Source organism: Cupressus sempervirens, chromosome 5, assembly GCF_028749045.1.
Source record: "Cupressus sempervirens isolate cs-2001-9-10 chromosome 5, ASM2874904v1, whole genome shotgun sequence".
Classification (NCBI taxonomy): Eukaryota; Viridiplantae; Streptophyta; class Pinopsida; order Cupressales; family Cupressaceae; genus Cupressus; species Cupressus sempervirens.
In genome coordinates this window covers 904,889,079-905,033,257 of record NC_143122.1, presented here as the reverse complement: position 1 = coordinate 905,033,257, position 144,179 = coordinate 904,889,079, and the positions used below count along the sequence as shown (strand labels likewise).

At 35.7% G+C, this 144,179-nt stretch overlaps 1 protein-coding gene across 1 annotated transcript; it reads right to left on the bottom strand.

Annotated features, from left to right (window-relative positions):
- Positions 1-37,715: 37,715 nt before the first annotated feature.
- On the bottom strand, positions 37,716-113,363 carry LOC149558858 (uncharacterized). Its single transcript, XM_089832871.1, has 11 exons — positions 112,780-113,363; positions 53,306-53,525; positions 53,063-53,151; positions 52,815-52,900; positions 52,555-52,717; positions 52,287-52,410; positions 52,004-52,161; positions 42,030-42,114; positions 41,698-41,910; positions 41,530-41,591; positions 37,716-40,682 (listed from the first exon to the last, which is right to left on the bottom strand). The coding sequence occupies exons 1-11, from the start codon at positions 113,049-113,051 to the stop codon at positions 38,105-38,107; spliced, it is 4,050 nt and encodes a 1,349-aa protein (XP_089688997.1). The 5' UTR covers positions 113,052-113,363; the 3' UTR covers positions 37,716-38,104.
- Between the last annotated feature and the right edge of the window lie 30,816 nt (positions 113,364-144,179).

The following is a 144,179-nucleotide window of genomic DNA, read 5'->3' as shown; positions in this document are numbered from 1 at the left end:
AATCCTATATTCTAGGACTCATAACCATCTATTTTTCATGGATCCAAGGCCATTTATGACCTTATGGCATCTTTACAACAACCATTATGTGTTTAGAACACATTTAAGACTCCAACTTAAGCTAAGCTCCTAACACTAGGAAATTTAAAAAACAACAAACAAAGGTTAATTAGTGACCTTAGTCCTAGTGACTAATTCACCTAACCAACATTGAAAATGACCTTCTAATGTCTTCAAACAAACCAAATCTATCCTCTTGACTTGGCTAGAGTCAAGTACAAACCAAAAACTTATAAACAATAGAGGCTAGCCTAGGTGCTCCTGCACCATCCTCCCCAAAATAAGAAATTCAATCCACCCTTGGATTGATGATGGTAGGATCAAATCCCATCTTTTTGAACTCTGATTCTTTTATCCAGACAGCATCAGCATCATTTTTTCCATGTCTTTTAATGAGATGCTCCTTATACTGTTTAGTCCTTGTCTTTTTATAGACTCTTGTATCTAGTATGATGTCTGGGCCTATGAATGTAGTAGTAGGTAATTGGAGGTCCTCCACATCTCTGATCACTTCATGAAGAGTCTTATCCATATCTTTTTTTGGTCCTCTATAATGGACTAAGTCATAAATATTAAAAATGGGTGACAATCCACTGTCTTCTGGCAGTTCAACCTTGAATGCATTGTCACCATATTTAGCCAATATAGGACAGGGTCCTATCCTTCTCATTTGTAGCTTGTGGGGGACTCCTTTTTGTATTCTTGACTTGTTGAGATGCACCATAACCAAGTCACCAACATTAAAATCAACTGTCCTTCTACTTTCATTCACTTTGGCTTTATGTTTTATAGTGTTCTCTGTCAATGTCTTCCTCATTGTTTCATGAACTTCTTGCATAGAAAATGCAAAGTCATCAGCATATGCACTTTCCTTGACTCCATATTTTAAATCTCTCAACTCATAGACACCTCTAGGATGTAGGCCATATACAATTTCAAATGGGCTCTTCTCGGTTGATCTATTTTTGGTGTCATTATAAGCATATTTAGCTTGCCCAATCAACTGATCCCATTGCTGTCCATACTCCTTAGTTAGGCATCTTAGAAATTTTCCAAGACTTCTATTAACAAGCCAAATGGCATGACAAGCCATTCATATAGTCCTTCATTAGTCTTGAATTCTGTCTTCCACTCATCTCCTTCATGGATTCTTATTTGGTGATAGCCACTCTTCAAGTCTATCTTGCTATAGTACTTTGCTTCACCTAAACAATCCATTAAGTCTTCAATCCTAGGGATAGGGAACCTATACCTTATGGTTATCCTATTGATAGCCCTTGAATTAGTACACAGCCTCCAATTCCCTCCCTTCTTAGGTGCAAGTACAGTGGGTACAGCACATGGACTAATACTCTTTCTAATTAGGCCTTGGTCTAAGAGCTCTTGTATTTGCCTTGCTATTGTCTCATTTTGTTGAGGGGTCATCTTATAGGCTACTTTGTTAGGTAGGGTAGCTCCTGGGATAAGGTCTATCCTATGACTTATGGCTCTTTGAGGGGGTAAGGTTGAAGGTTGACCATCACTTACAATGCCTTGGTAAGTTTGCAACATACCTTGAATCTCCTTTGGTAATTCAATCTTCTTAGTCACCTTGTCTTCATCTCCTTCTCTTGGTTTCAACATCAATGCATACCCTATGCCTTCACCTTCTTCCATGGTTTGTAGGAACTCTTTTTCACCTACCATAAGAACATTTGGACTTGTTGTCTTTACTTCAGCATCCTCCAACAATGACTGAATTTTGAAGGTAGTATTATCCTTCTTGAAAGAATAGGAATTCTTTCCTCCATTATGTATGGCTTGACGGTCAAATTGCCAAGGTCTACCTAGGAGCAAATAACATGCATCCATAGGCAACACATCATATAAAACTTTTTCTTTGTACCTTCCAATGGATAACTCCACCCATGCTTGTTCATTTACTAACACATGTTGACCCTTATTGAGCCAAGTAACCTTGTAAGGATTGGTATAGGATATCCTTTTCAATTTGAGCTTGCTAACTGCTTCTTCTGACACTATATTATTAGTAGAGCCTGAATCAATAATTACCCTACATACTTTTCCCATTATCTTGCATTTGATTCTAAACAAAGATCTTCTTTGGCTTGGCTCCTCCTTCACCGGTTTCTTGATTAGAGTTCTCCTCATCATGAGATTCTCCCCTTCCTCTGAATTTAATGGAATCTCATAATGTTTATCTGTTGCATTAGTGTCTTCATGAACAAGGTTAGCTCTCTTATCACCTCCTTGTGATGAGCCACCTTTCTTAGGGCATCTATAGGCAGGGTGCCCCATTTGATTGCAATGGTAGCACTTCATATTGGCAAAATAATTGCCTCTTCCTCTTTGTGAAGAACCACCACTTCTTCCTCTAAAGTTAGAGTTAGAACTCCTTCCTCTACCACCTCTACTCAAGCTTCCTTCTTGCTGCTCACTAAATTTTACCTCACCTTGAGCTCTAGAATCAGAACTTCTTCCACCATAGCCACCTCTTTGACATTTTGTATCTTTTCCTTTGCCTTTACCTTTGGAGCTATCTTTCTTTCTCTTGCTCTTCTCCTCTATCTTCAAGGCCATTTGATAGCATTGTCTAATGGATTTGAAGTTCACTAGGCTCATCTCTTCTTGAATAGACCATTTGAGACCATTCAAATACCTTACTAGCTTGATGCTCTCATCTTCAACTACCTTGGACCTCAAACACAATTTTTGAAACTCTTTGGTATATGCTTGGACATCCAAATCTTTTTGCTTAAGATTTTGTCTCCTTCTATGCATTTGGACTTCATAGTCATTAGGAAGATATGTTTGCTTGACTTTGGATACCATACCCTTCCATGTCACAATAGGACCTTTACCATCCTTTTCCCTCTCAGTTTGCACAAACTTCCACCAAGTAAGAGCTGAACCTCTTAGTCTAGACTTGGCCACCATTACCTTTTGTGCTTCAGAGATACCATCACATTCAAAATGGTTCTCAATGTTGTCTATCTAATCCACAACTGAATCTGGATCTGTTTGTCCACTAAAAAGTGGAACACCTTCTAAAGCCTTGCCACTCAATGCCTTCAATGCTTTCAAGAATGGATCTTCAGGAAGAACAGGATCAGGAGCTAGTGCTTCTTCCTCCAACTCTAATTCCTTATCCTTTGCTTCAGCTTCTTCTTTAAGGTCAATCTTCTCTTTGACCCTATCAGCTTTGTCTTGGACTTCACCCAAGAGCTGCTCCATTTGAGCTATTCTTTGTCTTAACAATTTGTTATCCTCTTCTTGTTCCTCAACATTCTTTGCTAGTTCAGCATTAGTCACCATGGCTCAGGCTGGTGTATTCTCTCCTACTAATTTACAAGATTGATGCATTGACCACAAGCTTGATCAACCAAGCTCTGATACCAATATGGTGTATGATAAACTCCAAGGCTTGTTTTCACACCCTCTAAGAGACTTCACTTGCCTCCTAGTATCCTATTTCTCTATAGGATATTCCAATAGGCTTCGATCATTAATTAAGACCTATTCAAACTCTTCTATAAGAGTCAATCTCTAAAAACTTCACCTTGAGTGATCAACACCCTAGTTTTGATTCACTTCTCCACACTCACTTAGAAGGCTCTAAGTGCCAAATCTCTATAAACATGCTCCAACATTGCAGGGGTCTTCTCCATCATGTAAAAAAAAATCATAATATTTCCCATTTGAACCATTTTGGAAGGATCTTGAATCATCTTCCAATCAGCTTCATCGATTCATCATGTAGAGACCTTAAAATAGGTTTATTTCCTTGTAGCCTTCACTAGTCCGTTTTTCCCCTTTTTAGTAAAACTTTTTCGAACAACTTAAAAAAATAAAACTTGATTTGGATACTCTTTTGGAAGTTTTAAAACTTTCATTAAGGGTTCTGGGTCTGAAAGTGATCGTACAGGGGTTTCCTATAAACAAGGATAAGATGCCTAAAGGCCTAATTTTTAGGACTGAACTGTGGTTTTGATAGCAAACTTGCTCAAAGAAAATCCTAAATGACTGGTATGACTCATATATGCATAGAATGGATAGATATGATTTTTATCTTCATAAAAAATTCCTGGAGTAGTATGGATACGTACAAACATACAATGTTTCTTCACTCTTTTCACCTCTAAACCTCTAACTGGGTTGCACAAACTCGCCTAGGGCCTAGCATAATATATAGTTCTTAATTATTTCATGACTCCTAACTCCTAAAAATATATACAAAAATGAATCCTCTTCCATTTCCATCTATCATGAATTATTATCCATGGTTAGATTTCATGGAGGAGCCATGACTCTCTAAACTACTGAAAACAAGCTGAAAATAGACTACCTGAACTAGAACGCCCAAAACCAGTACTTAGATGAACTCAAAATGACCTAATATTCAAATGAAAAAGTTCATAAAAAACCTATAGAACACTAAAGAAGAATTATATTTAGTCTTTCAGTCCATTAGATATGACTGTCAACATAAACACCAGTAAAAATCTGCTAAAAAATGCTTGCAGAGCTCTCTAAACTTTCTCTAAACTATTACAATGCCTCCATAATACTTTGTGTTTGAGTATTAGGTATAATTATATGAAATTTCCTTCATTTTTGGGCCTATTTGCCGCAGCATAACCATCCTATAACTTAGGGAATCCAAAGATACCTGAATGACATGCACTCTTTTGCAATAATTGCAAAATTGAAGACAACTTCTTCTCAACACTTGGAAACTTTTTCATGTGCCTCAATCCTATATTCTAGGACTCATAACCACCTATGTTTCATGGATCCAAGGCCATTTATGACCTTATTGCATCGTTACAACAACCATTATGTGTTTAGAACACATTTAAGACTCCAACTTAAGCTAAGCTCCTAACACTAGGAAATTTAAAAAACAACAAACAAAGGTTAATTAGTGACCTTAGTCCTAGTGACTAATTCACCTAACCAACATTGAAAATGACTTTCTAAGGTCTTCAAACAAACCAAATCTATCCTCTTGACTTGGATAGAGTCAAGTACAAACCAAAAACTTATAAACAATAGAGGCTAGCCTAGGTGCTCCTGCACCAGTTGCTCAGGAGGAGGTGTGACTTCAACATCAAGAGCTAACTCAATGATATTATCCAATGTATTACGCCTATGTGCCTTGACCAATCCTTTCAGTCTATCACTCAATCCTTATACAAAAAGAACTATGACTCTTTTTGTTGACATATCAAAACTTATTTATGTAAGTCTCCACATGTCCTACATGCTTAAGTCGGGCCAATTCTCTATAATAGACTTCTATGTCTTTTCAGTTAAAGCGAGCAACCAGCCACTTAAAAAATACTTTGTACAAGTGTATCATGGCATGATCCTTGGAAACTAATTCATGGTTCCACTTCCATCAATCGGAAGCTACCCTTCTAAGTGCATGGTAGAAAATTGTATTGCCTTCTCTTCTATAGGCTTGAGTGCCAAGAAAGATTCTTATTTATGAACCCACGGCCTGGCTGATATTTTTTTGGTTCCATTGAAAATTGGTATATTATTTGTTCAAGGCATCTTTATACTCAATTAGCTGTAAGATTTGTCTAGCTTGCCCTATAGGCCTTTTGTCTTGCCATTGCAGATGATTCCTAACTTTGTTGTTATGTTGGTTCATGAATTGATTTGAATTTATTGGTTAGCTTACATAAGCTGGAAGTTGCATGTGTTCATCTTGAGCCACCATAATCTCACTTGTCATGTGCATCTCTTCTACCTCAATCTCAGGGATTAGTTCTTTTTCAACTGGATGATGTGAAAACATGGGATGTAATGTTCAATCAGACCTTGTATTCATTGCTCTCATGTTAGAGGCTGCCCTATCTTGGTTCTCATGCTTTGCTTCACTTCTGTTGTGTCGATTAGTGAACCTTTCAACCAACTCTCATTTGTCCCATTGTTGTGATTATGCACTCCTCGAATTATTGCATCATTTTTTAATGTAGTTTGCAACTTTAGTTGTTGATGTTGCGTCTGGTTTTGGGCAAGAACTATCAGGAATTCATTAAGTTGATTATTTTGTTCTCTTCGTAGGCTTCCATCTCTTCTTTTCACCCATCTTTGCTTCCATTGCATTAACTTGAGCCTCCACTTGTTCCCTGACCTACTTCTTGTGTTATATATGTGTGATTCAAAACCTTTGGGATACACAAAACTATTACAACTAAAAAACCCCATAGGCTGGGAGGTTTTATAGCTCTAATACCACTAAAATGTTCTTTTCTAGGCCCTGGAAATCTCAGATTCTTGGCATATTTTAGAAACTTGCTTCATGAGTAGATTGACAGATGTTCAAAATCTTCAGACAGATTAGAGTTATTCCCAGATGCACAATGTCGAATGACTCCCTTGGTCTAATTATTAAGAGAAGTTTTTGTGGAAACTCAGAATGACTACATCCAAGATAGAGGAGATTGTTGATTGCAGAATAGAAGAGATTGATGACTACAAACCTACCCCACATCTAGAGCATGATGGTAACAGATTGCAGAAATGGGGCTATGTCCAAATTGTGTTGGTAACAAGGTTGTTGTCTTGCTTGACCTCTTCAAAGTATAGAGAGCTTATAACATGAATTGAATAACAATCTCGCGTGAATGAATCCTTTTCTCACCCAAGTCAATAGCCTTATGGGGGAAATTCACTCAGGCTGGAAAAGCAGTGAACACATCACAAATTATCTAACTTGGTGCCCAAAGAAAATCTTGATAATCATATCATTAGTGATAACACAGTCCCAAGACAGTGCTGAGATCCAAGGATACAATAAAAAAACTACAAGTTTAGAACTTCATGACAATTCAAAGCATGAAGCCTTAGATGCATAGGACAACAGTCTAAACATAGGACAAAATAGAGAAATATTTAGTATCTTATTGAGCTTCACTTTGTTTTGAGAATAGTTTAATATTCTCTACTGAATAGGGCCAACCACGTGAAGGTGGAAGCTCATTTGGCCCTACCCCCCTCCCCCTAACATCACTCTACATTCCCCGTTAACATCTAACATTCATTCATTCTTTCAACCATTAATAAAATGTAACATTCAATCAATATCACATGATAACATTCAATCAATATCACATGATAACATTCATTAACACATTAGATTCATTAACATACAACATTCATCAATATTCTGCATTTAACACATAATTCATGAACATTAATTAGCACATAATTAAATTCATTGAGACATAAAATTCAGTCATTATCAATTAAGGTATGTAGATGACAATCATTTCTTTTTTTTCTTTCTATTTCCTTTTTCTATGTAAGCTCTAAGAGGAGCATCAGTGTCATCATCAATTCCCCCCTCATCAATTGTTCTGTTCTTTATTATTGATGATCTCAAATTCCTATGCTGTTGCAAAGGGGGGTCCTCTGCAATAACAAATAAAAGAGTTAAATTAAAAATAATTTATTATAATTGTTACAAGTATTTAATTATTTTAAATAACATAACTGTGGCGCTCTATACCTGATCTGACCACATCATTTTTTTTGGACTCAATGTAAACACGCTCATGAATATCGACCCCTTGATCCTCCATAGCTGCTTAAAATGTTACGTTAATCCAAACACCAATTCCAATTACATATAAAAAATTTAATAGCAAATGTATACCTCCACCACTGGGATACACATCATGCGAACCTTCAGCATCCATAGATTGTGTAGAAGGATTATCAAGCTACATTGCAACATCCTGCGCATTGTTATCATTGCTTGCTTAAAATAGATATACTCACTTTATATTGAAACTTAACATCAAATAGACTAATTGGTAAAGTATTCAATTTGAAATAAATTTCATTTAGCTTATTTACCTATGGCTCAGATGCATCATTATTAGAACCTTCCACACTGATTTCAGCTCATAGCCATTCAGCCACGGCTCTATAACCTTGTTGGAAGCCAATTCTCTTATCCTCTTCCATGAAGCATCTCTTGAACTCTGAGCCCTACATTTTTGCATGGTATGGTGAATTTTACTTGCATTGTTTCATCAACCAATGGAGGGGAGTTAAAATATCAAAAGGAAATGGTAAATAGTTAGCAGGGTTTCCAACCCTTGCTACATCTTATTTTGGTCATGTTGAATTTGTTCTAAACTGTCTTTGGTGTTTGGGAGTCCTAGAGGATCCAATTGCACTCTTGGTTGGGTGTGTAGAATAAAGGTCAAGTGTTGCAATCTACCCTGTGACTATTAACAGCAAGTTTTCCTTATACCTAATTTGTTTTGGGTTGTGTTGATGTTTTTTTTGGTTTCCATTTATGTTAGAGCATTGGAGTTGTCCAAAACACTTGGTGTCAAGGTTGGGTGTATGAGGCCTTGAATGGTACAAGGGAGAAGTAACTAGTATGCAGCCTTATGTGATGGGTTGGGTCCATGAATTAAAGGAGCAATTGTAACAGCAGATTAGTTCCTTGTTTGAAGGTGAATCAAGCCTTGAATGTTCTTGTGGAGAACAGAGGATTGGGGCAATAACTTGAATTGCTTAGTTGTTCCAAGGTGCTAGGAGTTTGTTGGTGCTTCAAAAGTGTGTTACTCTGCATCATATATTGGTGTGGAGGAACACTGAGATCCAAGTTGAGGATCAGGAGCATAGACAATCTAGTCTATCCTAGCATTTCCCATCACATTATATAAAAATTTTGATACAATTTTTCATTTACTAATACTTACAACTCGTGCTTGAAGTTTAGAAAAACCACTAGAGCTGAGCTTGTGTGTCTCGTGCTTTTCTAGTCTTGCCTTTGTTGCCTTTGATGTGTCAAGCAATCTATGAAAAGTTTGAAATATGTTAGATATTATAAATATAGAGGTTAATTAGTACATAATTACATTCTCAATAGTATCACATACCTTGTTGTACTCTCTACTGGTGTAATATTATTTTTCTTGTCAGCTTTATACTTTCCATCCAAAATTAGAGCCTGCCACTCAGCCTCAGGAATATAGGGTGGACGCTCGTACCAGGGGTTATCCCATAAATTTTTCTGTACTGGTCCCTTATATACTTCAAACATAAACCATCTTTTTCAAGGAGCTTGTTTCTCTCGAATGCACGAGGTCCAAAGAGTTGGGTCATGCTCTCTATAAGATCATCCTTCAACTGTTTGTCTTGGTTATTCCACCTTTTAAGTTAAAAAAAAAATGTTAGACTCATAAATGAAGTGAAGCTACCTTTAATATAGTTCAAGAAATAGATGAAAATGAAAACTATTCTAGCAATGATATGAAATCAAAATAGTGGTTTGGGGTTTTAGTTAGGATATGATGTTCCACCAAGTACGCAAGGTGGGCCCAAATATTCACAAACACTCATCACCAAGTTTTCTCCAAAAAACATCGTTCCCTACAAAAAAATCATGGGATCATTAGTCGATGAAGAGTGATCAAAAATGAAATTACTATTATATCACTATAGAATAATAATAACTTTAAGGTACCTGGAACTTTGGCTACTTTTAATGGAATGCCTTCATCGTTGCTGACAATTAATATGACATCCTTCACCATTATCATACTAGGAACATAAGAACATCCAAGAAATGATGTTGTAGCTCCTATTGCAAAAAGTTTCATAAGTTTCATAAGTCTTTGTCACGAAGTATAAAAGAACAAATGATAATTGATGTTAAAAAGTTGTAAAAAAAAAATTGTTTGTTGTTGTCATAAGAGAGAAAAAGAGGGATTTATGTACCAGTAGATGGTGCAACAGTCGATGCCTGTAAGCTGTGTGTTTTTGACTCAGTAGTCAAAAAGAGATTTGTGGTTGTCCTAGATGGAGGTGGCATCATCATGGGATACAATTAATTTGAAGCTGAAGAATAAAATTGTTAGAGCATGCATAAATATAGAATGCGTGGACTAGCATGGACAAGATTGTTAGAGCATTAAAAAAAAGGATTGTTCGAGCATGTATTTTCAATGATTATGATCATTCCTATATATATTCAGTGGAAAACACAAGTGGGGAATAAAACATGCAATCTACTTGAACCACCTGTAGCAGCCCCATCATGGGAATGGGGCTTGAAATCACACAAAAAACTCTGTAAAGACAATGCATCCATATTTTAATTAATGTCATAAAAAAGCATAACATAAAAATCATTATTGAACTCTTGTTATAATTAAAAATTTCATTAATACTTACTTTTAAGGTTTCAGAGGTGTGCAACAATTCAGATCCCCTATCTTTTATTTTTTGAGTAGTAGGCTTTATTCTTGCCAAACGTATAATTTCTCTGCCAATTTTCTTTAGCACCTTTTTAATCGAACCAATTAGGTCATCGGTCTCTGCTAAATCAATATAGAAAGGGTCCTCCTCAAGGGGGGGTTGTTGATCAGGGACTACAGGTTCCTTTCCCTCCCTTCGACCACTAGCCCTCTGTGACAAAAATAGTATTAGTATTATCAAAATTACTCCAAAACAATGAAGAAAACAACATTAAAAAATAATATTTTGCTTCTATCTAGTTTGCACAATTACAATGAGTTTTACTTGCTCATGTGTAGATGAGCCGGGAACATTACCAGCATCCCCTCCAGGCAGTTGCTCCATATTGTGCCCCTGTGTCAAAGATCAAGTATAAAAATGTTAGCCAAAAATTTATTGACTAAATGGTATGTTGGATTCATTGACTAGAAGTTGTTTTAATAGTATGTACCACCCCCATGATAGTAGCCTCATTTGTATCTATGTGGTTCGAATTGTAATCAATAAGAAGCTCTTCCCCTGCACGTATTGATTTTATCGCACAAATGAATACACGATTTCCCTCGCGGGCCTCAAATATGCAATTGGGTTGCTTTATAGTTGACCCAGGTTATGTACTATTTATAAAACCCACAATATTCCCTATTGCTTTTGGCCTTCCATCAATATATATAGCCACACTTTTACTTTGATTATTGTCTTGTTTTTGTATATAATTTTCCAAGAGGGCATACCTATGCATACTTTTTTGTATTGAACAATATGCATCCAACTATTGTAATCGTAACATGGTCCAACATACTCCATCAATTCAAAAACTTTGTTGTAAGACGCCTTTATGCCGTCCATCGAAAATAGGCCCAAACCATGTAATGATGATGTTGCTATGCGATATATCCTCTCGTTAACACAAAAATCAGTGTTTATTGGAGGAAGTTCCTTGGGTACCCAATTTTTCTGTAGATGTTGGTACCTCAAGGGCACCTCGATGTTGCCTTCTGTCTCATCATCATAAGAACATGATCCCCCTTGAGCAAGGAAAAATTTTATGCATTTATTGAATTTCCTTCTAGTCCTTTGACCTCTAGTTAATCTCCCTGTTCTAGATAGACTGCATGTCTCACTTTCCTCTTCTATTCCTATATTTCCCTCACTCGAGGAAGACACTTCTGAAAAATACATATTCACTGGTACCTCAAATGGGAGAGATCTTAGAAGACATCAATCTTACTATTGATAAGTGTATTAAATAGACTATCTATAAGGAGTATTGACTTATACCTGTTGATCCATGAGACTGTGCGGGATGCTCCTGAAAGGGGTTCAGTTTCCTACAAATGTAATTCAATTATCATGAGCATAATCACATCATAATCATAATCACATCCATTATAAGCATCACATAAAAATTAAAAACATTAAAAGGTACACAATATAACACTTAAATCAGGCTCACATTATAAGCCTACTAGGGAAGTAGGCCTAGTGAAGGGCTAAAATTGGATTTTTGTATCAGCTGATAAGTTGAGGGCTTAGTCACCTTGGGGACATGCTATTTGAAGTTTTTTGATGTTTTTGGAGGTGGAGGAAACACCTAGTTAAGGTGAAGTCAAGTTTGGTTCCTATTGAGGCATTGTGAGCATTTGATAGTTTGTTGATTAGATTGCTTGGATGAATCCATTGGATGGATTGAGAGACATTCATGTGATTATTCCAAAGATGTAGAACCTAAGGTGGCATAAGGATTTGGAGTGCACTCTGATAGGTTATGGAGTTGTCTTGGATCAAGGAGAGGGATCTTATGAAGATGCTTGGTCCATGTTGTGAGAACACTGTGGAAGTCCCTCTTGTTATGAATGATTGCAAGTCCACCTAGGGTCTCTACATCACCTATAGAGGTAGAATTATTAACCAAAAAATTGGGTAAGCACTTATATTGTGTTTTCCCTATGAATTTTATTCTAGGTACAACTCCCTTTTATAGATATTTAATGAATTCCCTTTTCTAAACTAAACACTTACAAATGCTTTTGACCTGAAAGAAAATAAGGCTCAATACATTCACGCATCAATATATGTTTTAAATAGTTTTATTTAATTAATTTAGATTAATAGTTAATTTAAATTAGCAGTATTCTATTTGTAGTTGAAACTTGTAGCTTTTAAATAGATAATGAATAAACTATGTAACCATAAAAGACAAATATATTTCTATCAAGAAATGAATATTAAATAGATTAAGGATTGATGGCATACCTCTAAATTTCATCATCATCATCATCATTTTCATCCTCTTCTTCATCGTCATCGTCATCGTCGTCATCGTCATCGTTGTCATCATCATCATTGTCGTCGTCATCCTCATCATCATCATCAACATCATCTTCATCATCATCATCAGTAGCAACATCATCGTCATCAGCTTCTTCTTCTTCTTCGTGGAAATTTGTGTTAGGAACATCATCCAATTACTGTCGATCGTTATCACCATCTACATCATCTTCTACTTCTTTGGTATGTTCTTCTTCCATTGCATTATACTTTGTTGGCCTTCCTCTCAGTTCATGTCTAACAACAAATGACCAATCTGGTTTATGTGGAACCTCTGAGTAAAATACCCGCTCACATTGGCACGAAAGAACATAGGGCTCATCCCCAATTGGCTCAAATGACCTTGTATTAACCATTGTAAATCAATTACCATGTTCAATAACAGTTCTACCAGGATCATTTGGATTAAGTCGTAGCCTATACTATTTGACAATGAAGAGTACTAATTTGAAGGAACTCAAGTCACACTCAATTATATCATCCAAAATGCCATAGTATCAATTTTTAGACTCTCAAGGATGTAAGTCATTTCTAGATGAAATATTAGTCACTTGAAAGACTGCAGTTATTCCTGAATCACAAGTTTTCTTCATGTCATCCAACACTTTGATGCAAAAAATTTTATCATTACAGAACATAGCCTTGTGGTGTTTAACCAGCAATAATATGTGAAACATGTCAAAATTATTGTATCGTGAGTTGATAAACATACGGGTGATTAATAAATTTGTATGTACCTAAAAATCTCTTGAACCATGTGCTAAATCTATTTCCCTTTGCATAACATTGGAATCTCCATTACGATGAGCTTCTTTAACCAATGAAGATACACCTTCCCATGTTAAAGTGCGACCAGAATGTTGACATCGTTCAATCGATATCGTCATCTAATCAAGATTGTTTGCAATATACAAATGTAGTGCATCCCACTCTTGAGCACCTATACAAAAAAAAATAGACAACTTACAACGATTTATTTTGAAGATTAAGAAATAATTTATTACAATAACATCTTATAATTTATTACCTCTCACTTTCCTCAATGTACCTTTCCCCATCAAGTACTCCCCTTCTAATTTTTTAAAAGGCTCGAGATCCCAAATGAAATCTACATGGATATTTGATGCAAACTTAGGAAGATATTCAGTAATGTACACCATAGTCTGGTATACCATATATCCTTCTACCATAGAACCCTCAAGATGTGCTCTTTGTCGAACCAAAGCCTTCAAAGATTTCAAGTGCCTCTCAACCATCCACATTGACCTAGTGTGTACAGGTCCACACAATTCAATCTCCTCAACTAGGTGTATGAGGTAGTGTTCCTGTGCATTGAAAAAAGTTGGAGGTAGACACTTGTGCATTTCACACAGTAAATGAGGAATTCTTCTCTTCCAATAGTTTATATCTTCTTTATGGATTTCTTTAGATGACAACCACCTACATTAAGAGATTCAAGTCACAAAAAATATATAGATTCGAGACTTTACAAAATAATATACAATAGATTACATAGCAAGAAAAACAAATCGCGAATATAATAAATATATACAACAAATTGAACAGATATTACTGCTTACCTCACGTATTTTCCAAGATCGTATATCACTTGTTTGATGTTATTGTTGAAGTGCTCTGGGAGAGATAGAGGAAGCATGTACTGCAGTAATTATAAACCAATCATTTCATTATTTTCAATTATAAACCAATCATTTCACTATTTTCTAACATAACATAACGAATAGTACACGTAGTTTATGAATATATTGTAAATACAGAAGAACATAACTTACCTTGATGAAAGTATGCCAATCATGCATTTTGAGCCCTAGCCCAAATTAACTTTTTTTTGATATGAGATTGTTTATGTTTGCAGCAAATCCTATGGGAAATCAAATTTTTCGTATGACTTCTTTTATGGCATCACTTTTCTGCTCCGTTAATAACCAAGGAAGGGCACTTATATTAATCTAATCTCTGTTGCTATTTGAGTAAATGAAATTCTTCAATGCATGATTGGATTCATGAATGTCATTACAAATTTTGACAATTTTTTCTTTGTCACGCCTTCCATCCAATATTTTCCACAATGTCTCTATTATATTCTTTCCAATATGCATAGTATCAAACAAATGCACAATTTGTAACTGCTCGTAGTAGGGCAACCTACTAAATTTTCTGGGATAGCTTTTTAGTCTCTTTGGAATCTTGTCAGTACTGCCTTGACAACCTTCACAATCATCAATTACACAATTAGTAAACAAACATCACAATAAAAATATATAAATTACAAACATAAAAAATTAGGTGGAACGACATTACCTCGATGATTAATTCTATTATATTCCAACTTCCATAGGCGAGGTGTCATTCTTCGTGGCTTTGATGTAGTCTATTCTTTCCCATTGAAAAGATATTTTTTCGTACTTTGATACTTATGATTCCTGTGGAAGAAGTGTCTACACTCATCAAACACCTGCTTCCCTAAACTTTTTGAATGATGAGATTTCATCTTTGGACCACAAACTGCACATGCAAATTTTTCCTTTGTTTGAAGACCTACAAGATAATGATATAATTGGATTATTAAATATGTTGATTTTTATAATTAGAATTATCGTGCGCAACTTGAATTCACTATAACATACCACAAAAATGTGTTAGCCCTGGGGCATCATGTATTGTCCATGCAAGTATTGCATGGAATTGAAATTGTCTTTGTCTTATTGGTCTAGACATGTCATACATAGTGACATTGTTCCATAACTCCACCAACTCGTCGATAAGAGGCTCAATATATACATTCATATCTTTTACTTGATATTTACCTACTTGAATGAACAGTAACATTACATAATTATTGTGATCGTTTTACTACAAGATTTGTAACTACTTGTAAATTAATAACTATCAAATGATAAGATACCTGGAACAATCATTGCCAACATAATGTGCTCCTTCTTTATTGACATCCACGGAGGAATGTTATTGTTGATAAAAAAAATAGGCCACACTGAGTAAACAAATCTCATCTCTCCAAATGGATTGACACCGTCCGCTGCCAATGAAATCCTGAGATTATGAGGTTCTTCTTTGAAGTGTTTCCACTTTTCCTCTATGTGCATAAATGTCGAACCATCTGTAGGGATTCGAATAATGTCATCTCAACTTATATTGCGTACATGATAATCCATAAATCGAGCCAAGCTACTAAACCTGAATAATTGTCACATCCGTGGAATAACGGGGATGTAACGAAGAACCTTTTGAGGCACCTTTTTTGTTAGTCGGTCTGTTTGATATCTACTCGTATGACATACAGGGCATTGTGTTGCAAATTCATATTCTTTATAATATATAATATGATCATTAGGACAAGCATGTATTGCTTCATACTCCATTCCAATATCTTTCATAATAGCAGATAATTCTTGATATGAGTGAGGTAGAATATTTGATGGTGGTAACAGAAACTCGCCTATCAATCTACAGCAAAAAATATAAGTTGTTAATATAAACAATATTAGTGGTACATCATTCACCCTTTGTTAACTATAAAGACATATATGACATACCTTAATATACGTGACATTGTTATGTTGGATAAACCATTCATAACCTTCAAGTTCAACAACAACAATATAGCAGAGAGAAGAGTTGTTTGGGAGTCTTTGTATAGGGGCTCTTATGCCTTCTCAAGTAGAGGTACATCAAGGCTATCATTATCATCATGATCAGATACGCTTGGACTACATGTATCATGGATCAATGTATTTATACCATCATCTTCAATTGTGTTTTCCGGCGCATGATCGTCATCTTCCATGGGATCATTATCTTCACCTTGGATATTCGTACCTCCATGTTCCTCCACTTCGAAAACCATATTCTTCGGACTGTTGTGGTTCATATCATGTACTTCCCTGGGGAGATCAACCTATATAAAATTGATTAAAATAAATAAACCATGATAATCAACTCATCATCAAGTGATTTCATATGTATATAAATTGTTAAAATGATATAATGAACAACTTACCAGTGGATGATAGTCATGCCCCCCTTCAATGTGGCCATTCTCCCTACAATGCCTCTTAACTGTTTTGATTAGCAGTCTTCTAGGATTTAAGCCCTTACAAATTTTGCAAGGACAATAACATTTTCCATCACCTTTTCTTTTCAAGTTAGACCACAATCTAGCGATTGTCTTCCTATTTTGTTCTTCACTTATATTATCTGACATGATCGTTCTTTGCAAGAAGCAAAAATCGAGCTATGAAAACTTCAGTTTACAACTTTCACAAACTAAGAAAAATTGTCAAAAGTACACAAATCTTCTTATACCCAGCTAAATACTTTAATATTTTAAAAATACTTTCTTTGACTTTATTCCTAAGATATTTAACCCAACCACCTTTTATAACATTTAGTCAATTGCTCTAAGCAAATTTGTGGATGAGATTATTTGTAAAACTTTGATGAACCGCCTGAAGATCTTATTTCAAGAGACCTTACAACATTAAGCCACTAAAAAAAATTTCAAAACATATAAGCTAAAAGTCTAGTTACAATATACATTAGATTAAAAAATATACAATTTTCATACTCGAGCGCGCAGCTATAACTCATGCAACGGCCTTCTTGCTTAGTTGTAGAAGCTCTCTAGCAATCAAATTATACAAGCTACAAGGCCTAACAGCACTTTCAAAACATATAAGTGACAAGGAAAGACATATTACATGACATGGCAAAAGGAACAAAATTTACAAGCTTTAGCAAGACATATTAAACGACATCATAGTGCTAGAGAGATCACAATTATATGAGTCAAACATAGTCATGAAAAAGCACATAAATTAGTTATTATATGCAATTAAAATATATATAGTTAGATAGGGACATCCATAGGGCATATTGAAAATGGAGCAATGAGATCTGGTGGGGGTGAAATAGGTGGCTAAACACAAAGGAACAGCACAGCAGTGATAGATGCAAATGGAGATGCAGACGAGATGGATCGATGTTGGGTAGTGTCAGTGGGGTTGTGTTTTGGAGTTGGATTTGCCAGCGTGATTGCAATGTTGTGGTTTCACCTAAAATTAAGGTACAAGTGTTTTACTTTGATGGATAGTTTTATCCAATATCTTTTTGAACGCTAAATTCATGAAGGTTTTATGTTGGTCCTGATGTATTTGAATTTTTATATTTAACTTCTTAGTCCCACAGAGTAGTTGTTATATGGGTTGAACTGATTCTTCCTCTCCTTTATTTTATTGACCAAATTTCTCAAAATTAATTGTTCACATATGGCATTTGATTCTAGTTTTCCCTAAATGCTTGCAATTGAATATTAAAGATATAACATTTTGTTAACAATTACGATAATTCTGCGGAATCATATTTTATTCAAGAAGCAACTTCTTATCACTTTAAAAGGTGACCAATATTTGGTGGATCTACACAATAAAATATATAATTCTTGCATAATTTCGATAATGAGTAGAATGTATGTGAGAATTTCAAAATACATTTCAATTGCCCCAGATACATATTCTTGATAGAATCTTCTTAACAGTTTGCATTTCAAGAGTGCAAACATAAGAGCTTATTTGTACTGAATTAAATATGATTAATGTTGTTTGTTGATATTCTTTATGCTGAAAATTGTTTTGGAGCTTTGGTTAGCAATCTGTAGCAATATAATACAAAGATTACAACAAGTAAAACATGGAGGCTCTTCAATATATTTCCAGTGACACAAAATTTGCAACTATCTTGTTCATTGGCTCTATTCCACTGTCTATATGTCTTGCCAATAATATTTTAGTATTTGTGGACTTTTCAAAGAATGTACTAAGTGATGTCACTCCTACAAATCTAGTCAGATGTTCTCAATTGAGAATTTTGAATTTGACTCAAAATTATTTCAAAGGTGGGGTACTAGAAGAGTTAGGGAATCTTCCTCTACTTGAGTCACTAAATCTGAGCAAAGAAAAAATTGCAAGCTATTATTCCTCCTCCTATTGCAAATTGCACAAAACTTTGAGTATTTGACTTGCAAAACAAAATTCAGGGGTGTATCTCAATTTGGATTGGAGAACTAGCAGAGTTATGATTTCTCAGCTTGTCTTTTAATGAGTTGTAAAACATTCTCTCACCAAAGTTGTTTACATTCAAGAATCTTCAAATTCTAGATTAATCTCATAATAATTTATAAGGACTGATTCTTGAGAGTTTAGGGATGTTGAATGATACGAAAAATGTGACACAAAGTGAAAAACAAATCTCTCTCTGTCTTCATCTAGGAACTTGATCGTTACTGCCATTTTCATTGTAAACTATCCCTTTCTGGCCTCTATAAACCTCTTATTTTTTAATCTTTCATCAAACCACCAAAAATGGCATGTACTTGGTGCCTTAATCCTCGGTAGTCCACTCTTCTTTTCACCCAAATTTACCCCGATTCTTGGAATGGACTTTGCAAAAAGCTCCTGCATTCCACCCAATGCCCAACTACAGAGCCCATACCATGATCATCCAATTGTAGAGCCCATACCATGATCTTGGAATGGATGTCGGTGTTTGTTTTCTGGCATTTCTCAACTTGGTGGAACAACTCCCTCAGCAAAAGCAAAACACTCTCCATTAATTTATTGTCCATAAAATTGAACATTTTATCAACCCTAATCTTCTTACTCTTCCCATGATAAGAATTTTGGTGCTTGGTGCAAGTGAGAGTGAAAGCAATTTCCATCACTCCAATTGCAAAAAGCCTCTCAAACAAAAATGTGGTTACCAAATCTAGCTTGTATTGAGGATTCAATTATGGGGGCACACAAGACAAACATTCTCAATCATTATCAACCTAATTGATGGTACTTACATGGCACTTTCGGCAAGGATTGCCAAGAACTCTCATCACATCACTATCGTTGCCTACATACCTCATTAAATGGATGAAGTTGGTGGTTGCCAATAAAAGAAAGGAAAGAAATAATCACAATGGATGAAGTTGATAGTGCCCAATCGGACATGGTGTTGACCTCTTTATTGCCTTGTCTTCTCAAATGTGATAATTTGGAGTCATCCAGAGAAGCTAATTCTGCATTAATTTGATCTATGTAGTTCTACAAGTGCTAAGCTGCCATGTCCCTTTTATTATTGCATTTACAATGATTTTTGAATAACCCTCAACATGAAGTTTTTTGGCTCCTAGCTGCTTTGCTACTCATACTGCTAAGATAGCAGCCTCTAGCTCCAAAACATGCTTTCTACCATCTGAATCATACTCCATGATCCATCATCAGGATGAAAGAGTTCAATGAACCAAAAATTGGATCATGGTGTATGATTTGAAACATTAATTATAAAAATAATGTTACACAATCAAATTCCAGAAACATACTACAGAATTCAATGTGGATTGTGGAAGCCTGATATCTTTAATTAGAAATATACACATGTCACTTCATATAATATTATCTCAAATATCCAACTATAAATAGAATCCATAGGTATTATCTCAATTTAAATACATAGAGAAAAATCAGAGATAAATATTTCTATCACAGCTAAAATCTTTAGCATTGTTGTTCATTGCAAGAAAAAACAAGTGTGTGATACAGTGTTTTTAAGGTCAGGTGCATTAATAAGTACAAAAAAATTACATAAAAAAAGCCAAGAGATTGCAATAAATTGGGAGGAAGAAGAAACCAATGAATGTGTACAACTTTATTTGTGAGCATTTACAATAGGTTGCTAGGAGTAACTTAAACCTCACCATTCGTCTCTATTGGGATTATGCAAATGCCTATTAATTTCAACAATACCTCTTAATTTCCACTTGCAATAATATTCTTCCTTATGGAGAAACTTGGTTTCTTCTAAATCAATGTGGTATTTTGTATTGAAACAATGCTTAAAAGTGCATATTAGTTTATGTATTCATGTGTAATGTCAACATTATGTTCTTTATTCAATGGAGAATAGTAAGTGTACCATAGGTCTTGGTCCACTGATAAATATGGGGAAGAACGTGAGGGACTATATCATGTGAGATTTATTCTAGGAACGTCGCAAATTGACCCCTAATGTATTAGTGTCTGTTTGTTCAATTTATCCTTAAGCTCTTACGTTTCTAGTCTAAACTTCAACAATATGAAAATCCACCAAATAATCTACCTTTCCTCTTTTGGAGGAAGAAGAAAGAATCCCCTACACCACAAATATAGGTGTGTTGTGTTTCTTTCAATTAGAGGCTTACATGTGTTTACCATATTTTGTAAACCCAATGATCTCTTGCTAAACTTGTTAGCAAAATTTTAATTGGGGCAACTCATAGAAGAACGAAAATCTTGAAAAATATTTGTGAATTCGTACACTATTTCACTTGTAACTCATGAGTTGTTTCTGTAAACTTAACCAGAAAAATGTTCACAAATACTCAATGAAACCTTATATATATTTTCATTCTCATTTACTATGAATAGCATTTTATCTCAACAAAATGAATTGATTACTAAGTGATTGAAAATAGGATTTTATCTCAACAATATGAATTGATTACTAAGTGATTGAAAAGATTTATTGATGGTTGATTGCAAGTGACAAAATTATAAAAAATGGCATGCATCATCGAATTCCAGATGGCCTTGAAGGCCATAATCGATCTCTAATGGTAGGAACTTTGCCCCTTAACTTCCATAGTTTAATGTGGAATCCGCTTGGGCTGCTGCTATTGACTTCTATGGGGAGCTACCATCTGTCAACCCCAACTCTGGTTTTAGAAATAAAACAGAAAAAAAAATTGGTTTGCATTGGATAAAAGCAAATTTTTCCTTTGTATGGGACTTGAAATATCAAAAAAATTGCATTTTCCTTGAGATATTTAGCATTTCAAATTTCATGGTTAAATCACAGGTACTTGAATTCCATCTATACTTTTGGTTTGCCAAGTCAATTTCAATTATTTGCCAAAGTAAGGGATCAATGACCTTGCAAAGATTTAATACTTATATGCTCAACATACACCTGTATTCTTTATATTCATTAATTTAAGTTTATTTTGTGTATTTATGCAATTTATAACTTGTCTAATTGATTCTGAGTCTTGGGTCAAAGTCAAAATTTTGGGTTGTTGAGTTTTGTAAAGCCAAATTTTTCAAAGTATGACGTATTCACAAGGTAGAGACCAGCAGTCTTTCAAATTCGATCGTAAAAGAACTGTCCATGGTTTGCCGTCATATAAACAGACATATTTGCTTATAAGGTTAATAACAAAATTTATAAAGTAAAACAAATGAGCCAAAGAGATGGTGAGATACAATACAAAAGTGGACCATTAAGAGGGAGGATTCTAATGTGTCTATGAGATGTTGTTGAAAAAAATTAGCAGCCAATTGCGTAAAGATAGTCTCATGAAAAGATAAGATTTACCATGTGTTACAATTTCAGAGGATAATGTAAATGTAGTTACCACTTTGTAATTTTACAAGAAATAATAATATCACTTAGTACCATAGCCTGGGAAAGATTGATTAACCATGGTTAATAGTGGCTCAGGCCGAGGACCGTGCTGTTTTGAACCGGCAACCCATTTTTTTCATCAACCCAGATTTTCTTCAAAACTCCTCACTGATGTTTGAAAAACCTGTATATTATTGAAAACCTAGGGAAAATCAATGGGTGATAGAATTACCCATGAGTTTTCTATGGATTTTTAAAACACCTTTCTCCTATACCTTTAAACTTGGAGGCTTTCAGTCACACCCTAGACATTAGAATCAGGTACTATCTTACAACATCCCCAACATTTGCAGGAATCTAATTCTCCTTTACAATCAGAGATTACCTCTAACGGGGCAGACCATCAAGGTTTTAAAATGATTTCTCACCTTCCCAATCAAACACAACCTACTATTGCACCTCCATTTGTTATTCCTGTGCGACCATCTCGTACAGACTTGCCCTCAAAATTGCCCTTGCCTCCATCCATCGACATTGCGTCTGGTAGCAGAACGGGTTCATGTTGTATAACAAATGAGCAACATTTTCCTTTTTTTTTCTCTTATATCCCATTAGCATCGCAATTGTGACATAGTCAGGCTATAATTGAAAAAGAATTCCAAAAACACATCACATTTGCCTACCGTCGCAAATTGATGTCACAAATAGACCCCTAATGTATTAGTGAGGGGGGGTGAATCAGTATTCTACAAACTTTTGCCCACAACTGAATATTGTTAATTACTTTATAACTTGCATATGAAAGTAAACCAATAATGTTGAACAATAAATATAAACATACACAAAGAGAACTCATAACACCATTATTTGTTAATAAGGGAAACCTGGCCAAGGGAAAACCTCGATGGGGATGATACCCACTAGATGATCCACTAAAGAAAGAATCATGTAAAGTATATTGACCATGTTAGGAGTTTATGAAGTACATATAGTGTTTCAAGTCCTTGTTAGAGGACTAGGCCTTGTTAGAAGCCTCAACCATATTAGGAGTTGCTTCAACCCTGTTAGGAGTTGGTAGAACAAATACAATGTATGCAAGAAGACCCCACTAGCCTAACATGCAATTATACAATTAAGTTCTTCACAAGTATAGTTATACATACAATACTTTCTCACTATTGTAATTTGCACTTTCTCTTATCATACATCACATAAGGCTCATATATCTTTCAAGCTATCCGTACAATAGTTTGCATGTCATATATTATCACATCAACTTCTCATTCTTTGCACAAGATAAGATCTTTACTTATACCTCGCACATTAATAATTCTCTACTTAGTCAACCTTAATGTCTTCACATGCTTGACAAAATATAAAATTATTTATGGATTAATATCCACAAAGTTGGCTCATCATGAATTAGTAATTATTTTGTTACCAAAATAATTCCTTAAGTCGTACAACTCATATTTCTGATATACTTTGTTATGTTCTGTCAAACTACCTAAGCTAGTATTTTGTCTGTAACTTGCATCGTACTATTTGTAGACATATGGCCACTTACCTATGTCATCATGACATTTTCATAAAGCTATCCTCAACTGCATGTAAGCTAACTCGAAGTGTGTTGTTCGTACACATCACATATGTCTCTATAGTGTTGCAAATCGTCTAACACTTAGACAATTTTCTATTTGTAAATGCATAAATGAAATGATGAATACATGTTGCCATAAATGAAAATTCTCTAGACATTTAATTGGCCATATTGCCAACAAGAAATAGAGAAATTATCAAACAAAGAAAAATATCCTTATCATGTTCATAATGAGAATCCTGCCACCTGCAAACATGAAAATTTAAGTACTACAAGCATCCAAAAATATACTAACAAAATTGAAAAACAATATGTGTAACTATGGAGGAATAGAGACCAAAAAATGAAGCTAACAAATATAGAGTTGTAGAAAAAACACACCATAAGTACAACTTTGAACATAACTAAGAACACTGATGTCAACAAAGAATTTATTTTCAAAGAGTTTCATGTTAACATCAATGAAAAATTCTAACAATCCCCCATTTGTCACTGATGGAAACATGCCAAATCTATTCTTCTCCAAAACTACTCGTCCCCTTTAACAACAAGGACAAACGGTATCAAAACAAAAGGATGTCTCCAAAAAACTCCCCCTTAGTTACTAAATAAGTAGAACAAATTAGTTACCTTTCTAATATAAGATCTCTTGATATTTATCCTCGAGTTCAATGAATAAGGAATTCCAAGAGCAGATAGCAGATGAAAGAAAAATACACTATCACACAAGTAACCCAACAACACCAACTAAATCATATGTACATCCATACATAATGTAGCTCTTTTAGCTTCTTCCAGTAGTCAAACAAAATGCTCAATCCTTCCTTAAATTATTTCCTTGAGAGACTAGCATTATCTTTTAAATTCATCTCTTTGTATTTGTATTTGATATAGTTGTAATGGTAGTATATCAGTTTTTGTTCTATCAACATTGTTTGTGTTCTTAAATATGTCAAATGATTGAGCGTATTCATTAAGTTGAGACTCAATAGAGTTAGTTTTATCTTCATAATCCTTAGTGGTAGTGGGTCATATGAGATATTTTTTGTAAACCTAGGCAAGCAACATTTACACATTTTCTCATCTTTTATATGCATTTAGCAAGCTTTTTCTAAGCATCTACACACTTCTTATTTGTTATCCTTTTAGTTTATCTTCAAGATCAGATTCCTTATTATCAGTGTTGGTATCTTTCACAGACATTTATTTATCAAGATCAACTAAGACATATGAAAGAAAATATTCATTAGCATTAGGAGTCATGTTTATTTAGAGTAAATAGATGGTTAAAGCCTCTTCAATTCTACCTTAATCATTAGATGATTGTGCTAAGCATACTTCTCTTATCATCTTTGAGCCATCAAGTTGATCCAGCAATTTCAAGACATTGTTTGTTTCAAAGGGATCATCTTCAAAGGAACCTAAGTGCTCCATAGGTCTACATTTCAACATAACTACAATCATTTTATGCTGAATATCATCCTTATCAAGATCAACAACATCAATGGTGTTCTTTGTTGATAACATATTATACAAGATTCACAATACTTCACACAAATCATATTCTTTTATTCTCTTAAATATTGATAAGCTGCATAAACAACTATTGTAGAGGTGGAGCTTTCTCTACTTCAAAAAAAACATCTAATAAATTCATATAATCACGAACCTCACCCAAGGATCAATTATGTTATCAACTCGCAAGACTCTTTGATCTGAACTTCAGTTAGATTTTCAACCTCTTTGTTCCTTATAGAATTCAATAAAGGTACCACTCTACTTGAGCATAACCTAGCAATGGCCTTTAGGAATTATTTTTTAATATGATAAAACCGATCTGACCATATGCAATCACCATGAATCTTCTTAAAATATATTTTTACTAAATTGTAATGTCGAAACTCATGTGCCCTAATATTGTGCACAATTGTGAATCATCTATCAAGTAGGATTCTTCAAAATTTTGTATCTTCGTGTGATCTTATTCTTCAATTTGACAGCCAAAAAATTGCAAATACCTTCCAAACATAGTATCCTTGCTAGTAACAAGGAAAATACACCAAACAAGTCAATCTTCAATAATTTTTTCTTCAACATTTTATATCTAGGTTGACCATTCTTCACTAATTACAAACTTACTAGAGACCATAAGGTAGAAATCTTAAATTACTTCCATTTAGTTATTAACAATCTCTACTCAATTTTACCTTCCTTAACATTTCACAAATTCTCCCAATTATGCAAATAATAATCTAGGTGTGGTTGCCAAATCTATCATGTTATTAAAAAGTTGTCAATACCTTTTTATCTTTACATACATTTAGCTTCCGAAGTTTTGCAAAATAGTGTATTAACTATCTTCATGACTTCATCCAAAAGGTCAAACAAGTTAATGCAGTTATGATATCTTTGTGTTATATCATAACATCAAATTATTTGGTGAGAGAATAATATCTTCATCATGAATCTTCTTGAGCCAAAGCCCTTAAACTAATTACCAAAGGAATTTTCTAGACAAAAGTTAGGTGCAACATTATCTTTTTCCATATACACTTACTTTATCTTCCAAATCTTCTTTATTTCACTCTTTATATGTTCCAGATCAATCTTCTTATCGAGCTCATTTATTTTTACCAAATTGTCCTCCTTTACATTCCTCCTACAAAATTTAGCAATGTGTCCAACCTATTTGCATTTGGTTTTTGTTACTTATTTGTTGTAGAATTATTTCATTCATTCATTTACAATTATCAACTCTATGTCCAAAAGTACTATATATTTGACACTAACCTTTGAAAGATTCATTTCTTATACTAATATAACCATTCATAATCTCACTTCTACATTGACTAAATCTATGATTGAATCCCTTAAAAGTAAAGCTTTGACTAGGGAATAAAGCTTTGACCAGGGAATGATGTAGTGTTTTATTCCATTCCAATTCAACATTATGTAGTCGTATGGATAAATCTACTGCAAGAAAAACCGCCACCATTAAAAAAAATTACCTTTGAGCATTAGGTTGTGTAGTTGATGGTTTACTTGAATTACTTCCCTTTATTTATCCCTCTAAGCTAATCAATTTTGGTTTTCTTTGCAAAATTGACTTTGCCTTTCTCTTCAATTCTTTGATTTGAGCACTCGCCAATTTCAAACCCCAATTTGTGTTTTAAAAAACAATAATGCCCAACATAACAACACTCTTCTAAATTTATCTTCTTGGCACCTCAATCTAATCCTATGTCCACCACCTCTAATTTCAAATTTGTACATTCCTTCATCTTACCTTTAATTATGTCATTTAGAAATTTCTCAATTTCTTGTTTTATTCAATTTGTACCTTTAAGCCATCAACCATTTTGTTTTCATTTTTAACTCTTCACTAACCACATTATATCTTTCCATAAGTTTCCTCTATATGTTCCCTCAGTTTTCTAATGCACCTTTTTCTTTATGGATATTTTCTTTCAAAATTTTGTTTTCACTTTCAACAATTTCAAGATCTACAAAAGTTGTTGTCAATTACCTATCTTCTTCAAGCAGATGTTCTTCTAAGAATTCTTTTGGAACAAATTTTTTAGATGTCATAAGTTCATTAACCTCAAGATCACCCTTAACTCGTTAAGCTAAAACAAGGAACCGGGCTTTGATAGCCATAATATTGAGAGGGGCTGAATCAAAATTCTATAAAAAAAATACTTCTTTAACTCACATATTCATATTAGCTTTATTTGCATTCATCAAAAGGAATGATGTGTCCACTAAAGAAAATACAAAGGAAACATCTGCAACATACACAAGGAGACACCAAATTTTTACAAGGAAACTTGTGAGGGAAAAACCATAAAGAGGGTTAACTCTCAATATATTATAACTAGTTATCTTATATTACAAAGGATGTTCATTAACAAAGGGCTCACTACATGGGCCGCTCTCCCCGCTCTCCCACCCAGGCGCTTTTTCAAACTGGAAGATCTGCTGCGAATCCCCTGTCTCCATCCTGTTCTAGCGTGGCTACTGGAGTCGCTCTCGCTCCTCCTGCGGGTGGGGTTTCTTCTGTGGGTGGGGCTAAGGCTCTTTCTGCATCTCACCCGGCCTCTTCTGCGGATGGGGGTAGGGTCCCGTTTGCCCCTCTGTCGGCTTCTGGTTCTCCTGCTCCTGGTTTAGGCTCTTTTGGTTCCAGGGGAAGAACTTTCGCTGACGTTGTCGCCTTTGAGGCTGGGCTTCATGGTGCTTTCCCTCATGTTAACTCATCTGGCCCCTCTCTGGTTTCGCCTGTAAGTGCTTTAAAGCCTATTAGGGTCCCTTTGGATCTAGATTCAGTTGAAGACATTTTCCAAACGGTAGATGACCTTTCTTATTTTGCTGCAATTTTTTGCTTTCATGGCTATTGGTCCTCCCTTGCTGATCTACATGGTTGGATCTCCAAGAACTGGTTGCCACTGATTGATAATAATGTTCACATATTTCCTTGTGCTAAAGGTTTTTTTATAGCTAAGTTTCAAGATTCTAATGACAGGAAGATTATTTTATGTCACAATAATTTCTCTTGGCAGGGCAAATTTCCACTTATGGCCAAACCGTGGCATATGGATTTTGATCCTCTCTCGAAATCCTTTAATAAGTACCCTATTTGGGCTCGGCTCCCTAATCTTCCGATTCATCTTTGGCAGGATTCAATTTTTGAATCTATTAGGAACGCTATTGGGGATTTCTTATATGTGGATGCTGACACTTCGGATATTTTCCACTCGACCTGTGCTCGCTTCCTTGTTGACTTGGATGTTTCTAAAGGTCTTCCTGAGGTAGTCTGTTTGGATTCCCCGAGGCGGTCTTGGTCTCAAATGTTGGATTTCGAGGGAAATCCCTTTTCGTTGCAGGAAATGCCACTTGACAGGTCACATTGCTGCTCGTTGTGTAGCTGGGAAATCCAAACCCAGGCGTTCCCCCTCTTGGTGGACTGGGGCCTCCTCTAAGCATTATACGGTGAAACAATCCTCGGTTGCTCCTGTGGTTTCAGAGGTTGAGGCTAGTGTTCCTTTCGTGCTGGTGGTTGCGAAGGTTGCTTTGGCATCTCATCCTGTGGATTCAGTGGCTGTGGGCAACATTCTTTCCAAGCTGGTGGTAAAGGATATGGTCTCTCCCCCTACTTCGGTTGACCCTCCTAGGGGTCAGTTGTCAACTGTCTCTCTTAGGGTTGTTGAGGCCTCTGCATCCCCTGGGTTCCACGGGTCTTTGTCCTTGAGGATTGGGTGACCGAGGCAGCGAAGTTTGAGGATGGTTGGATTGTGGTTAAAGGGAAGAAGGCTAAGCCTTCTGCTCCCCCTTTAGATATGACCCTTCAGTCGTGTAAGGGTAACCTCATTTTAAAAGGATAATCTTTTGTTCCCTTATGCTAACTGGTTCTTCTGGGTTGGTGTTATGGTCTTTTCACTGGTTTTCTGGTATCTGGTTTGGATAGCCTTCCTGGCTGCTTTGCTCCAGTTTGTTTGTCCTTTCAGATTCCAAAGTTTTTGGTTAATTTTACTGATTATATCTGCTGGTTTTAGGTCCCTGCAAAACCTGGTTTAGTTGTTTGGCTGGTTTCAGGTCCTTTTAAAACCTAGTTGTGCTTAATGTTTTATCTTTCTCTTTGATGTAATGGGTTTCGGCACCCCTTCAAAACCTGCTTTTACCTTAATCTAAAACAAAGGGCTCACTACAAATCAAACAAAATAAAGACAATGGGGATTGAACTGTTACAATTACATCTTCCACGTGCATGAAATAGAGTTCCATTAAAGCTCAATAGACTGACTTGAAATACTTCACCACTACCTAATAAAATATTATGCTCTACTCACATTCCTTGCTTAACTTATACCTTAACACCTCTATGTCACCTCATTATCTCATTATCTCATTACACACCACTACATACTTAATATGATTACATACAAACTTCTTATTAACCAATGTTGGTTTCACATGTTTCATTAAAAATTGAGTCAACCCTCATAACACATCACAATTTTCATGTATATGTTGACATAGGTATAGTGAAAATTGATGTCATTTGGAAACCACACACTACAACCATTCTTCAAACTTACCCCAAAAGCATAAAGAAATATAAAAGTGCCTAACAAATTGCAAGCATCATAAAGAATCATATGTGCAAACTTAAACTTAGGTACTACAAGCATTCAAAAACATAGGCCAAAACCACAAAGCAATTTTTGTAACTATAGAGGAATGTGGACCAAAACACAATTTCCAAATAGGTAGCATAATTACTTTTCTTCAAGGAGTGACATGTTGACATCAATGAAGAATTTGTATTAACTATGCACAACATTATCCTTCTCACGTCACCAACAAAATCATTGATGACAATCTCTTAACAACCCATTCAATTAAAACCTTAATGAAATCATTGATGACAAATTCTAACAACCCATTGGCTTGAAACTTCAATATGTTGCTTAAATTATGATTTTCAAAGCACCCAAAAATCAATACAAGTCAAGCAATATATTACATACCCTATTTAGAATCTTATTTTTTGGATTTGATTATCAGTTGTTGACTTCAAACTAATATGTTGAATTATAAATTTTGAGGCACCCAAAAATCAAGTTATAAAAGTCAAATAGGCTATTGCATACATTATTAAACTTGGTTTGGTTAAGACATTTTACCTTGGTAAATTGTCTTGTAGGTCCTAATTACACTAAAGCTTACCTAAAGAATTGTGTAGTAGTTGGAACAATTCCACTTTTGATGGACTTATTGTAAGGTTTCTACAAATTCTGTAATAAATCAAACTTAGTTTATACTTTCTTCTTGTATTTGCAGAGTATAATATTCAATGTTCAGACTTGAGTGAATTAATAAGTATAATTATGAAGATGTTTTATTATTTGTGAATTGTCTTTAGGGCAATGTTGATCAAGAAGCAGACTTCTATTAGTTGTGTATCCTTAACCTTCAACCACACCCTACATAAATATAGAACCAAGGGGCATGTCCTTACAAAGGACATGTCCCTTCCAAAGTCGGCTTTGACTCATCTCCTAAAATCAGTGACTTTCCAAGAAATAAAATAGTTTAGTACCTGAACTAACCAAGGAGATTAGTTAGTTCTGAAACTAGTTTGTTCAAGATGGGTATTGATACCTATTAAGAGGATAAGACAAATTAAATAATGACTTCAAAAAGGATTAATGTAATAACAGATTAGTGTGATCTATAATCATATTAGTATGATTTGAAGTTATGGAATTAACACTCCTTAACTTGATAATCATACTGAGAGATATCATATCTAGCAACATTAATTAAGATGAACAAGCAAGAATTGATACTCTATATCCATCTCAATCTTCTTAGCATGTGGTATCATTAAACACATGATACAATGTCACATTACTAAACCTGTGATATGACAAATCACTGATACTAGTGATAACATATTGAAAAGAATACAATATATAGGATAAATCTAGAGAATAATTAAATTTTTTATTTATCCAAGTTGTGACTCATAGGTACTAGTATTCCTATATCACAACATGATCCTGAGTTGAGATCTACCAGAACACAAGATAAGCTTCGGAGAATAATAAAATTATTCCTTTATCCAAATTGTGACTTATAGGCATAACAATGTCTATATCACAATGTGATCTTGAACTCATCTAGATCTTACAGTAGATGTCTATTGTTTAACACATTATCTAAGAGATTGTTACATCTCATAATGTCTTTTATACAAGTGTCCATTATCTTAGAGACTATCACCTCTTAAATAATGAATACAAATGGTGGAGCCCATAACAGTCAATAGCCTGACATAAAACTATTTAAATAATAATTTAAAGATTACTAATGTATTATAATTCAACCATACCAAGAAGTGATCTATCTTCACTCAAGAGAGAGAGGCTTGGTAAGAATATCTTATGTCTGATTTGTAGTGCAAATGTAATCTAATTTTACAATATTCATGTCTACCACATCTCTTACATAATGGTAAGGAATTTTGATATGCTTGGACCTATCATGAAAAACTGAATTCACAAAAAGCTTGATTGAACTCTGATTATCACAATGAATAATCATAGGATTCATGGCTTGACCAAATAAGCACACAAGTAACTTTCTAAGCCAAACTGCTTCCTGAGAAGCCATCGCTACTGCAATGTATTCGGCTTTTGTGGAACTTTGTGCTATTGAAGACTGTTTTTTGCATATCCATAATATCATTGTTGAACCTAAACTGAAACAACATTGTGAAGTGTTTTTCCTGTCAGTAACACTTCCAGCCCAATCTGAGTTTGTGTATCCATGTAGGTCCAATTCAACTTTATCATACTTGAGCCAAAGATTAAGAGTGTCATGTAAGTATCTCATTATGTGTTTAACTGCAACTAGGTGAATCTCCTTTAGCTCGCACATAAATTGATTTAAGGCATTAACAGCATAGCAAATATCATGTCTTGTATTTACCAAATACATAAGAGACCCAATCATCTGTTTGTAAAGAGAAGAATCTATGGAAGGTGATTATGCTACTATTTCCTTAAGCTTATGTAGATTAGTCTCCATGGGAGAAGACATAGGCCTGCAGTTCCACATTCCAAATCTTTTCAATATATCTACTATATACTTTCCTTGATTGGGTATGAAGTTGTCAAAAAATTTCCATACTTTTGTCCTAAGAAGTAATGGAGTCTTAAATCTTTCATCTCAAATTCTCTGATTGGATCTTTCTTGCATTGATTTGTGATATGATCATCGCCTATTATTAGTAAATCATCAACATATAGTATCAAAATTACCATATCATCTTTATCCCTTTCATAATATAGATTTGGATCAACTTCATTATTAGAGAATCCTAAGCCAGTGAGATACTTATCAATTCGTTCATATCATCCCCTTGGAGCCTGTTTAAGCCCATAGAGAGCTTTCTTAAGTCTGCAAAAAAAAATTAAGGGTTATGAGTTTCAAATCCTTCAGGTTTCTCCAAATATACCTCTTTTATAATCTTTCCATTCAGAAATGTTGTTTTTATATCTATATGATGTACTTTCCATCCCTTCAATGTTAAAATAATGAGGACTGCTCTTACAGAGGTGTATCTGGCAATAGAAGCAAAGGTTTCTTCATAATCAATCCCCTCTTTCTGAGAGAATCCCCTTGCTACTAATTTGGTTTTATATTTTTCAATGCTACCGTCAACAGCATGCTTGGTTTTAAATATCCACGTGGAAGAAACAATAAATTTTCCTTCAAGTCTTGGAACAATTTCTTGAACATCATTGTTCATAATGGATTGGTATCCTTCTATCATGGCATCCTTCCAAGTTGTATGTTTAATAGCATCTGAAATATTGGTTGGTTCTGATTTAGACAAATCATTCATGTTTGCTGCATAACTAGAGAAACTTTTGGGTCTTTTGCTTTCTCTGAATGTTCCAGATGGTGTAGCAAAGTTTTGTGCTTCCTCTACTATCTTAATGGCCCAAAGTGATTTTTTCTTAGAATTTTGAGTTTCCTCAAGATTGAGATTTTGAATTTCATCTTCAACTTTTTCAATGTTCTCCCTCTGAGACTCAGATTTAGTATTTTCTTCAGAACTAGGTAAGGGAGAGAGATCTCCAAAACTTAGAGCTCTTTTGATGCTAAATCTTCTTCAAATATTACATCCCTACTAAGTTCAATATTTTTATGACTAGGTATGAAAATCTTATATGCTTTAGATGTTTCACTATACCCAACAAAAATAGCTTTCCTCCCAGAGGGTTCTAACTTAGTTCTTTTTTCTTTTGGAACATGTATATATACTGGGCACCCAAAAATTCTAAGATGACTTATATTGGGTTTAACCTCAGTGAAGACTTCTTTAGGAATTTTATCTCTAAGGTAGGAGTGAGGACTTCTGTTTTGAATATAGACAACAGTACAAGAGTCTTTCCCCTAAGATAATATTCTAAATTTTGATCAAATATCATAGCTCTTGCAGCTTCTATAATTGTTCTATTCTTCCTTTCTGCTACCTCGTTTTGTTACTCAGATTCAGTATTTTCTTCAAAACTAGGTAAGGGAGAGGGATCTCCAGAACTCAGAGCTCTTTTGAATGCTAAATCTTCTTCAAATATTACATCCCTAATAAGTTCAATATTTTTCTGACCAGGTATGAAAATCCTATATGCTTTAGATGTTTCACTATACCCAAAAAAAATACCTTTCCTCCCGGAGGGTTCTAACTTAGTTCTTTTTAATTTTGAAACATGTATATATACTAGGCACCATAAAATTCTAAAATGACTTATATTGGGTTTAACCTTAGTGAAGACTTCTTTAGGAGTTTCATCTCTAAGGTAGGACTGAGGACTTCTATTTTGAATATAGGCAGTAGTACAAGAGGCTTCTGCCTTGAGATAATATTCTAAATTTTGATCAAATATCATAGCTCTTGCAGATTCTATAATTGTTCTATTCTTCCTTTCTGCTATCCTGTTTTGTTGTGGGTTATAAAGAATGATATACTCCCTATTTATTCCTATTTCTTTAAAAAAACTCTTTAAATAAATCTAAGGTATATTCCCCTCCATTATCAATCCTAAGAGTTTTAATTTTATGTCCTGATAAGTTTTCAATTAAGGTTTTAAATTCTTTAAATCTCTTCGAGATTTCTTCTAAGTCTTTGCATTTTAAGAAGTAAATCCAAGTTTTTCTAAAGAAGTCATCTATAAAAAGTGCATAGTACCAGAATCGTCCAAGAGAAGGAACGTACATAGGTCCACATAAATCTGAGTGGATTAATTCCAAAACATTGTTAGTTTTTCTAGTGCTATCATGAAATGGACTTTTGGTGTTCTTACCTAGAGCGCATCTTTTGCATATGCTTGAGTGATCTTTATTCAATTTAGGTAAACCAATAACCATCTTCTCCATAGTTGATAAGGTTTTGAAATTTAGATGTCCTAACCTTCTATGTCATATTTTGTTTATATTAGCAATTTCATGAATTAAGGCTTGAATAGGTCAACTAGGTTCTAAATTTAATTCATACAAGCACCCTTTTCTTTGACCAATCACTTTTTCTTTCTTAACTGAGGAGTTCTTAACTCAGGTTATTACTTTACCGTCCATGAATGTAACATTATGTCCATCATCTTCAAGTGTTGTAACTGAGTTTAGATTTTCTTTTATTCCCAATACATAGAGTACTCCTTTGAGAAGAAGAGAACTACCCAACTTTAGTTTCAAGGTGCAATTTCCAATTCCTTTGACGAAATGTGTTGAATTATCACCGATAGTGACTTCACCATTAACCTTTTTAGATATAGAGTCTAGTGTTTCTTTGTATCATGTAATATGTCGAGAGTATCCACTATCAATCACCCATCCTTTACTTGAGACTTCATTTGATAATGTCAAATACAATACACGATTCTCAGAATCATAGTTATCTTTTTCCCTAGTAATGTTTGTACAGTTCACTTGCTGTTTAGAATTCTCAGGGTAATTAGATTTGCAGTGTCCAAACTTTTCACATCTAAAGCATTTTATTTTGGATAGATCTTTCTTAGATTTGTCATTCTTTTGATTACCCTTTTTCTTCTTGAAGTGCTTCTTCTTGCCTTTATAGGAATTTGTGTTAAAAACATGAAGTTTTTCATCTTTCATCTTTCATTTTTCAACTTTCCCCCTTAAGTTTTCAAGATTCTTCCTGAAGACAATCTCCCTTAAGTCTATTGAAGTCGAGAAGATTATCTCTAGCACTTACTCCTTGTGTGAATGTTTCTCATGAATCCGGTAATTCATCTATAGCCATCAATATTAGTTTCGTGTCATTAATGATGGTTCTTATACTTGCAAGTTCATCTCTTAGACTAGCAACCCTTAGGAAGTAAGAATTCATCAATTCTCTCTTCTTTATTTGTATATTATTTCATTATTATTTTTAGTGCGAGAACTCAAGTTGTATTGTTAGCCTCATGTATTTAATAATGCATTTATCATATCAAATATTGTTTGATATTTCGTTAGCATGAGTACTATTTTATTTTTCACTCCGTATAATATGATCTATATGGTTTCCCCGTTTACCTTACTCCAAATAGTTTTATGAGGTTCAACAGCAGGTTGTCTGAATGTTGAATCAACAAATTGTTTTACATCATTTTCTTCAAGAATCATCATGATTTTGAATTTCCAACCATCAAAGTGTTATTTCTCATCAAACCTATCCTCGGATCTAATTGTGTATGCCATTGAACATAGGAGAATGATGCTAGATATATATCAAGTCTGATTATTTAATTTGCAAAGCCTAGGTTCGACTACCATCACTCTGATACCATGTAAAGTTTCTACAAATTGTGTAATAAAGTACACTTAGTTTATACTTTCTTCTTGTACTTGCAAAGTATAATCTTCAATGTTCAGACTTGAGTGAATTAATAAATATAATTTTGAAGATGTTTATTGTCTACGAGTTGACTTTAGGGCAGTGTTGATCAAGGAGCAAACTTCTATTAATTGTGTGTCCTTAACTTTCAACCACACCCTACATAAATATAGAGCCTAGGGGCATGTCCTTACAAAAGACATGTCCCTTCGTCAACTTTGACTCATCTCCTAAAACTGACGCCTTTCCAAGCAATAAAATAGTTTAGTACCTAAACTAACCAAGGAGATTAGTTAGTTCTAAAACTATCAAGAGAATAAGACAAATTAAATAATGACTTCATAAAGGATTAATGCCAGAACAAATCAGTATGATCTGTAATCAAATCCGTATGATTTAAAGTTATGGAATTAACACTTATCATGTTACTATTTTGACATATCCACTTATAGTGAATTTAGAGTTTTCAGACTTTGATTGGTGATCCAACTTTTGTGATCTCACCACAGTATCACCTCTCTACCTTCTGTAGAGTGATACCTTTTTCATGATAATTTTCATGTAATAAGAGGGCACTCATGATTATTTCATTCACTCCTGACTATATAATCAAGGAATATCATATGTAATGATAATCAAACTGATCAATTCGATTGCATTCTTGGTGAGAATATTCAATTTATTTTTCTAGTCATTGTGCTTTCTATTAGACCTCTAGATCTTGGGTGACTACCTTCGTAGCCAAATCTTACAACACTCATCATGAACAAGCATTGGCTTCAAACTTGAATATGTTATAAAACTATGATTTTTTAAGCACCCAAAAATCAAGACGTACAAGTCAGCAAGGCTGTTGGATACCCTCACTATACAATCATAATGAAAAGGGCAACATGAACTATATATTCCCTTGAACAATAATAAACGTACAGAAACTGCTCTTTTCACCAGTCAAGATTTCATCAAAAAGCAACCAGAAGACAGATTCCTTCAAGCTGAAGTACAGTGGCAAATGTTTCATATGGTCATATCATCCTCATTTTGGATGATGACTATTTTTGCCGACCAAGATTTCACACATTCAAATCTTAAAAGCCAATTATCTGCATGTACCTTCCTTCAATGTTAACCTCCTAATTAAGTATGCTTTAACTAACAAGTTTCTATTTTAAAATCTCGAATTGGGAGATATGTTGCACTAGTTCCTGCATTCAAATGGTAAAACTCTCGAGAGCATTTTCTCCAACAATTCACACCAAACCCAACTCCTGTTATGCTAGCTCTTGGATTCCATTAATAAATACTCAGCGTTGAGAATTTGTAAACCCAGTGTGCTCCAAACTCTGGGACTCAGCTTACAATTATATTTTATTTTCAACATAAGTTTAGCCAAATTATTACGTCATCAATAATAGCAAGAAATAACAATCAAGATCCTCTTATATTTGTTGGATAATCACATATATCCATAAAGAACTCTGGCAAAGACAAAATGTAAAATCATAGCTTTTAACAAATTCATATACCATGGATATCCAAATACTTCTATTAAGCTATACTGCAAAAATATCTGCAAACATCCGATTTCCTTCAACTAATGCATTTCAAACTCTTTCCAAAAAATTCAGTTGTAAACAGTATCAATTTGAATTTGAACACTACTCATGATTAAAAAAACATCATATATGGGGAACATCACTTTTCTCCTTTAGCATGATATTCAATTGTGAGCAACAGTTCCCCATTTTTTGGGTTCAGTTTGAACAAAAATATATTATTGGTGAGTCACATTATAAGATGCCCTTGAGAATGGAGATCAAATGCATGCTTATGGATAAAACACATGCGAGATGATTGCTTAAATAAATGGTCAGACTGTAGATAATTAACTCTTGCTCATTGTGGCACTTGCAAAATCTGCTCCCCACCAATAAATATCCAGAATCTTCCACTATACAGGTTGAAAGCAATATTCACCTCCCTGCTATTGGTCTAAGTGCATCTGGTCGCCCACAACATTTCTTCCACTTCCGTTGTGACCCACAAGAACAACTGTCATTGCGCCCTTGTTTCTGCCTTATAAGACTCGTCTTTTCAATGGAATTCATGGTTATAGAACTTCCTTGTTCAGTGTGCAAAGATTCTGAGCTCAAAGCCCTCTTTCTGCCACTACCCATTACTTCTTTTTCAATGCAAGCAGAGCTCCCTGGCTGATCATGCCCTACATTCTCATTATATTCTGCTACCACATCGACTGGCCTCACATCCATTCCTGACTCAGTTGGCATCACAGTACAGCTATTTGTGTCAAATGGCCCCGATCCATTCGTTTTCACCGCACTCTGAACTACTTCACTGCAATCCTTCTGTAATAGCTTAGACTGACTTACACTTTGAGACTTAGATGCTCTGTTTAGGAAGCCAGGAGCAAATAGGGACTCTGTTTTCATATTATTTACTATTTCTGCTCCAGATGCCTGGCATGGATGTGAAACTCTTACCTCCTCTCCAGTATCTGTGTCAAGGTTTGAACAAATTAGACTCACCATTTTGGACTCATCTACTGGGGTAGAAGAAATACCATTTGAGGAAACATTTGTCTGAACTTGAGAATCTGTACCAAACTCCAACGAACTTGAGGTCATCAATTTGGCACCAAGAACATTATCAAATCTATCTCTCTGTGATAAACATGTTCCACTTGTAAAAACAGAATCTTTATCATTTTGGGTTAAATCCGCAGAAACATTAGCTGGCAAAGTTTTGGATGATGAATAAGATGTACATGATGAAATTGGAACTTTTCCATTTAAGGCCATTAACTTGGCAGCAACAACATTATTAGACGGGTCATCAAATGATAGACAAGTTTGCTTTGATGAAATTGAATCCTTTCCATTTGAGCATATTAACTTGGAATCAATATGATCATTATTTGGGTCTTTAAGTGATGAGGCTGTTCCTCTTGATGAAACTGATAGAGTTGGAGACCTTTTAAGGAAACCTGGAGCTAACATAGGCTTTGACTTAATTATTTTTCTGACTGGCGTGCTGGACGCTTCATTATTGACACAAGAAGTGATTACCTTGGTACCATATACAGGAATAGGAGAAAACTCAGGAGAGGTACCAGAACCTTCCAACATACCAGCCTGCATATTCTTCAGACAGGCGTTCTGATTAGTTTGACTTTTCTCATTATAATCAGTTATGTAGTTACATTCATGTGATTCTAGTTTTGAACTAGAATCTTGAATTATTTCTGTCACACTATTCTCCTTGGAAAATTTGTTGGTCTGATCGGATGACTCAATAGATAAACCATTATCTTTTGTTGGTGTTGAATTCATCTTTGAAACAACAATGGGAGCTACTTCATTCTCGCTGTTAAACAGTAATGTTTCTCTCTCTGATGGTTGTGCATCAGAGCATGAAACATTAGGATGAAAATCATGCCTTTTTTCTTCAGTTGCTGGTCCATCCTGCATAAAGATTTTATGCTCAAAATCATTTTGATCCTCCATCAGATCAGCTTCGTAAGTATTACTATTCCTTACAGGTGGACTGCAGAAATCCCTATTGTCAAAGAGAGTTGTATGCTGATTTCCACCCACCTTAGAATTGGACCATACATCCAATGACAAGTTTGGTAAAGCCATGCTGTTACTGTGTGAAAATAAAGTTTTATTCATCCCTAATGGTATCTGTCGCATTGAAGAATCCATGTCTTCCATGGCAGACTCCTTCAAAAGAGCAAGAAAACTGTCAGAAGGGTTCTCGACAGAAGGTTGTTCCACTTCATCGTCACAGGACATCTTCTCTGATAACTGTAAATCAGAGTTTGAACTCTGGACAACTGTAATTCTGTTCATCTCATCTTCAGTTAAATCACTTGTCACAGGTGTATCATGCAAATGCTTTGAGACTGACATTCGAAATATTTCATCATCATAGTTTTCTTCATTAAAGAATGCCATACTGGCCATTGGATCAGCAGATCCGGATCTCTCATTTAAATGATCCACAGATACATTGTGCTCTACATTTCCAACTGAAGATGGAGAGGAAGCATCAAAATTCTTAGCTTCCAAAAACAGGGGAGAAGTACTTGGTATGCACATGTTGGTCAGGTTATGTTCAGGCAGTGGAGGATGCACCTTATCCAGCTCCTCTTGCCCAGCTTGTATGGAAAAATCCTCTGAACAACTAGAATTGTTAGTCAGTGATCCTGATTCTTCAGACGCCACATCTACGGACACATCTGCATCACAATTAACTGCATTGCGCTTCTGTCTACCTCTGAGTTCATCACTACTTAAAAGGCTGTCCAAAGCACCAACATTTTCACTATTGCCTTCTTGCACGACACCTAGATTGTTTCTGAGAGGCTCAACTACTTCAAAGGGACTAGAAAGATATCCATCAGTCCTTGGATGTATAATATGTGGTGGCCTGTGAACAAGAGAAGCAGAATAACTACAATCTGCTTTTGACAAATTTGGTGCTGTTGACTTGGGTATATCTGCAGCTGGAGAGCTACGAACACATATCCTGCAACAAGGAAAAGGTTACAACTTGATACTGAAACCTGCATAGCATACTGCAAGTTTCAACACTTATAAAAAGCAATCAGATCATTACAGTGATAAATGGAGTAGTAGTATACTCTGTGCTTATTATTTAGTACCTCCCAAAATCAAAATTGAAAATGTTCAACAAAAACTGAAATTTGAGGAATAGGTGAAGATCGATAAAAAAACAAAGTTGAATGGAGATGGATACAGTATCAGATGCAGATACAGTCATTTTTTAAGTCCCCCAATGTGGATGCAGCTGGATACGACATTCATAAAAAAAACACATGCATGTATATTTAACACATTTTTATAAGCTTTTAGAGGAGATTTTCATTACTAATTTCCACATTAATAATTCTAAGTCAATTTAACAATTTACAGTATACATAAACTAGTGGAGTTGTGCTGGAAGTTAACCCAAAACACAATGTTGCTGTACAAAAAAAAAAATCATCAGTCTTCCTCATTTGGGGTAGGCTTTGTTTAAACTTTATAGTAGTTTATACCAAACAAAATTAGGAAAATTTATGATTTAAGTTTTTTATAAATAAGTCAAATTTTTAAAAAAATTAAATCACAGTATCCAGCACGGTTGGAAAATCAAGGTTTTTAGGGCACACATGGGAATGTTTATGGTATCCAACATGTATCTGCACCATATCATATCCAGAAAACACACACCAGGGGAGGAGCAAAGGTGTATCCGGCTACTCTGATAGAAAAAGAAACAACACTAATGTATGCTAATCAAAGTATATTTCTTTTGTTAACTTTTCCATCAAAAAATTCAATTTTAGGCATGATATTTGTGTAAGATCTACCTGTTGTACAGTAGCATGTAAGCTCTTTGAGACAATACTTCCTCCAGTTCAACTCTTTTAACCTGCCATTGGAACAATTTTGTAAATTCTTGCCCCAAATCAACTTCCGAAAAGAATATCATTGCATACATCTTGAATATTAAAGAAAACTACAAACAATGATCTTACTTTGGCGTCGTCTGTTCTATACCACAACCCATGTAAATCCTTGACATAACAGATATAGTGCCCAAAAAAAGAGGCATTCAGCATATCCACATGTACAACAACAGCATAGAGCTTGTAGATGTGTGAACTTTCCTCATTTCCACTTACATAAGAGGATAAATCTAAGGTTTCAGGAAACGATACTCTCTTATTTAACTTTCCAAACCTTCCAGTCTGCATATTCTCCAAAAAACTATAGTGAGAATGTAGCAGAGAAGAAACATATTAGCTGTATAAACTAAGATACTAATAGTACAAAGAAAGTTTAGCATAATTTTGGTTGCAAGTCAAACCTGAAATCGTTTAAGAGCAATTGTAAGAATGTTTGGAGCGTGAAGAATACTAAGTTGTTTCTGCGCCCTTACATACATATTGCATCTGCAGTAACATAGGGTAAATAAGCAACATTTTTCAATAAATAAATAATGCACTCGTATGCCTATCTAAATACAAGAAAAATATCTGCAAGATAAAAACTAATTCAATATCAATAAAGGCTCAGTGTGTACAGAGTTACTGGCATTAATAAGTGAAAAAAAAAAATAGTATCCTTGTCAGAATACTGGCTAAACTCAAAGAGACTCTACCATTGATTGCTAAAAGTGTGCCTCATCGTACATTGGCTCTCTTATCATTGGACATCTGTAATTCCTCAAGCTAAATTGATTCATGACAAATATACAAGCACTATCATTTCACAATGTGCAGAGAAAGAAGAGCAAATTGGCTTTAAAAAGTCCATGTTATTTCTGTGTTTCTGGATTTGGATAGTGGAAATCTGTTAACACTAATCAACTTTGGACTGAGATCACTTTTTTAAAGCATAGTAAGCTTATTACTTCTTCTAAGTTCTAAATCTAATAACTTGGAAAAGAAAAGGTATCCAGTAAAAAGGATCTTTATTAGAATCTGTTCATTTGACTGTGTCAAACATCAATAGACAGAAACCCTAATCAACAGCACGGGTTTTTCTTTTCACATAATTGAATTTTACCCTCAAGGATCCACAGAAATGCATCAGTGGCCCCATGGATGGTAAAACAAGGATGAAAAATCCCCCCCACTGGCTGCAGTGCATGGACCCCAACAGAAGGCCATCCCCTTGGATGTCTCCCTTTTGGATTGACCTCTAGGATGGTTCAGGAAACCAGACACAGCTCAACTATCCTGGGAACATTAGAGCCTATACGGTAGCTCAAAGAACATAATTTGGCCTCCATTTTGCCATACAAATATATGAAAAGTATACAGGAGCAATACTGGTTATGATTGAGTAATAAATTATTAAGCACGGCCACTAATAAATCTGGTACCTGTTAAATAGAAAGAAAAATTATCCTGTGCTTTCTGAAGAACATGCAATGAATAAATCATGCTACTCATTTGTTAAAAGACATCTTCAATGTGTCTACAGAGCCAGACAAACTTATGCTGTTCGAACGGTATCACCAACAGAACAGTATGAATTGAACAACACTCTACCATCAGCTGATAAGACCATGCCTGGTCAATGAAGCCCCTTGTAATAGCTCTAGATGCAAAATAAATTCACATGACTGTGTTCCAGTTCAACACTTCTGTGACAACCAGAGCACACCAGGCAAAATTGACTAACTATATGTATGATAGTAACACTATGTAACAATGCAGCTAAGAAAAAATGTACAAACGAATATAAAGTACAGTCAATTTCTAAGCAAGGGCAGTTACAACCCATCATTGATTTAAAAATGTCCACAGTTGAACACTGAACAATGCAGTTGTCATTGATGGCTAGAATGTGCAGAGGTAAATGCACATATGCACAGACACATCAACCAAGTATATGATCCTTACCTAAAATTGCACTCACGTGACCCATCATTGTAAGATATCATCTCCAGTGCACTCTTTTTGTAACGCGAAATATACAATCCCTTACAAAGTTACAAGATTAATCAAGATCTTAATTTTTTATAGCATTTCCTTTAGATAAACTACTAGTTCTAATTAAAATTGCAATTACATAGCAATCAAATTTATCCAACAGGAAGAAAGCAAGAAGCAAAATCACAGGAACATTTTGTTCAGCTCCAGTTTTCATTTAATTTTGCTAAAATGATTTGTAGTAGCGATTTCAACACAGGAAGGGTAAAAAAATGACTTACATTTTTTAAGCAAACAAACAATCAAAAAATTCTTATTTTTTTGACGTAACTGTACTTCGAGGTCTGATTGAAATAACCTCAATTCATTTTTTTGAGATTTTTTTCATGTAAAGCGGCATTATTTATATTGCCCTAGGCACCACTGCTTTTTTAAGGCAAATGTGGGGCAAAATAATGTGACCTTTGGAGCATATAAGAAGTCTTTATAGCAACAAGATGACAGAATCCAGAGCTTATTAGGAAAACATTGTTTGTAGAGAAATATGGCTTCTTTTTAAAATGTGGAGATGAGTACCAGACTACCAATTTAAATAGTGTATCAACAGAATCTCCTGTCAGAAAGGTGTATTCTGTCCTCGTATGAATTTCGAAATAACAGGATAAGCAACAGCTACTCATAATATGCCCTTCTAACTTTGAATTTGACCAGATGTACAAGGTGAGCCCTTTTCTTTCCACACAAGCAACTTAAAGTTGAGTCCTTGATATAGAACGTGATCATGAGAATGCAAACTACAAATAATAATCGACAACTAAAAATCACAGGAGAAGATACTGGCTCTACTACATAACAATAAGTTTATGCATTAATTATCATCATCCCAATCTTTACCTGCTTACAATTGTTGCATATTATGCATCAAATAAGAAGATCATGGACCAGAAATAGAATAGAATAAAGTTTCGTAAAACATTGAAAAATCACTGCAAACCCAGAACCCAGACAATCAGTTCTGAACTGAGAGATGAGCTGAAATCTAAAAATACTGGAAACTAAAACCCTCAGATTTTACATAATAAATACTGAACCAAAAACTCAGACTTCTGAAAAATGAATCTGTGAGTGTTGATGTGTGTTTTATGACCATACCAACACTAGAATAAAATAAAGAGATATCCTATCCTCTCTTCAAAATCATGTGCATTCTAAGATTGCAAAAGATCACACAATGGACTCCAAGGTTCTTTTATGTCAGTTCTTCACTGTGGATAAATTCAATGGTTGATGTGATATGCTGGTATCACGAGGCGACTTGTGATATATTCCTCAGGTCAACTTCAAACAATACTGCTATGGGAGCTTCTGAATGATATGGCAATGAGAATACTATTGTTTGGTTTTCACAATATATGTTGAAAGTAAATGAGAGTAGGGTTGAGAGATTCTAATCTAATCCTAAGAATTTGAAAGATGAACTGCTACAATGAAATCTACCAAACTTACTTTTGCCAATTTCAACAACTAAACAAAGCTGGTGCAATCTTCAAGTGTTGTGCAAATAGTTTTCATATCCCAATGAACACCATCAAAACAAAAAATGTGCATCAAAGAAAGAAGTAAAGCATCCACATAATGGTTGAGATCCAACCTTACACTTCACTTCGGAATCACCTAAGAGCAAAAGGTGTGACCAAGACGATTCCAACAAAACACTATTATCAGTCCCATTAATCTAAGTGCTTGAAAATTAATCTAGTCTAAATAAGGGAACACAGAGAGCATGCAAGCACCAAAATAATGGTTTGAAGAACTGGTTACGACGACACGGCAAAATTTTGGAAAAGGATTTTGGGTTCATTCGTACAAAAACATGTAAAATATATATATATATATATATATATATATATATATATATATATATATATATATATAGATGAAGCCTTGAAGCATAGAGTATCATAAAATCATATGATTTAATCATTTAAACAACAAAAACACCATAGGCATAAACTTTAAACATTTAAGTTGTAATCATAGCATCATGAATCAAGATCACACCGTCATATATTTTATTTTTCAAGTTCAACATCAAAGATTCAAAACATGAAAATTAAATCATAATCCATGAATCATAACAGCAAGTTCAATATAGCTAACAATCCAATCTTCCAACTCCACCTTGCACAAACTTACTTTTGCTCAATCACCTATTTACACATCACAAATGATGTTAGAAGCCAAAATAGCCTATTTACATTCACTTATTAGGGCTGCGGAACTCAAAACAATATCAAATTTGTTATAAAAAATGCCTTGAAAATCATCTATTGCCGGAAAGACACTCAGGTTCACACCAAATTTGATTTGGGCAGCTGAAATTCGCTCGGGTTCAAATTCCTAGACTGTGGGTTCAAACCAGCCCCAAAAAAATTGAACCCTATTCGAACCTAGTTCGAACCGGACCAATATTTCAAACTGGTTCGAACCCAAGCAGGGTTCTAGGGGCAAAACAACAAACCCAAGTAACTAAGACCAAAATGCATCAAGAAATTACCAAACTTCAATGATAACTTTATTACTTTGGTAGCTCTTAATCAACAATCTCCAAATTCCGCCCCTTCATAAATGACAAGTGAGCCCTTTATATAGGTCTCAAATTATAATGGGTGGCTAGGATTAAAATAAAATAAACAACCCAAATTTTGCCACCTTGGCACTAATTAGGGTAAAGAAAAGAAGAGAGAATCTACAATTAATGAGTGTGTCTACATGGAAAAACTCCTCCATATTTTCTCTCTAAAAAATTTCCACGTCATAATTACTTCTCTTCAAAATTCCTCTCGAACTTATTTCCCTGCAAATGCACCTCTTCCTTCTTAAAAGACCAGGCCCTCTCTCCAAAAGATTTCTCTAGAAACTCTCTCTCTCTCTTCAAAATTCTCGTTCTTTTTTCTCGATTTTTAAGATCTGCTTCAAAATTCCTTTCCTCCAAAATTCCAACCCTCTCGAAATCACACCTTCTCTCTCTAGAGATTCTTTATCTCCAAAATCCTCCAGTTAAATTTAATTCTCTTCAGAGTTCCTCTCTAGTTTTCTCTCCTTGCAAATGCACCTCTTCTTAAAAACCCTGCAAAAAATCCACATCCAAGGCTCGTGCGGTGGATCTTCACTAAGGGAGGGAATCCATTAAGGGACTTGCAAATATGAGTACAACTTAAGCCTTATGGAGGTTTTTATCCGTTGCAACAAATTCCATGAGCTCCTTACATTAGTGCTCTTGGGCGCAAGTAAATTGTGGCTCTGAGCTATATCTCCTATCTACCTAGCTGTTATTTTGTATTGCATGTTGTTTATAGACGTCTAACCTATATATGTTGTGCATTGTATAGAGACAAAATCCATGCTTTGACATACAAGTGTGTTAAAAGTTAACAAATCTATTTTTTTCTTTGTATTTATAATTTTATAGCCTTACCTTTAATGGCCTTCTTTACTTTCTTTGGCTCCTTCTCCAACAACGGGCTTCGATCATAGTCACCATAGGAAGTCAACACTTCTTAGGACCCGAGCATCTCTCCATTGCCCTTGGGTTCAAACCCAGTTCAGCTACCTTATTTCTACCCCTTTTTTGAACCCCTAGTTGGCTTCTTGATTATCATCACCTCCTCTAAGCTCTTTAAATCACTTGCATTCCTAATCATGGGTTTGTAACCCTTCGCAATGAGATGTTCCTTCCACCAATCTACATTTCTCTCAATCTTTAAACCCAACCACTTCTACAAAAGGTCTATATTCCTCCTTATGCATGCTTTGTAGCTTTGCAAGAAGCTTCATCTATTAATGTCAATATTGGCCTTTTCACCACTCTATTTTCCCTTTAATACACATCCCTTTGTCTATTCTTGGCATAGCAATCCTTAGTGTAGGGTACCATCAAAATATCATCCGTATTATCCATAGCTAAATTCAAGTTGTTCAGCAATTTCTTGTTGGAGATTGCCTGACCTAGATGAATGGCCATACATTTCGCTTTACCCATCACTAGTATAATGGAGATGAAAATGGTCAAAATCTTTGTCTTCGCCCAATATCAATAAGCTGCATTGATATATTCTTTGCTCAACATCTACATCACTACTTGATTAAACAAGTCATCCTCTAGGATCAAAATCCTAGACCACCTTATCTATTTTATTTCTCCCAAGAAAACCCATTTGACGCTTAATGGATGTTAGCACAATACTAGACTCTGTGCTTTTCAAGCGCTAGCTATTGCTTGTAGCAAAGGCTTCATGAAAGTTGTGGTTATTCCAATGGCTTTATGCTTTATAAAGAAATTAAAGCCTTTTAATTCTAAAACGGGTGATCTATCACAATTACCATCGAGTGTGTGAACTTAAAGACTTTCTTTCATAGTCTTTTCTACATTGTATCTTTGCTTTTGTTTGGCTTTGGTTGATTTTTCTCCTCAAAAAAACCGTTTCTGATTTCTATAACACACAAGTTTGCATGGGATGTTATTGCAGGGTTTTTACCATTTTTCTCCAAAAAAAATGATGCTTTGTAAGCTCCAAATCATAGTATCTTGCAGTCACTTTTTGGGCATCCTACTCATCTGCAAAGTTTGGAGGGTTTGCCAAATTTTCTTCATAATTGTGGTAGTTGTTCTCAGTATGTCAATCTCTAGCTACAAGGAAGGGCAGCTCCATTATCTAACATCATGTTGGATGTTTTTGTTATGATTTCTTGTCAGAAGCTTTGCTGATTCTCGAAGGGTTAATGAAAGACTCATCTCAGTGGAAGGTCCTTGTCTCTTCTTGCAAGACATTCTAAAGAAAAGGCACCCTTCTCTGATGTTTTTGAATGGCTTCTTGGTCATTTACATTTTGCAGATGGATCTAAACAGCAGCAGCAGAAAGTTTTGAAGAGTTTGTGACTTAAAGACAGCAGTTGGACATTAAGGGAGGGTATAAGAATATTATAATGTTTCTTTAATGGTCGTCTTAGTTAGACTTTTGTTTAATAGGTAGTTTCTATTTCTGTCTTTAGTTCATGATTGTTTCATTTAAAGACATCATCTTTGTAAATCTATAAGGAGCTTTTTCTACTCTATTCAACAACAACAAACATGGATTTACCATAACAAATTTGAATGCCAAGTGAATTACTACGTATCCATCCCAAGTTGTACTTTCATAGCTCATGTTGGATAGAGTTTTATTAATTCCTTCCATTTGGCAATTCATAACACCTAATTATCATGATGTCATCAATTCTAAGTCACCATCCGATTGATCAACATATTACTCAGTTTGAGATAAGTTGGCTGCCAGCAAATGTTGGCTCCTCCATACCCTATCTAATTCTAGTGATTATTATCTGCCCCTTTGTTCGTTAGTATATCTGCCTCGGTGTTTTCTTCACAATAAATATAAGTTATCATGAAGTCGCTAAATGATTTGAGAATTTCCAAGGCTCAGTCTAGTAAAGCTTGCTTCCAGTTCGCTGTGGATCTTGTTCGCAGGGCATTAATAACTATAGAGAATCACCTTCTATTTCAATTTTGCGTATATCCAAAGACTTCACCATTAGCAAACCTTCAATAAGAGCAAACATTTCTCCAAATTATTAGTAGCCTTACCCAAGGGAACCACTTTTTCTACTATAAATTATCTAATGACATTACAATGGTGTGATTTGAGCTCTTTTGTAAAAATTGATGAAATGCCAATTAGTCTTTTTCTCCCTTTGAGTATATGCACATTAATAGTAAATGAATCGCTCCAATTCTAGATATAAGGAAGTCATTGTCACTTTTTACCCAATTAGATTGTACATTAAAACAAATCTCCATTTGATTCATCTAATTTAGTGTCTCCTTGACATCAAATGTGTGCATACTCACCTTCAGTAGCAGATTCCAAAAATCCAATATGAACTAACTAGCTTTGAGAACCCATTTTGACTACATAAATCTTTGGAGTTGAGACATCATTTCCTTGATAGTGGCCACTTGACCATTTGGTATTTGAGTTTGCATATTTTGTTGTGCTAGGCAACATTAATCATCACAAGATTATTGGAGATGCCCTAACAACCTCTTGGGGCCCCCCTTTAGGTTTGTTTCCAAGAGACAACCCTCATGGTGAGAGGTGGCATTCTATTCCCTTAGGGTCCCCCTTTAGGTTTGATCCGATAGATATCCCCCATGATTGGGGGTGGCATTCTATCCCCTTGGGTCCCCCTTTAAGGTTTTGTAATGTCTCCTTTTGTGATATACCTGAATTTTTGCCCAGAAATAACAGTGCTAGCAAATGCAATTTATTTATAAATAGAAAATTACATAATTGTAGTAACTATTAGAGAAAATCCTAGTTTAAATGTTATAAAAACAATACTAATTAACATCATAGAATATATATCAAGAATCTAGGATCATATACAAAAATAAAAGTATCCTAAAATCAATCATATCTATTTTATAGTTTATTTCCATAGTCAACCATATTAGAAATCCAATGGAAAAGCTCGATAGGACAGTGGGAGACTGTCCCCCTCAACCAAGCCCAAGGGCACAGAAAGAGCCTCCAAGTCATTCAGCCCCTTGGTCATCAAGTATGGCAAGACCTCCAGTCCATCCATCTTGGGGCTGGCATACTCGATATGAAAAGACTGGCACTGCTGCATCTTCCCCTATCAAACATTTCCATTTGATTCCAGTCAAAGTTTCTGATGTAAATCAGTTAAATAATTATTAACTCTATATTTCTTAGTGAATTGGCAATTTAATCTAATAAGAGTTAAGGTTTCCTAAAGATTTATGTTGAGATAAATACATTACTATTTACATACCAATTACTTTCCTTAATATTATAGATTGCTGTGTTTTATTTCTAAGTCCCTTTTTCAAATCAAACTTGATGATTTCATCATATGTATTTTATTCTTATTTTTGGCTGAATCCATAGATGTCTTGGATTCCCCCGTCCACAAATATATATTACTACCCTTCATACCTTCTAATGTGGAGCATTCGCATTCTTTATTTTGGAAGGGATACATCCCTTCACAAATAAGACAGTGCTTGTTATTCTTTACTTAATCACTGCTAATAATACCTTAAAACTTATCTCTGTCAGACCCTTCTTTTAACTATAATCTTTAAAATCTTGGTCAGCCTTTTGAATTTCCATTAAAATCATCCGAGTTATTTGTAAAGTCAACCCTCTTTGAGTTTATGTTTATTTGTTGCCTCAATTTCATTTATTAAAGATGTGATCTGTCTTACAGGGCAGGGTTGTGACAGGTTTGTTCCTGAGAGACAATACAATACCCATGGTGAGGGCTGGCATTCTATCTGTTCGAGTCCCCCCTTAGGTTTGTTCCCAAGAGACAACTCCCATGGTAAGTGGGGAGAGCATTCCCAGAATTTCACCCAGAAAAATGGGATGCTGTGGGGGGCATCTTATTCCCATTCTACAATTCTAGAATGCAATAAACCTGGCACTATAATATAAGCCTTATTATTGAACCTAAGACCACAGATTGGCATGAATTGACTCAAAGTTGTTCATCAAATTGGCATGGCCAAATCAATGACACAAACTCTTGGCATTGTTGCAGGGATGTTAATTTCACATGTGTGTCTTGGTAAAACGAAGCAGGGCTTTAAAAATGGTAAAGAACATAAAGCTTAATTATATCCAATAACCATAATGGGTAAAGTAGGACAAAAACCCACCCCAGTAACACTTACAGTTGTGACAAGGTAGACCAGCCACATCGGGTAACAAGGGCATGTGTAGAATTATATAGATGATAATGTCTATCCTACGATAGAAGGCTTGCACCTTTAGAGAACATAACTTCAGCAAAAGTCACAAAATACTACCAAAGCTTGATCAACAATTCCACTAGTAATCAAACCAGTAAATGCACTTCCAGTGTAAAAGCCACTCCAACCACAATCTAAAAAATTACAAGATATTGATGTCGCAGAACTTTTGAAGCACGTGTCTTGTATAAAGGTATGGGATATAACCACTAACTCATTTGTTGAAAATGGTGGACACCCTTAGAAGCAATCCATTTTCATCGAAGTCTGTAAGAATAATTATCATTGACACCTTGAATTGGACCATTCCCTTTCAAAATAAATAAAGCTACTAATGTGATATAATCGCACTGAAGATATCTACATGAACTCACATTCCCCACTACTTAATATAGACCTCCCTGAGTTGATTACTCGTGCCTAGACTTCCGTGCAGGTTTCCTTTACATGAAACGGAATTTTCAAGTAAATGCAAATTATAGTAATATGACCCTAACAATCAAAATTCCAAATTTGCACAAAGCAAAGGCACAAAAATGGTGATGAGATCAGATATTTCCATACCCCTCACAGTAATATTTATTATCTCCATCCAGCCATTCATGTCCTGTAAATTGATCAAGAGCATCTTCCAACGAAGCCACATCACCATGAATTTCAACATTTAGATCCAACATATGCTCGTAGCGATTTGAAACTTGGTGGCATTGTGTACATATCACCTGCAATAGTAAAAGAACAAAATGGACAAAGCATGTAAACTTAATAACTGAATTAATAATCTGATCTGGAAAAGATCAAACTGCAAGCACTGGGAGTTCCAAGAGGTCAAGCACATTATAGCTACCTGAGACTGGAGATAACCCCCAAATATATGGCATATAAGAGTGGTCAATCTGCTTTCAGGATCCACCGCCTTCTCCCCTCCAAATTTATCAAGACAGATAGATTGCATTGAATCAATTGCAACTCTACAAAGAAGTTGACACCATCAGTTATATTCAATAAATTTTCTAAATTAGTAACTCTGAAAGATCAACATGGAAAACAATCCAAAAGTGAAGGAAAGCCATGGGATGCTAAAACCAACAAACTTTGAAACTGAAGTATGCTACCTCATAAATTCATGAGCATCTTCTTGCTTTCCACAGCCAAGATTTCCCCCCATTTTTGGGATATGACATAGAATTCCAAAAGGTGAAAATGGTTCTTCACTTTGGCTGACCCTCCGTATATGCTGCTGAAGCTCACATAAAAAGCACCAATCATTTCTTGTACCTGCCAATAGAAACATATACATCAGCTCAATCTGCATACCTGATCTCAAAAAGTTAAAAAACTATACAATAAATTATAAAATTTAAGCTAAACATACACATAAGCATATGTTTTCCCTCAAGCAAATATGCTACAAGTGGTCTTGTACATGTGAGACACTGGAGCACAACATTTGCAAAGCAACTGGCAAAACCATCCAAAATATTATACAAAGGTGTCAGTTGTAATAATAGCTGTTTATAAAAGTATAAACAAAACAGGCTATAAATCTAACTACAAGAAACATTAACAAAAATGAGGTCTAAGATTATAACATTGCCCACTTCAGAAAATATTTAAAGATACCTGTTCCCACAATTAACCAGTCCACATGGTGTCAGCCTTTGTTTGTCCCAGTTAAAAAACTCCACAAACGTTTCATATGGAAACAACACCTATAATTGATGATTAGAAATAAGAATAAACAGTAAGTTTTGCAAATTCTCTCTGCTCAGGAAAGCCATAAACTAGCAATAAACATAGATGGTAAATATAAATTAACAATCTCAAATTCCAATAGTTAAAAACAAATAAGAACTTATCACTCACCTTCTTAGGCTTGGGTAATATTCCATCAGAAGTTCCATTAGAAGAGGCCAGTGATACTCCAGCACTAGAAGCCTTCAACGAAATAGGATTCTTCTTGGAAGTTTCAAATGCGTTAGAAGAAATGCTGACATTCTTTAAAGCCCCTGGCGTTGGAGTTCTGACTGATTGACAATCTAGTTTGTGACCTTGATTCCAATGTTTGGTTTGGCACTCCAATGAGCTGAAACCAAGCCAAAGCAATCCTCAGATGCATTCCCCTAGAAAGTGTCCAAGGGCAAAAGAAGAAAGAAACAATGCATTGTAAGACAACCAAAATGATTGTTAATTAGTTGGATAAAATCCCTCTTTGAACAAGTTGAACATTCCATTCAAGTTCAGTACACATTTAAAAACTGGATACGGAGTAGAGTCTAGACACATTGCTCTCGTACAACACAAAGATATCCTGGTAACACCCTGTTCCTCGCACAAGGACCTGACCAATAGGCATTGGCTAGCTCTTTTTGAAGGTCTGGTTGAGGTGGTGATGTTCTCAGTTCAGGTTTTGTTATGGGTGTGTACACACCAGTTTTCAATGGATTCTGGGTACAGTTTGGGCTTTGCCATGGATCCACTCATTAATATATATATATATATATATATATATATATATAACATGATGAAAACAGAAATAATAGCAATATTATGAGCAATTATTTTTGTAGCAACAGTCTACTTAAGATGTGAACTACAGACAGCCCAAAATAACCGTAGCCAGTGTGAAACACCAAAGGCATTTCTGGGATGTTTGCAGGAAGGAATAGCAATTCTGAAGAAACAGGTATGTTCCAATGGTAACTAAACCTAGGAACATAACCAGAATTGAACTGGTTCAGGTATGTTGGGGCTTTTTGATTTGGTAATGTCACTAGGGCTACCCATGTAGCCTGCAAACATTCATTCTTCACGATCATGCTACCTCCTTAGGCTTAAGGCAGTATGGGATATATGATTAAGATCCAGATTTCACAGAATTTCTTATCTGCCAACATGCCTAAATACCCATGGATCCTTTTCCTCTTCCTGGCGATGAGTCACCTGGAACTTGAAGGAAGGAATATACACATTTCCTAAATATGCCACTATTCATAACCATCTGACAATGAAAGGTCATATATGGATGCTTCGCGCTACACATCCATACAACTCTATGGCCATCTACAACTGAGTAGAACATAGCAGGACTTGTCCACAGTTGGGTCTTTCCACTTCAGATCTCTCCTCAAAATAGTCCAATGGCATGACTCTACATGACCGACATATCAATATACAGCATCGCATCACATACACAGATCCCAAGAATAGATTGCACAGACTCCATGGCATTCTCAAATGCACTGAACAGCAAGCTGTATCCTTGTGTACTCCTTTCACATACACAGTATATATTAAAAATAACTTAAGGCAATTTTGATTAGATACTTTATATTGTGGAATTTTGAACTGCTTTAAGGCATACCTTAGATGCCCAGTTTCCATATGTGATTGCTTGTGTTAGGACTATTTTATCATGTAAATTGATTATAATCATAAGAAGAAGAGGCACATAAAGCACACCAGAACAAGCATAAAAAATGAAAAAAAACCACAATGTAAATTTGATGTAGTAAGCTAAAAAGAATAAAGAGGAAAACCCAGCATCACTATCTCCGCATTTGGTGATGAGAGCTAGTGATTCTAAATATAATGTTTATGTTCTGTGAAAGTTGCACTCCTCTAGTCTTAGGTCCTCGGCATTGTAGTTGATGTGGTTGGTAATTGAAGTTTGCAAACAGTCTAGCTATATATCAGGATTGATTAAGAGAATACTTTGCATTGCTCCGCATTGAAGTATTTGGTGTTATGGCTTGAAGGACATATTCAAAATGCCTGTGCAGTTCCTCATTTCAGTATTCAGTCAGTGTCTTGCTCACAAAAATAGTTATGATGTCTATCTCGCCCGTGTGGTTTGTTGTAGCTCTCTGACCAGCTAAGTTAGTTTTCCTATTTGGGCCATATTCCTTTGGTACAGATTTGTGTTGGAACTTGTGTTAAGATGTAGTTTATGGTCCTACTTGGTTTGATAAATAATCGAATGACAACCATTTATAGGAGTTACCCTGATGATGAGGATTGTGAGGATGAGTATGAGTATGAGGAGGATAATCATGATGAGCATATGAGGTTGAACCTCAGACACAGGGAAAGAGGACGGCTCTAGAGTCTTTGATGACGTAACTTAGGCGTACTCATAGGAGGACATATGCTACTATGAGCCTTTATTTTGATATATGTTTTGAACTTTTGGTTCTAGGGATTGCATATTCCATGAATATTAGAGACATTTGACAGTGACACTATATTTCTATTATGTTATTCAGTTTAACTTTAAGTAATTCCATTCAAAAAAATTGAATTTATACTTATGTGATCTATGAAAAGTTGTGTACGTGTGCAAAGTAGCTTCTATTTATCTCAATTATTGTGTTTTTGATGTTAATTGGCTAAATGGTGCATAAAATATTTGAATTTCATAGGACTTTTAACTTGTCAAGACCAAGTTTGAGCCAAATTCGGGCTTGTCAAGTCCAAGTCGAGTTTGAGGCTTCTGACTATGGTTACAACATTTTACTCACACTTAATTGCTCTGAATTCTTCAGAAGTTTTCAAAGTGAAGTTGGAATTAGGGAAAATTATACAAGCGCCACAGTGGTTTACCAAACCCTCTACAAGCTTCACTGCTTGTAAGCCAAGCAAAAGATTGCAAAGAATAGAAAAGAAACAAAAATGCAAAAAGCGGAGGGGGGTGTGAATGAAAAATTGGCTATGGTTGTGTGAATATCTCTGCTAATGCTACCACTAAAGGTAGACCAATGTTTGTGGTTGACCACGGCAACAACCGCATTAGAGCTATAGACGCCTGACTAGCAACAGGGCTCCATCTAGGATGCTTTTGGAGTAAGGATATCAAAATATCTAAGTCCAATAGATCTATAAGAGGTTTTCTAGGATTTTGTCAAGTGGGGAATGAATCACTTGCACACATTTGGGTTATTGAGGGCGAACACTATTAGCTTAGTTTGTGATTTCTTCCATTTTGAGTGTATTTCCTAGTTGTTTAGTAGGTCAAAATGGGATTGATCAAAGGTTCTTGGTTCCAAGCAAATTATCCTTGAAATATTCAAGAACATTTCTTTGAGTGGATGTTGGATGTTGCATGCTTTTTATGCACCATCACCCTGAAGAGCACATGATTATACTAAGAGGTGGGAGGATGAATCGATATTATAACAACTTCAACAACTTAAAACTTTCTATCCAATCAATAACCTTAGATGCTGAAATAGACAGTTATGCACATGAACACAATAACACAAGATTTACGTGGAAACCCAATGCGAGAGAAAATCGCAACAAAATATTGTTTTTCTATCAACTTTGTTGTTTTACAATGTTTTGAAGGCTCCAACCTACTAGACGCTCCAAACCCTACGTTTTATGAGCACTAACTCATTGGAAGCTTCAACTCCCACACTTTGCAGGGTTCGACCTACTGGAAGCACCCACCCCGCTATTGTCTTTGTGAGCACCAACCCATTGTGCACAAACTTTTGTTCCACCCTAGCAATGTTGCTTACTAAATTGATGATGGTATTTAAAACACTTTTTATTTTCTTTAACATACATTTCTTCATAAATCCTCTTATTTAATACCTTTCATATTTATTCTATGTCCTATCTTTTAAATATCAATATATATAATAGATAAATAAATCTATTTATATATTATTTCAATCTGCCACATACATATTTCTTATTATACTTGATCCCCTCCTCACTCTTTTATTACTTCTTTTCACATACTTATAATATATTTATATATATCACATTTCAATCTGAATATATATAGATAGGTTTATTCCTTTTTATTTCTTTACACTTCTCCTACATCTGACTTACTTCATACGCTTCACTCTATAACTTCACACTCAGATACCCTTCTTTATATTCCATTTTCTACTTCCACATTCTGCTCCAAAAAATATTTTTATTCATGGCCAAAGATACATCTCTTATTTATATTTGAATAGCAAAAGAATGACTTTTCAATTTCAAAAGCCCTACCTGTTCAGAAATGAATTACTTATCCTTTTACTCCTCTTAACGTTGTATATGCCAAACTAAGCTTTTCGTTGAACAGAAATAAATTACTTTTTCTTTTACTCCTCTTAATGTCGTATATGCCAAACTAAGCTTTTCATTTTATCCTCCTCCTCCGCTATCTTTTTACCTCAGAATAATTGATATCACATGGTACTCTGCATACAATTGCACATGTTGTTCGTCCATCTTGGGTTCATACAATGCAAACCTCTGTTTCGAACCACCTTCATCGCCTGGTTCCCATATTGTGTTTGAATGATAATTTAATTTATCATTCAATACCTTTGATTCATTTATGTTAAATCTGTAACTTTGATATAATACTGATCTGGTTGCACAAGATCGTACAGATCTACTCTCGCATGGAAGGTCTATATATATTTGTTCCTTGTTTAGGCATGATCGACATCTCCCTTGGGTTATGGCATTTGAGTTTTGAACTTAACTAATATTTGTTAGTTTGATTAAACAAAAGCTATTACTCCTTGATGTCGATTATGAGAAAACATTATAGGGCCAACCTAGATAGGGTCATTGTCCCTTCACCGGACATGCCCTTTGGTTACCTTATTTATATGGGGTATGTTTGAAGTTAAAGGACACACAAATAACATACGGTTTGCTCCTTTAAGCAATTCTGCCCTATATGAATACTTGCAGAGATAAAACATTTCAGAATAATATTTATATTATTGACATCATTTCATACAATTCTCAATCACAAAAGATCATCTTCAGCAAGCATCAGAGAAGGTTTATCTCAGTCTAATCATACAGAATTTGCAGAAACTTTACATGGTATCAGAGCTCTGATAGTTGAACCTAGGCTGTGCAAATTGACAATCAGACTTTCATATCTAGCAACATCCTTCTATCTTCAATGGCAAGCACAATCAGACCCAAGGACAGATTTGATGGGAAAGAACACTTCATTGCTAGGAAATTCAAAATTATGATGATTCTTGAAGACAATGATGTGAAACAGTTTGTTGATTCAACATCCAAGCAACTTGTTGATGAACCTAATACAACTATCTGGAGTAAAGGAAACAGAAGAGCCATGCAGATCATATTAGATGGAGTAAAAAATGAAATAGTACCTATGCTAATGAAATATCAAACAACATTTCATATAATGGATGCATTATTAAATGCATATGAGGTTAACAATGCGACTAGAACCCTTGCACTAAAAAGGCAACTAAATCATATACAGATAAAGGGAGAATCTATGAACTCTTACTTCCTAAGGGTGGCTAATCTAAGAGACGAACTTGCAAGTATAGGAACCGTAATTGAAGACAAGGAACTAACACTTATGGCCATAGATGGGTTACTTGATTCATGGGAAACATTCTCACAAGAAGTAAGTGCTAGAGACAATCTTCCAAACTTCAATAGACTTAAAGGAGATTGCCTGCAAGAAGAATAGAGGAAACTTAAGAAAGGAGAAAGATTGAAAATTGAATATGAAGAACTTCATGTTCTCAATACAGATTCCTATAAAGGTAAGAAGAAGCACTCCAAGAAGAAAAAAGATAATCAAAGAAATGACAAACCTAAGAAAGATCTATCCAAAATAAAATGCTTCAAATGCAAAACGTTTGGACAATATAGATCTAATTGCCCTGAGAATACAAAGCAGCACGTAAATTGTACAAATATTTCTAGGAAAGAAGATAACTATGATCCTGAGAATCATGTATTGTATTCTGCACTATCAAATGAAATATCAAGCAAATCATGGGTAATTGATAGTGGATCATCTTGACACATTACAAGATACAAAGAAGCACTGGACTCTATATCTGAAGAAGTTGATGGCGAAGTTACCATCAGTGATAATTCCACTCATTCAATCAAAGCAATTGGAAATTGCACCTTGAAACTGAAGTCAGGTAGTTCTCTACATCTCAAAGGAGTACTCTATGTACTATAAATAAAAAGGAATCTAATCTCAGTCACAGCAATTCAAGATGATGGACATAATGTTCCATTCATGAACAATAAAGTAATGACCTTGTCTAAGAGCTCTTCATTTAAGAAAGCAAAGTTGATTGGTTAAAGAAAGGGATACTTGTATGAACTAAATACAAAACCTGGTCAACCTATTCAAACATTAATTCATGGAGCTACTAACATAAACGAAATATGGCACAGAAGGTTAGGACATCTAGATTTCAAAACCTTATCAACTATTGAGAAGATTGTAATTGGTTTACCTAAGTTGAATAAAGATCACTCAAGAATATGTGAAGAATGCGCTCTAGGTAAGAACACCAAAAGTCCATTTCATGATAGCACTAGAAAAACTCACAATGTTTTGGAATTAATCCACTTAGATATACGCAGACCTCTCTCTGGTCCTTCTCTTGGAGGATTTTGGTACTATATAATTTTTATAGATGACTTTTCTAGGAAGACTTCGATTTACTTCTTAAAGTGTAAAGAATCAGAAGAAATCCTTAAAAGATTTAAAGAATTCAAAACCTTAACTAAAAACTTATCAGGACACAAAATTAAAACTCTTAGGATTGATAATGGAGGGGAGAACACTTCAGATTTGTTTAAAGAGTTTTGTAAAGAAACAGGAATTAAGAAGGAGTATACCGTTCCTTATAACACACAACAAAATGGGGTAACAGAAAGGAAGAATAGAATAATTATAGAAGTTGCAAGAGCTATGATATTTGATCAAAACTTAGAATAATATCTTTGGGCAGAAGCCTCTTGTACTGCTGTCTATATTCAAAACAGAAATCCTCACTCCTACCTTAGAGATAAAACTCTTGAAAAAATCTTTACTAAGGTTAAACCTAATAAAAGTCATCTTAGGATTTTTGGGTGCCTAGTATATATACATGTTCCAAAAGAAAAGAGAACTAAGTTAGAATCCTCAAGAAGGAAAGGTATTTTTGTCAGGTATAGTGAAACATCTAATGCATATAGAATTTTCATACCTGGTAAAAAAAACATTGAAGTTAGTAGGGATGTAATATTTGAAGAAGATTTAGCATTCAAAAGAGCTCAAGTTCTGAAGATCCCTCTCCCTTACCTGGTTCTGAAGAAAATACTGACTCTAAATTTTAAAGGGAGAACATTGAAGAAATTGAAGATGAAATTCAAAATCTTAATCTTGAGGAAACTCGGAATCCAAAGAAAAGATCACTTTGGGTCATTAAAACAGTACAGAAAGCACAAGACTTCGCTGCACCATCTGGAACCTTCAGAGAAAGAAAAAGACTCAAAAGATTTTCTAATTATGCAGCAAACATGAGTAATTTATCTAAATCAGAACCAACCAATGTTTCAAATGCTATTAAACATCCAGCTTGGAAGGATGCCATGACGGAAGAATACCAATCCATTATTAAGAATGATGTTTGGGAAATTGTTCCAAGACCTGAAGGAAAATCCATTGTTTCTTCTAAATGGATATTTAAAATCAAGGATGCTGTTGACGGTAGCATCGAAAAATATAAAGCCAGATTCATAGCAAGGGGATTCTCTCAAAAAGAGGGAATTGATTATAAAAAAACCTTTGCTCCTGTTGCCATATACCTCTGTAAGAGCAGTCCTAGCTATTGTAGCATTGAAGGGATGGAAAGTACATTGAATGGATGTAAAAACAACATTTCTGAATGGAAAAATTACAAAAGAGATGTATTTGGAACACCCTGAAGGATTTGAAACTCATAACCCTAAAGTTTTTATTTGCAGGCTCAAGAAAGCTCTCTATGGGCTTAAACATGCTCCAAGGGCTTGGTATGAAATAATTGATATCACCAGTTTAGGATTCTCTAAGAATGAAATTGATCCAAATCTCTATTATAAAAAGGATAAAGATGATATGATAATATTGATACTATATGTTAATGATCTACTAATAACAGGTGATGATCATCTTATAGAGCAATGCAAGAAAGATCTAATCTGACAATTTGAAATAATAGATTTTGGACTCCTCCATTACTTCCTAGGACAGGAAGAATGGCAAAATTCTAACAACATCATACTTAATCAAGGAAAGTATACATTAGACATCTTGAAGAGATTTGGAATGTGGAATTGCAGGCCTGTGTCTTCTCCAATGGAGACTAATCTACATAAACTTAAGGAAGCAGTAGCAGAATCATCTTCCATAGATTCTACTCTTTACAGACAGATAATTGAGTCTATTATGTACTTGGTAAATACGAGACCTAATAATTTCTATGTTGTTAATGCCTTGAGTCAGTTTCTGTGTGAGCCAAAGGAGACTCAACTAGTTGTAGTCAAACACATCATGAGATACCTACAAGGTACTCTTAATCTTGGGCTCAAGTATGAGAAAGTTGACTTGGACTTACATGGATACACAAACTCAGATTGGGCTGGAAGTGTTACTAATAGGAAAAACACTTCAAGATGTTTCAATTTAGGCTCAACGATGATATCTTGGATATGCAGAAAGCAAACATCAGTAGCACAGAGTTCCATAAAAGTTGAATACATTTCTGCAACAATGGCCTCTCGGGAAGCAGATTGGCTTAGAAAGTTACTTGTGGGATTATTTGGTCAACCCATGAATCCTACTATTATTCATTGTGAAAATTAGAGTTCCAACAAACTTTCTATGATTCCATTTTTCCATGACAGGTCCAAGCATATTGAAATTCCTTACCATTATGTAAGAGATATGGTAGATAGGAATACTGTAAAATTAGAATACATTTGCACTGCAAATCAAACATTAAATATTCTTACCAAACCTCTCTTTCGAGTGAAGATAGACCACTTCAGAAAAAGACTAGGTATGGCTGAACTGTAATACATTTGTATTCTTTAAATTATCATTAAAATATTTTTTATTGTCAGCCTATTGACTGTAATGGGCTCCATCATTTGTATTCATTATCTAAGAGGTAACAATCTCTAAGATAATGAACACTTGTATAAAGGAATTATGAGAGATAATGATCTCTTAGATAATGTGCTGAACAGTAGAGATCTACTGTCAAATCTAGATGAGTTGAAGATCACATTGTGATGTAGACATTTCTATGCCTATGAGTCACAACTTGGACAATTGAAGAATTTAATTGTTGTCCATAGTTTATCATGTGTTCTGGTAGATCTTAACTCAGGATAATGTTGTGATATAGGAATGCCAGTACCTATGAGTCACAACTTGGATAAATGAAGAATTTAATTATTCTCTGGATTTTATCCTGTGTATTGTATTCTTTGTAATACCGTTATCACTAGTATCAGTGATAAGTCATATCACAGGAAAGTAACATGACATAGTAGCATGTGTTCGATGATAACACATGCTAAGAAGATTCAGATAGATATAGAGTATCAATCTATGCTTATTCATCATAATTGATGATGCTAGATATGTTATCTTTCAGTATGATTATCAAGTTAAGAGGGAGTGTTAAATCTATAACTTCAATATAATACTGATCTGATTGCACAAGATCTAACAGATCTATTCTTGCATGGAAGGCATATATATATTTGTTCCTTTTTTAGGCATGATCGGTGCATCCCTTGGATTATGGCATTTGAGTTTTGAACTTAACTAATATTTGTTACTTTGATGAAAAACATTTGAGTACACCTTAGAAGCTTCCACTATGTAAGTCGAGTCACTAATAAGCTCCATAAGCTCCATCTAGTAGAATCCAAGTCATCCATGATTCCTTTCATTCCTAGTTAGAGGTAGAGGTAGTAGTAAGTTTTAAGTTCAAGTTGAAGTGGATGTTTGAAGATCAAAAACATATTTTCATTGCACATTGTGAAGCCAAATCTTTAGAAGTGCAAAAAGTAGATGTTTGTTCAATGAAAAGCCTAAATTCCCTAAGTGATTACCAACAAATCATATTATTCCACAACATGAGTGTTCGTAACTCAAGGAACCTTGTAGTCATTTCATGATCTTACTTTGCAAGCTTAGCATAAGAGATGACCTTATATCAAGAGAGGATTGAGGATTTGGTGCTTCAACCCAAAACATTAGGTATTTGATTCTACAAAATGTAGTCAAATAAAACTCACATCAACACTACCTTTAGTCTGCAAATTTGAACACCTAAACAATAGTGCACAATTCCCAAGTTTGTTATGTCAAAGGATTCAAACAAACTCTAATTGAAATGAATAATCAAAACTGTCAAGCAAGTAGTGATAATCAGGTCACAAGAAGAATAATATCATCACTAGTGTTTTTGACATACATTTTAGAATCATATGGGTTCTTTGAAAGTCATTATCTATAAGGTACTTATCAATTTGGATGTACCTAGCCCGACGAACATATTTGAGACCATAAAGTACCTTCACCAATTTATGTACCCAATGTTCTTTTCTAGCAACCTTGAAACCAAGAGGTTGTATTATATAGACTTCTTCCTACAACTCATCATTAAGGAAGTCACTCTTAACATTAATCTAATGGACTTTTCAACCAAACTAAGTTGCTAAGGCAAGGACAAGTCATATATATGGTACTCACTTTGGCTATAGGAGCAAAAGTCTCCCCTTAATTAATGCCTTATTTTGTGAGAACCCCTTAGCAATGAGACGAGCTTTATGCATGTCAAAGGTTTCATCAACTTTGTACTTGACTTTACACCCATTTGTAGCTAATGGGCTTCTTCCCTGGAGGAAGATCAAAAAGAACCCTAGTGTTATTCTTCATAAAAATATGATGTTTAGATCCCATGCCTTTTCCTACTAAGGAATCTCTTTATAGCGTCAAAATATGTTTTAAGGCTTAAAAAACCATAGATATTGGCCATGACAGTAAAGTTGATTGTATTTTGTTGTTTGCTCTTGTTTCTAGAAGATCTACCCTTGATGAGCTAATGTTTTTAGCCCACAATTTATGACAAAGAGTATAACCAACATCAGTTGCAGAAGGAATAACTAGAACAAAATCTAGAATAGGTTCAACAAGAGGAACATCATCCATCCTGAGGAAATTCAAGTTGTGCATAATCGAATTCAGAGTTAGCATCATCTCTCCCATCAAGTGAACCAAATGGAAGATGAACACCCAAATCAACAACCTTCAAAGGCTAATCCTCAAGATTCTACACAAATGAGAAAAAATGAAAGGGGCATCATTCTTCATCAAAGAGAACAACATAACCGGAGATAAGACGATCGATGTCTACATCAATCAGTTGGTAAGCCTTGTGGTTGTCACATTAGTTTCTGACTCTTGGAGTCCAACTTGGAGCATTGGGCATTTAGAATCCAAACATATGTTAAAGAACCAACGAATTTCAGATGACTAATCATAGGTTTGCTTCAAGTCCAAGTTTCCGTAGGAGTCTTCCCTTAGCAGCTTGTGTAAGAGATCAATTAAGAAGACAGGTTGTTGTGAATACTCATGTGTGCCATCACTAACCTAGTCATTTGAGTTATAGTGTGGCTTTAACATTCAACAATGCCACACTGTTGTGGAGTGTAAGGTGTGTTTGACTGTATCAAAGAAGTTGGAGAAAGCATTAGAACAAAAATACCCCTCATTATCTGACCTAAGAGTGACTATGGGATAACCTGACTCTCTTAACTCTTTTCCTACTAAGGCCTTAAACTTTTGAAATACAATAAACACATTTATTTTATGTCTAAGAAAGTATAACCACATTCTACAAAATAAATCATCAGCAAAAAAGAAAGAAATTATTGGCACCAACTATAGTAGATGTATTCATTGCACCACATATATCAGTGCAAACCAGATGCAAGAACTTTGAGGCTTGCCATGAGTCACCATCCTCAAATGGTGTTCTGTGTTGCTTCCCACTCTAACAAGCTCCACAAACTCGAAGATGTTGAATTTAAATATCAAGTAAGCCAAGAACTAGATCCTTCCAAACAAGGTGAGCAAGATAGTGAATGTTCATATGGCCATGTCGTTGATGGCAAAGATTGTTGATGCAAGATAATTTAGCTCCTAAGGAATCCTGAAGAGGATAAATGAATCCACAAGTCAATACAAACCATGATCCTCAATGCCAACAACCATAGCAGTGTGAGACACACGATCAACAATCAAACGCTTGTGTGAACTGAACACCACATCAAGCTGAGGAGAATGCCACGTAATCTAGCTCATAGAGAGAAAATATAGCTCCATACCAACAACAAAGTATACATTGAGTATGAAATTCTTTCCACCAAACTATATTGGCATGTTCCCTTTGCTGACAAATAGTATTACTCTTCTTGTCCTCCAAAAATAACCAAATTGATGAGAGATGAAAAGTTTCTGAACCAACCATGTCGATGAGTGAAGTGTCAAGAAGCACCGGAGTCTATAAGCCAAGCAAAAGAATTCACATGATATGCAAGGCATTTTGCCATGAAAGCATAAAAGGCAAACTAATTCTGATTTGCGACATTAGCCTTGTGTTGTTTAGAAGCAAGACAACTCCAACAGTCCTTTCTCATGTTACCAATTTGTGGCAGTAGTTACACTACACTTTCTTATTCTTCGAGCTATCTTAAGGCTAGTTGGAGCTTTTTTGCAGAGCTGATTGAGATTTGCCTTTATCCTTGTGAAAGGGATTTGGCTATGAAGGCTTGTTCTGAGGAGAGGGTGAAGTGACACTATAACCAAATTGTTGTTTCCAGCGGTCCTTCTACAGAAGTTTGGTACACAGGTCAGAAACTTTAAGTCAACATTAGTTGCAATATTATTGAGTGTTTCAATGAAGTGCTCATAGGGTTTAGACTTCATTGGGTTTAGATAGACTCTTCAAAGTTATGACTACCCATAGTTCCTAAACTCTTTGCAAATTCAGCAAGTTGTCCAAGTTGACGAGTCCCACGGACCAAAACAAGTCATGATAACTTGTTTCCACGACTTGACAAGTTATGAGCCATAACTGGGAAAACTCATCAAGTCGGAGCTCCATGATTCACGCCAACATTAGCTGTATTCACCCAACAAAAAACAAATAAACAAAGGTTTTTCTCAAATTGTTTTTTACTTATGTCTTCTATTTTGCCCTAAAAGTCATTCTATTTACTAGTTGTGAGAAGTAGAGAGGAAAGTAAAGAAGAGGAGATAGGTTGAATGATCTTGTCTATGTTCATTACAACCTCTGTTTTAGGACCAAACAGATTAGGACATTGACTCCTCTGTGATCACTTAATGTCCCCTCTGTGATCACTTCAGCAAAGATCAATCTAGAGTCTTACGTGGCTCACTGAGTCTAAAAATCCCATCTTCACTGAAGAGGACCATGACTGGGTTGACCAAGCAGACAGAGGGGTTGAGGTTATGGCAATGGCAAAGGAGAAGGATAGAAGTCAGTCTGGCACAAGTACAACTGATGTTGATCATTATGACACCTCACAAGAGGAGACTATGGCTACTGAGTCAACTAAGACGTACATTAGATTCCTTTGTAGGAGGTAGTCAAACTACTCTGAGGCTGAGACTGAGGCTGAGCATAGACTTGATTTTGTTTACGCATAGGTTTGGGAAACTTCTATGTCATGAATTTCATGAATTTTATATACATTTGATAATATTTATTATTTTATATAACAATGTTTTTAATTTCCTTTGACAACAATTTATGTTTGTACTTATGTGATGGATGTATGTTTATGTATGTGATCAAATTAACGTCTATTTGATGATGTTATGGTTTCGTTAAGCTTTATTCAATTATGGGTGCATGAAACAAGTGTTAATCCTTAAAAATCTCTAAATTTCAAGGGTTTTTTTCATTTTGTTGAGTCATAGCAGAGTCACAAGTCGAGTTGGCATTGCTGAGTCCAAGTCTGGGAACTATGTGCCTAACATATCCTCTTTCTCCATTTTCCAACCAATGGCCTTTGGTTGATCTCAAATGTCCTTAGTCTTTGTCAAATGCTCCCGTAAGGACATACGCTCATCCATCATGATGGAAAAGAATTGGTTCTTCAAGAAGAACATGGGGCTCTTATCTGATGTCTCATGGAAATCCTTCAAAATAGTCCAAATCTCTGCAATTGTCTTGTTGGATTGCACTTGTGACAATTGTTCAAGGGGTTTCATTGGCAATTTCTATTTTCTCAGTTGGATAAATGAGAATCCTTCCTATTAGTTTTTTAGAAAGTTTCTATTTCGCTCTCAATTTTTTTCCTTTTTAAGGAGACTTTGTCTCCACTTGTAAACACTTAATTTATGAACAACGTGGTTTCATAGTATAACATTCCTTTGGCAAATATTTCAAATCCATGCTCTTTACCTAGGATTGTTTCAAAAGTTTTTTGGATCATTTTTTTATGCATAAGTACATAAACTTTTCTCTTAAGTTTTTTTGTCCTTGTTTCTGGTGAACAACAGGTTAGTGTCTAGGAATCTGCATGTTCATAGTTGTCGTTTTTTCCCCTGATTGCGTTGATGTATGGGTGTGTTTCTTCTACACGAGGTTTTCTTTCTGTTCACACAAGAAAATTTTGTGCCAAGTCACAGGCAATTGTTCTGCAAAGATCTTGCAATTTATTTCTCCTGCTCATGCTGGTTTCTATGCAATCATGTGAAACTTATTTAAGGTTTGGGTTGCAACGTTTTTAAGTGACAAGCATCCACAGACCGTTTTTCTCCTGTGAGTCGAAGGAGGTCGCCATTTTTTCTCACGCCTATATTTTATCCGTCCTAACAAATGTATTTTCTCAGACTCTCACAGATGGAGATTGTTTCTAGTTCTTGCAATTTTCTAATAGTTTTGAAGGTTAATTTACGTACTTTCCTTCCACCACTGACATTGTTTGTGTGCCTATTTTATTCGCTTTTCCTTCCTAGACATGACTAGGGTTTCAGCTTAGATGATCACTTCTTTCTCTGGTTCGAGGTTTTTTTATGACAGCTTGTGACTTCTCTGATTCTTATGTGATGGGCTTCTAGGGTTTTCTGAACTTCTTGGGCAACTTGGTCTGAGTTCTTTACAGTTTGTGGACTGCAGTTAGGGTTTTTGAGCCCTTTTTCAAAATTCTTTTTACAGATTTTGGTTTTTGGACAATTTTCCAGTAACAATTGTGGGTTTTCAGCACCTAGGGTTTCAGACCTAGGAATTTGTGCACAATATTTTCTTTATTTTTTGACAAAATCGTGGATTTGAAGAGTGTTGTGCTCTCTAACCGATTTCTGAGCAAGGGTTTAACTTGTTTTTACCTAAAAGATAGTACTTTTGGCATTGGTAGCAGCTGCTTGTTGAAGATTTTTACTGGTTTTTGACAAAAAAATCAGACTTGTTTGAAGCTCAAGTTTGCCTCATTTTTTTGTACCTAAGAAAAAGGGAGAAATGCATAGTTGACCAACTTCATGTTGGAAGGCAGTCAGCAGTTCAACGACAGGAACTACAATATCTGGAAGCAAAGGCTACTCTCAGTACTGATGCTTGGACCAGCTTGTTCTGAGGAACTCTACTCACCCTACAGCAGAAGGCAAAGACAGGGATAAGTTTGATTAACATAACCTAGAAGCTTTTATGGTGCTTTAAGTTACCTATCACTGATAGATGCTTCCAACAGTGACATCTATCAAGCATGCTACAGGGATTTGGGCGCACATTAAATGTCCCCATGAAACATTGGATAAAAGCCGAGATTTCTTTTTTAACAATATGTTGTTTTCCCTTATAGTGGATGAGAAGATGACTCTACAGGAGCATCTTGAGTGTATACGCAATCAATTGGAGGCCAATGGTCACAAGATGGAAGAGAACAGGGTAGTGATTACATTGAAGACTCTACCACAGTCCTACTAACACTTAATCAAGACGCTCAACATTACCTCCACTCATGTTGACTTGAAGTTTGATGAGTTCTGCAATAAGCTATTACAGCAAGCTAGGTGGGGACAACAATTTGGTAGAAACAGTAACATGCTCAATGCAGAATAGATATTTACTGCCACAAATAGAGGCAAAGGTGTGTCCACACAGCAGAAAAGACAGTACACATCTAAGAAGCGCTCCAAGAAGTAAATCACCTGTCACTATTGTGAGAAGCTTGGTAATATCCACAGTTTTGCAAAAAGTGGCTAGTTCACAAGAAGTCCAACCAAGGAGACTTATTCACGGCCAAATGACTAGTCTATTAGAAAGTTTCTATTTTGCTCTCAATTTTTTCTCAATCTAAAGAGACTGTCTCCATTTGTAATCACTCAATTTATGATGAATTTTTTTAACAAGTTCAAGGGACCTGCATTTCAGAATACAGCCATCTTGTGATATAATAAATATTGTGGTAATCATAATAAAGTTGTTATCTAACTTATAATATTTTACAGATTTGGTATAGTTAATGTTTTGGATAGCTGCGAGAGAGCTCGATCAGATTTTTTCTTACCCTCCGTATGTTATGTCGATCAAGAGCACCATAGGTGTCTCCATATTCTCTATTCTCTCATGATGACGGTTATTATTGTAATGATTATATGTTTGGCTCTCTTTGAATTAAGTCTTCAGCAGCAAGTTCAAGCTGTCTTACATATTTCAGCGGGAGAGATTTCCTTAATACTTTACTTGTATCCTTCATATTACTAAGAACGCATGACGTGGCATCCAAGGTGTGTTGAGATGTCTCATATCTGATGTGGTCCTTGTTGGATAAAAACTATTCTCTTTTCCATGTATGTATTAAAGTCAACAGTTTTCTTATTGAGGTCGACGGTTCTCAAATTAAATGCATCAGTTCATAACTTATGTTGCCATGAGTAATTCGTAACTGCCATCGTTTGAAATCCTGATTAGTTATTCTTTTGAGCGGCATTATTTCTGTTAAATGCAATTCTTAGACAAAAGCTCGAGTTCATTTATTTTTCAGAAAGGATGATTATTACAGTGCATTATGAGTTCTGAGATGATTGCACTAAGTGTATACCTGCAGGGAGTTATTTATTTTGTGTTTTTTAGCATACAATCTGTGTGTGATCATTGTGCTGTCTATGTGAATCTCTATATATGTAATCAATTATTTTAGTAGTCTGTGAGATTTTGAGAGGTTTTGGTAAGATAAATGGCAAGCTTACTGACTGTCTGGTTGAAGACGTCATTCATAAGCAAGTATTATGTAATGTTTTTGAGATCTGAATAAAGGCATCATCTTTGTGGCTGTGGCCAGGTTTTTCCGTCAAGAAGGGAAGTTTCCCCAGGGTAAATCTGTGTCTGGTTTTCTTGTGCATTGATGATAAAGGACCCGTTTACTGCATTATAATGTTCTGGCTCCAAATCTAACATAATGATAGTAAAAATACCAATCAGTATAGATGATATTCATCTATTCCTTGTTCCTGCAAGCCACCATATGTGGAGTGGAGGAATTTAGGGAGAGGCGGTACACTGTTTTCCTCGAATTAAGTAGGCCACCCCAAGAGATGGAATTGTCTACGTTGGATGTCCTGCCACTTGCATATATCAGCAATTATCTAAGAAGAGATTATGTTTCCTTAGTGTGCAGCAATTGTACAATAAAAGACAATGATTATGAAATAAGGGGCAGTAATTAATAAAACAACTATTGAAGACAGGGCTTACAATATAATGACAGCAATCGTTATTACAAGATTATTGAAAAGAGACACTTCCTTTGGATAAGGTTAACCCATTTGGAAGGAGAGCGTACCTTTCATGGAGGGGTTTATGGAGTGTATTAAAAGAGGTCAGTGGGGAGAAAGAGAGGACAGGTTCTGGAATTGGAAAATTTTCCATGTGAAATCAGAATTCAAGAAGGGAATCAACCATAAAACATCAAAGCAATCAAGGAAGATCAATCCATTAAGAGAAGATCAGGTCTGGTACATAAATTTATACAGTATGCATGCAGAAAATGAGTGATCAAGGAGTATTGAACAAATTCAGTATTGAATTCAAGGGATCTGCATTTCAGAAAACTGCCATCTTGTAACATAGTAAATATTGCAGTATACATAATATAGTTATTATCTAGCTTATAATATTTTCTGAATTGTGTATACTTAATGATGGTGAAATGCTGACCAATTTAGATAAAACTTATCTATTTCTTGTTCCCACAAACCATCATATGTGGAATGGAAGGAAATAAGTTAGGGAGTGGCAGTATACCTTCTGTCGAATTAAGTAGGCCACCCCAAGTGGTGGAATTGTCTTAGATGGACGTTTCTGCCATTTATAGGTCAAGGGGCGGACTGTTATAATTGGATGGGCAGCGCTCGTAGGCTTAACTGGGCTGACCAGTCTCCGAGCACCCTCTCAAGGTTTTTCTTTCCAAATTCTACCAAGGTTGGTTATGATCTAAGGTTAGTTATGGTTAGGATTTAGAGTTCTAGCAAATTTAATTATCATTTCATATGCTGTTAATTGTTCATTGTAAGGTTGTTTTCTCATCATTATCTCTATGGGTCCTGACAACATTGTTATAGACATTGCTTCCTAGCATTCATTGCAGGCCCATCCCGTTGTGTCGTTTGATGATCTTCTCTTGTGTTGCAGTGTCCTGCCATCGACCCCATGTTGTGTGTGCCTCACTCGACTATGTGTTTTTGCTTTTGTTTTTGTCTGTTGCTACTGATGTTGCCCTCCTTTGGTGGTCTTCATTGCCATTTACCGTTTTCTTTGTGCTCCCCCACTCGCTCCACCCCGTTGCCTATCCCTTTCGTTGCGCTATGTTGTTCTTGTTTGTTGGTTGGTGGTAGTTTTCTGTCTGGCTCGTTCAATTGGCAGCTTTGTGGCTCTGCGATGTTTCGTTTCTTATATCTCTTTTCTTTGTTTTGGTTGTGGATTTGCCTCCTTCCTATCCATGCTCAGTTGGGCTTTTTGGGCTTTGTTTTTGTGGCCTTCTGGACTATCTGAGAGTTGGGATCTTCTCTGGTTTTTCTAGTGTGTCTTGCCAGCTTTTTCGACGCTTTTTCTTGTGTTCCCTCGCCCTTCTTTGGGCATGTTGGTTTGTTGTGTTCTCTATGGAGACTTTGCAATGTTGTGCTGGGCCTTGGTGTTGACTTCTAGCGTCATGGGTTCATCTGGTTGTGCAATTCAGCTATTGTCAGTTCTTCTAATTGTTGGTTCAGCTAACGTGGGACCAACATTTCACAAAGATTGATATTCATTCAATGCTAAGCCCACTTTTTAGAGAAATTAACTATAGCAGAAGCATATCACGAGCTTGAGCGTAGTGTTTGAACACAAAGATTTTAGTCACCTGTTCGTCTACGGATGTTATTGGTAGTTGTCTTTCTCCAATTTGAGCCTATCGGTCTTTGTTTGGGGATTTGTGTGGTCTGGAGGCTACTTCCTGACCGTATGGAGACTCCCACCAATCTCCCTCCTATGGTTACACCAATATAAACTTATGACAAGTAGTCCATCCTCGACCTGTTGGACAGAGTCAGCAAATGGGAGACTGAAAACAGCACTTAAAAAATTTCAATGCAGGAAGTTTTAAACAGAATCTTTTTGGTTTTGACTGAAAAACGCAGAACTCAAAAAGCTTCTCGATGATAACACCGAGCAGTCCATATTTCAAAATGGCATTCTCAAGCTCAAAAGCAAACAATCAGAATTGGTATATGCAAGACTCTTTGAAATACGACTGAGAAACGCATTAACAGTCGGGCTCCAATTTGTAACAAAAGCAGTGTTCCACCTCTTGTCAAGGTCGAAAAGATTGTTCAATCAAAACTATTGGAAGAGAGGACTAGACGTGCATAGGAACTTAACCTCAAGGTCTGCAGACTGCCCTTTATCTTCACTAATACTTTATCTGCAAGTTACTCCTTGCTTAGAGAGTAACTATATATTAGTGACATTACCTTGGGTAGAGCTTGGGTGGGGCATAACACCACATTGTTTTTTCACTTTCTCTCTACAACCAATAGGCTTCAAGTTTTGATGGCTAGAAGGAAATTGTTTTCCTTGGCTTCGAGGGTCTTCCTCGATGAGGACCTTACTAAATCTCAAGTGGTGGAACTTAAAACACTCTAGAGAGCTTGTTGCTAAAGCTACACAGGAACAGAAGTGGGCAATTATTCAAAACCTGAAAGTAGTTATTGGGAACTCCTTCCCCCCAAGTTAGTAGCTGCAGCTAAATGACAAATACAAGTGCAGTTGGGCATGGAGGAATGTGGCGATGGTTCCTTGCATGTCAACTACTAGAATTGCACTTTGGTTCATGTCGCGCTCACTACATTACACTATTGGTTTGATTGTCTTCTACTACTTATGAAGACTCAAGACTCGCTCGTCCTCTTCCTGGGATCATTGGTTATAAGTTGTTGTCTACTTTTAGGGATGAGGTTCGGAGCTCAAGTGGTGTTAGGGGCTCTATGGGGCCGCTTGCCTTGTCATCAACCAACTTCAAAGTATGACATCGATTGTTTTCTCCAACAATGTTGCCATATTTGTGTGTCCAAGTTTGCCAAGTGGTGTGGCATCGGAAGGACATTTCCATTGTAGTGTGCTACTTTCCTTCAGAGTCCTCTTTCTATGTTAATAGCTATCCATGGTGGCTTGAAGGGGGACCCCTATATAGACCTTTATGACAGCATATCTCAATTCTCTACGGTTGGGGACATTATCATTGTTGGGGACTTCAACGCATAGACCAAGGACATGTAGACCCCCTCCACAGCAGGTGGATGATTATTTGTGCAATTGAAAGATGTATCCATTGGGCCTCTAGAGATTCTTTGATGACTTGTTGGGACCTCTCACGAAGTACAACCGCCACCTTCTACAAACGCGTGTCTTTTGATTTGGTGATCCTAAATGGTCTTCCTGGCTTTCCGGACTCCAGTTCATTCACATAGTGGCCTCATCGTGGTGGTGCAAGCGTGGTGGACTCTGCCCTCTCTAGCCTCTCCTCCATCTCTTTTGTCAGTCATTTCTCCATCGCCCCCTTCCTCTAGCTGAAATTCCCTCCTCAACCTCGCCATTTGTGCTTACCTCCCCCCTCCCCCTCCCCTCCCCCATCACAACAACTCTCCCTCACCCCATGTAATTTTTCTTGTTTTGACGGTGGATACTTGGACCACTTTACCAATCACCTTAGGAAGCTCCTCTCCCCAGACTCCTCCACCCTCTAGTGCGCTTGTGCCATGTTTGACTGTCTTTCCACCTCTATTTGGGACGTTGCCCTCCTCTCCTTCCCCAACCATCCAACTTCATTGCCCCCTTTTCCCAAGTGCAAGAACACTTGTGATGGGGAGCTTCTTCACTCTAGAGCTTTCTTGCTCTTCCAAGGCTACTCCTAGCCTACTTAGGATTACTATCCCAAACCCCAACCTAGAGGACTCCTTCCCAATCCCCTTTCACCAAGAATCTCACCCAACAATTCAAGTTTCCATCCTCTACCTTCAATTCGCCAACTATGCACTATTTGGCCTAGAGTGCCAAAACTTCACCAAGTACACCTAAAGGGCCAAAATCAAGGTTGAACCACCTTTATGAGATTCTTGACACATTTCCTACCATTCTGCATAATTCTTTTGAGTTTCACACACCTACAACTCCAAATTGCCTTGTTTAGTCTTGTAGCCCTACGAGCCCCTATTAGCCCTCCTAAAAACAAGGAACTGGTGGCAACTCCCAAAAACCCTTAACAAGGTCACTTGGTGTCTTCTGAACTTTGATTCCGAATGACCTAAGCTTGAAGATTTTTCAAGTCTTAGGTCTTTGTGGTAACCGTACAATAAGGCCTCAGAAAACCCTTGTTTTAAGGGTTTCAAAGGCAATGACAATGAAACTTCTACAAATGACTCCAAACTCCACACCCAACCTCCTCCTCTGAGTTATGGACTCTTAGTGCATTACTTCCTCATTGCCTGAGCAAGATTGGCACATGCCAATCCTGTATTCTCTTCAAATCTCCATTACAAGCCTTGCTTGCCTAGGGCTTGCTTGTAAAAATAGCTATTTCACTTCCACAGACCCCAAAAACTCTATTTACATTATTTACAAGGACTATTGCTTGATTTCCAAAGGCCATGGTGTTTTGACCATGGAAGTTCAAGCCATAGACATTTTAGTGTTGGTGATGCAAAACTAGGCAGCAAGAACACAAAATCTAACTAATTTTCTAAAACCTATTAAATGAATGCTTGAGACCAAAACAAGTATGCACAGAATCAACACATGGAATTAAGCGACTATTCCATTAAAAACAGAAAACTTTTCAATCCAACTTCTTTACTCAATCCTTCAAAAGTACGTTCCTATTTACAAAAACCTTCCTCACACAGGGGATGTTCATACATATATCTGACCAACCCCTGAAAATGAGTTGTAATGTGTTCTTATAGTTTTCCCCTAACCACTTGGCCCCTAGGTTGAAACCATAACTGCCCATGTTACCTCTTTTCCAAACTCCACAAAAAAGTTGCTATGCAATTTTGCAAAAATTGCAAAGTTGTCAATGAGCAACTTTTGCAATTTTCCAAGTGTCAGCCCTCAAACTTGACCAGTTTGTTCTCCAATCTTATCAAATGGATCTAAAACACCTAAGGACCACTTTTGGACACATCTTGCCCCTTTTTAGGCCTTTTTCCATATTTAGCCTATTTGAGCAATTTTTGCCTATCAAGACCTAATTGACAAAATTTGACTCACATTCCAAATCCTACCTATTCAAACCACCTAACCTTCCCTTCGGACTTTATTCCTAGTCCTTATTTCCTCAATGGTTGGTTAGACCATTTACAAACCAAAAATGGATCAGGGTTTCACCTTTACCCCTAGGTGCTCCTGCACCATTCTGCCCCTGCAAGAAGAAGTCTAAGGTATTGTTAGAGAGAGGAATTCCTTGCTGATGCCATGCTTCTTGAAATCACTCTCAGATATCCAAGTTGCCTCAGCTTCAAGTGTATCCAACCATTTCACTAGATGTTCCTTATACACCTTGTTTCTTGTATTCTTCTTCACTCTAGAATCCAAAATCCTCTCCAGCTGTGGTTGCTTCCTTTCAGTTACTTGCAAGTCTGAGATATCCTTGGTTAACTCTTCTTGATATTCTTCTTCATCCACTTTAGGACCCTTATAAGGTATTAGATCTTTGACATTAAAGATGGGAGAGATAGCCATGTCCTTGGGTAAGTCTACCTTGTAGGCATTGGGTCCATACTTCTCAAGTATCTTGCATGGCCCAATCCTCCTCATCTACAACTTACTTGGGATGCCCTTTTGTAACCTGGCTTTGTTCAAATAAACTATCACTAAGTCTCCCCACTTGAAACTGCAACTCTCTTCTCCCCTCATCCTTCTTCTCTTTCAATTTCCGATTTGCTTCCATCAAGGTTTGCTTCATCTGATCATGCACTTCTTTCATGGATTGAACAAAGTCATCAGCATGCCCATTGATGTTGTCATGTGTTGGTAAGTCCCTTAGCTCCATTATTCCCCTTGGATGAGTACCATACACTACTTGGAAAGGGCTGAACCCTATTGTCCTATTCTTACTGTCATTGTAGGTAAATTTTGCCTATGATATGACTTGCTCCCAACTTTTCCCATACTCCTTGGTTAAACACCTTAACAGGTTGCCTAGGACCCTAATGATGACCTTTGTCTGCCCATTTGTTTGGGGATGGTAGGCAGAACTATGAGCTAGATTTGTTACAAGCCTCTTCCATAGGGTCTTCCAAAAGTGCCCCATAAACTTGACATCTCTCTCAGCAACTATGCTTCTTGGTAAGGCATGTATCCTAACCACCTCCTTGAAGAATAGGTCAGCAATATTGCTTGCATCATGTGTTGTCTTGCATGGGATGAAATGGCTCATCTTGCTGAACCTATCCACCACCACAAACACACTAACCCTGTCCTAGTCCTTAGCAATCCCACTATGAAATCCATGCTGATGCATTCTCAAGGCCAATTAGGAATGGGGTAGAGGTTGGTAGAGTCCTACATTTGATGAAGTGCCCTTTGCCTTCTGACATATGCCACACTGCTCCACATACCTCCTTACATCCCTTCGCATTTTAGGCCAGTAATAAAACCTCTCCCCAAGGTCTAAAGTCTTGTTAAGACCAAAGTGCCCACTCATGCTCCCATTGTGCTTCTCTTGTATGAGATTTTCCCTCATAGATCCCCTTGGGATGCACAACTATTGGCCCTTGAACAATAACCCATTTTGCAAGGTGTATTTAACAAAGTCACTATGAGAATGATTAGCAAAGTCAATAAGTACACCCTCTAAAAAGTCAATGTTCTCCTCATATAGGTCCTTGAGTCCATCCAAACCTATGCTCTGCAACTTGACCTCTTGTACTATCAGCAACCTCCTACTCAAAGCATTTGCCACCTTATTGTTTGTGCCCTTTTTGTGTTTGATTGTGAAATCGTAGGACTGCAAGAACTCCATCCATTTGATGTGCTTCAAATGAGTTGATAAAGCTTAGGGCTTGGTCATCTGTGAAGACCACAAACTCCTTGGGCAATAGGTAATGCCTCCACTTCTTGAGGGCTTGGACAAGTGCATAGAGCTCTAGATCATAAGTTGAATACCTTGTCTTAGCTTCATTAAGCTTCTCACTGAAAAATGCTACTGGTTTGCCCTCTTGGCTTAAAACTGCCCCAACTACTATGTTACTAGCATCACACTCCACCACAAAGGGTTTCTCAAAACTAGGCAAAACCAATATTTTGTTGCGTTGCCACTTCTTTCTTCAACCTCTTAAAACTTGCATCTGCTGCCTTAGTCCATGTAAACTTGGTCTTCATGCCCCCTTTAATGGTGTCATTCATGGGTGCACAAATCTCACTATATCTCCTCACAAATTTCCTATAGAACTGTGCTAGGCCATGGAAACTTCTGACCTCAGTAGTAGATCCAAGAGTAGGCCAACTCAAGATTGCCTCCACCTTGTCCTTGTCCATCTTCAGATTCCCTTGGGATACTACAAACTCCAAATACACCAGCTCCTCCTTCATGAATGTTGCCCCACTTCTTGTTTTCTAACTGATTGGCAAAAGTGAGTTTTGTGTAGTAGGCAAAGTGAGTTTAATCCCCAGTTGTGTTTGAGTCTAGGTCTAAGTCCCTAAGGCTAGGTGATCTCTATCAAATTTTCCCATCTCAACTTCTTTTCCAATTAAAAGCAGAATGGGTGTTTGTTTAACCTTGTGATTGGTCAAGTAAGTTAGTACCTAATCCGATAGAGATCAAATCTGCTCATTTGATGATCAATCATGTTCCATGTTCACTCACGATGCACCACTCCTTGATAAGAAAGCGTTAGCAAAAATTTGGAAATCATCTTCTCCTCGACGGGTTTCTGACCCATGAAGGTGATTTCCCGTAATAACCACTTGAAGACGCTTATGGATTAAAAACATGCAAAGGGTGAAGAATTCTACAATAAATTAATGTTAGAATCTGAATTAAGACTTCCAAGCATTGGTCAGATTCATTTATATAAGCCCTGGAGGAAAACCTGAAATTGTCGTCTCCTCGACAGGCTTCCAACCCATGAAGACAATTTTCCACATATTGGCTTGAGGTGAAAAATGATGTTTAATGATTCTCAAATAGTTCCTCATACCTTAACCAAGCATTCCCAACTTCCAAAAATGCAATTATCCAAGATTCGATCTAGAGGAAAGCATTGCCAAAAAAATGGAAACTATCTTCTCCTCGGCAAGCTTCCAACCCATGAAGGCAATTTTCCGATTTTTCAAGAAAATCAAGTTAATGATTAAATCCGACCCCCATACTGGATCCACAGTGTGTCAAAATGATATTGGAATGGATCAAATCATTAAGGAAGAAGAAATATTGCAAGAATCTCATTTAACAGATTTTCCTCAACGGGGTACCATAATGGTAACTTTTTGAAACTTAAAGGAAAATGGGATAGTAAGTAGTGGGCATGTTAAATTTATAACAATGATAATCTACTGGTCTGAGAGTGCAGATTGCACCTAGTCTTCTTCCTTTCTAGTATCATTTAAGGCATTAAATATATATCTTACACCTCTTGCGATGGGCGATGATATCTTACACTAACTTAACACATTGTGTTAGTTATTGTTTATGGTTAAAACATCTTCTTAGTCGCCGATTTCTGGAAGAGGAGTTTAAGCCGACCTAGAGAGGGCCATGTCCCTTTGAGGGACATACCCTTTGGTCATGATATTAAAGGAGGGTGTTATTGTAGTTTGAGAACACACAATAGTTACAAGTCTTCTCCCTTAAGCAATAATACTAGTTCGAATTTATTGTAGAGATAAATAATATTCAGATCAGAATCAAAGTTGCGACTCCTCCATACTTCAGAATATTAAGAAGTTTATATTCAACAGCAAAGGATATGATAAAGTCTAAATTATTTAGTACAAAATTTGCAGAAACTTTACATGGTATCAGAGGTTTAGTAGTCAAACCTAGGCTCTACAAATGTAAGTAATCAGACCTTACATATATCTAGCATCATTCTCTCATCTTCAATGGCATATATAATCAGACCCGAGGACAGATTTGATGGGAAAGAACACTTTGATGCCTAGAAATTCATAATCATGATGATTCTTAAAGAAAATGATGTAAAACAATTTGTTGACTCAGCATCCAAACAACCTAATATTGAACCTCATAAAACTATATGGAGTAAAGGAAATAAGAAAGTGATTTAGATCAAATTAGATGGAGTAAAGAATGATATTGCACCTATGCTAATAAAACATCAGACAGCATTTGATATGATGAATGCATTACTAAATGCATATGAGGTCAACAATGCAACTAGAGTTCTCACACTGAAAAGGCAACTAAATCACTTACAAATAAAGAAAGGAGAATCAATGAATTCTTACTTCCTAAGGGTTGTCAGCATAAGAGACGAACTTTCAACTATAGGAACCATCATTAGTAACACAGAACTAACACTGATGGCTATAGATGGATTACCACATTCAGCAAACTTAAAGGAGATACTCTTCAAGAAGAATCCAAAAAACTAAAGAAAGGAGGGAAACTTAAAACAGAAGATGAAGAACTTCATGTTCTTAATACAAACTTCGATAAGGGCAAGAAGCATTTCAAAAAGAAAAGGGGAAATCAAAAGAATGGCAAACCCAAGAAAGATCTATCCAAAATAAAGTGTTTTAGATGTGAAAAGTTCAGACACTACAAATCTAATTGTCTTGAGAATTCTGAACAAGTAGTGAATTGTACAAATGTTACTAGGGAAGAAGATAACTATGATCCCAAGAATCGTCTATTGTATTTGTCACTATCAAATGAAATCTCAAGGAAAGCATCGATAATTGATAGTGGATCTTCTAGACATATAATACGATACAAAGAAGCACTAGACTCTCTATCAAAAAAGGTTAATGTCAAAGTTACCATTGGTGATAATTCAGCACATTCCGTCAAAGGAATTGGAAACTGCACCTTGAAACTAAAATCAGGAAATTCTCTTTTTCTCAAAGGAGTACTCTATGTACCAGGAATAAAAAGAAATCTAATCTCGGTTACAGCACTTGAAAATGATGCGCATAATGTTGCTTCATGGATGGTAAAGTAATAACCTAGGAAAAGAACTCCTCAATTAAGAAAGCGAAGTTGATTGGTCAAAGAAAAGGGTATTTTTATGAATTAAATTCAGAACCTAGTCGACATATTCAAGCTTCAATTCATGAAGCTACAGACATAAATGAAATATGGCATAGAAGGTTAGGACATCTAAAGTTCAAAATCTTATCAACTATAGAGAAGATGGTTACTCGTTTACCTAAACTAAATAAAGACCACTCAAGCATATGCAAAGGGTGCGCTCTGGGTAAGAACATCAAAAGTCCATTTCATGATAGCACTAGAAAAACCAACAATGCTTTGGAAATAATTCATTCAGATTTATGTGGACCCATGTTTGTTCGTTCTCTTGGTGGATTCTGGTACTATATTTTGTTCGTAGATGACTTCTATAGGAAAACATGGATTTACTTCTTAAAATGAAAAGAATCAAAAGAAATCCTAAAGAGATTTAAAGAATTCAAAACATTAACTGAAAACTTATCAGGACATAAAATTAAAACTCTTAGAACTGATAATGGAGGGGAATACACCTCGGATTTGTTTAAAAGGTTTTGTAAAAAAACAGGAATTAACAGGGAGTACAATGTTCCTTATAATTCAGAACAAAAAGGGGTAGCATAAAGAAAAAATAGAACAATTATAGAAGATGCTAGCGCTATGATATTCGATCGAAATTTAGAATATTATCTTTGGGCAGAAGCCTCTTGTACTGCTGTCTATATTCAAAATAGAAGCCCTCACTCCTACCTTAGAGATAAAACTCTCGAAGAAGTCTTTACTAAGGTTAAACCCAATATAAGTCATCTTAAGATTTTTGGGCACCTTATATATATCCATGTTCCAAAAGAAAAGAGAACTAAGTTAGAACCCTCCGAGAGGAAGGGTATCTTTGTAGGGTATAGTGAAACATCTATAGCATATAGGATTTTCATAACTGGATAGAAATGTATTGAACTTAGTAGAGATGTAATTTTTGAAGAAGATCTAGCATTCAAAAGAGCCCTAAGTTCTCAAGAACCCTCTCCTTTACCTAGTTCTGAAAGAAATACTGAGTTTGAGCCTCAGAGGGAGAACATGAAAGAAATTGAAGATGAAATTCAAAACCTAAATCTTGGAGAAACTCAAAATTCAAATAAAAGATTGCTTCAGGGCACTAAAACAGTGGAGGAAGCACAAGACTTTGTTGCACCTTCTAGAACAATCAAAGAAAGCAAAAGACCCAAAAGATTTTCTAGTTATACAAAAAACATGAATGATTTGTCCAAAATAGAACCAACCAATCCTTTATATGCTATCAAACATTCAGCTTGGAAAGAAGCTATGACAGAAAAATACCAATCTATTATGAAAAATGATGTTTAAGAAATTGTTCCAGAACCTAAAGGAAAATTCGTTGTTTCTTCCAAATGGATATTTAAAATAAAGCATGTTGTTGATGGTAACATTGAGAAATAAAGCTAAATTTGCAGCCAAAGGATTCTCTCAAAAAGAAGGGATTGATTATGAAGAAACTTTTGCTCCTGTCACCAGATATACCTCTGTAAGAGTAGTCCTAGCCATTGCAGCATAGAAGGGATGGAAAGTACATCAAATTGATGTAAAAACAGCATTCCTAAATGGAAAGATTACAAAAGAAGTTTATTTGGAGCAACCTAAAGGATTTTAAACTCATGATCCTAACATTTTTGTTTGCAAGCTCAAGAAAGCTCTCTATGGACTTAAGCAGGCTCCAAGGGCTTGGTATGAAAGAATTGATAAGTATCTCACCGGCTTAGGATTTTCCAAAAATGAAGCCGATCAAAATTTATATTATAAAAGAGATAAAGATGATAAGGTAATTCTGATACTGTATGTTGATGATTTACTAATAACAGGTGATGATTATCTCATAAATCAATTGAAGAAAGATCTAATTAGAGAATTCAAGATAAGACTTGGGAATCCTTCATTACTTCCTAGGACTGGAAGTACGGTAGAATTCCGACAGCATTATACTTAATCAAGGGAAGTATACATCAGATATTTTGAAGAGATTTGGAATGTGGAATTGCAAGTCTATGTCTTCTCGAATGGAAACTAATCTACATAAACTTAAAGAAGCAGCAACAAAACCACCTTCCATAGATTCTACTCTCTATAGACAGATGATTGGATCCCTTATGTATTTGGTAAATACAAGACCTGATATTTGCTATGCAGTTAATGCCTTAAGTCAGTTTATGTTTGAGCCAAAGGAAATTCACCTAGTTGGAGTTAAACACATTATGAGATATTTACAAGGCACTTTTAATTTTGGGCTCAATTATGAGAAAGTTGATTTAGATTTATATGGATTCACCGACTCAAATTGGGGTGCAAGTATTAAAGTCAGAAAAAAGCACTTCAGAATAGTGCTTCAATTTATGATCAGCTATGATATCTTAGATATGCAGAAAGCAGTCTTCAGTAGCTCAAAGCTCCACAGAAGCCAAATACATTGCAGCAGCAATGGCCTCTTGAGAAGCAGTTTGGCTAAGAAAGTTACTTGTGGGATTATTTGGGCAAGCCATGAATCCTACGATTATTCATTATGATAATCAGAGTTTCATCAAGCTTTCAGTGAATCCAATTTTTCGTGACAAGTCCAAGCATATCGAAATTCCTTACCATTATGTAAGAGAGATGGTAGACAAGAATACTGTAAAATTAGAATACATTTGCATTATAGATCAGATAGCAAACATACTCACCAAACCTCTATCTAGAGTGAATCATAGATCACTTCAGGAGAAGACTTGGTATGATTGAATTGTAATCCATTTGTATTCATTAAATTATTAATAAAAATAATTCTATTTGTGATAATCAGAGTGTCATCAAGCTTTCAGTGAATCCAATTTTTCATGATAGGTCCAAGCATATCGAAATTCCTTACCATTATGTAAGAGATATGATAGACAGGAATATTGTAAAATTAGAATACATTTGCACTATAGATCAGATAGCAGACATACTCACCAAACATCTATCTAGAGTGAATCATAGATCACTTCAGAAGAAGACTTGGTATGGTTGAATTGTAATCCATTTGTATTCATTAAATTATTAATAAAAATAATTCTATTTGTCAAGCTATTGACTGTTATGGGCTCCACCATCTGTATTCATTATTTATGAGGTGACAATCTCTGAAGTAATGAATACTTGTATAAAAGACATTATGAACAATATAAAACTACTATTAGATCTAGAAGATCTAGATCCCTCAGATAATGTATTGAACAATATAAAACTACTATTAGATCTAGATGAGTTCAAGATCATGTGTGATATAAGCATCACAACTTGGATAAAGGAAGAATTTATTCTTCAGACCTTATCGTGTTTTCTGGTATATCTTAACTCAAGATCAAGTTGTGATGTAGGATTACCAGTTGCTATGAGTCACAACCTGGATTAATGAAGAATTTAATCATTCTTTGGATTTTATTTGTCATGTCCCCTCTTTAGTGACATGTCATTTTTCAGTGGATTTGCCTATCATGGACTCTCGTAGGCAGATGGTTTCGATGAGAGAGTCATTCTGATGATTATTTGGGGATTGCATGGTCTTATCTGCTCTTGGAGAGATGGTATTTATTATATTTTTATTATTATGTGTTATACGAGGCCAAATGTTATAATTTTGACTTGAGTTGCACTTTTTATTTTATAAAGTTACTTTTTATATAAAAGTGCATAATAAAGGGAATTCATAAGAATATTTTATGGATACTTCTAAAGGTTCTAGTGGCTTCTTAGAGAAGTGAATAAATAGAGTACTTGGCCTCTCATTTGGACATCCCATAACTTGAGTTTACACTACCTTTCTCTTTGAGCATTTGTGGCGCCATATTGGTCTGCAAATTATCATTTCTTCTTTAGGAACAAAGTCTCCTAAGGATTTTGCATAACTGAGGAGGCGAAATATCCTTTGAAAGGTTGCACATTTGGAGGTGATACTACAGTCACTTTAGCTTGGGCATCATTGGGCCCAAGGCCATTTTCAGCATTTCAAGAGGCATTTTTAGCAAGGCCGAAATTATAAGAAGCCATTTTAAGCAAATCCGAAATTTTAGAAGGCTCCTTTCACTAGGCCCGAAATTATAGGAGGGCATTTTCTGAGGACTATTCATTTTCAATCATGGATTGATTGTAGGACATCTTTAGAAGGCTTAATTGTGGTGGAGGAAATATTTATAGCTGCTAATTCGTTTTTGCTACAAGTCTGATCCAATTTTCAAAATTTCAGGATAGGGCTTTGGAACCACATTTTTGTTCATATCTTCCTCATTACTTAGCATATCATTCTGGGTATTTTTGCATCGGATTTCTATCGTCAAAGAGATAAAGATAGGTGCATTTTGGAGTTCCAAAATGCCATGATTTATTTTTAAGGAATTTTTCAAAACTCCTAGACATTTTTGAAAATTTGCAAGGAAGTACATTTTCAGATTTGGGGTGACTTTAGCTTGGGTGTTAGCATCTTCAGCATTGGTAAAAATTATTACAACCATCTACAATCAGGTCCTTCACTTCTCATTTGGCATTTGGCATATATTCTGAGAAATGTATGTTTTCAGCTGACTACAAAATATAGCTTCAGCACTTTACTATTTTACATTGTACTTGTCTTTGTTTGCCATTTGGCATTATTGGAATCAGAGGAAGGCTAGGATTTTACAAGTGAAAGAGTATTGTAATTGTTAGATTATCTATATTGCCAACCTAGGGTTTAATGATCATATTATTGGTTGAAATATGTATGGCATTGTTGCAAATTGTTGATATATGAATGGCATATGGTTTTGAGCAATTTCCTATGTTCAGCATTTACTTTCAGTAGTAATCTTCAATTGCATGCCAAGTGTTTGACAAAATTTCTCAATTCAGCATTAGAGGTTTTTTAGTGGCCTATTGGTAGTGGTCATTACATTATCCTATGTGTATTGCATTATATGCAATACTAACATCACTAGTATAAGTGATGAGTCATATTACAAGATGGTTATATGACTCAGTATCATGTGTTCCATGATGCTATTTTCTTAAGAAGATTCAGAGAGATAGAGTATCAATCTACACTTACTCATCGTAATTGATGATGCTAGATATGTTATCTCTCAGTATGATTATCAAGTTAAGAGGGAGTGTTAAGTTTATAACAGTGATAATCTACTGGTCTAAGAGTGCAGACCGCATCTAGTCTTCTTCCTTTCTAGTATCATTTAAGGCATTAAATATATATCTTACACCTCTTGTGATGGGCGGCAATTTCTAAGATCTGAAATAAATTAATATTAACACTAACTTAACAGATTGTGTTAGTTATTGTTTATGGTTAAACCATCTTCTTAGTCGTCAATTTCTGGAAGAGGTGTTTGAGCCGACCTAGAGAGGGTCATGTCCCTTTGAGGGACATACCCTTTGGTCATGATATTAAAGGAGGGTGTTATTGTAGTTTGAGGACACAGTAATTACAAGTTTGCTCCCTCAAGCAATAATACCAGTTCAAATTTACTGCAGAGAAATAATATTCAGATCAGAATTAAAGTTGACAACTCCTCCCTACTTCAAAATAATAAGAAGTTCATATTCAACAACAAAGGATACGATAAAGTCTGAATTATTTAGTGCAGAATTTGCAGAAACTTTACAAGGCATATGGAAAGTTACGATTGAATTCAACGGAACAGTGAAAAGACCCCTAGATGTCTGTTGAACCCTTGCATTTACCATCCAACGGGTATCTAATTTTCATTCGTGTGGCGCGAGTTTTGAAGATCAACAGATGAATTGAAGCTCTATTATAAAGATGCACAAACAATTGAATCAGTTACCCTTTTTTTCTTTGATTTTTCATTCTATCAATACACATAGCTTTTGAAAAACCTGTGACTGTTGCATTCGTTGTCTCATTCACATTCTCGGTTCAAAATCTTGTTCACGAACTCATGGCAACCAAGTTTGCGGGTTTTGATGGGTTGATTGGATCAAGTCCCAATTGCAAAACTTCATGGATACTTCTCTTCGCTTCTTTGACATGGCAAACTTCCAAAAAAGGGTGAGATCTGAACGAATTCATCCTATTACCAAGAAGCTCCAACGATGCAATTTAGTCGAGGTCGTTGGTTTCTTGAAAGCAGTCCAAGCCCTTGAGTTAACTTATGAATGCATTCATCACTACAACCCAAAATCTAGGCAAATTGTGCTACTTGTTAATACTGTGCTAATCTCAATTGATAGGCAAACAGTAGTGAACTGCCTTCGTGTGCCAAAACGGGAGGAGTCTCTAATTTAGGCTTTGGTGGAGCTGTCTCAAAATTCTCAGCAAAGAAGATGATTTGAAGGAAAGAAACCATGAGGACATGGTTCCAAAAACTACGAAGTGATAAAAGTAAAGTTCCCAAAACCTTGTTTAGAAACAACCTTAAGCCAGGAATCACTGATATTTTTGTTCTCCTGCATAGGTTGAAAGGTGAGATAGAAGCTTTAAATTTCGTTGAGCAGTATTTTTTTTAGTTCAAGTAATTTGCTCGGATACCCAATACATTAATTAGGCACAAGAGGTAAGCAAAATTTTGTCCAATGCTCTCCAAGCAGCCAAGTTCTATAATACATTCTACATGTCTTCTTTCTTGATTTACATGTTGGCCTTATTGCAATTACTGCCCGACCTTCCAAGATAAGAGAACTTCCCTGATGATGTTAAATCTTATGAGTTTTATCCATGTCTACAGTCACAAAATAGTTATGCGGATTATGTTAAGGTGAATGATGCGTTTACCCTAAGCATTTGCAGGGAACTACAGGGATGCTTGGAAAGGAGATTCAGCCCAAAAGCCATGGCTGCCATTAGCCAATTTGGATGTTACTTAATTCAATTCTCATCATTTTCTTATTTGCGTCTTGTAGCATTCGACGGATTTCTTCCCTTAAAGCTACCAAGGTATCCAAGCGACATGATCGTGCTGATTGAGATCATACAGCAAGCCCTACAAGTGAATATACTGAGTGGGTGTCTGAAGAAGAAAGGATACAAATTCCCCATGAAAGTTGAAGCCTTCCATTGCAACACCTAGTCCAACGCCAAAAACACGATGAAGGTGTTCAAGAAGAAATATAAGCTGGATATGTATGAAGTCTTGAGGCCCATGTTTGACTTGAATGGGTATGCCAGAGATGTTTTGCAGATAGGGAGCGTGATAAAGCACATCACTACCATTGAGGACTATTGGGCCAATTGCAAAGATGAGTTCGAGAGCTGTAATCGAGCCTTTGACAGTCGGCCAAGTGAAGATGTATAAGATTAACATTGATGTTGAAGGAGTTGAAGACGACGATCAAAATATGTATAGCAACACTTAACTAACCAAGTTGAAGAACACTCCCATAAGTTCAAAACCTTATGAAGATGTTGTGGAAGACATAGATTTGATGATCGGCAGGATTTACAAGAGAACTAGAAAATGGGTCGAGTGGACCAGAGCGCAGCAAAGCAAGAGCAAAGGCACACTCGCCCAATCATCCCCGAATGTAGCAGCAGCCTCATCTTCTCAAAGTGGTGCCTTAGGCACAATCTTGCCCATCACTCAAGAGCCTGCTCAGCCAGCCGATGGAGGTGACCAACCTCCTGACAAAAATATCCCTCTTAATAAAACTTGTCAGGATAGTTCAATAGCAATGATCAGAATTGAAACAAAGGCCGAGAAGAATAAAGCGGAAGAATTGAAGGATAGTGCAGTCACGGTGGCTCTCTCACCCCATAGCAGTTTGATTCCATCTAAAAATGTTGCATTACTCCTACCAAGTAGCCCCCAAATACAAGTGGCGGACCTTGGAGATGGTGGAAGTAGCAAGAGCAAATCTACTAAGTCTGACGAAGCTACAAAGAAGACTACAGAAATAGAGAAGGGTCTTAAAGCCTCAAAACTTATTTCCGAGGCTCCAAAGAATCCTTTTTCTTCAGCTATGAAGACATTAACTACATTCAAGAGGAAAATGTTCAATGTAGATATGCTCGAGATTGCATCTAAGGTGATCGGCACAGAATCATGGCTGGAAGATACTTTAGATAGAAAGAGGAAGAGGAAAGAAGAGGGAGCCCCCAAAAAGGAAACTTTAGCTATCCGTTTTGGATCGGCTTTGAGTAAAGTTAAGAAGCAGAAGACCCTATCAATTCTCGGACAAGACCTTGATACAGGCCATTTAACTATGGAAATTGCTAAGCCCATCAAGGAGAGGAGAATTGAAGACTTGACTACAGATGATTTGACTTTGTAGTCTCTAGACCTCAGAGAACTTAGACACGATACCAAAGTGGGCCTATGGAAATCAATAAATGAGGTGATAGGAGGACAACTCAAAAGTCTCAAACTGACCAAAGTCAGAATGAAGGTGGAGATTCACGAGCTCAATTGCTTCATCAAGCAACTAGTCACCCCACTGGCATGCATTTCAGGAGTATCAACCACCAGCAATCCTACAACCACAGACATTCAGGCTATCCTTTCTCAACTACAAGAAGATAAGCACTACGGACAAATTGGTAGGGAATGGAGCGGGAAACTCAAACCCGAGGGACTTGCAATCATAGAGCAACTCGGTAATGCAATACTCAGGCTCGAAACAAAGAAAGATAACATCTCGGCTAACTAAGCTACCCTGTCAACAGAAAAGGCCAAAAGTGAGGATTGCATTTCCTTATTAAAAATGGTCATCCAAATGAAGGCTAAGGAAGCAGTAGAGGCAAAGATTATGCCTAAGGCAGATAAGCCCTTATTTGAATGGCTACAGAGTATGCAATTCAAATCTGAAATGATTCTAGTAGCAGAAGAAGGATTAAAGGAAACAGAGATCAAAGTCAAAGAGGAACAGGACAGAAACTACGAATTGCTAAAGGGCCTACACACTGACTCCCAAACTAGTGGACAAGGGAAGGGAATAGTCAAAGTTGTTGTCATGCAGAAGACTTTCTCTAGTTATTTAGACAAGCTAACAGAAAAATCTTCTGATCATCAGAACAGAGTGTCTAATCTTCAACGGCTCAGTGGGTGTGTACATGTAGCTATGGAGGAAATACAAGAAAGGTTGAATTCTATCAAAGACCTAGCTCGAGAGCACTCCAAGTAGCTCCTGAGATACACTAATGTTCATGTTCATCGACACAAAGCTCTTATCCCTATCATTTTCACCTCCAAGGCCTATAGGGTGAAGTCAGAAAAGAAAAAGAAGGCGAAGTGACATATCTCCCGCCCTTTCGTATATTGATGAGCATTTGTAACCGATAACTGGCTCCTTGCCATTTGTCAATTTTGAAGAGATGAACTGTTTAAGTTCCTTTTTGTAACGGTCATCTCAGAATCCTATATGTATCTAATTGAAAGATTAATAAAGTGTCGGCTACTTCATGTTGCAGAGCCAAGTTGAATGTGTTTTATATCAATTATTTACTATTCCATTATTTTAGTTTTAGTTAAAGATATCTCTTTCAGTTGAATTGAGTTAAGGAATAAACAGAGCTTTGTTCCCCTATTCAATATAGCGAACTAAGGATGATAATAGTATTATCAAAGGTTAAGAGATCCTATCTTGCAAAATTCTTTAAGTTAGTACCTTACATGTTACATTCAGAAGCATTTTGTTAAGTAGATAATTCACAGATGGAGTTCATTACTATATCGTCAAATTTTGTGAGTTTGTAAGATGTATGAGTTCATAGATTTGATTAGCATTAACACCTAAATCTTTGCCTAAGTTCTTGTTTAGGCCTAACTTGGTTTACCTCTTCTATTCTTGGGTCAAGAACAAACCCCCTTTTTTAGAATTAGGAACAAACAGATTCATTGTAAATCATAGCCATAAGGGAGTTGTACCTATAAAATTTAGAGGGGAATTAATCATTTAACTATGATTTCCCAATTGTTGTAATCAGTCATTGCTCAAAAGTTTTGGGCATTCAAAGAGTTAATAAAAGTGAACAATATGTTTACAAACAATGAACTCACTCTTTTCTAGGTTTGTTGTCAACTTTTCCTCTTGAAGTTTCTTCAACACCATTTCTAGGTGCTTCATATGCTCCTCCTATGTAATCTTTCAAAACCTCATTCATGACTTTCATGAAGGTACTTGGTGTATTGGTATGACCAAATGGCATTACCAACCACTCATAGAGACCCTCAGTAGTCTTAAATGTAGAATTCCACTCATCACCCTCTTTAATCCTAATCTAATAATACCCACTTTTGATATCAATTTTGGAGAAGTACCTAGTCCCACCTAGACAGTCCATTAAATCCTCTATCCTAGGAATAGGAAATCTGTACCTAATTATGATTCTATTGATTGCTCTAGAATTAGTGCTCATTCTCCACTTACCTCCCTTTTTAGGTGCTAGGACAACTAGTAGGACACATGGACCAATGCTCTTCCTAATCAGCCCCTAATCAAGCAACTCTATCTCATAGTATTTTGGCAAATAGGTTTCTTTTATCTTTGCCACCATAGCCTTCCAATTAGCTATTTATTTCTTCCCTTCACTCGCTCTTTCCTCTTGCACAAACTTCCACCATGTCAGTGCTTGACAATTCAATCTGGATTTTGCAAATCTCACCTTTTGGGCCTCTGTTGTTCCCTCACACTCAAAGTAGTTGTCAATACTTTCAATCCATTCTAGGACCACCTCGACATCCATCTTGCCATGGAATAGTGAGACATTTTCTAGGCTCTTTCCTCCAAATGCCTTGAGGGCTTTGAGAAATGGTTCTTGTTCACCAAGTGGAGGCTCTAGTTCAGGTATCTCATCCTCCAAACTCACCTTCTTTTTACCCTTGCTGAAGTCTTCATCTTCCTTAGCTTGGGTTGCATCTTCCATCTCCTTTAACTTATCTTTCATCTCCCCTATGGCCTCATCAACGAGCCTAGTCTTCTCTTCCATGCTCTTCTTTTGCTCGTCTACCTCCTTTGCCAACTCTGCATTGGTAACCACCTTTGAAGATCAACTTGACTCAATAGAATATAGCATACCACCACAAGCCACAGTCTTAGGCTCTGATACCACTTTAATGGGGAGCTTCTTCACTCTAGAGCTTTCTTGCTCTTCCAAGGCTGCTACTAGCCTACTTAGGGTTACTATCCCAAACTCCAACCTAGAGGACTCCTTTCCAATCCCCTTTTGCCAAGAAACTCACCCAACAATTCAAGTTTCCATCCTCTTCCTTCAATTCACCAACTATGCACTATTTTGCCTAGAGTGCCAAAACTTCTCCAAGTACAACTAAAGGACCAAAATCAAGGTTGAACCACCTTTATGAGATTCTTGACACATTTCCTACTATTCTGCATCATTCTTTTGAGTTTCACAAACCCACAACTCCAAATTACCCTATTTAGTCTTTTAGCCCTAAGAGCCCCTATTAGCCCTCCTAAAAACAAGGAACTAGTTGTAACACCCAAAAACCCTTCACAAGGTCACTTGGTGTCTTCAAGACTTTAACTCCTAATGACCTAAGCTTGAAGATTTTTCAGTTCTTAGGTCTCTATCGTAACCGTAGAGTACCGCCTCAGAAAACCCTTGTTTTAAAGGTTTCAAAGGCAATGACAATGAAACTTCTACAAATGACTCCAAACTCCACACCCAACCTCCTCCTCTCAGTTATGGACTCTGAGTGCATTACTCCTTTGTTGTCAGTAAAATTATAAAATAGTCAACGGGTAGATTAGCATGTTGTCGGTAAAGTTATAAAATAGCGGACGGGTAAATTAGTATCCGAATGGGCGCGACAGTTGAGTCACCCATTCATAATGGTATATGTATATAGTCCAGAATGGAGTTTGGATCAGGGTTGTAATCATCATTGGAAGCACTATGTAATCTCTTCGGCATATATACGAATAATAAAAGGAGTACTGTTGTGTTACATGTTCTTGTCTATTGTCTGTATGCATTAAACTATTTACCCCATACAATAAACATTTGACGTCGTTGCCCCATGGACCTAGAACGAAGGCAGAGGAATGAAGACTAATGCCGAATCAGCTTAACAAAAAAAAGAATAAGCTAAAGTAAAAAGATGAAATATGCACCACACAAGGGAATTTAATTTTGGCACAACAAGCCGAGCGTAGACAGAGGTTTCAATAGATTGCCGACGAACACCGAAGCACCGAGGAATTGTTGGAAGAGACTTGACAGCGGTTGGATTTGGTGGAAGCAACAAAGGAGGAATTTCTTAACTAGCATACGTCGAGAGAAGAGAATCCAGACAGAAGGCAATTAACTCGTACGGCTCGGAGTGCTGAGGGAGCACGAGCGTGGAGTGAACTCTTCATTTGCGATACACTTTCAAAACCGACAACTTCGCTTAACGAAAACCCTTCTTCACCAAATAACACAGTTGTGGAAAATAAGACGACTGTCCAAAATAGGGTGGGTATTTAGAATAGCGCAGGTGTGCAAAACAACGTGGGAGTCCAAAACAACACAGGTACACAACAAGTACCTCCAACTCAAATAGTAATGGCTGGACCAAAGGAAAAATTGCCAAAGTTTGATGGTGATGGAATGGCTGATCCAATCACACTATAAGACATGCAAAACAATTTGGACGGCAAATGGCGTAACTGACACAGATGAATGGGTATGACAATTTCCAATAACCCTAAGGGGTGTGGCAATTGATTGGTTTGCCGACACCGATCCCCAAAAATTAACTTCTTGGGTAGCAATTAAAAAGGAGTTTATCATCGAGTTTCAAGTGCTACGAAACGACAATGAGATTGTAGCAGAAATCTACACCACAAAGCAAGGGAAAAATGAAACAATCCATGTATATGCCAGAAAACTAAAAGAATTAATAAATAAAATGGAAAGTAAGCCGGCAAATGGGCTAAAAAAGAGATGGTTCATTGAAGGACTACACCCCGAGTTAAGGAAGAAAATGAAAATTGTGCCGCCATCATCATACACTGAAGCATACAATCGAGCAATGGACATAGAGAGTGAACAGAAAACGAAAAAGAAAAAGAAAAATAGCTCATCCGACTCACAGGATTTGTTTCGGAAGAAGATAGCAATGGTGACAAAAAGGACAGTAAGAAGGTCCAAGCTCTCCAAATGGATATGATCAGAATGATGAAAAAATTTAAGAATAGGCAGAAAGAAATGACGGGAAACAAGCTATGGTGCACAGAATGCAAAACAGAAGGTCACGCAAAGGGGTCCTGTTCGAAAAACCAATTTTGTGATATCTATCAAATTATGAGACATTCCACAAAAGAAAACCCCTTTAATATGAAAACAAGAGGGCATCAGCAAGTGCTCCTGACACAGGAGGCTTCTGCATCAAAAGGGAGTGGAAACACAAGCAATGATGATATCAATTCGGGTGGGTATAGAAATAATAAAAGAGGGCAAAACAACAATACCAACAATAATAATGAGAGCCGTAACCGAATTCAGTACAATGCAAACGGTCGCCCAATGGTTCAATGCCGAGCATGCAATTTGTGAGGCCACTTTGCACGAAACTATACATCAACAAACACACCAAAGTTGTTATGTAGATGGTGCGGTCTTGGAGATCATGAAGATGTCAAGTGCCCGAAATCAGGAGTGAATTTGATTAGCATTAGCGCAAACGAAGAAGTCTTGGCAATCACCCGTAAACAAGCAAAACTATACCCCAACCCGACAAAAGAAAAGAGGAGATTGGAAGAAGCACGGGTGGAAATTGAGAAAGCAATGCAGACAGAGAAATCACAATTGAAGGACAATACCGGTACCTCAACGAGGAATTGCACAAATCAAAACATCATAAGGCAGATATTACAAACTGAAATACCAGTCAAGTTAAATTATCTGATCCTCGCAATGCCTCAACTATGGACAGCACTCACAAACATAGCCCCAACCACTATACTACCAGGAGAACATGAAAGGGAAAAGGAAAGCGGAGCAAGTGCAGCGGACCCAATGCTACTAGCCCTCACATCCGGACAGCATCCGGCAATCATAGAGATGGGTATATTGGGAACGGTCCTTTTAGACACAATTGTGGATGGAGGTTTAGGGGTAAATGTCCTACCAGAAGATACCTGGAAGAAGTTGGGACAACCGACGTTGTGGCCACCTACATTCCAATTACTAATGATAGACCAACACGGCATTAAACCTCTCGCAGTCCTAATGGCACAACCAGTAACTATTGGAACACAGTCATTCCTACTCGACTTCGTTGTCATCCCACTGAAGAGGAGAGGATATGACAACATTTTGGGCTAGGGATGGCTTGTACAAGCAAGGCTTAAGCATGACTGGAAGAAGAATACACTATCAATAGAAAACAAGGGACGACGATTTATTATTGATTTATACATACAAATGGTGGGTGAAAAAGCCGTATCATCTGATTCCGAAGAAGAGGATGAAGGAAAGCAGTGATTGGAACCCAACGAGGAAGGAGTCTTACGGTTGGAAAGTGGATCAACGGACGATGATTTGGATTCAATGAACAACCTTTTCCACTGGCAGATGGAGAATTACGAGCTCTTTTTTGAGCTGTAATATGTTAAGTGTCAACAAAGGTGAGAAAGAAAAGGGAAATGGATGTCCGAAAGAATACAGAGAAGCGGAAGAAGGAAAGGTGGTTACGACAAAAGCTAAAGGGAAGAACATACAGTACGAACCCAGAAAAAAGAAAGATTCCACCGTACGATACATAATAAACGGACTACACAGAAAGAAAATGTTACGTCAAACCATGGATATAGTAGAAAGGTGCTGGCAACAAGGAAAACACATCATACAGTCTGCACAGGAAACAAAGAGGAAAGGTTTAATTAAAGCTTCAGTAGTACAGAGTGAAGGTTCTAAAATCAAGAATACAATTATTGACGGCAAGGAGTGGCAGCCGACGGAATTCATGGTGCCGAGTTTCGAGAACAAACTGGGTGATATGAAAAACCTGAGAGAAAGATCGTGTAACTTAAATAAACTTGATGAGCGACAATTGTAGGCACAATGGGCCATGGAGGTGACATAGAACAGGCGCAAAGCATGACATGATAAACACCTAAAATTAAATAAGTTTCAACTGAGCCAATTAGTGTGTAAGTATGGTGGACGGAACGAAATCAAACCGAGGAAGTTTAAAGTCAAATGGGTTGGGCCATACCAAATCCAAGGAGTAGGTGATAACGGAGCAATAAAGCTAGGGACATTGGACGGGCAGGAAATTCTAGAAACAGTGAATGGTTCCAAGTTAAAAATATATCATGCTCAAACTGTTCCCCCGTCAACGAATAATGAATAGTGGTAAAGAAGGGGGAAAGAGAGAGAGAGAGAGAGAGAATAAAAGAAAGAAAAAAAGAAGTGTTATAAAAACACCATATGGCATTTTGACAGAGCTATACACCGTACGGCAAGCCTCAAACACAAGGTTGTACGACTTAGGCACCATTTTGTGACCACCGTACGGACCTCTCAGCACTCTGCAAAATCCGTACAGGCATCTGGCAAACCGTATGAGCACTTGGCTAATTGTACGGACTTTCACCTCACCGTACAATGCAAAAGTACAAGGAAATGTATGATTTGTTTTACTGTACACAACGCTGGAAATAGAGAAAGGGCAAACCATATGGACATTTAGACTGAGTCCTAAGACCGTACCGTAGCATAGAACATCATATGCCACGTGAGCAACTTCCAAAGTGGAGACCAACATGTTAAAAATACCGTATGACATACAAGAAACAGAGGGCCAAGTAATTAAATACATTTAACGTGCACACACTAGAAGCTTGGCACCGTACGGACAACAGGCAGATCAAGGGGGCTCAGTCATACACTTCCTACCACACGCCTTCTTCACCATACGGTCCGCCAAATGCAAGACATACAGTGCATTGTCGTTGTACGGTCACACAAAACAGGAGATGGAGGACATTATCGTGGTACGAGCAGGTGGTACAGTACAGAGTAGCAATTTTGGACTACTTCAAACACAGCACCGCATCTACATTGTCGCCATACAAGCATGAGGCAGAGGTCAATTTTGGGTTGGGTTTTGTAGACATTTTCTAAGTGATCAAAGAGAAAAGGAAGATGTAGCCATACAGTAGAAAGAAATAGAGGAAGAAGGAGCAAAATTTAGAAAAAAGAAAAAAAAACCACAACAAACCAAAATTGTTCAGAATAAATAACGCATGATGCCCAAGGGAAGGGAAAGACATAAACAGGTAGTAAAACATAAGCAATTACCAAAAAGAGTGTGGGATCGGAAGAAGTTGCAAAGGGAATGCAGCACCCCCTAGATGTTATAGTACAGGTCCACACCTTCATTAGTACCGCAGCGGACACTGATACTGAATCTATCCCCATTGTACACAAAAGAAAGAGGACACTAGAAACTACTTTTCAAAATTACGGGTCAGGTTCTCGCTGATATTAAGGTGGGAAGGTGCCTGTATGCAAATGGGTTGTCCTTTAATGTTGTTCGCTCTCCATTGTGGAAGGACATGTTGAGGGGTTCCAATGAAGTTCCAAAAGGGTATTGTGACCCGAGTATGAGAAAGTGCACACCACCTTGTTCGATAACAAGGTCTAACGGATTGAAAATCAATTGAAGCCCATAAGGGACTCATGGGTTGAGACAGAGGAGACAATTGTTTGAAATGGCTAGAAGGATTCCAGGAACCATCCCTTGATCAATGTCCTTGCAATGTCCCCTAAAGGAGCAATGTTTCTAAAAGCAATGGATTGTGAGGGCAAAGTAAAAGATGGGCCATTTATGATGATATCCCAAATGGGGCCATTGAACAAGTGGGTGCAAGAAACATTGTCCAAGTCATAACGGACAATGCAAAGAATTGTAGAGCAGCAAGTTTGTTGGTTAAATCACGATATCAACATATCTTTTGGACACCTTATGCAGTACATTCACTCAATCTTATGCTACAAAAGATCGGGAACTAAATTGATTGGATCAAAACAATGTATGAAGAGGCTGAGGACATACAAATGTTTGTCACAAACCACCACATGACTCAATCTCTTTTTAGGAACTACTCAAAATTGGAGCTATTGAAGGTAAATGAACTTGAACTCAATTTAGTAATTTAATTTTTAATATTTGACAATTTCTGATTTTTCATATTTTACTTGTGCAATGTGTATACTTTTCTCTAAAATATGTATCTAATAGTTCTTGGTTTTTGCTCTGATTTATGTCAAGGGTTGTTGAGACCCGGTTTGCATCACATATAATCGTCTGAAGACGACTTTTGCAAGTGGAAGAGGTATGGTAATCAGCCACAATTGGGGTGAATGGAAGCAAAATAACATTGAATGGGCAAACAAAATAAAGCTATTGGCTGAGTCATGGTGGGAACGTGTAAAATATCTCCTTAAGATCACCGAACCCATTATGAGCATGCTTAGCTACACTGACATGGATAAGCCTTGCCTTGGAGAGATCTATGATGGCATAGACTCAATGATTGAGAAGATCAAGCAAGTTATAAATGAGGAGCAAGATCCGCAAGATACCTTTTTCAAACAAGTGCAAAAAATTATTAATGAAAAATGGAACAAAATGACCACTCCATTACATTTGCTTGCCCATGCCTTGACCCCCAAATACTATAGCTTACAATATTGTGATCTACCAGGAAGGTTGCCACCATATAGAGATATGGAAGTGTCTGACGGGTACTAGGCAGCATTTAAAAAAATATTTCTTGATGATGATATAAGAGATGTAATCATGGATGAGTTCATAAAATTTGTCAATGTACAAGTCTAAGTAATGATGCTCTTCGTCATCGGTTCAGGAAGGATGCTCATGGTTGGTGATAACTCCATGGCCAAAAATTCCAAACATTGCAGCCCCTTGCAATCAAAGTTATATCACAAGTTTTATTTTTTTTTAAATTAGCTCACTTTATCTTCAAAAGAATCATGACTAGAAAGTGATTTTAAATTTTTTATAAGATTGAATTAATTCTTTTTTAATTGCTTACCCTATGTTGTCTTTATAGGTTGCTAGTTCTTCTGCATCAAAAAGAGATTAGAGCACCTATTCTGTCATCCACTTGGTGAAGTGCAATAGATTGCAATCAAAAAAAGCAAAGAACCTAGGATTTTTGCATAACAACTTGCACCTTCTTTCGCCCAAGAGTCAAAATACAAAGAAGGGGAGACAAAGAAGTGGGATGTAGATGTAGAGATTGCAGACTTAAATGCTTCCACTCCTCAACTTACAATTGATGATTTTGATGACTTTGATGTCAATACAATTGTTGATTCTGCTGTTGATGCCATTGGCCTTAACGCAAGTAATACTGGAGAAGAAGATGAATATGAAGAAGAAGATGAAGATTGAAGAACTTAGAACTAAGAATTTAGAATATTAATAGATTTTCATTCCATTAGTTAAACAATGAACGTGAAACAATGATACTTGAACTTGATATTTTAAATGTTTTGAATCTTTGATGTTGAAGTGGATTGAACTATGTTACTATATGATGGCATGATCACTATGATTACAAGTTTAACTATTTATGGTGTTTTAAAGTTTTTGTTGTTTAAATGTGTTTATGTTGCTATGCTACATTCTAGTTCTAACTCATGCTTCATAAAATATATATATATATATATATATATATATATATATATATATATATATATATATATATATATATATATATATAATTTTTATATATTTTTGTACTAATGAACCCAAACCCCTTTCCCAAATTTTTCCGCACTTGCGAACCGGTTCCCAAACTCCGAACTTGGAACCAAACCCGAATCAGCCACTTAGATTTTTTTCTTCTCATGTTGCTACAACAAATCTTTGTACAAAACTTTCTCATTGAATAAAACATCCCTACTTACAATCTTATGATTTTCAAAAATCCAAATATCAATACCATATCCAACAAATATACATTTTTTTGACTTAGGTTCTAGCTTGGTCTTATTTTCATAATCTACATGTGCAAAAGCTTCCCAACCAAAGGTTCTAGAAAAAGAATAACACCTTCTTGCCTCTCCATGCTTCCTCTAGAATACCACAAACCAAAGGAGTAGAGGGGCTTCTATTAATTAAATAAACATCAGTGTTTACAGCCTCTACCCACATGTTTAAAGGCATCCTAGTATGTAACCGCATACTCCTTTCATGCTCCATTATTGTCTTGTAAACTTATGATTTTCAAAATCCCAAAGTCTACATCCAGATCCATCAATGCCATATCCAACAACTATACAGTTTCTTTGACTTAGGTTCTAGCTTGGTCCTATTCTCAGAATCTATGTGCGCAAAAGCTTCACTACCGAAGGTTCTAAGAAAATAATAACTCACCTTCTTGCATGTTTCATTCTTCCTCTGGAATACCACAACCCAAAGAAGTAGAGGGGCTAATTAAATAAACTAGTCTTTACAGCATTTCCACATGTTTAAAGGCATCCTAGCATGCAACTGCATACTCCTTGCACGCTCCATTTTTGTCATGTTCATGCATTCAGCCACTCCATTTTCTTGTGGAGTCCTTGGAACAGTTTTCTACCTACGAATACCATTAGTGGAACAACAATCTTCAAAATCATTGCTGCAATACTCAACATTCTTATCAGATTTGAGACATTTTAGTCTTCTACCAATGTCTTTCTCAAACCAAGCTTTTCCATTTTTTAAAACTTTAAAATACATCATTTTTTTTCTAAGGAAATAAACCCATACTTTTCTAGTTACATCATCAATGAATGTGACATAATATAGAGAGCCATCGAGGGAAGATACCTGAGCTAGTCCCCATACATCTGTTGCACGAGCTCTAATTTCTCATTTTTGTTCCCTTCCCACTCTTTAGAAAACTAACTCTCGTTTGCTTTCCATACAACCTTCATAGAAATCCATATTGGCACATTTAAGCCCAAGTAAAACTTTCCCTGAATGAAGTAATTTCGTACCTTTTTCACTCATGACCCACGTTTGTTGTGTCATTGTGTTGTTTCACAATCTACAACAATTCTTTGATTTTTTCCTGGTTAATTGCAGCAATTGTTCCTGAACATTGATTATTCCCTGAAACAATTAAAGAGAAAGAATAGGATGACCTTCACAAAGATATAAGGTGCCTACTTTCACACCTTTTGCTACTAGTAAGGAAACTTTTGAGACCTTCCAAGTTTTATCATTAAAAGTAACTGCGCAACCCTCATCACCTAGTTGCCTTGCTAAGATTAAATTCCTACTCAACCTAAAACATGCCTTACCTCTTGCAGTAGCCAATCATACTTATTTGGCAACTTAATCATAATTCTTCCCTTTTCACAATCTAACAGGGTTCATTATCTCCCAAATAGACTGGCCCAAAACCTCCTTGGACATAATTAGTAAAATAACTTCTATGAGGTGTAGCACAAAATGAAGCCCCTGGATCTAAAACTCATGAATCATCTGCATTTTCTAGGGAAAGAAGCAAAGCATCCTCTTTAGATTTATTACTTATCACATTTGCCTCATTTTTCCTTCTTGTTTATCTCCTTCATTATTCTTTTGAGACCAACAATCTTTCTTCTTGTGACCTAGTTTCCCATGGTACCAACAATCTCTTGGTCTTTTGGATCAGGACCTCTTTCCCTTTTATTTTCCTCTTGCTTTCCCACGATTTATAGAGCTATTTCCTCTCTGTGTCATTTTGCCCCTACTTTCTGCATTCAAAACACTAACTAATGTAGATCTCCATCTAAGTTTTCCTATAAATTTCCTCACTCGAAATAACACCAACAACATCATCAAATTTTAGGGTACTTGAACCAAAACCAAGTTACCAAGCCATTCTAACTATCAAACAAAGAACGCAGAATTAACAAAGCATTAATCTATTCATCAAAATTGACATTTATAGAAGATAATTAACTAGTAACCACATTAAACTCATTTAAATGATCGGCAATAAACCCACCCTCTACCATCTTCATATTGAATAAACACTTCATGAGAAATATCTTATTCGAAGCGAAAGGCTTTAAATACAACTTTGTTAGGGTTTCCATCAACTCTTCAATTGTCTTCGCTTTCGCAATATTAAATGCCACCGATTGTGCCAAGCATAAACGAATACTTCCAAGTGCATTTTTGTCCAAAACATCCTAGTCCTCGTCGAACATACTTGAGTCTTTCTTGGATTTTCCTTCCAATGGCCACCATAAATCTTTATAATAAAGATAATCCTCCATTTGAATTTTTACCCATTTAGCTTCTCAACCTTCAACTTACCCTCAGTTGCCATTACTCCTAATCAATCGTGAGACCTTCCTACAAAGGATAACTAAAACAACTTGGCTCTGATACCACTTGTTAGGATTACTTAGACAGAAAATAACAGTTACATGCAAATAAAACCAATATCACAAAGGAATAAAGTACACAAACGAATAGAAGACACAAAGATATAATGTGGTTCACCCAATCCTGGGCTACGTCCACCAAACAGAGAGTCCAATATTATTATCCAATAACAATCTTCAATCTCCCTTACAACTCAATATTATTGCAAGATGCTATATATTCACTTTACAAAACCCTAACCCTAAGCCAATATTACATGACTTATGCTGGCTTAACAAGTTGACCCTAAACATACTTGACGAGTCAAACTTGGGAAATGGTTGATGAGTCAGCTCTAGAATGCTTGACAAGTTAATCCGAACCCCACACCTTATGAAAAGTGTACAGTACTTTCCTGATTAGTCACCACAAATCAACAAGAGACAAAAGTGCAATAGCAACGGTGACATGGTCAATGCAGAACAGGCTTTTGATGCCACAGAGAAAGGCAAAAGCAGAACTACACTCCGCAAAAAGGACAGCACACATCTAAGGAAGGTTTCAAGAAGAATAACTATTGCAGGAAGCTTGGTCATATACAAAGGTTCTACAGAAAAAGTTTGATTGATCAAAAGTCCAACTAGGGAGAGTCTTAGCAACAAGCTCATGTAGCAAAGCATTATGAGGAGTCATGTGCATTCACGACCAAATGACTTGAAAGATTTGTTTTATGTTAAGGTAGTTAGTAAACTGACCATTAAGTGAGCAAAAGAAAGTAATAAATGTTAAATTAATGGTCATTTGGGACTATTTATTTCTTGCTTCAACATTTTTCTATATAAGGAGACTATGTATCCATTTGTAATCACTCAATTATCCAATAATGAAACACCTTAACAATTTGCACATGGGCCTCTCATGCTAACAAAGTTAGTAAAATCCTTCAAATGGAGATTTACATGACAACAAGAACAAAAAATTGCACAAATTAGGTCCAAACATCCCAACATTCCAAACACATTATGCAAATAGAGAAATTGCCAACTCTTTTTTTTCTATTTAAGCAAAATGATACAGTACGAACAATGAGACTTGTCACGTTCGGCAAGTAGGCCCATAATGAAATTACTTAAAGAAGACAAGAATATAAAAGGAAACAATATACAAATGCCTGATAATAAACAAATTTGAGAGAATAGTGACCAAAAAACTTCAATAAGAGAAAACTTGTGATATGATGGTTAACTACTACTCATTATTTCCTACAAACAGGCATCATTAGGCAAAATTAGTTCTCTCTATTTCCAATAAAGCAAACTAATATACCAAATTATACTTGGGGACTCGTTTATGACTTGAGGACTATGTGAGTTGTAGTAGGTTATCACAAATCCCAATACAATCAATAGAATAAGGGGGCATCAAAATTCCCTCCACCTTACACAACCATTGTCCTCAACATTGATCACTACTAAATTCTTCTACACAAATTCTTCAACTTTCCATGTAGCATCTTTGATAGGAATTTCTTCCACATCATAGGGTAATTTATGATTGTCCTAGTCCTCGACTTCTTTGCACATGCACTGGGGATTAATTAAGAATCCAAGATGAATCTTCCCTCTTTGCAAAGATCAAGTGAAATTGTCTATACAAGCCTTTGTTATCCAATGACTTTGTTAAAGAAAAGAAAAGAGAATTGGATGTATTTTTGTTCTTGGAGCTAACTTGAGCTTGTATGCTACACCATTAATCTTTTGCAAAATTTGAAAACCATGGCATTTAGGTGAGATCATGTTGTTTTTCATGTGTTGCTACAAAGAAATTTTCTTATATGGTTGTAACCTCGAAAATTCAATCTCCTAGTTAAAGGATGCATGCAAGATGGATTTCAAAACAAAGTTTGAATAAGTACTTTTCAAGAAGGATGTATATATGATACCTTTAAAATAAAGTTTGCATAGGTACCCATTATGTTCATATGAAGGAGGATGCCTATAAGACTGCTTTGAATACATAACAAAGTTTGTATAAATAAGTGATACTTCTTTTGGTTTATACAATGCAGCAGCTGCATTTATAAGGTTGATGAATGATGCATTGAGAACATTTTCAGATAGATGTGTGGTAGCTTATCTAAATAATTCTTCTTTTGGTTTTAGATGGGAAGAAAATCTAATAATAAGAACAAGTTTTGATGGTGTTGAAAAAAAAAAGTTCATGTAAAACAAATTAACGTGAGTTTGCAAAAGAATCGCGTCTAACTAGGCCAAGTGATTAGAAAAAAACTAAGAGTGAATCCAACAAAGGTTAGGGCCATCACTAATTATCCTACACGTAAGTGTACTACAGAGACAAAAAGATTTGTAGCAGTATAATACATTACAAAGTTTATTCTAAAGTTCCCCACTATTGCAGTGCTGAAGATTGTAGCTGCGATAGAGATCTTTGTCTCTAGAAGTATGGACGTTATTACCATTATTGTCACCTTCAGCTGAAAAGGACACTTGTGTTTAAATTGTAATATTATACGTAATGACATGTGTCATTCACATGCATTGAGGCATGAATATTCGAAGAGTTAAGTTTAATTATAGGAGTTATGAGAATCTCAAGAGACCTTCGGTTATAATGTGAAGAGTCTCTCCTATTGTTATATTTTCGCATCAAGCAAAAGATATTGTACACTTGAACTTTTATTATCAATAAAAATGATCTTTTGTTGTGTGGTTGGGTTTTTTCTATTCATTCTAGAAGGGTTTTCCCAGGATATTTTCTGGTGTTGATTTTATCTCTTATGATTTCTTTATTATCGTATTTCATCTTTAGTTTCTATGCTCTAGTTTTAACATGGTATCAGAGCACAGGTTGATAACAGCAATAAAGCTATATCTTCAATGTATGTTGGTTCTAGCTACTACTATCTCAATTTTATTTAGCTATTTGTGTTCTTTTTCAGAGAAGTTGTTCCTATAACAGTTCTGGCTATATCTTTTCATCGTATTTGTAAGCTTTGAGGAGAATCGAAATTATCATGTCTTGGCTTTATGCATATGATAATGCTTTCATTCTTTTGGTTTATTCTTCAGAGGTTTCTTTGGTTCTTCAATTTTTTTGTCATAGTTAATTGAGGGGGCTATCGACATCTTTTCATCCCAAGCTTCTAATCTCTGGATATCGAGTGAGGAATCATGCAAAGGTCCCATGTTCATTGTACCATGGTCTTATGCAACTTTGGGATTCTGGTACTGAACTCATTGTAGTAGTCTTGATCCTGATCATATTTCTTGGTCACAAACCAGTATCAGATGTGTTGCAAGTTGCAACATCCTTGCGTACCGATTTCAATCTGTCACGGATTACTTTTTATCAATGACTTCCTTTGCAAGTTGGTTACCCTTTTCTTCAAAGCTTGAATTACCACCATAGGCCTACACTACTCTGTTAATTACCAAGCTGATTTATTCAAGGCACATGAATATTCACACATATTGTTCGAAAGAATATATGGACAGGCTAGCTAATATGGTGTAACACATCGAAGAAACCAACATGTAGACTGTTTTTAAAAAAATTTATTCATCGTAATCTATTCATGTTTCACGATATTGTATATGATCGTGTATGGTTTTACTTATTTTGTCTTTTCTTACTAATGGGCCCTTCTTTCTTTACTAGGTCTATAATTTCATTTGTAAGAGACATCGAAAGGGTCATGTAACGGCAGATTTTTCTTTCATTTGGAACTTTTTCATCTTTATAACCACCAACCATGATATTGACTGTCACCATCCATTCAACATAATGTGTGACATTTCAGTATTAATGTTGATATGCAATTGACTCCTCATCATGTTTTACTCTTATTCTCCTCATCATTCGTTAAATTTGTTCATGTGTTAAGCACAAAAGAGCGATGGTAATCACGATCAGTTTCTGGGAGTTTTTTGCATGTCATGTTCTGATGTTCATAAATTCTTTCGTTCTTTTCTTCTTGAGAAGATTTATTTGTGTTTTTCATTATTGTCATTTATCCAGTGTTAAGCGATGAATGGAATATATATAAAGTTCAACGGTGGTCACTAAGAAGTGCAGTCAGTTATCTTAATTCTATCATTTTCTGAGTATCTGAGTAAAGCAATCTTCTTTTAGAGGGGGGCTTCAAAGGATTGTTCTTCATTAAATTAATAACGAAAAAATACTTATGGATCTTTGGGCATATATGGACATCAAAGAAACAGTGTAAATCTCTTCAGTTGTTTTCAAATGTTGAATGACTATGCCGCAAGTGTAGAGCATTGAGCAGATGCTAAGAATTTTGGAGTCTACCATGTTATATTGGCTTGCAGAGAGAATCGAAGCAGCTTAGCCTCCAAGGTAAGACAAGTTTAACAAAGGATAGATTAGCAATGATATTGCTACTTGTCATTTTTGTTATGTTGTGTGGGTTGAATTCAGGTTTGTACCCTGATTTCTCTAGGGGCTTGCCAAGGCCTATGTTATATGATATCAGAGGGTTTTTTTGGTTTTTTTTGTTTGTGACAAAATATTCTTGTTAATATTCTTTCTTTTGTGGATTCATCTCTGTGGTGAGTCATGCGTGCAGAGGTGATCACCATTTATATATACTGACTAGGCAAATTATATTTTTGGACTGTCGTAGCTGCTACCTTGAAACATGTTGAGTATCTAAAGGAAAACCATCAAAACTATATGAACGCCCTTTTCACATTTGAAAATGCAGTTCATTTAAAGACAAGTTTGAGGTATTTTGTCTGTCTCAGATGTAATCGAGTCTTCTTATGCATCGTATGAGACACAAATACAAAACTCCGGTCTAGTATAAGTTGCACAAATAAGTATTATTGTGATAGTATATTCTTATAATTATGCTATAAGATTTACAATAGTTGTAGAGGCAATATTCTAAATCTCTTTGTGTATGTGTGTCAATTGAGAATAGACTAGAAAGAGATGAGTCATGATTAAATTTCTTGAAAGAAATTATTTTTAGCATTGATAGTTGATTTTTTAATCTCTTTTGGTTGCAAGATGCAACAAGATAAGGATTATAGCTCCAAAGGGAGATGTTAAGCTTTAGAGGGATATTTTAGCTTCAGAGAGAAGCCCCATAATTAAGAGGGAGTGCTTATGAAATCCCCTTCATTCTCATATATGATTGTGATACTTGTGGTATTGGTAAAATTTGAGTCTTGCTTTTACAATGTATATTTCTATTCTCGTGTGAATAAATGAGATTGTAAGATCAGCTATGATAACTCTTTCACTATGTGATAGTAAACATCATGTTGAGAGAGTCCATAATGTCATCACGTTGAGAGATTCCGTGATGGGAGTTGGATGTCATGTTGAGAGATTTCATGACAATTCACGTTGCAAGAGTCCATGATTAAAAGCTTAGCTGTAAGTCTTACAAATCTATCATGTTGAGTGATTCCATGATTATTCACAATGAGTAATTTTTTCAGGTTGTCATGTTGAGTAATTCCATGATTATTAACAATGAGTAATTGTTACAAGTTTTCATTTTGAGTGATACCATGAACTTTAGAGGATCTATGTGATGAAAATTTATCATTGACATTTTGGTTGCAATCTTATATGATTGTTCAGTGAAAGATCTCTGTCTGGCTAAGAGGGAGTGTTGAAGATTGTAGCTGCGACAGAGATCTTTATCTCTGGAAATAAGGATGTTATTACTGTTATAAGGACACTTGTGTTTAAATTGTAATATTAAATGTAATGACATGTGTCATTCACATGCATTAAGGCATGAATATTCGAAGAGTTATAATTAATTGTAGGAGTTATGAGAATCTCAAGAGACCTTCAATTATAATGTGAAGAGCCTCTCCTATTGTTAATTCGCATCAAGCAAAGGATATTATACACTCGAACTTTTATTATCAATAAAAATGATTTTTGTTGTGTAGCTGGGTTTTTTCCCTTCATTCTATAAGATTTTTCCCAAGATTTCTTCTAGTGTTGATTTTCTCTCTTATAATTTCTTTTTTAATGTATTTCATCTTTAGTTTCTGTGCTCTAGTTTTAACATGCAGCACATCTAAATTCTGTTGTAGCAAGTATTAAGAGTTTCCATTAAAGCAAGATACATAGTGCTTTTGAGTAATTGACACAATTATTATTATTAGCAATGTGCTAGTGCTTGCTCTTCATAGTTTGCTGCAATCATTCAAGATAAAGACAGAATGTTATTCTAATATCCCTTTTATTATTTTCAAATTTCCTTAATTACTTATTATTTACAACAAATGTTAAATATAAGAGACCTTATTTTATATTTTAACTCTACTTAAGACCCTATTTATTATAATTTAAAACCCATTTCCTTTGTGCATATTTCCCAAAACCCACAGACAAGTACAACGGTGTTCTGGATATAATCTTCACCTAATCTTCAAAAAGGGGACATTATAGATATGGGGGCATTATTGCTGCAAATAGATAAGCTATTTTGTAATGATTTAAATATAGTATTTATGGAACAAAAACTCTTTGTTCAGCAAAGAAACTACTGTGCATACTGACCACAAACCTCTCCAGTATTTACAAGCACGTTATAAATCACACCTAAAAAGGCACTATAAGTGGGTAGATTTATTCAATAATTTCATTTCATGATCAAGTACAAGAAGGGAAGTACGCAAGTAGATGTGGATATGTTAGCTAGGCCACTAAAAGAAAGCAAGCCGTGATTATGGCAACACTTTCACAAAGCATATGCAGATTTTTAAGAAACATTCCAGCAACTTAAGGGCAAAAATATAGATGAAAGCAGCAATGAGAAATCATGTCTCGATGATGGGCTATTTTACAAGTTGGACAGAATATGTGTGCAAGAACATGAACTTATATTGACAAAGGAAATGCTTACTTTTAAAGCTTCAAGGCAACCAAGAACTAGCAAAATTCATTAGGGAGTGCAAATTATTTTGTAGAAGTTAGCCTGATAATACGGACAAAGAAGTATATGTCGCTCTGTCTGTACCTAGTGAGCCACAGGAAATCATTTCTATGGATTTTAAAAAGTTTACTAAAATCTAAACATTAACATGACTGCCTTTATGTCATCTTACATAGACTTTGTAATGTGCATTTTAGATCAATAGTGGCATGTTATGATGGTTAAGTAGTTGTGTTGCTGTTCTTGCCATCACGGTTCAAATCCCATTGGGCATGAAGTCCCCATTTGTAGCTTCACCGATTCATAGCTCCAGGTAAAAGCATCTACCCATCTTCTTCTTTTTTTAAAGTGTATTTTGATTAAATACAAAAAAAATATAACATGGCATGATACAACTGAATTGTTATTTTCTAATGTTTAAGGCCATTTTGGGTTGTTTATGATCATTGTTTCAGATAAGAGATTCAAGACTTTTGGAGAATCTTTGTACTGCTCTATAAGTTATAATGGTTAGCAATAATCCAAAGAAGCACAACATTCAATTCTAAAATTGATGGGCAAAGAGAAGCTGTCAACAGGCCTTTGGCATGTCTGATAAATGGCTATATCAGAGCATCACTAAGGAATTGGTATGAACCTCTGGCATACATTTAGCACTCACCCAATAGGGTTTTCATGCATTTACTAATAGCTCACTATTAAAGGAACATTTGACTTATATTCCTATGAAACTGCTTGACATTGCAATGGAACTGCAAATAGGACAAGGATGAAATTTGACTGAGGCAAGAACAGCAAGATTCACAAATAGGTTAGGAAAATCCATGAAAAAAATTAAACGAACAATTAAAGAGGTCTCAGAACAAATAGAAAGCTATACATGATGAGCATCCAAGAGGGCATAGACGTAAGATAAGACACAAGATATGGTTCTACTTGAGCAAAGAAAGGCTTCAATGACAAAATAGAGGCTCAAAGCCTTAGGATATGGGCCATTCATCATCCTAGACCAAGTTGGCAGGAATGCTTTCAAGCTTAATTCATCTCCACCTATGTGGATGTACTCTATGGTCAATTGTCAAAAGTTGTCTCTATATGAATCATCTGTGGTCTGTAAGGAAGAGCAAGGGCAATTATTAATTTATTCCCACTTATTGAAGACCTAATAATAGATTCTTGTGGAGAAATGGAGAAGGATGTGAAGTTGCAGCATACAGACAGAGAGATTAGAGGAGGGCCATAACTATCTTGGCAGGTTGGACAGATATGGAAGACAAAAAAAGCAGGCAAAATGGGAAAAACACCAAGGGAGGCAAAATAGTACCTCAGGGACAAGGTGGAAACACTCTTCCCTCGTATTCATATCCACTAATCTTTTAAGGCATCAAGGAGGTCTGATACATAAGGATAAAGAAAAGAAAACCCTGTATAAATCACACCGAAATCAACAGCAAAGCCCAAATTGATTGTTTTAGCATAAGCGTCAGTTACAAAGAAACCAACTGAATGCAAGCAATATTTTTGAGCCTTCATTTAAGAAGTCAATTAAGAAGCTACAAGTGAAAGAAGGTTGCAGTTTCAAAACTGCTAGGTTGAAACCAAAACCAACGGCCTACTCTAAGCAGCAGTTTCTGCACACGAACTAGGAAAACAGAGTAGCTGCAGAACAGCTTTGTTTTTTCAAATCTAAGACAGTTAAAAGTCCTCCAGAATTCACAAAAGGTAACTCCGCATGCATTATAAGAGGTAAAAATAAAGTTGGCAAATGGAAGCATATATATTTATTATTGTGGGTGTTGTATGACTGAAGTATAGAGTTGCTTGTAGAAGGAAGGAATTGCTTACCAGAGAGTGATTATAAAAGCAAATAGCATTATATTGTTCTAGTAGTTCTATTAATGCTCTTCATATGTAGTCTTTGGCCATAAGAAAACAAAAAAAGCTAAGGATTTGCCTCTTCCAGCTATTTCACCCAGATTGTTGCTTCGAAGATAAAATCTAAGTGTGTTCAAAATGTACTGGTTGTGAGTACTATCTATGTTTTCCTTTACAGAAAAGCACTTATACATTTCTCAAAACATTAAAACAAACATAATAAACTGCCATTTGAAAAAAAAAAATCAAGGTAACAACATCAGTTGTGTGGTGTTACAAATCATACTAGTGCATGTGCCTGAGTGTTAACAGATCAGCAAGAAAAGACAGGTTGGCAGCCAGCTCTTGGCTCTGAGGCTCTCCTCATTTTATCATTCATGAATCGAAACAATGATCACAAATACAAGGAGTTACACTGTGATAGGCTGCCACAATCATGTTACACCATTAACCGATGCCATCCATATGCATTCCATAGCTGCTGAATTTCTGGATGATTACATCTTGCAGAATAGTTTGGTGGGGCTACACGTACTCTTTTTGGTTTTATATCTTGTTACTTAGTTTTACGCCTTTGATGATGCAAGGCTGGAGAAGGCAGCTTGTTAACTGAATACCATGATCAGTTGATGGTCTAGATGGTTTATTGTGCAAGTTTCAATCAGGCTGTGTTGGTTGAATGAAATAAACACTTGTGAAGATGTGATATAGTTTGCATGTTCTTCCTTCCTTCATCTGTGGCTTAATTAAAGATCCACAGATAACGTTTTCCGGTGACTCGTTTTAATCCTTGTGGATTTTCAGGATTATTTCATGAAACTGGAGATGCTAGATTTTTTTGATATGTAAAACTGGAGGTTCATTTATTACCATAACTTATTGCAAAAACAAGTTGTAGAGAATATAAATGCAACTAATGAAGACTGAACAAACGTACCTGCTGATGTAAATTAATTCAATAATCTAGACACTTGACACAACATAGTAAATGGACATAAAGATGTTTACCAACTTGTGCCACCAATCAATCCCAAAAAGGACACTACAGTTCAAATACTCAGATTGATAAATATTTAAGATCAGAAAAATTGAGTAATCTTTTAAAATCTAGAGTTTTTCAGAACTGATACTCTGGTTTTGTGAGAAAATTACTAATACCGCTCCAAAGGCAGCGTTTCTACGGGACAGATTAATTTTGGACAAAATTGTCTCGAGCTTCAACACTAAAAAGTAAAAACTAATAAACAACCACAATGTCTAAAAGGTAAACTAACATTTTCTTCGAAATTGTATATATGAATTTTGGAAATTCGTCAATAATTAATTATAGAATAACCACGATAGCCATATATAGATATTGGGTTTTGAAACAGAATCTAGTGATTTTTTATGAATATTGCGTTTCTTTGAAATCGAATTAAGGTTTTGCAAAATTTAATCTAGGGTTTTCAGAAATCGAACCGAGGGGTTCCTTGAAATTAAATCTAAAGCTTTTCTTGAAACTACATCTAAAGTTTTTTTTTGTTCTTTTTTGGAGAGAACTAAAAATTAAGTCTAATGAACTTTAAAATAATGCTTTGATAATATGAAATTAGAATTCATACCAGTAGTGCACAGCTTTGCACCGAGAGCAACGCTTGGGTCCGTGCTCGCGGCAAACAGCACAGACATTGTGCTGGTCCAACATTGAGGTAAAGTCCACCTTCTTCTCCGAATGCTGAATTTGAACTAATTCTGGATCAAATCTGAGATTAGGGTTTGATAGATATTTGGCTGCGGTATTCTTGAGAAACGCCAAACTCGCTGAAACGAGCACAACAGTTATGAAGAGCGGTAACAGTGTGGACACATCCACATATCCACCCACGTCATGCATCTACTTTGAATTTATATATAAATAATGTAAACGTTGTGTTTATATCCCTGTTACAAGACTCCTCTTCCTCTGCAGAACCCCCTCGATGCATCTGCGAGAGTGGAGAAAAAATTGTAGATTTTATTCGAACGACAAGGAGAATATATCCATTATTTCCTTGTACGAATCTGTTGGGTGTTCGGACTTGAGATTTTCAGATGTTCGTGAAGGTTCTATAAATTGTATCGTTGGATAAGTATATATTTATTTCGCTGTGTGATTTTTTCCATTTAACTTCTGTTGAGGAAAAAGTCTTTTCAATGGTCTTTTGGCAGAAGACTTTTTGTTTTGGATTTTCATTTATCATTTTCATTTATTAGGTAGTTGCGTCTGCTTCCGATTCTATGCTTGAGATTCCATCTTTCTTTAAAATTAAATAGTTAAAAACTGAACAAAGCTAAAGAAAGCTCCGCAAGCCAAGCCAACCATCCACATATATATATAGTAATTGCAAAATTAAAACTTAATGATTGTCATTTGTTTATTCAGATTTGAATTGTGTATATTGGTAAATCGTATAATTTTGAGAAGTTAGTAGTACTTGCACCAATAGGAGGTGCAAGGATGCGTCCATAGGAATGTAATTAAATAGTGTATTGGAGACTTTAAAATAGAGAAAAGTAGGTTAAGAAATGTAGATAGGAACACAAAGTAATGAAGGCAAATTTTCTTTTTTTAAACTAAATAGTAGTTTATCAATAGTATTGTAAATTGTAATTACAAGCATCAAAATGTATGATAAAATCATTGTATGTTAGTAAAAGTAAAAGTAAGAGTGTCAAATTTGATAGTACATTTTTGTTGTATGGGTAAAACTTGTAGGATTTCCCATAAAGTTTTAGCAGTGCAATTATTTGGAGTTCTTCAATAAATCATGTGTATGACAAGTCAAATTGACTTTATTCCTCTTCTTGCTGCAACAAGTGAACCTGTAAAAGAGAAGGAGGTAAAATTAACAACAAACAAATAGTATTCTTAGGTTAGGTAAGTGAAGAAAGGAAAAGTGTATTGAAGGGAGGGAGTGAAAATGAAAGACATACCGAATAAAAGTGAGAGCAAAAACAATCGAGATGCTTCTTTCTTTCTAATAATAGTGAACGTGAAATTCGGTTTGAAAAACAATTAGTGTTAAGCAATGATAAGATTGATTAAGTTTGTGCTTTTCTTAGCGCTTTTGAATTTGAATGCATGAATTTGTTTACATAAATGTTTGGGATTGTGATTATAGTTTTAGTGTGTTAGTGTTAATAGGGCACAATCTTCTCTTTCGGTGATCAGATGAATAAAGTTGTCTTGCTTTAGAGTGTGTGATTTTGTTTTAAATCACATTCTATAAAAGTGTTTTTCATATTGACTTTTGAATTTGTTTACACAGTTTATAAACTGTGATTTGAAACATGCCTTATAGAATGTGATCCAACACACTGATATTAAAAATTTACACTCTCAAATTCAAAAACACCGAAGCTATTATTGTGAATGAACTATGACAATTTTGGTTGTTTAAATCAAGTTATGACTCTTTTAAATGTGGGCATTGAAAGCTCTAAATTTTCAAGTGTTTAGAAGTAAGAATTCATTAAATATGGAGGAAAATGTGTTGTAAGAGATTGTCATTGATCATATAATTATTCTCATGTCTATGCAGGTGTTATATCTGAAGCCATTTTGTACATTTGAGATTATTTCTAGAGTGTCAATTGCAACGCATCTCTCTAGGCAATTTTGATTCAATTGGTCTTAATCTCTCTCTCATGATCATATTGTAATCCAAAAGTATGGATGAAAAAATCTCAAACAACTAATAATTGGTGGTTGTTTAGTTTTACCCGATATTATAAAACTAATGGAGCAGTGTGTAATAGGAGCTCATAGTGAGCGAGCATGGCCATCGTAGGTGCAATTGTTGGAGTTGTGGTGGGAGGCTAGTTAAACGATCGATATGGACAGAGAACTACTCTATTGATTGCAGACTTTCTGTTCTTCATGGGAGCAATTATCATGACATCCGCACCCAATCAAGTAGTTCTAATTGTGGGCAAAGCATTTGTAGAATTTGGTGTCATGGCTTCTATGATAGCCCCTTTTTACATTTTTGAAGCCTCACCAGCCAAAATCAGGGGAGCTTTAACTAGTACAAATGATTTTCTCTTCATTGGAGAGAAATTCCTCTTACATTGCATCAATCTTGCTTTTTTGTTTGAAGGTTAATGATTCTAATCTATGCTGATATTTGGCATATAATTGGGAAACTATGAAACTTGATGGTATTGAAAATAGTTCAAGCATTTTTATACAGCTGAATGAAAAAAGTGCATACCTAAAAGATTATGAAGGAGATTAACAACAAAGCAACAGTGTTTGATAGGAAAGTAAGAGGATTTGACACCAAAACAAACGTAATGGACATGTGGACTAACATAGATAGGTAATTGGAGCAAATATACTAATTTAAAGATAGTCATTTGTTCAAAGACGAACACTGAACAAAACTACAATGAAACTAAAGTCTTCTTGCCAAGAGTAAAGCACTATTGTGGTACATTATTTTGACCCAGGAAGAAAGGAGTTGATTAGTTGTAATGGAGTTATGTTAGACTAGAGTAATTTCTCCACTTGACTTCTGTAATAAATTAACTCAAAAACTTTAGCATGTTTCCTAAATTTTGTGTTTAATTATACTCCACATTCCTTCATTTGATTTCCTGACGTAGTGCAAGGCAAGAGAATCCCCAAAGGAGATTTCTTAGCCCCTAGCTATAGAACTACACAGTGGAAACACAACAGCAATGAACAACAATGCAAGATCTAATACTAACTCACAATAATTTGTTCATAAATATAACTGATTGCATGCAATATGCCTAGATGTACGGCCTTCAAGGTTAGCGCCAAATACAAATAGCAATTTACAAAATCAGTTCTACCAGATCCAACTTACAGCCAATCTCATCTAGTCCAGATACACAACTAGATAAGAACACCAAGAAGAATCCACACTTGTACCCTCAAGTCCACCAAGAGATCCTCTAGTTCCTAAGCCGCAGCTCTAGCTCTTCAAATTTGCATCTACTCTTCATTCCATCCCAACTCCATAATGAGTAAAATACTCCACAAGACCCCTAATTATACCAATATAAGCCACAAGTTAGCCCAAAACACAAATTAAATACAAATACATAAATGAAATGCCACAAGTCAGCTTGCAACAACAATTAAATGTCTATAAATCGATATCCAAGTAAAATCACAATATCTCCTAGCTCTAATTGAATTAGAACTTGTGCTTTGGACCATAGGTAGTACTCTAGGTCCTCTACAACCCCTTCAATGCACAAAGGTTGATTCACCAAGGAAAAGAGTGCATCCATCCCAAAAGTCATGCACAGGAAACTGTCACACAAAACTGCCAGAAATCAATACTCCAGGAGAATTGCCATATCTCCCAACCTATAATGAATTAGGACTTGTGCCCTTAACCAAAGATAGTAATCTAGGACCTCTTAAATCCTTTAATTCCATGGCCTCTCATTCATTATGAAAAATTAGTTACATGCCCTACAACAGGCACCCAGAAACCAAAAAAACATAGTTTCAGCAACAAGGTCCAAACAACTCAAACTTCAACTCAATCCATCCAATCTCTATGAAATCATGAGGAAAGGTTCCCCAATGTGTCTCCAACACATCCCTAACAATGAAAACATAACTCCACCAAAATCCAAGCTCAGTGCTCCTCAACACTTAACCAAAATCCCTCCAAACATGTAGGATTGTGGGAAAGCCTAGGATACTCCTGCATCAAACACCCCAAGTTCAAAAAGATGTTCTAGCAACTAGAAGAACATCTTCTGGGATTTAGCACATAAATCCCAAAATAGTTCTTCACATACACATCCTCCAAGTCTTCAACTTGCACACGCTTTCCCTTTTTTTTCTTCTTCTTCTTCACATCCACCACAGGTGTTCCATAAGTCTACTTTCCATGTTGATCTCCAACCTTCTCAAAATTTTCCAACTCAACTTGGCTGTCAATACTTAGGTTCCTCCTACCAAGCTCTTCATTCTGCAAAGGAATCAGGGAAAACTTCCTACCACCTTTCTCAACAATAAACACATTCCTAACACAATCATGCATAGCCCTACAATCATACTGCCAAGGTCTACCAAGTAATACACGACAACTATTCGTACCCAAAATATCACACAACATGTGATCCTTATACTACCCAATCTAGAAATCAACAAGGCATTGCTCCCTCACTTTTGAAGCATGCTCACCTTGCAACCAGCCAATCCTATAAGGATAAGGATGTCTCATTATCTTCAACCCAAGTTTCTAAACCATTTCTTTAGCAACAAGGTTATCAGTACTACCACCATCGACAATTACCTTGTAGAATTTAGCTCCAGACTTACAATAAGTCCTTAACAAACTAGTTCTCTAACAAGAATCCAATATCCTCTCACCAACCAGTACTTGCTGAGCTAGCAAACTCTCTACTTGCTCAAGTTGACTATCCTGGACTACAACCTGATTCACAACAGCAGTTGTCCTTCCAATTAGACATTCAAAAGATATATGCCCTTCTTGACCACACTTGAAAAAATTACCTCTAAACCCACCTCCACCTATCCTTCTTTTCTATTCAATGGATTTTGGTTCACCTTCTACTTTTGGTTTAGCTTGTGTCAAACTATCCTACTTCTCCTTCCCTTGGGAACTACCTTGATTCTACCTCTTTAGCTTCTCCTCTACTCTCAAAGCATATTGATAAGCATTCTCAACTGAAGAAATATTCAGCATATCAACCTTATCCTGAATGTTGAATCTCAAACCATTAATATACTGAGCTACCTTCTCTTTTGACAATTCTCCATGTCCAGACCGAATAGTCAACTTGTAGAACTCCTCTGTATAATCTTTCATGGTCATATCCTTTTGCTTCAGATTTTGCAACATTTTAAACAACTCAAGTTCATAATCAGCAGGAATGAACATAGCCTTCAACTTAGTCACCATCAATTTCAATCTAGTGATCTTCATTTCACCTTCCTCTTCTCTATCTCTTTGTAGTTCTTTCCACCAAAGAGTAGCATGTCCCTTTAGCTTAGTTTGTGCCAACCTTATTCTCTGTGGATCCTCAATATCCTTAAGCTCAAAGTAGTCTTCCAATTTACCAATCCAATGAATCAAGTCTTTAGGATTCAAAGTACCCAAAAAATTAGAAACCTCCATCTTATGCTTTAGCTTTAATTGAGATCCAAGTCGAGCAAACTGACCAACTCTATTTCCCATAGGTCTCTCCATACGATCAATTATGGCCTCACCACTTGTATCAACAAATTCAAAGTCTTTAGCAACTTCTTCATAACCCTCTTTAGTACCCACATGTCTAGGTACACCACCTAAAGCACTTACAATTTTAGCAATCATGTCACTCTTCATCAATGTAATCTCATATCTAAATTATGCTCTCATCTTTTCTAAGATTCATTCTTCTACAGTATCACTAAGATCAACAATTGCCCTAGGGTCCAATATTCTTGGAGGAATCTTCCAAAATTTTAGCAAACCCTAAGCAAAAAATCCACCAATCTAGAAGATCAATCAGCCACAAGATCAACCTTCTTCAACCCAAGTCCCGGCACAAACTGCCTTAGCTTCGGCGATCTGTCTACATGCTCAAGAACAACCTTCACTCTGATAACACCTTACGCAGTGCAAGATAGGAGAATCCCCAAAGGAGATGTCCTAGCCCCTAGCTATAGAACCATACAATGGAAACACAACAATAGGAAATAATAATGCAAAATCTAATACCAATTCACAATAATTTGTTCATAAATATAACTAATTACATGCAATATGCTTGACTGTAAGGCCTTCCGGGTTAGGGCAAAATACAAACAACAATTTGCAAAATCAGTTCTACAAGATCTAACTTACAACCAATCTCAGCTAGTCCAAATACACAACTATATAAGTACACCAAGAAGAATCCACACTTGTACCCTCAGGTCTACCAAGAGATCCTCTAGTTCTCACAACTCTAGCTCTTCAAATTTACATCTATCCTTCATTCCATCCCAACTTCATAATGACTAAAAGACTCCATAAGACCCCTATTTATACCAATCTAAGCCACAAGTCAGCCTAGAACACAATTAAATTCAAATACATAAATTAAAGTAAAATTGTGATATCTCCTAGCTTCGATTGAATTAGAACTCGTGCTTCGAATCATAGGTAGTACTTAGGTCCTCTATAATCCCTTAAGTGCACAAAGGCTAATTCACCAAGGAAAAGTGTGCATCCATCCCAAAAGTCATGCACAAGAAATTGTTACATGAAACTGCAAAAAATTGATACTCCAGGAGAATTGCCACATCTCCCAACCTATAATGAATTAGGACTTGTGCCCTTAACCAAAGATAGTAATCTAGGTCCTATTTAATCCTTGAAGTTTTTAGCCTTTCATTCATTATGAAAAATTAGTTACATGCCTTGCAACAGGCGCCCAAAAACTAGTAAAACGCAGTTTTGGCAACAAGGTTCAAACAACTCAAACTTCAATTCAATCCATCCAATGTCTATGAAATCATGAGGAAAGGTTCCCCAATGTGTCTTCAACACATCTCTAACCATGAAAACATAACTCTGCCAAAATCCAAGCTCGATTCTTCTCAACACTTAACCAAAATCCCTCCAAACATGCAGGATTGCAGGAAAGCCTAGGATGCTCCTGCATCATTTCCACATCTTCTTCAATCTTCTGTCCACATTTTATTGATTTTTTTATGTATTAGTTTTCAAAAAAAATTAGAATTCCTTATAGCCATGAGGTAGGTGACTGAGCATAAGACAAAGAATTAATCTATTTTAGAGTGTTTGCTCCATAGGAGAAGCCTATCGGCTTAATTAGCATATCTATATTTTATAAAATTTAGGTAAAAGATGCTGAGAAATAGGGGGAAAGTCCTAATAGCCACTTAGGGTAACTTCATAAACCTAGATTTGATAAATCATAAGTTCTATTTTGTCATTTTTTTGGTGAATCTTTGCAGGTGAGTGAAGAGTTTAGAGTTGAGGTTCTATCTTTTGGGTATTTACAAATCTCTCTGGAGAGACTGTGGAGCAGAAAGTGGTCCAAAAGTGTCATTTCAAAATGTTCACCTGGAACCTGTCCCCTAGAGCCCCTAATGATCAACAACTAAATATCCAAAGAAAAAAACCCTAATACTAATAACTAATCACCTAACCATGAATAACTCAATTGTTTATTTTGTGGATCTACTCACTAGGTACAAAAGGTGGTGCAAAGGGTCATTTTAATTAAAACACATTGACCCTTACATTAATATAAACCCCATCTTGTTACACCCAGTGAAGCACTTGACTTAACCTCATCTTACTCTATACCTAATCAACTTAATTTATGCTTAGAGTTCACTAAATGTTACATTACCACATGTGGGTTACCCAATTATTATGCCCTTTGAACCCTAAAACTACTCATTTCACCAAGTTTTCATTGCAAGTTTGAGCTCCCACGAAGATTGTTGGAACTACAATGAGAAAAGTAAACTCTAAGAGGGGTGGGGGGGTGAATCAACACTTAAAACTTCAACCTCAAAATCATTCACCACGCATCCATCTCACAATCTATGCATGTAAACTAAAATACCAAATTAAACATATACATCCATAGTATGAAAGTAAATAAACATTCAACACATGTATGACACAAGATATTTGGTTACCCAAAAACCTTCCAAGGAGAAGGTAAAACCAGGGTGGGGATGACACCCACAAATCTTCACTACTACAATAATAAAATGTATCCAATGAAGGTTACAATGTTTGATCATGAGACATGATCTACCTTGTGAAAGGTCTACCCTATTAAAGGCTTACAAGATTGTTAGATCTTACCCTATTAAAGGATTTCAACACCCTCTTAGAAGTGTTCCTAGTAAAAGGACTTTAACTTACAATGAAGTAAGCACCTTGTTAAAGGATTTACAATAGCCCATGAAGACTACTCTGTTAAGAGATTTAACTGATTCACCTATTAGAATGTCTCAGCAATGATCATGCAGTTAGCACTCTGCTGCTAGATAACAGATTGCCTCTTTCCTGATGTGTACTTGATCCTCACTCATCAAATGTATCTCTATTGTCTTCTAATTCCTTTCCTCTATTCTCCTCTAACTAATTCTGCAATGTATCTCAATTCACAATTCCTTAGTCACCATGAATGCTCTATTTGTGCATGCAAACTTCTCTCTTTTCTCCTTACATACTCATAAAAAGTTTAGTGTTAGTCCTCTTTAAGAAGACTTAGGTGACTTAGGGTTAGGTATGAATCAACGATTGTGATTCACCCATATTGTCACTTAATCCTTTCCTTTTTCTGATTGGTTGCATGTAATGCATAGAGATTCACAATAAAGATTTGTCATTATCATCTAAGATTGCAAAACAATCCTTAAGTCGGCTCTAAAATGGTTTTCATAGAAGTTTGTGTCATTACAAACAACTATGTCAAAATTGTATTACTCGACACTTGAAGTCTCTGATGCTCGACATCAACTACAACTTCAATGTTATAATATGGCCTCTGAATGAATTGGCATCTATTGATCACTCGACATCTGAATAACTTTACACTTACTATCTGCTTGGCACTTACCGTATATGTCTTGCTCAACATATACTATCCAACAACTTATGCTTGGCATGTATTGCTTGTTCAGCATGAACCAAGTAAAAGACTTAAGTATATTGTCACTCATATGTCAAAACCAATCTGAGATTAAAAATCCCCCCCTTTGACATTAGTGGCAAAATACTTGGTCATTCATGAATAACCTTAGCCTTTCAAGCATAACTTAGATAATATCCATTTACATACAAAATTTTAAAACTTCCAAATTTTGTAAAACTTATGACTCATCAGTCATACCTCAAAATTTAATAACTCCCCCTGTGTTGATTGTTCCATTCTGAACTAAAAACTAAAAACTCCTTCTTAGTGGATTCTACATATGCTGACTTGTTGACACTGTTTTAGTTTGATCTCCAAACTTATTTATCATTTTCATGCATTCTACCCCTTTCTTTGTTTCCCCCCAAAACTTATTTAGTTTCCCCCTTTCTGACACTTATGTAATGGGTTTTACACCTATAGTGTGTTTGTCCAAGAAAGGTTTATGGACCTCAAGTATTGTTTTTAAAGCTGCATCCCAATTATCACAAGCTACCTCCAATGATTTGATTCGGATAGTTAACTCACTAGCAAGATGAACTAAACCTTTAAGGGTACAAAGATGGGGATCTTTCTTTATTAATGTCTCTACAAAGGCTAGCTCCTTGTGAAGTATTTCACTGTGTGTGGTCAACATAGATTGGATGTTGATCAGTGTAGCTTGAATGTTTTCGTCTTGAGTATGCAGAGGTGCCAACTAACCCTTGGAATTCATCAAATTCCTAAAGTGCTTCTAATTCTGAGCTAGAGAATGAGGTAGAGTTGTACCTATTTTCTTCATATCTCTCTCCAAATTATCAATATGGCATTACACTTCTTGTGTGAACAAAGTTGTATCACACAATTTGGTGTAAAGTGAGAAAATATTCTTTAAGGCTTTATTTACATTGTCAATCTTGGTTGCTAATTTAACCTGACTAAGTGCAATAACACTTGATATCTTTTCATTTAAATTAGTTTGAAATTTCCTCTTAGACCATTCAAGTTATTTTACATTTGAATCCAAGTCTGCATCATTGATTTGTTCTACAATGTTTACCAACTGCTCCATGATAGGCTTGTCTTCTTCAGGTGTTGGTACGCTGAATGCATCAAGAAAGATATCCTTGATGTCTTACAATGCTTGCTTCTGTTTATGCTCCCTTCTAAGCAGTTCTTGTAATATGCCCATTTGTTTAATAGTGATTGTTGTAAGGTCAAACTTTGGTGAAACAATCACTTCATCCAAGTTTACATCACCAAATGATGTAACCTCATCTACCTTTGATGTACTAGGACTAGGTCATGATGACTACAATGGTGTAGCTTCTACACTCAGCCTATAAAGTGCTTGACTTGGAGGAGTAGCAATTCCTGGCAAAGTAACTAGTGCTTGTATTGCTAATTGTTCCTTAGGCTTTGTAGTCAAGTCTAATTCTTCAGTCCTCTTCTCTTCTTGTCTTTCAACTTCAATTGCACCTTGAACTTGTGTTTCAACCTATGCAACTATAGCAACTTCTAGTACTAACACAATTTGCACCAATTTGCTGATGTTGGTCATGGATGGCTCTTTTCTTTGATACACTACAAGGGGTAATGTAGGTTGTATCATAGTAAATGTAGGGGTGTTTGATATGTCTTGTGTTTTCACCTCTATAGATGTCTTCTTTGCCTTCTTAAGTTCATCCACACTCACCAATATAGGATGACTACATAGTTGTGCCTTGGTGGTGGTCTCTAGGAATATTCTTTGCATGTCCTCCTTTGTCTGGTTGATGCTCTAAGACACATTATCAGAAACATCCTTGATATGTATAATTTCAGTGTCTTCTTGTGTCACATGTTGTGGATTGGCACTTGGCATTTGTATATCTAGTATACATTGTTTTGTTTATTGTTAATCTTTAGTTGTTGCCTGTGTATCTGCATTTGTCTTAGTACCTTCCACTTGTGGAATTGCCTCAATGTCAACTATAGTAACCTTGGTTACTTCTTGTTCACCTTTTTCATCACCTACCTCAATAGGTGTATGCTCAATTGCCTTGGGTGTTGTTAGCCCAAAAATTACCTTCCATAATTGAGTACTCTGTTGAACAATATCTTCAATTGTATTATTCAAAATATTAAAGGCTCGGTAATTTGGAAAAAATTTACTTGTGTACTTCTTAATTTCCTTTGTCATCTCAGATTTATCTAAATCTGGCATCACTCTTGTAAGTGTAGTTTCTCTTATATTTATCTCTATTGTGAGATTGTATTTCCATCTTTGCTCAAATCTATCATATAAGTCCTTTGGCAGAGAGTTGGCAATCTCAATTGGAGTCATCTTAAATGTTACCATCATGGCATATATTGACTCTTCTACTTTATCCATATCTAACTTTCCAATCTTATCAAATTCAATATGTGAAAATCCACTCAAATCTACATTATTCTTTATATTTTCACATAGATTATCCAAATCAGAAGAAGGACTATGACTTACCACTTTGAATTGGCTATTATCATCATATTTTGTCCTCTCCTCATATGATTTGATTGGAGCAAAATACTTTCTCCATTTTCTTTTCATAGACTCATCAACTTGTACAGCTTTCCTAACTTTTGTTTCTTTTGGCTTTGCCACTTCTTGAGCTTTCTTAGCAGTAGCTCTTGTGATGGTTCTGGTAGCTGGAACTGTAGGCTTAGGTTTTACAACCTTCTTTAGTTTGTTGACTCCTGGAGCTTTAGCTTTCCTCTTCTTCTTCTCTATGGCTATAGGTGCTTCACCGACTTCTTCTCCCTTGGCACCTTCTTCAAGCTCGACTTCCTCTTCACCTTGATCTTCTCCTTGTCCTTGAGTTAGGGTCAATGGTGCTTGAGCAGGAACATCTTCATCATCATCATCTTCATTGTCTTCCTCTTCTTCATCTTCCTTTGCTCCTTTAGCAAGTTTTTCTTTAAGCTTCTTGACCATTGTCTTCTTCTTTCTTAATATTGTTGTTGTCTTCAAGTCCATAGTTCTCTTTGATTTTGCAACATCATAATTTCCAAAGCTAGTAGCTTTATTATCTACTTCTTCTACAAGCAAAGTTGTAATTGTTGTAGATGTCTCATCCATATTAATCTCATATCCTAGAGGTCTTAACCATTTTACCCTTGGAACTACAACCTGTATATATGTGAAATCAATATCAACTAGAAAAAAAACATCATTAAAATGTTTCTCAGCTAGTGACAATGGAATCTCGTGCCTTTGTTTCATAGACTTCTTAAAGTCCCCAAAGTAACTAGTCATAATAGACTCAAAATTCTCCCCCATTTTGTCAATGAATTCACCTATTTGTACTACAATAGATCTATTTATCATCCAAGCAATATGTCCAAAGGAAGGAAATGTGTTGTGCACATAGAAAAATATACATACAAGTAATGGTCCAAACTTGCACTATGCACTCTTGGTTTTCCTTATGGCTCCCAAGTTTTCTGATAATTATTGCAACCATAGCTTAGCAAGGTCACAAGTATGATCCTTCTTTACTATCTTGTATCCTATGTCAACAACAATACAAGGTACACAGTTCAACCTGCTTGATTGAAAGAATTTGTGTGTGATAATCCTTACTACAAAAGCAATTAGGGGACATGTGATAGTGTCTATTATCATTCCTCTCTTGTTCCACACAACCCTTGTGTTCTTCTCAATCACCTCTTTTGCTTCACTTCTCATTGTTTTAGTTTTGTCTAAGGTTGGATACCTTGTTACCCTCTGTAGAATCTTCTTCGTGATCTTGATCAGTCTATTTTCTAACCACATAAAATTGTCATGAATTCTACTCAAGACAATCTTTATCCACTTTTTCTTAAAGATGTTTGGAAAACCTAGGACACGTGTTAACCCTTTTCTTTCTACAATTTTGTATTCCTCCTGTACACCATTCTCACATAATCTACCATATAGGTATTTGATTTCCATGTCTCCTATGCTACCCACCTTGCATGTATAACAACACCTCACATATTAAATCATTATGACTTGTGGTAGTATCATCGATAATGCAATAGATGGGTCTTTTTTATAAGCAATGTTGGGAATTGCCTTGAAATTTAGTTGTTTAGTTTTACTGTTGATTAATTGAACATTTAAAACTTCCTTTCCCTCTTTGACCTTGGTAGTAGAATAATTCGATGCCATATTCAATACATAGGGTTTGCACAAATTTAAACAACATAGCTCGACACATGATAAGTACCTTCTCAAATCTAATGAATGGCATCGAATGGTGTTTGAATTCACTCTAAAAAAACTTGGAATGATCTCTTCAATTTGATTTTGGCTCTCCATGCTCTCTCAAATTTTTAATGATGTCAAATGAGTTGAAAATTGATCATATAGACCTCAAAACTTTACATTTGATGCTCAATGCTTACACAGTTGTAAGCTCGGCCTCAATAGAAATTTCAACTCACTCAGCTTCCATGTAGTTTCCTTTATGCTCGGCAACCACTACAAGCTCGGTCAACACTTTATTTTACTTGACAACCATAGTGAAACTTTTCATGCCCAATAATAACATGAAAACTGACAAAACTTAAATATTTTTTCCAAATTCTAAACAACACTTTACATCTTTCTCATGCAAATATAATCTTTTCAGAACTAAATCCTTGGAATTGATGTATAGTATATCTTTTAAATATCAGTCCTACACACACCTCTTGATTTCTTAATTGGAGGTGGTGTGATCACCTGGCCCACTGGGTGAAGTGATCCTATCTAAACTTGATGTGCTACAATCTTCATGTTTCTTCCTTGTCTTGTTCATTTCATCTCTAACATTCTTAGCATCTCCCTTTCCTTTTCCTTTGTTGAATTCACTGCTAGGTCCCTTTGACCTTGTTGGACAATTCTTGCTTATGTGACCAGTCTTCAAACAACTAAAACATGTAGTTTTACTCAAACATCTTTTGTAGTTACTTCTAAAATGTGTTCTAATGCAATTTTCAGCAACACGTCCATACTCTTGACAATAGTGACAACTATGCCTAGTATTATGATCCCAATTATAAGAGTTTTCATTGTGCTTTACCTTTGTCTACTTGTGTGATGATCATTTGGGCTTGGATCTGCATTCATATGCTCTATGTCCATACTTCTAATAGTTATAGTAGTGTCCTTCAAATCTTTGTGTGCTTATGGTCTTGGTTCTACATTTATGTGCTTGATGTCCTTGTTTGTTGCATTTATGATAGTAACCCATGAAGTTCTACTTAGGATTTTGATTTATAGTCTTGCTCCTACAAACATTGGTAGTACAAAGTATCTTACCACAATTATGACAAGTAGGTTTTGAGTTTTTACCTTTGGCATTCCTTTGTTCACCACTTTTAGATGATTCTCCTTCTTCAATACTAGTATAACCCAATCAAGAAGTATCATTGTTGGATCTAGGAGATCTCACCAATTACTCAAAATACTTGATGGCTTCACTTGGTTTCTTAAAAATTTCAGCAAACCCTTTTTCTCTTTTCAGATCATTTCTCAGTTGTTCATTCTGCAACTTCAAAGTTGTGATCTCAATATCTTTACCATTCAATTCATGATTTGCAGTCATCATTTCATTTAATGTTTCCAATTGCATGTGAGCAATCCTATTCACCTCTGATGTCTTTTCTTCCAGTTTGTTGGTTAGTATCCTTTTGTCATCTTCAATCGTGACTTTGTCCTCTTCAACTTTCTTTTTCTGCTTGATCACTTCACATAGCAAAACTGATTTGACTTCTTGTTCTATCTTGAGATTTCTAACCTCTTCAATTAGGGCTCCATTATTTTCAATTAGATCTATAATTGTTGCATCAAATTCACTTGTGTTTTCATCTACAAACAATTCAATAGTGTCAATCTCTTAGTAACGTGTGTCATTCTCTTCATTAGCTATCTCTTTCCTTCTCTTTAATGATCACTTTAACTCATCTCTTTCTTCATTTAGCTGGTGTAGGGCAAGTTGTATTTCAATTGTTTGGTTCTCAATAATCCTTCCCAACTTGTAGATTTCCATCTTCAAGATCTTTCCTTAAAGTTGCAAAGCTTTACTTTCTAGAGAACTAACTTCTGATATCAATTGTTGGAAATACAATGGGAAAAGTAAACTCAGAGAGGGGGGGTGAATTAACACTTAAAACTTCAACCTCAAAATCATTCGCCACACATCCATCTCACAATCTATGCATGTAAACTAAAATACTAAATTAAGCATATACATCCATAGTATGAAAGTGGATAAAAATTCAACACATGTATGACGCAAGATATTTGGTTACTCAAAAACTCTCCAAGGAGAAGGTAAAACTAGGGTGGGTATGAAACTCACAAATCTCCACTACTACAGTAATAAAGTGTATCCAATGAAGGTTATCATGAGACATGATCTACCCTGTTAAAGGCTTACAAGATTGTTAGCTCTTACCCTGTTAAAAGATTTCAACACCCTATTAGAAGTGTGCTTGGTAAAAGGACTTTAACTTACAATGAAGTAAGCACCTTATTAAAGGATTTATGTCATGCCCAAAAAAAGTACGAGGGCAAACACATACACAACAATTTTTTATTTTTTATTTTTAAATAATTAAACTCAAATTCCCTAAGATGATAAGTTCAAAAATGATTAAAAAACTAAATTACATTCAAGGCAAATACAAGGTCTCTGATCAAACTATTAAAGCTACGACTCAGTTGAAAGACCCATAAGGAATAGGTTGACAAACGTTCATTGTTAAATTAATTAATTAATTAATTTAAACAACTAGTTCAATTAGCTGAAGGACTTAACATTTTATTAATTTTAAATACTCTCTTATTAATACATTCTTAGAATGATGACAACCATAATTAACAATAATTTCAAGTCCTATTAACTTTATTTGATAGCAACCTATTTAGGCAACAAGTAAATGAACAACTTAACCAATTGATTTGGATATTCAACTATTATAAAACTAATTGCTCGAATAGTTTAGAATAACACTTTAACTAAAATATCATCTTTCACTTAATCACATAACCTTTGTTTTAGTAACAATCTATTTAAGAACAATATAACCACTAACCTAAAGATAAACTAATTAACAAATCTCTTCAATTAACTTTGATTAATACGAAAAATTTGACTCAACAACCACTAATTACTAGAACTATGCACTCTAGATTATTACCTACACAATCAATAGATCAATATCTAAATTAAAACAACCCAATATTCCAATCATAGAAATAATAATATATTTTTTTGTTTTGTTCTATATGATTCAATATTGGAAACAATTTAGCACTAAATTATAATGACATTAACGTAAAATAATATATAAAGAAAAAAAATCTAATTACAATTTGAAATTCTACTTATACTAAAATCTAAGAATTAAAAAATACTAAAGCACATTAAAAGAAAACTAAATTGAAAGAACATGCAAACTAATTTAATTACCCATGCTACCAATTTACATTAAAACCAACTCTTAAATATACTAACCAAAACTAATTTAGTAACACTAAAACTAAATCCTAATTTTAATCTAACTAAGCTATCACCCAATAACATAAAACTTTTAAATTAATGCTAACACTAAGCAATACTATAAACTATCTTACATAACAAAACTTAAAACAAATAACACTAACTTAGTAATAATTAACACGTCCTACTAATTTAAATCGAACATATTAATTTAATTATCTATTAAACATATCCAAAACTACTAGCAAAGCAACCCATTACTAACCTAGACTCCCTACCCACTCCCTACTTGCCAAGTGACCTAGCCACCAACTTGGCTTTCTCCCATGAGGCCCCACACTGCCCCATGCAGTAGTACGCTGCCCAAAGTCTACTCAGTGCAGAATCTGCCCTCCCCTTGCATGCAAGATGAGTTTAAAAGGAAAGGTAAGCACATAGGGTGAAGGAATGGGGGAGGTTACAAGGTGGTTATTTATTTAATTTACTTTGTTTTTTTTTATATGACATAGATCCCCACGCATGTACTATAGGTACAATGGCAGGTGGTTAGATAATTTCCAGCACCTAGTTTCCCATTTGGAAAGTCAAAACAAGGTGAGACGTGGGGGGAAATAAATTCAAGATGGTGCAGTTACATAAATTTTTTATTATAAATGACTAGACTTGAAGTCTATGGCAAGTACCTTGCCCCCTCATGATGCAAAGAGTTAAATGTTGACTTAATCAACCAAACCTGTGCCTATAATGGCAGAGAGGTGATTAAAAAATAAAAATCTAGTAATAGGCTAGGATAGCTAGAAGGAGTAATTGCTAAAAAAATTATTGTTGAGTGTAAGACATTAAGGAGTGCATTAGGGTATGTATTCTTTTTTTTTGAATTAATGCATTTGTTGACACCAAAAACTTATTTTTTCCCCTTTATTTAAAGAATTTAGTAATCATTCTCTTAAAAGGAATCAATATAGAATATGCTTTATTGCACAATGAATTAAATCTCCCCTCCATACAAACTCCAGAGAGCATTTTGGTCTTGGGAGTATACCTTTTTTTTTATACAATGAGATGTTTTTGTTTTTGTGTCAAATTTGATTTTGCCACTTACGTAGTTTAACAAGGAAGGTGATAAATTTATTTATCCATAATGAAGGGTTGTTTGCTTTCTCCTAGAGCATATGAAATTGGATTGAACATGTCAACATAACCAAATTTCTTTTTCTTTTAACATATTTGAAAAATTGAAGATTGCATAATTCAAAGACATCATCATTTAATCTTTTTTTTTTACACACATATGCATAAATTGAAATGACATAAGATACAAGGCAAGGAGGTTTTCTCAATCTTTTCTCTCTATTAATCAACCTGATTCAAGGCTCCATCGAAAAAGAACCAGTAAGAAAATTCGACATCCTTGCCAAATACATCAGATATTTAAATACATTTTTATATAATGTTACAATTCAAATGAATTCTCTTCTAGGTCCTTCGCAAGAGATCCTTTCCAATATCTTCAATGCATCAAGGGAATCATGGAGAAGATGAGAGTTGACCTGGAGGTAAAAAAAAAATAATATGAAGAACAATTCAAGCATGCATCCCCATCCCAGTTTTGCACAATAGGTTCAACATTGAACCAGACTAGGGGAAAGGTGGATTTTCTCAATAGGAGACGTCAATCACCATACCATAACATAGCCCTTTCGGGGCTAAAACTCAAGAACTTCCGTTCTTTTACAAATGCCCTTTTGAGGCCAATAGAACAAAGATTTTCATTCCTTCCTTTCTTCAAGGATTCAAATTTTCAAACATGGTATGTGATGACAAGTAGGGGCCCATAACACCCTACCCTCTTTCCCTCTTCTCACCATGAGAGGAGACTCCACTATTGAGGTCTAACTAAGGCCCTTTCCCCATACATGACCACTTCTTCCCTATCCAAGGGTGAGTAATGCCAAAACAGTCCCCATGGAATCCTCTCAAAATTCCAAAGCAAAGCATAAGAATGACATCCAAGAAAACTTAAGATCCCTCCCAAACAACCTCAACACACATACAAGCAATACAAAGAACAACACAATGCCTTATGCATGAATCAAAGCATGAACAATAAGAAGAACATGATCAAAGAGTGAAGAACCCTACCTTCACAAAAAATTATGGTAAAATGACAAGTTGAGAAGAGCTTTTCCTTCCTTCCCTTCAATCTTGAAACTTCTCTCTAAAACTAGAGATTGGGTGACAACCCACAAAACTTTTCCAAAATACATCTAAATATGATCCTAACTCAACTAGACTTTAGGTAACCCCAAGGTGGAGTTTGAGTCACCAACTCATGAAGGAGACAAATCAATTTTTGCAATCAACCAAAAGTAGGGTTTTGAGTGACCCTAAAATTCAACCAAAGAGGCTAGGGGGGTGGAAACTACTCCCAACCCATACTCTTACCCCTAGGGCACTTAAATTTAATGTTTTTAGGCCTTAAAAACTTAATAGGAACCAATCAAAAGTTAGGAGAATTTTAAGACTATATAACAACCTTCAAAGAAAGACAATACAAATAAGCACAAATAGCAAGGGGTTTAGTTTTGTCTTTCCCTTAGATTTCCTGGTTAAATATCCTGCACACTAATTGCACACACCAGTAGTTCAAGAAATCACATGCATATATGTAAATTATGTATCAGGAAAATCATGTAAATTTAAAACATCCATCTTTCTAATAATCAATTGTTTATCTCATTCTACTCATATTTTCGACCATTGAAATTGCATAATCAAAGTGTTAGTTCTACATTCATTTACTTCATCATCATACATGTTGATAAAACATTAAATGACAAAATCAAATATCTGAAAGTAAAGCATCACATATCATAAAATAGCATAATAATGTTCAGTGCATCAAATAATGTCCCGACATATCAAATCATGAGAATAAGAATAATAATGTATCAACTATGCTATGATGGGTCGAGGAGGATTTACAACAACCTATTAAGAGACTCTGTTAAGATATTTAGTTGATTCACCTATTAGAATATTTCAACAATGATTATGCAGTTAGCACTCTGCTGCTAGATAACAAATCACCCTTTTATGATGTGTACTTGAACCTCACTCATCAGATGTATCTCTGTTGTCTTCTAATTCCTTTCCTCTATTTTCCTCTAACTGATTATACAATGTATCTCAATTCAAAACTCCTTAGTGATCGTGAATGCTCAGTTTGTGCATAGAAACTTCTCTCTTTTCTCCTTACACACTTATAAAAAGTTTAGGGTTTGTCCTCCTTAAAAAGACCTAGGTGACTTAGGGTTAGGTATGAATCAACGATTGTGATTCACTCATATTGCCACTTAATCCTTCCCTTTTTCCAATTGGTTGCATGTAATGTATATGGATTCATAATAAAGATTCATCCTTATCATCTAAGATTATAAAATAATCCTTAAGCCAGCTCCAAAATGGTTTACATAGAATTTTGTGCCATTACAAACAACTATGTCAAAATTATATTACTCGGCACTTGAAGTCCTTGATGCTTGACATCAACTACAACTTCAATGATATAACTCAGCCTTTGAATGACTCAACATCCATTGATCACTTAGCATCTGAATAACTCAACACTTACTATCTGCTTAGCACGTGAGTGACTCGACACTTACTAGTTACTCAAAACTTATTGTATATATCTTGCTCAGCATGTAGTATTTGACAACTTATGCTTGATATGTATTACTTGTTCAACATAAACTAAGTAAATGACTTAAGTATATAGTCACTTATATGTCAAAATCAATCTGAGATTAACAAAGGCTTCTTGACACTTATGTTTCTAATTGTTTGTCGACGTTTATCTTCTCTTCCTACCAAGTGAATAATCATGAATTAGGAATTTTACACCATTATTTATCATTCAAATAATTTTTGTGATTGTTTACTTGCATTTTTATTTGTATGTTTCAATCATTTATGCTTGAAATCATTGCATGTAATGTGATAGAAAGAAAAAATTAAAGGAAAAGTGAATGAAATATTAGTTATTGTTAATTTAACCATTGCTTGGTGTTGTAGTTTTTTTTGTTTCAAAAATGGGATTTGTGAGGGTTTATCTTCAATTGTGAAGTAGCAAATCTTTCATAATTATTAATCATTCAATAAGTGTTCCTAATGATTTTCTTGTGGTCATACTTGTAGGCTCCAATTGATTAAGCTTGAAATCATTGCACGTAATGTGATAGAAATAAATAATTAAATAAAATGGTAAAGAACTATTGTGCGTTGTCCATATAATTATTAATTGGGAGGGAAAGGGGAATCGATACCACACATTATTTTAATCTTATTTAACCTTTTAACCATGAACTGATAAACTTAAATTTGCTTTCACTCATATTTTTTGTTTCATTGATTAGTGTATCGATATTCAATAACAAATTACCTATTACCAAAATGTAAATTAATCAACATGAAACTCAAATACTCAACACATAGCACTTAACAGTTAAGACATTGTCTTGTTCTCGCAGAAAAACTCTTGGTTGGAGAGAAAAACAACAATGGGGATAGTACCCACAAGTCATCACTATAGTAATAAGATGCTTGGTTAGGATCTTACATAAATTCTATCTTATCAATGACTTCACCCTATTAAGAGTGGCCAATACCCTTCTAGAAGTATCTAAAGTCATGTTAGAGATTACTCCACTATGAGATTTATCCCACTTATACAGTGTTCAATCAATTAAAGGATTTACAATAAGTTTTGAAATTAACTTCTAAGTCTGGTTAAAGGATTTCACAATATTGTTGCTAAACTATTAGGAATAAATGAATAAGAAATTTTACCTATGAATGCTTTCTCCTATAACTTGTTAGATCCTTTTTGCTCCTCCTATGTTCTACAATTCCTTTGTTCTTTATTATTCTTTTTTGGTAATGCGTAATTCTCTCATATCACTCTTTCTCTTCAACTTTTCTCCATCACCTTTATGTCATTCATTTTTCCTTAACACTTCCCTAAACCTAATTAGGGTTCCATAAACCTTCCCCTCAATCCTCCCATAAACCATTTTGACTTTTGACACTGTCCCCTATAAACTTTATTCTTATTTGCTAAGATTTCTTCGACTCCAACACTCAAGTCATTTCACCTTGTTCTATAAACCATTTTGAATGATTCCTTGGCATGTTTCCTTTTCTTCTTCTTCTATCTAGGTTTAATGAATCTTCTTGGTTGACAATTGTATCTTTGTTTTACTATTTATCGATAGTAGGTTTGTGTTATGATAATGTTTCTTTTGCATCTGTTAGCTTTGTTCATACCTTGTATACTAATAATAATATGGTTATCTGATAATGAGTTCCTTTTTTCCTTTTTCAATATGACTCATTTGTTCACCTTATTGACTTAATGTAATTTTCTAGCAATGACAACCATATCAAAAAATCTTTATTAGTAACACGTACAAGATTTTTCAGGTAACAATCTCTCCCTTTCCATTTATGGTAAAAACTTGTACTTCAAAATTTATTTTTTTATCGTATGTTGTTATGTTACTCTCCATATGTCTATGCTTTTCTTTTTATTTAATATATATATTTTAAAATTGAACTCAACTCATTCTCCCCATTGTTGTTGTATGTAAATTTTGAACTTATTCTTCCCCTTTTTGCCTGCAGTGCCAAAGATTGTAGCATAAATAATTAACTAGGGTATTTACCAAAAATATTTGTACCTATTCTTGATACTCATTAAAGTCTTATTCCATAGCTCTTTGAGTTGACTCACTGTATTGATATTTCTTTTGACTCTTATTGGTGTTGTAGACACCCAAAAATTGGCAAAAACCTAAATCACACAATTTCAATCAATTAGTGCAAATTAAAGAGAAAATCAAAAGAAACACAATAGACTTTCAAATCAAAAATTACATTATGTCATTAATCACCTTTCAAATCGACAAGACCTAAATCAACTTTAAAAGAGGAGAAAAATAATTCAAATTCATAAAATGAAATTCAAAAAAGGAGGAGGAAAAAGACAAAAGTATTGAAAATAAATAAGACATTTATTAAATCAACAAAATCAATTATCCTCACAAAATTGGAAATCTCTCTTTTTCATTTTAAAACAATTAGAAATATCCTCAATTATCCTCAAAATCAAGTCTGTTGGACTCTTCCTCCTGGTCTCTTATGAGATATTTTTAGTTTCACTTTCACCCACCAGTCAAAGGTGAAAATCCTAATTCTTACCCCAACCCCTTCTGAAATCCTATAAATAGGACGAAAATCCGAGCGCAAAAGGACCCAAGTTTTAGGCATTTGCACTATAGACACATTTTGATTCATCATTTAAGCAAGTTCATAGCATTTTAGTATTGCTTTTATGTCATTTAACATCATTCATTTCATGTTAGCTTGTTGCATATCCATTTTGATAGCACATAATCTGCATTATAGTCATAGATCTTGCATTCATTCTTATAGATCTACATTTTTAGCATACTCCCATTCTAGAACTGTCACTAAGATGCTGGTTTGAGGGCTACTTTAGTAGTTGTAGTTAGGGAAACATGAGACACTCGTAGAAATTACATCCTGATGATGATATCTTGGGTCTAGTATAGTTTGTCATCAGTCTATTTGCATTCTACACAAAGGTTTCATGAATACGTGTTCGCACCATGTACAAAATGGTGCCCACCGTGGGGTTGAACTAAAAGCCTCTCTATTTTCAAGTTTTTTAGTCTAATCTTTCATTTCTAGTATAGATCTATGTTTCTTGCTATTCTCTTGTGCAAATATGATCAAATACAAGTTCTACAACATTTGGGAGGCCTCATATTAGCAAGAACAACATTCCAAAGTCTTCCTTGAGCATACAAGGGCCGAATCTGGATCTACTAGCACTTCTGAGATCTGTTTCAATGCTTCTGAGAGATATTCTGACACTTATGAACTCTATTTTAATGCATTTAATATTTTTGTAGTGCATATACATAGTTCTATAATGCATTTACATAGTTTTGTAATGCATTTGCATCTTCTTATAGCACTTTTGAAGAGTTTTGTAACACATTTAATCATTTTTGCAATGCATATGTAATTTTCTTATAGCACATTTGCATGATTAAATAACACATATAAGGTTTCATGTAATGCATATGAGCATTTTTGTAGTGGATTTGGCAAAAATTACAATTTCCTGAATATAACTTCCAGATCCGAATATCATTTACCTATAGGCCCCTTCCACATTAATGAAAAAGCCTTCAGACTGCAGACAACGTGCAATAGGAACAAAGACCCTCATAAATATGCCTAGCCTTTGCTAGATCCAAATCAGGTAGGTGGACCTCAACTCTCATTGATTAAAAGTGTGGCATTTCTAAGTTTTCAAACATAGCTTACTAGGCGTATGCTCTCAACTCCTTTGAGTTGATCAAAATGTTCGACCTTCTGCAAAGATTGGTCACAATTGAACAAGGAAAGAATCCACACATAGCTTAACTAGGAGCCCCTCTATCTTTAGTAGTATAAGGGTTGGTAATCAAACTTCATGTCTGTTGTGTTTGGGAAGTCAAAATAGTAGGGATATGTTCTCACTCTCCTCAAATGATCAGACTCCCAGACCTATCGTGATTTTCATTTCCTACTTTGCACTAGGTAGGGCTATCTTTCCATAGAAAGGCTACCTCCTGAGTTGCCTTAGTAGGGCCGGTGAGAGGGATCACCTCCCAATCTTGTATTCCTAATTGAATGCAAGCCACCTATGTTCAGAATATAGCTTTCCTCTAGTAGTCCCACAAGGGATTATGCCAAACCTCCCTGGCATTGGTGGGAAGCTCTCTATCATAGGAGAGGTAAATCTGAACATAGTTAGAATACTAAGACCCACTAGTCACCAACTTTAGATAATCTTGATAGGAAGCCATTTTCTTCCATTTTCCAAGTGCGTGCAATTTTTCATTTTGTTTTGGTCTTACAACTATTGTGCTTGGAAGTGCTTTAAAACTTAATGATGAACACTAATGCGGATCACAAAACCTTCCAGAAAGACAAACTTCAAACTGGTATTGAGAAACCAAGTCCAAGATGAAGACATTGCTAAACAAGCCTAAAACTAGCGAATATATTGCATAAAACAACGCTTCTGAATATTGCCATAATGTTTATGATCTCTGTTATAATGCATATTCTTATTAAACTGTGAATATGAGCCTAAAAACAACACATTTGCCTAGTAGAATGATGCATCTGAATCATTAAACAATGCATATAACATTTATAATAGTGCATATGAGCAATGAAATAACGCATTTGATCACTTAAACAACACATCTGAGCAAAAATATTAAACAAAGGCTATCTGGGTGCATCATAATTGTGAACAAATGATAAATTTGGATACCCTTTTCCTTGATGGTATTTTACAAAGTCTAAGAAGTTCTGTATCTAACCGAAAACATCCTATTTGAAACAAGGAAAGCTACAAACATCATTATCAACCCAACAGTTATCGTTGCTTCATTTCACACATCAAGTCAGAAACATTCAAAGATACACATCCATTCCTCACATGACTTCACGAAAGTGAAACTTGTCCTATCAACATTTGTAAACACCTTGTCCAATCTAGCTTGTTATCACAAACAAATCTCAGTCAACAGGAACCCTTGCCTTTTCAAAAAATGCCTAAGAACTAAAGGAATCCAACTCACGTTTCATGCCACCACATAATACTAGCACAGCTAAAAGACCAAAGCGATTACCTATACGAATGAGTGCTAGAATAGCCAATATAACCATCAAATGCACAAAACCTCTAAATCTCCTCGAGCCTACTACAACAACAGATTACCCCCAAAATGTAGCTATTCACAAGTCACCCTTGTTCAATTGAAACTCATAATTCGTGGCCATAATGGGTTCATCTAATGTATGGGATGACAGAAGTATCAAAACTAAGATCAAAGATTTCCAACAAAATCCTGAGCTTGTCAACATCATGGACAAGATACTCAAAAGACATAAGGAATGTTATATACTAGTGTTAGCACAACAAGGTGTGAAATTACCATCCAATTTTGATGTGACCAACTTAAAACGAGATGAAGAAGAGTCACCCTTAGATGTTGTCACACAAAACTTACAAGACCTACAAATGGAAATGGAAATAATAAAGAGAAGAAAAACACAACCTGTGAAATTCGACCTCAAGAAGGTGTGTCCTCTCCCCTTTGATAAGAATGTTACCTTCATGCCTTTCCCACAAAATGTGCAAATACCAAAATATGATAAATATTTTGGCACATCAAATCTGCAAGACCACCTCAGACAATTCTATACCTTGAGTATGGAATTTGTCCATGACATGACATACTTGATGCAACTGTTGCCTAGAAGCCTCAGAGAGCAAGCCATGGAGTGGTTCTCCAAGCTACCCTCCAATATCAAAACCTTTGACCAGCTAGCTTCCATGTTCATCTCCCAATATTCCTACAATATTGAAAGGGAAGTTACAATGATTGGCCAATGCAACATGAAACAACTCCTTGGTGCATCATTCAAAACTTTCTTACAATGACGGAGACACACTTTTGCTAAGTATCATAGAGACATACCAAATAAAGAGAAGATAGACATCTTCATTAATAGTCTCTCCAAACCAATGAATTACTGGCTCCAACTCCAAGGGCCTAAAGATTTCAAAACTACCTTAGCAAATGCCACTAAGGTAGAAGAGACCTTACTAAATAATGACATCATTAAACTATCAAAAGATGGTAAGGGCTTTCCGAACAACTCCATGCATACTCACAATTCCTTTGATTGGGCCATTGATAAACAAAAGTTGTGGTGGTGAAACAACAATAAGAACAATGTTAATGATGGGATGGTCGAAGCCAACCATGTAAAACCTCAAACCCAATCCCATCTAAACCAATCATATGTTATTGTCAACAAAACTACCCCAAACACACCCCAACAAGACAATGCCTGCCCATTCTATCGATGCAATGCATAAACCCCCTCAACGACCAATCAACAAGTTGCTTACAATCAAGCTCCTCCCCCCTCAGATACCAATCTTTCGATATACCCAAGGTATTACTCCTATCAAAGTGTCTTACGAGAGTGCCTTGCAAACTGTCTTGGTAGATGAGCTCATTGTACTTCTTGAGAATAAAACCTATGAACCTGAAGTCAAACCAAAATGTTGGAATGACAAGCACATTTGTGCCTACCATCGAAATAGGGGGCATTTAACAAACAATTGTTTTGCCCTTAAGGGGGCAATTCAAAAATTGATCAATGATGGGGTCATCAAAGTAAACAACCTTAGTAATAATGAAGATAATATGGCCTTCAAGAACCCCTTCATGAGTCATGAAAAGGGTGAATCCTCCAAAGCCAATTAGAACACACCCCCTCACACTAAGGTTAATTATGTGCATCATTACGACAACACCATTAACATGATTTCTGACTTTGATGACACCATAAATGTCATCATAGTTAACGATAAAAATAAAAAATAATCCTCAAATGTCATTACCTGAGGCCAAGCCTCTAAAGTTATCCTACCGGGACCTATGACAAATCCTGACCCTACACCTGCAAGCTCCTCCTTGCCCAAGTACAACCTGGTCAACCAATTACTTAAAACTCTAGCCCATATCTCCATTTTTGAACTATTACATATTTCCACAGAGCATAAAGAAATACTTACTAAAGACTTAATACTAAATAATTTGGATGTGAGTAGATTCTAGAACATGGTTAGCAACCTTGTTGCCCCTCATTGCATATCTTTTTCAGCCCAAGATGACATGTTCGTCATCCAACCCCAAAACTTTCCTTTGCATATTGAAGTCTTTATCCAAAGAAACAAAGTTAAGCAAGCATTGGTCAATGGTGGAGTAGGCCTTAATATTTGCACACTCAATTTAGTAAAAGCCCTGGGGTATACAGAGGATGTTGTTGAAATAAGAAAGAAAATTACCATCAAAGCTTACAATGACGAGGAAAGATCCTCCAAAGACATGGTTATTTTGCCAATCAGAGTAGGACCAGTTGTGAAAGAGACTGTTTGTTAGGTCTTAGATCAACAATTAACTTAGAACATCATGTTGGGAAGACCATGGATTCATGAAATGCAATTCGTTCCCTCCACTTATCACTAGTTTCTTAAATTTCCTTACATGAGTCCAGAAGTGACCATACCTGGAGACCAACATTTTGCACAGTCTTGTAATTCCCTAGTTCCTCACAATAGAAAGGAAACTAATACACCAATAGATGACATCAACTAGTCCACAACTACAAACACTTCATGCTCTACTAACTGAAATGACAACCACCCATCAACATCAACTAAGGGCAAAGAGAAAGTGGGTTGTTTGGGTCCTTTCATTCCTTCACCATCATCATCCAAAGACCCTAAATGGTCACACTATGAAGAAATGGATAGATTGATGAAAGAATTTGATAGAAAGTGTAAATTTCATCGCAAAGGGGTGGGTGAGTACTCAGTTTCCTTATTTGATCCCCCACTTTCTCCAAGATCTCATGGAAAACTATCATCCACCAAGCCTTATCATGCACATTTTATTAAAGCAAGCAACACGTTTGCAAACTCAGTGGCAGAAATTAGTCAAAAAAACATTGATATCTCTCCCCACCTACACAGAAAAGGTTTTGACCTAATGAAAAAGATTGGATACATAGGAGATGGTCCTTTAGGAAAAGGGACAGGCATCATTGAACCTCTAATGGCACAATTCAGGTCCAACAAGTCTAAAATGGGGGTAGGATATGATGAACAAGATAGGACACAAGGCTCTTTTGAAGCTCGTCCTAAGCATAGTGACTCCTCCCCTTCCATCGTGGCATGGGTACCTAAACAAAAAGATGGTTATAGCCAGAAAACAACTAACATCATAAATGTGAACCTATCCCTCTCAAGTTCATATCCCACGAAAGAATCATCTATAAACACCTCTAATAATGAAGATGAAAATTCCACTAAATGGGAATTAGAGTCATTAGTTGAGGAGTCTCTTCACGATAAAGAATGTGATGTAGTTCACATAACAACATCTGACAGTTTGGCTACACAAGGAACAACTCATAGTCCAAGACCCACTTCGCCGAGAATCAGGATAGAATAGAGTAGCTTAGAAGATGATGAACATGTTAAAGGATTTCAATTCAAACCTTATTCCTTGACTTCTTTCTATTAGAGGTTGAGGATGACTACTATGAGCCTCTCACAAGCTCTACTTTTCCCAACACTCTAGAAGAAGCTCATGCCATAGATCTAACAGATATAGTGTATGAGCCATCCAATGAAATAATAGCTTTGAACCTTGCCGAACCTATTCCATGTTATGAATCATTACCCCTAGTCCATCTCGAACTCATTAACTGGGATACAAATGAGCCTCACCATATCCCTCATTTTGACACTAACTATGAAGTCTTCCTCTACCTTAATGTGATTGATCCATCTCATTGACAAAGAATAGAAGAAAGGCATTTAGTCAAGTCTGGGATCAATTACCTTAGTCACATTAGAATAGGTCAAACATCCCATAACCTCAATGATCACTACCAAGTTGTGGCCGACCTAAAGAAAAAAATGGAAACAAACAAAAGTGACACATCCAAAGGTGAAAACCCAACTGTGGCACTCGTGGATGGGGTGATTGATACTTTACCCGAACACTCTAAGGAAAGCTCTTTTATTTTGATTGAACCAACAGAGCCAATAATGTGGAAATTCTATTTTGATGGTTCCTACACACACCATGGATTAGGTGTTGGTATCTTGTTCATCACGCCACTAGGTGTTACCATCCTTAAGTCTTACAAACTACTTTTCCCCTACACCAACAACATGGCCAAATATGAAGCTTTGGTCTTGGGTCTCAAGCTAGCTTTAGAATGGAAACTAACAACACTAGAGGTTTATGGAGACTCACAGTTGATCATCAATCAAGGTACCGACACTTATCAGACCAAAGATGAAAAATTATTGCCTTATAAACATATGGTCGATACACCCAAGGCATGTTTTGTTCACATTACTCTTGAGAAAATTCCCAGAGAGAAGAATATAGAAGTAGATGCTATGGCCACCCTGGCTTCCTTACTCTAGCTCTCGGAGCAACACAAGTGGTATGAGTTCCTAGTAGAAGAGGTGGTTCAACCTACATTTATTCAACCTAGTTCCCTTATCATTTTCCACTTAGACACTCTTGATTCGCTTTGGTATAGCCCCAACATCAGTTACCTCTATGATAATACCATTTTTTCCAACCTCTCATGTAACCAAAAATGAAACTTCATTTGAAAAACCTCATGTTACACCTTGGTGGTTGATACACTGTATAGAAAAGGTCACGATGGTACTTTATTTAGATGTCTCAAAAAGGATGAGTCTAGAGTTGCTCTATAGGAAGTCCATGCAAGGATTTGTAGGTCACATTCTAGTGGGTTCATACTAGCAAATAAGATTCTTAGGATGGGCTGTTTTTGGCTAACCATGGAAAAGGATTCTATCGACTATGTCAAAACCTGTAAAAAATGTCAAATCCATGGTAACCTTGTTCATGCACCAGCCCAAGAGCTCAAGGCTTTAGCCACACCATGGCCTTTTTATCAGTGGGGCTTTGCTTTGATCAGAGCCATCCATCCACCTTCCTCTAGCAGACATAAATGGATTATCACCACCATAAAATACTTCACCAAGTGGATCAAAGCGGTGCCACTTGACGATTCTATGGGAAAATAGATCTCTTCTTTTATTCTCAATCATATCATTTGTCGGTTTGGCATACCTCACGCCATTCTCATAGACAATGCCCTATACTTTAAAAATTAAATAACTAATGAATTATGTGAAAAATTCCACATTATACACCACTCCTCATCAATTTATTATCCCCAAGGCAATGGTCAAGCAAAGGCCACCAACAAAACCATTATCAACATCCTCAAAAGAACTGTTAATGATATTGGTATAGATTTGCATTTACAATTGAACCTTGCCCTTTGGGCCTATAGGACGAGTGTTAGGATGCCTATAGGTGCAACACCCTTCTCCTTGATTTATGGCTGTGAAGTTATTCTCCCTTTAGAGGTTGAGATCCCATCCTTGGAGTTACTCTTTGGGACATCCTATCAGATGAGGATTATAGAGTGGCCCATCTAGAACAACTAGAATTGTTAGAAGAGCATCAACGTGTAGCACATGACCACCTCAAAGTGTATCAGAATAGGTTATCAAGACATTACAACAAAAAGGTCAAACCCCATGTTTTTCAGATTGGTGACCTCGTACTCAAAGAAAACCCTAAGAACCAAGCAGCTAGGGAACAGAAAGGAAAATGGGAGGCCAATTGGATTGGTCCTTACCTTATCACAAAATCCTTTGGGACTAGTACTTACAAACTTTTAGATTGTGATGGTACAAAACTAGCAGAGCCCATCAATATCATCCATCTCAAACAATTTTATGTCTAAAAGCTTTGGGAAACACATCAAAAATATCAAAAAACTCAAAAAAAAAATTGGTACAAAAGAAGTGAGAATGCCACCTTTGGTTTGAAAAGGGGTGAGAGACAACACCTTTGGACTTCCCTAAACAACACAAGTCCTTCAATGCTCAAGCAACTATCTTTGGACAAATTTTGCTTGTTTAAGGCTCATTTGGCATAATCAAATTAATTTCACACATGCCTAATTGAGAAACAAAAGTTTGTGGGTCACAATTTCGTGGTTCTTTTGGCATCAAATGTGGTTCACAATAGTAGAAACAACCAGTATGATAG

What these genes read in the sequence shown, in the direction of transcription:
- LOC149558858 (XM_089832871.1), bottom strand. Translation starts at nt 113,051, where the DNA reads ATGCATGACGTGGGTGGATATGTGGATGTGTCCACACTGTTACCGCTC. An exon ending in AATAAATATTACTGTGAGGG is followed by an intron (nt 42,115 to 52,003) that starts GTATGGAAATAT and finishes ATGTTACTGCAG; the next exon opens with ATGCAATATGTATGTAAGGG. An exon ending in TTGCTCTTAAACGATTTCAG is followed by an intron (nt 41,911 to 42,029) that starts GTTTGACTTGCA and finishes GAGAATATGCAG; the next exon opens with ACTGGAAGGTTTGGAAAGTT.